This window comes from Podospora pseudoanserina, chromosome 5 (genome assembly GCF_035222485.1).
Source record: "Podospora pseudoanserina strain CBS 124.78 chromosome 5, whole genome shotgun sequence".
In the NCBI taxonomy this organism is placed as follows: domain Eukaryota; kingdom Fungi; phylum Ascomycota; class Sordariomycetes; order Sordariales; family Podosporaceae; genus Podospora; species Podospora pseudoanserina.
In genome coordinates this window covers 468,019-593,516 of record NC_085924.1, presented here as the reverse complement: position 1 = coordinate 593,516, position 125,498 = coordinate 468,019, and the positions used below count along the sequence as shown (strand labels likewise).

General features: G+C 52.6%; 32 protein-coding genes and 2 non-coding genes across 34 annotated transcripts; 15 read left to right on the top strand and 19 right to left on the bottom strand.

Annotated features, from left to right (window-relative positions):
• Positions 1-8,110: 8,110 nt before the first annotated feature.
• On the bottom strand, positions 8,111-9,370 carry QC764_501550 (uncharacterized protein; the record flags this gene model as incomplete). The annotated part of the gene is made up of 1 exon (XM_062947414.1): positions 8,111-9,370. One exon carries the CDS (start codon positions 9,368-9,370, stop codon positions 8,111-8,113), a length of 1,260 nt encoding a protein of 419 aa, XP_062798547.1.
• Positions 9,371-9,947: 577 nt separating this feature from the next.
• Positions 9,948-11,335, bottom strand: QC764_0074210 (uncharacterized protein; the record flags this gene model as incomplete). The annotated part of the gene is made up of 2 exons (XM_062940682.1): positions 9,948-11,030; positions 11,108-11,335. The coding sequence occupies 2 exons, from the start codon at positions 11,333-11,335 to the stop codon at positions 9,948-9,950; spliced, it is 1,311 nt and encodes a 436-aa protein (XP_062798546.1).
• Positions 11,336-13,434: 2,099 nt separating this feature from the next.
• On the top strand, positions 13,435-20,805 carry QC764_0074200 (uncharacterized protein; the record flags this gene model as incomplete). The annotated part of the gene is made up of 9 exons (XM_062940681.1): positions 13,435-14,679; positions 14,753-15,073; positions 15,137-18,037; positions 18,127-18,606; positions 18,673-19,054; positions 19,128-19,329; positions 19,399-19,481; positions 19,544-20,700; positions 20,773-20,805. The coding sequence occupies 9 exons, from the start codon at positions 13,435-13,437 to the stop codon at positions 20,803-20,805; spliced, it is 6,804 nt and encodes a 2,267-aa protein (XP_062798545.1).
• A 322-nt stretch (positions 20,806-21,127) lies between these two features.
• HSX11_1 (Ceramide glucosyltransferase) lies at positions 21,128-22,240 on the top strand (the record flags this gene model as incomplete). Its single annotated transcript, XM_062940680.1, has 3 exons — positions 21,128-21,216; positions 21,288-21,830; positions 21,874-22,240. 3 exons carry the CDS (start codon positions 21,128-21,130, stop codon positions 22,238-22,240), a joined length of 999 nt encoding a protein of 332 aa, XP_062798544.1.
• A 2,058-nt stretch (positions 22,241-24,298) lies between these two features.
• On the bottom strand, positions 24,299-25,285 carry QC764_0074180 (uncharacterized protein; the record flags this gene model as incomplete). Its single annotated transcript, XM_062940679.1, has 1 exon — positions 24,299-25,285. The coding sequence occupies one exon, from the start codon at positions 25,283-25,285 to the stop codon at positions 24,299-24,301; it is 987 nt and encodes a 328-aa protein (XP_062798543.1).
• Positions 25,286-25,988: 703 nt separating this feature from the next.
• On the top strand, positions 25,989-28,082 carry QC764_501600 (uncharacterized protein; the record flags this gene model as incomplete). The annotated part of the gene is made up of 1 exon (XM_062947415.1): positions 25,989-28,082. One exon carries the CDS (start codon positions 25,989-25,991, stop codon positions 28,080-28,082), a length of 2,094 nt encoding a protein of 697 aa, XP_062798542.1.
• Positions 28,083-31,473: 3,391 nt separating this feature from the next.
• QC764_501608 (uncharacterized protein) lies at positions 31,474-32,052 on the bottom strand (the record flags this gene model as incomplete). Its single annotated transcript, XM_062947416.1, has 2 exons — positions 31,474-31,773; positions 31,825-32,052. 2 exons carry the CDS (start codon positions 32,050-32,052, stop codon positions 31,474-31,476), a joined length of 528 nt encoding a protein of 175 aa, XP_062798541.1.
• A 552-nt stretch (positions 32,053-32,604) lies between these two features.
• Positions 32,605-32,976, bottom strand: QC764_501610 (uncharacterized protein; the record flags this gene model as incomplete). Its single annotated transcript, XM_062947417.1, has 1 exon — positions 32,605-32,976. One exon carries the CDS (start codon positions 32,974-32,976, stop codon positions 32,605-32,607), a length of 372 nt encoding a protein of 123 aa, XP_062798540.1.
• A 7,312-nt stretch (positions 32,977-40,288) lies between these two features.
• On the top strand, positions 40,289-40,420 carry QC764_0074140 (uncharacterized protein; the record flags this gene model as incomplete). Its single annotated transcript, XM_062940678.1, has 1 exon — positions 40,289-40,420. One exon carries the CDS (start codon positions 40,289-40,291, stop codon positions 40,418-40,420), a length of 132 nt encoding a protein of 43 aa, XP_062798539.1.
• A 10,615-nt stretch (positions 40,421-51,035) lies between these two features.
• On the bottom strand, positions 51,036-52,418 carry QC764_501620 (uncharacterized protein; the record flags this gene model as incomplete). The annotated part of the gene is made up of 1 exon (XM_062947418.1): positions 51,036-52,418. The coding sequence occupies one exon, from the start codon at positions 52,416-52,418 to the stop codon at positions 51,036-51,038; it is 1,383 nt and encodes a 460-aa protein (XP_062798538.1).
• A 252-nt stretch (positions 52,419-52,670) lies between these two features.
• On the bottom strand, positions 52,671-54,602 carry QC764_0074120 (uncharacterized protein). Its single transcript, XM_062940677.1, has 2 exons — positions 53,884-54,602; positions 52,671-53,830 (listed from the first exon to the last, which is right to left on the bottom strand). The coding sequence occupies exons 1-2, from the start codon at positions 54,178-54,180 to the stop codon at positions 52,871-52,873; spliced, it is 1,257 nt and encodes a 418-aa protein (XP_062798537.1). The 5' UTR covers positions 54,181-54,602; the 3' UTR covers positions 52,671-52,870.
• Positions 54,603-56,680: 2,078 nt separating this feature from the next.
• Positions 56,681-57,470, top strand: QC764_501640 (uncharacterized protein; the record flags this gene model as incomplete). Its single annotated transcript, XM_062947419.1, is given in 2 exon segments — positions 56,681-57,424; positions 57,429-57,470. Coding segments are annotated over 2 exon segments (786 nt in total).
• A 2,333-nt stretch (positions 57,471-59,803) lies between these two features.
• On the top strand, positions 59,804-61,589 carry QC764_0074100 (uncharacterized protein; the record flags this gene model as incomplete). The annotated part of the gene is made up of 2 exons (XM_062940676.1): positions 59,804-61,365; positions 61,417-61,589. Exons 1-2 carry the CDS (start codon positions 61,140-61,142, stop codon positions 61,587-61,589), a joined length of 399 nt encoding a protein of 132 aa, XP_062798535.1. The 5' UTR covers positions 59,804-61,139.
• A 194-nt stretch (positions 61,590-61,783) lies between these two features.
• Positions 61,784-62,926, bottom strand: QC764_501650 (uncharacterized protein; the record flags this gene model as incomplete). Its single annotated transcript, XM_062947420.1, has 1 exon — positions 61,784-62,926. One exon carries the CDS (start codon positions 62,924-62,926, stop codon positions 61,784-61,786), a length of 1,143 nt encoding a protein of 380 aa, XP_062798534.1.
• Positions 62,927-63,170: 244 nt separating this feature from the next.
• QC764_501680 (uncharacterized protein) lies at positions 63,171-68,826 on the bottom strand. Its single transcript, XM_062947423.1, has 2 exons — positions 68,081-68,826; positions 63,171-68,031 (listed from the first exon to the last, which is right to left on the bottom strand). The coding sequence occupies exons 1-2, from the start codon at positions 68,706-68,708 to the stop codon at positions 66,794-66,796; spliced, it is 1,866 nt and encodes a 621-aa protein (XP_062798531.1). The 5' UTR covers positions 68,709-68,826; the 3' UTR covers positions 63,171-66,793.
• On the top strand, positions 63,376-64,878 carry QC764_501660 (uncharacterized protein; the record flags this gene model as incomplete). Its single annotated transcript, XM_062947421.1, has 3 exons — positions 63,376-63,518; positions 63,581-64,759; positions 64,824-64,878. The coding sequence occupies exons 1-3, from the start codon at positions 63,502-63,504 to the stop codon at positions 64,876-64,878; spliced, it is 1,251 nt and encodes a 416-aa protein (XP_062798533.1). The 5' UTR covers positions 63,376-63,501.
• On the top strand, positions 65,374-66,696 carry QC764_501670 (uncharacterized protein; the record flags this gene model as incomplete). The annotated part of the gene is made up of 1 exon (XM_062947422.1): positions 65,374-66,696. The coding sequence occupies one exon, from the start codon at positions 65,374-65,376 to the stop codon at positions 66,694-66,696; it is 1,323 nt and encodes a 440-aa protein (XP_062798532.1).
• Positions 68,827-69,461: 635 nt separating the features above from the next.
• QC764_501690 (Type I Iterative PKS) lies at positions 69,462-78,491 on the bottom strand (the record flags this gene model as incomplete). Its single annotated transcript, XM_062947424.1, has 4 exons — positions 78,241-78,491; positions 75,234-77,955; positions 74,091-75,148; positions 69,462-74,021 (listed from the first exon to the last, which is right to left on the bottom strand). The coding sequence occupies exons 2-4, from the start codon at positions 77,245-77,247 to the stop codon at positions 69,462-69,464; spliced, it is 7,632 nt and encodes a 2,543-aa protein (XP_062798530.1). The 5' UTR covers positions 77,248-77,955; positions 78,241-78,491.
• Positions 78,492-80,775: 2,284 nt separating this feature from the next.
• On the bottom strand, positions 80,776-82,041 carry QC764_501700 (uncharacterized protein; the record flags this gene model as incomplete). The annotated part of the gene is made up of 1 exon (XM_062947425.1): positions 80,776-82,041. One exon carries the CDS (start codon positions 82,039-82,041, stop codon positions 80,776-80,778), a length of 1,266 nt encoding a protein of 421 aa, XP_062798529.1.
• Positions 82,042-83,361: 1,320 nt separating this feature from the next.
• QC764_0074030 lies at positions 83,362-83,434 on the bottom strand. Its single transcript has one exon. It is a non-coding gene; the product is annotated as a tRNA-Arg (tRNA).
• A 2,406-nt stretch (positions 83,435-85,840) lies between these two features.
• QC764_501710 (uncharacterized protein) lies at positions 85,841-88,722 on the bottom strand. The gene is made up of 4 exons (XM_062947426.1): positions 88,095-88,722; positions 87,640-88,036; positions 87,180-87,575; positions 85,841-87,119 (listed from the first exon to the last, which is right to left on the bottom strand). Exons 1-4 carry the CDS (start codon positions 88,346-88,348, stop codon positions 85,998-86,000), a joined length of 2,169 nt encoding a protein of 722 aa, XP_062798528.1. The 5' UTR covers positions 88,349-88,722; the 3' UTR covers positions 85,841-85,997.
• A 622-nt stretch (positions 88,723-89,344) lies between these two features.
• QC764_501720 (uncharacterized protein) lies at positions 89,345-91,358 on the top strand. Its single transcript, XM_062947427.1, has 4 exons — positions 89,345-89,932; positions 89,992-90,311; positions 90,365-90,578; positions 90,638-91,358. Exons 1-4 carry the CDS (start codon positions 89,516-89,518, stop codon positions 91,301-91,303), a joined length of 1,617 nt encoding a protein of 538 aa, XP_062798527.1. The 5' UTR covers positions 89,345-89,515; the 3' UTR covers positions 91,304-91,358.
• A 2,254-nt stretch (positions 91,359-93,612) lies between these two features.
• Positions 93,613-94,976, top strand: QC764_501725 (uncharacterized protein; the record flags this gene model as incomplete). Its single annotated transcript, XM_062947428.1, has 3 exons — positions 93,613-93,806; positions 93,859-94,563; positions 94,676-94,976. 3 exons carry the CDS (start codon positions 93,613-93,615, stop codon positions 94,896-94,898), a joined length of 1,122 nt encoding a protein of 373 aa, XP_062798526.1. The 3' UTR covers positions 94,899-94,976.
• Positions 94,977-95,004: 28 nt separating this feature from the next.
• Positions 95,005-95,076, bottom strand: QC764_0073990. Its single transcript has one exon. It is a non-coding gene; the product is annotated as a tRNA-Arg (tRNA).
• Positions 95,077-95,236: 160 nt separating this feature from the next.
• Positions 95,237-96,530, bottom strand: PSF3 (DNA replication protein). Its single transcript, XM_062947429.1, has 2 exons — positions 96,375-96,530; positions 95,237-96,312 (listed from the first exon to the last, which is right to left on the bottom strand). The coding sequence occupies exons 1-2, from the start codon at positions 96,414-96,416 to the stop codon at positions 95,767-95,769; spliced, it is 588 nt and encodes a 195-aa protein (XP_062798525.1). The 5' UTR covers positions 96,417-96,530; the 3' UTR covers positions 95,237-95,766.
• Positions 96,531-96,643: 113 nt separating this feature from the next.
• On the top strand, positions 96,644-97,902 carry SOD2_2 (Superoxide dismutase [Mn], mitochondrial). The gene is made up of 3 exons (XM_062947430.1): positions 96,644-96,958; positions 97,115-97,380; positions 97,441-97,902. The coding sequence occupies exons 1-3, from the start codon at positions 96,829-96,831 to the stop codon at positions 97,735-97,737; spliced, it is 693 nt and encodes a 230-aa protein (XP_062798524.1). The 5' UTR covers positions 96,644-96,828; the 3' UTR covers positions 97,738-97,902.
• An 811-nt stretch (positions 97,903-98,713) lies between these two features.
• Positions 98,714-100,006, top strand: QC764_0073960 (uncharacterized protein; the record flags this gene model as incomplete). The annotated part of the gene is made up of 3 exons (XM_062940675.1): positions 98,714-98,759; positions 99,297-99,376; positions 99,944-100,006. 3 exons carry the CDS (start codon positions 98,714-98,716, stop codon positions 100,004-100,006), a joined length of 189 nt encoding a protein of 62 aa, XP_062798523.1.
• A 280-nt stretch (positions 100,007-100,286) lies between these two features.
• On the top strand, positions 100,287-103,273 carry QC764_501750 (uncharacterized protein; the record flags this gene model as incomplete). The annotated part of the gene is made up of 5 exons (XM_062947431.1): positions 100,287-100,787; positions 100,871-101,256; positions 101,316-101,596; positions 101,661-101,863; positions 102,045-103,273. The coding sequence occupies 5 exons, from the start codon at positions 100,287-100,289 to the stop codon at positions 103,158-103,160; spliced, it is 2,487 nt and encodes an 828-aa protein (XP_062798522.1). The 3' UTR covers positions 103,161-103,273.
• Positions 103,274-103,316: 43 nt separating this feature from the next.
• On the bottom strand, positions 103,317-104,702 carry TMP1 (Thymidylate synthase; the record flags this gene model as incomplete). The annotated part of the gene is made up of 3 exons (XM_062947432.1): positions 104,648-104,702; positions 104,243-104,548; positions 103,317-104,160 (listed from the first exon to the last, which is right to left on the bottom strand). The coding sequence occupies exons 2-3, from the start codon at positions 104,500-104,502 to the stop codon at positions 103,317-103,319; spliced, it is 1,104 nt and encodes a 367-aa protein (XP_062798521.1). The 5' UTR covers positions 104,503-104,548; positions 104,648-104,702.
• Positions 104,633-105,817, top strand: DIM1_2 (Dimethyladenosine transferase). The gene is made up of 3 exons (XM_062947433.1): positions 104,633-104,790; positions 104,862-105,031; positions 105,112-105,817. Exons 1-3 carry the CDS (start codon positions 104,786-104,788, stop codon positions 105,363-105,365), a joined length of 429 nt encoding a protein of 142 aa, XP_062798520.1. The 5' UTR covers positions 104,633-104,785; the 3' UTR covers positions 105,366-105,817.
• Positions 105,818-106,369: 552 nt separating this feature from the next.
• QC764_501780 (uncharacterized protein) lies at positions 106,370-111,230 on the top strand. Its single transcript, XM_062947434.1, has 3 exons — positions 106,370-107,056; positions 107,128-107,725; positions 107,803-111,230. Exons 1-3 carry the CDS (start codon positions 106,756-106,758, stop codon positions 108,713-108,715), a joined length of 1,812 nt encoding a protein of 603 aa, XP_062798519.1. The 5' UTR covers positions 106,370-106,755; the 3' UTR covers positions 108,716-111,230.
• On the bottom strand, positions 109,803-111,602 carry QC764_501790 (uncharacterized protein; the record flags this gene model as incomplete). Its single annotated transcript, XM_062947435.1, has 4 exons — positions 109,803-110,755; positions 110,821-111,147; positions 111,270-111,369; positions 111,474-111,602. 4 exons carry the CDS (start codon positions 111,600-111,602, stop codon positions 110,151-110,153), a joined length of 1,161 nt encoding a protein of 386 aa, XP_062798518.1. The 3' UTR covers positions 109,803-110,150.
• Positions 111,603-112,698: 1,096 nt separating this feature from the next.
• QC764_501800 (uncharacterized protein) lies at positions 112,699-113,917 on the bottom strand (the record flags this gene model as incomplete). Its single annotated transcript, XM_062947436.1, has 2 exons — positions 112,699-113,444; positions 113,515-113,917. The coding sequence occupies 2 exons, from the start codon at positions 113,915-113,917 to the stop codon at positions 112,699-112,701; spliced, it is 1,149 nt and encodes a 382-aa protein (XP_062798517.1).
• Positions 113,918-114,935: 1,018 nt separating this feature from the next.
• On the bottom strand, positions 114,936-124,794 carry QC764_501810 (uncharacterized protein; the record flags this gene model as incomplete). The annotated part of the gene is made up of 3 exons (XM_062947437.1): positions 124,308-124,794; positions 116,414-124,240; positions 114,936-116,344 (listed from the first exon to the last, which is right to left on the bottom strand). Exons 1-3 carry the CDS (start codon positions 124,612-124,614, stop codon positions 114,936-114,938), a joined length of 9,543 nt encoding a protein of 3,180 aa, XP_062798516.1. The 5' UTR covers positions 124,615-124,794.
• Positions 124,795-125,498: the final 704 nt, after the last annotated feature.

The window sequence follows — 125,498 nt, the reverse complement described above, 5'->3', positions numbered from 1 at the left end:
TGTGCCATCCTGGGCGTCGAGCCACGGCGTCTCTTCTTGACGGGAAGCCTGTCTCTTTCCCTTCAGTGTGTGAAGTTTGGTTCCCAGATTCATCCTCACGCTTTGACTCCCACTCTAGCGGAGACTGAAAATCTGCATCGGTGTCCAGCCCAAGCATTCTACGTTCTGCTTGTACCAACTCATATTCCGAGTCCGATCGGGAGTGTCGACAAAGACGTTTGATCGTGCTAAATTCTTCCTTGTAAGATAGTCCAACAGTTAGCAGTACGGTTCCAGGTCGACACCTGTTTGGTAGGTATGCTAACAAGGTACCTAGGTAGGTAGGAGCGGAGGAAAGTAAAAGGCGTTTTGACTTACCTCTGTCAGCTTCTTCTCTGTGTAGATAAAGAAGTTTTTCCCCCTTTGCTTGGGTATTTTTTCCTCGGTATCAGCAGTCGTGTAGGTAGGTAATGACTGAAAGTATTTAACCCCTAGGCGTTCGTTTTTCTCACCACTTTGTATCTGTTGTTCCGGCATACATGTTTCACCGCCCTGAAAAACCAGCTCGTGTCGTGATATGTGAGTTGCACGTATGAAGTGTGCCAACATGGTGGTGCACCCATCGCCTCGTGTCTAATATAGATTCGACCAGAGACAGCAAGGGCAGATTTCCGTTTGGAAGTGAGAAGGTGCTGGGTGGGCGATTAAGTGAGTTCGAGATACGGGCGTATCTGCCGTTAGTCCGCCTAGTGACCCAAAACTTCGCCTTTGTTTGCCAGCAACCAACGGTGGGGGTCAATTTCCAGAGCGTCAAACGCTCTCTTCACGGCCAGCTGATGTTTATCCAACCAGGTGACTTAACAGTGCCACCCAGGTTTGCTAAAGATGCGCAGGCGCTCTGACTGGACCAGGCCAGATTAACTGAACAATTCGTAGTGACACAAACGGGAGAAATCGGTAACGTATTTGATAAGCGAGCGGATCAGATAAGCGAGTGGATCGATTTCGCACGCAATATAGCTCTCTACCTGCAACATTAATTTCCTCCCACCATACTCAAATGTCTTCGATTCTAATTGAGGTAAAAGTTATTCTTGCACTTAAAGCCCTTAAAAATAACCCTAAGTTAAGCCTCAAAGTTATAGCGAGGCTCTATTCAATACCTTATACTACCCTCTATCGCCGACGCGCTAGTAAGCCTGTACGTTATATTATTTTACCTAATTTTTATAATCTAACGAATCAAGAGGAGTGAACGATAGTTTAGTACGTCCACACCACCTCTCCACCGCGCCCACCATATATCGTTCCGGCCGCGGCCCAACACGCCCGTGATAAGAACACACCTTAAGCTAAGCTACCAGAGTAGACAACCCCTCGTCACCCCTCTGCTCGTTATGAGTTGTTAAAATACAGCTTTGTTTGTGGATTTTACAGTGTATCTGAGCCCTGTATATTACAGGGCCTCAGAGGCAATACGATGGCTTGAATCAGCAGTGTTTAGGGACTGCGGTTGCCGGAGCGGAGGCTCGGCCTCCGGAAGCAATCCGAGGTCCCGGAAGGCCGAGCGCTAAGGCTGGTGCCCTGCAGTGGTCAAACGGTAGCGGCAACGTGGCCTGCAGTGGTCAAACGGTAGCGGCAACGTGGCCTGCAGTGGCCAAACGGTAGCGGCAACGTAGCCTGTAACCTTATATTTGGATAGCGCACTTAGCGGGCGTTCGGGCCCGGGAAACGCGCGTTCAGGCCCGGGAACGGAATCACCCTCGGGGAGCAAGTAAGAGGCCGATGGCCTATAAGACCTCTGCCTCACACCCTATCCACTGTGGTATTTTTTTAGTCTATAAGGTTCAATCAATATACTGGTTCACCACACTCATTAGTGCCTCACAAGCCTATGTTACAGTGATTCTCTTCTATATATTACAGGGCGCCGCCCCTGTAATCCTCCTTCCTTCAGTGCCACGGCAACTGTCGAATGCTGCAGTCAAAGTCTTCTTCGCTCTCAGTGTACTGCGCCGATGGCTATTTGAGCCTATATTTACAGGCCTCAATAGCACCTATTTCAACATGAGTCATTGTGCCCGAAGGCGGCAAATCCATTCTCTTTCGTACCCGTAAACTATTTACAATAATAGGGCCCGAGACGAGACGTTCCAATTTTACTTCCTGTACCTGCTTTTCCCGTTCCTTAATCTCGCTCTTTAAATCCTCCACTTTATATTTATTTATTATATTACTAGGAAGAGGGTGAGATAATTTAAAGTCGATAGTAACGATCTTCTTATTAATATATAAAAAGTTATAAAGTTTTGGATCTCTATAAATAACTTTTTTTTCTGTAAGTAAGCTATATATATCCTGAAGTTCCTTAAGAAGGCAAAGTGTGACGAACCCCTGAAAGAGATACTAGTTAAAAGCACTTCTAAACAATCTTAGTTCGGTATAGCTAAATAGTATATAACAATGGCTTGTCTTAATCACAATAGTCTAAACACTAATAATTGTAACTTACATTACATACTGCGGAACTGTCTATCTACACTAGCCAGTTCCTCCGTATATATAGACCTCTATCTTCCAGGTACCTCCGTACCTAGCTCACCACGCTTACCAGTGAGCTAAGTAAGCCTGCTTACTTCTGCCAAAAGTGAGCGCTCCACTGTCCTGCAGCGCCGTCGTTATATTCTACCTAATTGGCTACTATAACCAGCTGCAGTCTCCATGCTGCTTTACTATATAGTTAGTCTGTAATACAAGGATTCTCTAGCTCTTTAATTAAAAAATTATATAACGATACTCCTTCGACGTTTTCCAGGAGGATAGTAAAAGTAAGTCGCTTACTAATTTAATATCTCTACGCCTAGAGGTCACTAACGGTTACTTTACTAAATAAACGCGGGATATAGGTGCCCTAGAGGGATCGAAAATATAGGTATATATCGATTTCGTTTTCGTAGCTATTAGCCTTTATGGGATTTCGCTCCTTTAAAATAATAGTTGTTGTTGAAGTAGGTGCTATTGAGGCCTGTAAATATAGGCTCAAATAGCTATCGGCGCAGTACACTGAGAGCGAAGAAGACTTTGACTGCAGCATTCGACAGTTGCCGTGGCACTGAAGGAAGGAGGATTACAGGGGCGGCGCCCTGTAATATATAGAAGAGAATCACTGTAATATAGGCTTGTGAGGCACTGATGAGTGTGGTGAACCAGTATATTGATTGAACCTTATAGACTAAAAAATACCACAGTGGATAGGGTGTGAGGCAGAGGTCTTATAGGCCATCGGCCTCTTACTTGCTTCCCGAGGGTGGCTCCGTTCCCGGGCCTGAACGCGCGTTTCCCGGGCCCGAACGCCCACTAAATGCGCTAACCAAATATAAAGTTAGGGGCCACGTTACAGGCCACGTTGCCGCTACCGTTTGACCACTGCAGGGCACCGGCCTTAGCGCTCGGCCTTCCGGGACCTCGGATTGCTTCCGGAGGCCGAGCCTCCGCTCCGGCAACCGCAGTCCCTAAACACTGCTGATTCAAGCCATCGTATTGCCTCTGAGGCCCTATAATATACAGGGCTCAGATACACTGTAAAATCCACAAACAAAAGCTGTATTTTAACAGTTGTCGGTAAGAACCACTCTAGCAGCAATCGCTATAGCTAAGAGCGAACGAGCTACGGCATCCAAGATAAAAGCTAGCAAGCAATTAAATTCAGGAAGACATCTAAGAGAAAAATATTCGGATTTTATTTTAATAATATATAAATAGTACCTTTTATAGTATCTGCTATTAAATAATATATTACAACTTAAAATAAATTACTTTTAAGAGTATATATATTAATAAGAAAGTTAAATTTTACTTTAAAACATATTTTTAAATAGATTAACTGAAGACAGACTACTTATAAAAATTTTTATATATAAATATTATATATAATTCCTACGTAAATAAAAATATAGTCTTTAATTAGGTTTAAAGTTCATACTATCCGATTCATAAGTTATTATATCAAAAGCGGAAAAAGTAAAGTTTATGGGGGATTAATACCTGACTGAAGATTCTAAAAAGAAGGACCGGACTCGAGAATTAAATAAATTAATCGTGGTTAAAGAGGTATAACGAAAAAAATTATTTAGTAAGCTTACCGGGAAAACTATTTTTATAACCGCCCGACTTAGGATATTAATACCGATACGTAAAAAACAAATTAACGTTAAGCCGGCTATCGACCTATATATACTTGAGCGTACCTAGTTTACCTAAATTCTTTATACTTAGTTAAATAACTTAAGCTCTAAAGAGCTGCTTAAGCTCCGTATCTAGGCGGCCGAACTAATGGTCGTCCTGTGCGACAAACGGGAGACCGTAAAGCGGAGTCGTATCCGGCGGAGGGCGCAGGCGAATATTGCGGTGGAAGAGTCTCTCGGGCCGGACCCCTTTCCGCTCCTCCTGGACAGGAAGCAATGCCCACGCTGCATCGGAGATGAAACCTTGTCTCACGGGGAAATGAGGTTCAAGTACAGTCGACCGGCGGTGATGTACGACCATTTCGATAGGAAGCACGGGCAACAGCTAGGCGGCGTGAAGCAGATGTCGTGCAACTACCCTCAGTGGAGGGGGAAAGCACTGGAGTTCAAGTACTTGAACCATTCCAAGAACCATGTAGAGACGGTCCACGGTGTTAAACTACGGGCCTGAGCGCATTTGGTTGACATTATAAAGGCCACCCATCCTAAATATCTGGGAGTGTACCGCGGACTTGATTTCTTCCCATGGCGCCTCAGGTTGCCGAGCAGATGCAGTGGATGCAACATAGTATTCGAGTCGGCAGAGGTGAGATAGGCCCGTGGTGAAAGCGAGAAAAGTTGAGAAAAGAAATAGATAGATAAATAAAGTTCTATGCTTTCGTTTACATCTGCTTGTCTCAGCCGCTGCCAACTCAGCTGTGGCGCTCACAATTCAGCTCCCGCAGCCTTGTCGGCTTGGGCCCGCTCAAGGGCAGAACGAGATTGTCAGACGCTCGACTAATGCGATGTCCTCAATGCTAAGACGCAACATGTACGACCTCGACCTCGGCTTCAAACCGGAGAATATGACGCCTCCTGATCCAGATCCGCTGGCTTGAGAGCTTGGCTCTCATAGGACAACTTTCTAGTGGACTGCTCTCGATAAGAAAGATTCTGCATGCCGCTCAAGTATGTTGATAGTGCCGTATTATTGTCAGGTTACTAAATCCTATCAGTCGCAACCGGGCATTAACCCTCGCCTGATTGAGCTGTTGAAAGACGCAGAGAAGTTTGTATTCAGTCACAGATCGATCATAGAGCGGTCCCCGTTACAGATATATGGCTCCGCGCTCGTGTTCAAGTCCGACTTTAAACGATATCAGAAATCGGTATTGGAAGGAATGGCTGTCCTTTATCGAAATGATCATTGGCATTAGAGACCGCTGGGGTGCGCACCAGCAGACGCTCGAGGGGCATAGCCACTCGGTCTCGGTAGTGGCGTTCTCCAGGAATGGTCAATGTCTCGAGACAGACCGAGGGCTGCTAAGCATAACCGTAAACTACGACGCTTCAAGCAGCTCTGGAGACCAAAAACTCGCCAGCAGTTTTCTCTTCGTCGGCGACGATTGGGTCACAAAAAATGGGAAGAGCGTTCTTTGGCTTCCCGCCGACTATCGGGCAACATGTGTGGCGGTTCATGGTCAAACACTTATCTTAGGACATGCCTCTGGCCAAATGGCGTTCTTTCGGTTTGATTTTACGGGGTGATGGATTTCTGTAATCGTTAGAATGTTATATATTTTAACATCTCAGCTTAAGTGGAGGGCCTGGGAGCCATATCTGCTTTATACCATTTACTTTACGCCACCAACGTGGTTCTGATCGATACCACTTGCCACTTCTCTAAAATTGGCCGTCGTCGGTCATCGGCCACGACAAACAACGGAATATCCATCTTCCAGGTATGACGCAGTTGCAGCAATGCAAGATAGTTATACCCAGCTGGGAGAAACAAGTTCAGATGTGGTATGAGGTACAGATAGATGAATATCTACCCTATTCTAACAAATTGAGGTATGAGATACTCAAATTCCACCCGAAGTTTACATGGAAGGGGCCATGGACAATCCCGCCCTCTGGCGGAACTGCTGCAGCATCTCGGGACATTTCTCGGAATGCGCAGCAGGTTCCCAACTATCATGCTCGTGCCTATACCCTTCCCACTTGACCAGGTACTCCATCCGCCTTCCTCTTCGTCGTGAGTCCAGAATCGCCTCGACCTGAAAATACTCGTCTCCTCGAATCTCTTCGGCTATGGAGACAACTCCTGAAGGCAGAGCGCGCCCTATCGAGGAAGTCCTCTCTGCTAGTGACTTGCGCCGCGGGCCTTCTGGTACGCGGTCATTTCGTCCGTGATTCGTACAAGGATTGCACGAGAACTCCACCTGAAAAGTCGCTACCCCGTCCACCCAAACGTGCTTGAGGACCGCTTGAGAACCGCTTCCAGTGGCCATTTCTCAAAGCTTGCGAAAGCGGCATCGACTGTCTTCTCTTCCGAAGCGGACCCCCTGAAGATCGCGGCTTAGAAATGCTGCGCTGACTTTGGCGGCGCATTAAGCCTTGGGTTGGTGGTGTTTGAGCCTGTAGCGATGGGAAGTCGGTGCGACGCAGACATATCTGCCGCTTGGGCGCTTTTCTGCGGGTTATAGGGGCTAAAGTGTTTACCTTGCGGCGTTTCCCTCATGGCGGCCGGATGATATCCTCATCATTGCCCTGCTTGGCGTCACTCCCCACAATAGGGTAGCAGTCCTCCTCGCCGTCGGTATCGCAACGTCGTCGACGTCGACGATGACCGATGTTTTGCTAAAGGTTGACCCGCTCCTTACTGGCGGACGGCTGCATAGCCAGCTCGGTATGAGCCATCTCACGGTCGTTGTTGCTCTCATCCTCTGACAACCTCAGTATATTTGCCCGATCCTCCTGTGTTTGTAACTGCATAACAGAACCATCCTCATCCTGCTCTCCTTTGTCGTCCGGAACGAGAGGATAACGTTGCACTGGGTCACTCGCCTGATCGCTATCGTCATGGTGATCACGATGCTGAGAGAGGCGGCAGCTGCCAGATTGCGGACTAACCCCACGACCAGAGGCGGCGCCGCATGGACTTTGGGGTTGAAGGCGTGGCTCGGCATCCGCCCGGCTCGAGCTCGCCAGTGCTCTCGTCTGGCAGTGTGGGTGTGCGTGCCCGGCCCTCCACCCCTTGCGGTGGTACGGCAGGACACATCCCATTCTGCTCTCCTCTTGTCATCTAAAATCTGAGGAGAGGTAGGGCGGTGGTCCGCTTTGAGATTGGTATAGCAATGTCCACCAACAACGCGCTGGAAGTCGATCCGGTCTTGGCTGTAGGGCGTCTGCAGGGGCAGCCAGCATCGGCCGGCTCCGCGTCGTCACGCTCGCTACCCTCGTTGTCCACCTTGGCCTCGGGCGACTTGGCATTTGGAAGCCAACAGTAAGATGCAGACAGGTTCAGGTGCCCGGCACATTCATCATACTGACGACATGGCGACCCCGCGCACACGAGCGTACGGCAGGATACCGGTGTGACAAGGGCTGGTGTTCAGGGCTTGAAACAACATAGTTTCAATTCATTTTAATAATCTACAGTGGCCTCAAGATCCTTCATGAGGGATCTTTTCATCCCACTGCTCTGCTCTTCTGCTCATGTATTTATCTCTCTCACTGTGGTCCGTGCTTGTGATGACCTTAAGTATCTGCCAAATCCAGCACATCCCTCTGCTGCTGCCGCCTGTAGCCTGTTGCTTATTTCACTTCCCAACGACTGGCTCAGAGGTTTCAGTTAACTGTGTTGTTGGCTGTGCTCCAGGCTGCGAGTGGTTGACGTGTGACAACAAGCGAAGCAAGGGCCCTAAAACATACTCAGTAGGCCTTTAAAGATAGTCAACAAGCATCAAAGATAGTTAATACGACTTGAAGATAGTGGATAGGCCTTAGGACATCTGAAAAGCGAGCGGAAATATAGTAGAAGGTATTTAAACATCGTGATAGGCTTTAAACAATTAAATACCAGCCCTTTTGGCCGTTCATTTCATTACTACGAGAGATGTAAACTATACGTCTGAGCCGGACATAGAATCCGAGTCTGAATCTGGGCACTCATTAGGATCTGCCATCGATGCCGGCAAGTATCTCACAAAAGCAAAACTCGGGCGTGGTTCATCCAACATACTACGCTCCCGTAGCTTACTCCTCCACTTCATTACCCACTCCTTCCAGACTTGAAGGGCGGCTGCGGCCTCCGGTGTCAAGCTGTGGTGCTTTAGGGGTTCCAGGGAAAGCAAGTCGTCCATGCCAAAGTGAGGTCTTGGCTTCCCGTCGACGTAAAAGGTAATGTCGTCAAGGATGCTTTCGTACACCATAAGACCGAAGCCTCGTGAGAGCCACTTGAAGTCAAGCAGGGCCCAGAGGGTGTTGGCAAGGTACAAGCCATAGCGGTCGGCGTGTCCGAGGGTGAGACGGCCCGCGTGGCCATACATCCCTCTAACGGTCTCCAACTCGGTGGGGCCTGTCCATGTGTATGGAGAATTGTCAGGCGGCCCTGGAAAAACTTCATCTTCTCTCGAGCCTCCGTAAGGCAGGTCGGAATTGTGGTCAAGTAAGAACCGCCTTGGTCCACTTGCTCGCTCCCGTCTTTCGTCATCCATTTCAGTTTCCTCCTTAGATGTTACGCTAATGATGAGATGTTGGAGTGAGTATCTGCTTCTTGAAAGACAGCCGCGATTTTCTCTTTGATAAGCAGGAGAGGTCAGGCCCCGAGGCCCCAAGGCCAGGAAGGACGCTAACAGGCGATAGAAGTTCCATGAGCCGGGAGGAGGATTTGGGTAGTTGTCTGCATCGAAGTCAGACGATACACCGCGGTAACGGCTTAAGAACTCCCCCTGCCTTCCTGCTGGTACCTCGTCGTCGATATCCTCCACGTCCATTATGCGGAATGACGCCTGGAGAGTATCGAGGTTGATCTGGCTAGGGAGTGGACAACACACCCAGGTTGGGAAAAGTCCGCATTTGGCAATGAAGACGACGTCAATCTCATAGGGGTGGGATTGGGCAGTGGATGAATTCAATAGATACTGGACGTCATAGCGCAGGGTCCGGCATGTCAAGAGGAGTGACAGAGCGGGTGGTTGAGGTGGTGTGGTTGGTACCCATATGTCCCAGTCATCGCGGAGCCGGACCCGAGGATCTTGGAAGAATAGGTCGAGGTGATTATAGAGCGTTGCTGTTGATGTCCAAATCACAGAGGCTAGGACTTTGTGGCGGAGTTCGGTTGAGAGGGTGGTTAACGACACTGGGCTGGCCATTTCGGACATGGTAGGTTGTGAGCGTTGCTTGTGGATACAGAAAGGGCTCCCTTTATTTTGGAGAGTCCGTTGAAAAAAGGTAAACTGTGGACTGTAGAGTCCTACCACAAATCGAGAGCGTGGTATCTGGGATTGTGGTTCCAGGGATGGTTGGTTGGTGGTGGAGTTCGTGCTAACAGTGTTGGAGAAAGGGCAAGCCGTCCACCCACTATATACGGATATGCCTTGCCAGTAAAACGACGCGGTGGCCCAAGCGTCTGCGCCGCCAAGCCACCTTCAGTTAGGCAGGTTAATCAAGCGTCGCCGTCCGCCGTGACATCGCTCCCTTTTTGAGAGCGAACCACGGCTGTAAGTGCCACTTCAAACTTGACATCACTTGAACATGTTCATTTTCAGGTTCACAGGGCATTCCATAAGAGATCTATTCACGGTACATGCGAAACACAGAATCACGCGCAACCAAAGCACAGCATCATATGGGATCAAGGTTCTGTTCATCCATCCGATCATCTACATGCCACTGATGCTTTCTTAACAGTGGATATACATAGCTACAATCCTAACATTTATTGACTGCGCCCCTTATTCAGAGGACAGCAACGCAAACATAGGCATTTGCCCACATGCCAGTGCAGTCGTTTTTGACTGCCGGGTTCCATTTGACAAAGTTGGCCTGGGTAATGCCGTAGCGTTGAGTGATGGTCTGGCAGGTCTGACCAGACTGGACGAAGTGGAAAGTCTTGCACGAGGTGGTCATACCGCTCTGGTAAGGGGTGGGTGTCTGGATGCCATTGCCTGGGTTGACGGGCGTGGGCGTGTGTCCGACAATGGAAATGCAAACGTAGTAGTCGAGCCACAGGAGACTGCAGTCGGACTTGACGTAGGGGTTCCAAGTGGTCAGTTGCGCCACGGTGACGCCTTTGGAGGCGGCGATGGTGGCGCACGTGTCTCCAGACTTGACCTTGTAGAACGAGTCACAGTTGTTCACCATATTCGGCTGAATAGGCGTCGGGGTGGCAATACCGTTGCCGACGCTGGTGGTGGTGCTCGGCTTAGTCGGGGTGTGGCCGATGATGGAGACGCAGGCGTAGGCATTGGCCCAGAGTCCAGTGCAGGTTGAGCCCACGCTCGGATTCCAGCTGAGGAACTGAGCCTGGGTGATACCATGTTTTGCCGCAATAATCTCACAGGTGTCACCAACTGCGACGAAGTAGAACTCGTCACAGTTGTTCACGATGGAGGCTTGAGTAGGCGTGGGGGTGGCGATGCCATTCCCGGGTGTGGTGGGCGACGGTTCATGGCCGATGATAGACACGCAAGCATAGGCATTGGCCCAGAGTCCGGTGCATGACGCGCCAACATTGGGATTCCATGCCTTGAACTGATCCTGGGAGATACGGTATAGAGAGGCAATCGTCTCGCATGTTTGACCGGCCGTGACAAAGTGGAAGGCGTCACAGTTGTTGACGATGCTGGCCTGGGTGGGAGTGGGTGTGGTGATGCCGTTTCCGGGTGTCGTAGTGGTCACTGGAGGAACAACGGTAGATAAGGACGGAGTGGTGGTGGTTGCCGCTTTGGTCGAAGTGATACCCGGCGCAGGTTCGCCGTAAGCCTCAACACAGTACGACTTCCCGACCTCTACCGAGCAAGTAGCAGAGAGGGAAGGATTCTAGCAAACAAGTCAGCAAAGGTCTCCGAACAAGTAAGGGACTAACTCAGCCCAAAGTGCTGCTTCAGAAGACTTACCCATTGTTTAAACTGAGCCAGGGAAATAAAGTTCTCGCTGACAATAGCGTCGCAGGTGGTAGCCGACCTGACATCAGCCCACCAGGTGCAGTAACTCGACGTCTTGGGGTCGTAGGGCAGCGATGGCAATGGGCCATCGCGTGCTTCCAACAAAGGTGCATGTCTGCCAGTAGTCCCAGCCGTGACAAGGCCGGCGGCCAGAACCAGAGCGTATGCAGAAGACAGCATGGTGACTGAGTAGAGATGATGACCCGGTTGGCTGGTGGACTCGGATTGAAGAGAGAGCCTGGTGGACAAGTCTTCAGGTCCGAGATACCGAAGGATTTCAGCTCATTATATAAACCAGCAGGACTGGACAAGCTCTCTTCTGGCCGGATGTCAACGCAGAGTCTCATTGTTCCAAGGACTGAGCCTTGAAGCCATTCATAGTCCGCCGAGGCTAGGCCCTCAATGCAGCTACAAGTGGATATACATGACTCCATACCCAATCTTAATAGGACGATTGGAACAAGAGCCATGCATAGCCATACATAACGAACCAACATAGTAACTGTATAGCCGCGACATGGGATTGAAGTTACATTAGGCACAGAACAGTGTATCACTTGAGACAATGCGACCATAGCGGCCGGATCCGAACGAAATCTTTGACAGACCTATCTACTGTTCTGTGAACCGTTTCCTTCCCGGTTGGTTGGTCTCAAGGCGGATTAGATCCCTGTTGACAATGCCCAGTGGACGGGACGAGGACACTGTGGGTACTGAACTTCCTCAGCTTCCCGTCAACAGTGTGATCGCCGGGAAAATGCTGCCAGCTAAGAAGATATTTTCATTATGTGGTAAAATTCCCAGTGGCATGCTGACACAACGCCTGACGAGGCTAGCGTCGTAGTGTAGGCCAAAAAAGAATTGGGTTGTTTCGGCACGGCTACCGAGTCTGCCGACAAACCGACGTGTTGAGGTGGCGCAGCGCATATCTTCTCGTTTACCATATACCTTGTCTATCCGTAAGTCGTATGGAAATATTGAATGGGATGGCTTGGCAGGGGCACAGCAGCAGGCTTCGACCAACAAGATGAAGAAAAAGTGATAGTTGAAAACTGAGCCTCGTCCACTCCACCTAGAGACCAATCAGGATGGTGTCTTCAGAATCAAGACATCAGATGTGAATATGCAGGGTCCAGACTATATGCAAGTCCTTCATGACTTTTTCTTGTTGATCATCTAATCCGATTAGATGTGTGTTACTAGTCCACCATCCGCAACGTTTGCGTCGCCAATGGATCAAGATCCAGACTGCCACCAGACCTGGGACTTGACAGTTGATTTTCAAAGATTTGAGCTGCACTTGATCCAAACGACCCAAACCCGTGAACGAAGGTGCATCTGCCGCGGATGCGACACCTTCATGTGGTGTGGACCGAGCTCCACGCCGATGGGGTTACAGAGAAAGCCACTCAAAGAGATTGGCATACCTACCATCCGATAAAATATGGATTTCAACTTAGATCCACCTCATGGACTTGTGCTCTTTCGGTTCCCTTTAGTACCTGAGAAACCCACGCTAGGTAAGGCATTATCCCCAGCTTTGTGTTTCTAGCCCGTCCGACGTTGCATTATGCCACCACTAACATCCAACAGTCACAGCCTAGCTACTTAACAAATCCCCAACTTGAAGAGCCAACTGTAAATTTGAGGGCGCGATGTACCGGTTGCATTCTATCACCTTGTCTGGTACCTTGCAGCCTACCTAACCACACTTTGACACTAGCGTGCCTACTTAGCTCATGTCGATAGATCAACCATGATGATGGTTTTTCACAACGGCACTCAGGGTCACCCCTTGCATTTTGATCATGCGACGAGCAAGGTGGAAATGTGCGCAAAAGAACTGTAGTATTCCAGCTAAGGTATGTTTGTGCGGAGGCCAATTCCTCGTTCAAATTCTCGCATATGGATACACAGGTACATGTCTAACTAGGAACCGTTGCTGCGATATACCAATCATGTTCAAGAACACAAATTCCGGGGTGTCTATATCGCCTGTGCTAGTGTAAACTGACGGTGGCCAGCTTTCAGTTGGGTACGTACCCTCAAGGCTGAAAAAGATCATGCTCCTTTTCCCTTTTATATTGCTTCACCCATGATCTACAAGCTAGTCTGTCTGTTGTCTATTTGGTATCTCATTCTTTGTTTACTCACCTCTTACTCCCGAGGTCATTCTGTCTTGCATCGTCATCCAACCCTGGATGGTGCAAGGCACATTCTTTCCCATCACATCCCCTCTCTGAGAGAACCTGCTGCACGCAGTTATCTCGTCGTTTATCATGAAGGCATATCTCTACGCCCTCGTAGCCTTGGGGGCAGCGGGGGCAGCGGGGGCAGCGAGAGCAACGGGCGGGTTCGTGGCCACAGACCAGTCCTTTATATCCTCAAGTTCTTTCGTCGACATCACCGAAGCAGACGAGGATCTCGACAAATGGCTCTCTACGGTACAGGCGCAGCCTCTTGAGGCCCTCAAGCCATGCCCCATTTCTTGCAGCAAAGCCGGGGAGGGCCCCTGGTTCCTGTTCCCGGAGGCGGATCAGTTGGCCTCATGCAGGGAGACCATGCTGCTCAATGTGGTTGTCCAGATGGCCGAGGTCAAGGACATGCCCACCGTCATCAGGGCCTGCACAGCAGACTACGACACTTCTCCGTCCATGAGGGTTGCTTTCGTGCCAGACTCGACCAAGGCATCGCTCTGTACCACCGCCAACAAAGTGCTCGAGGATGCCTCCATCTCCATTCACCGGCCCGGCAAAGACGGCGAGTTCTCGCCGACCCATCTGCTATCAGCTGGTCGTCAGGTCAAGAGCTATCTTGCCTCTCAGAAGCCGTCATGCTCCAACAACGCCATGGCCTTTGGCTACTCGCAGACGTCGGTCATCGGTGTTTTTGCCGGCGCTGAAGTGCACCAGCACGGTGTCACATCAGATGTCCTTCAGCAATTCCTCGAGCATGTTCAGAACGAGTCGGTCTCAGGAACCACCGTGGTGCAGTTGTGTGGTGCCAAAGATCGTGGTGCCGATTACAGCATTGGCATCGTCGCCAGCAGCGCCAAGAATCTCGATTTCGTCCAGGAGGTGGTCAAGACATGGGCTGATGGCAAATGTGTCTCACAGGTGGGTGCGGGCCAGGACTGGATGCCGGTCACTCTGCGCGTTCCTGTTCCCTTGGAGGAGTTGTCCAGGAACGACACCATCTCCAACAGCACCGCCAGCTCTCGCCATTCCGCGCCTGGAGATATTTCTGCCAGGTTCGCCCGGCTCAGCCCCCGAGCTGATTGCAGGGTCACTACCGTCCAGGCCGGCGAGGGTTGCTGGGCTGTGGCCCAGAGATGTGGCATCTCGCAGACTCAACTGCAGAACTTCAACCGCGCCAACCTCTGCAACTCACTTGTTCTGGGCGAGCGCATCTGCTGCAGCACCGGCACCCTCCCCAGTACCCTCCCTCCCGGAAACTCTGACGGCACGTGTAAGACGCGCCAGGTTGTGTTGGGCGACGACTGTGGCTCATTGGCCAACAAATGCGTAAGTTAAACTTACTTTCCGCTTGACCTACGCACGTCGTGGACAAAAGAGAGACTGACAATACGATGTACAGGGAATTACTGGCGATGACTTCACCAAGGCGAATCCTCAGTCCGGGCTTTGCTCCAAACTGTCCGAAGGTCAGCATGTGTGCTGCAGCCAGGGCAACCTTCCCGACCTTAGGCCCAAGAAGGGTGCCGATGGCTATTGTGCCGTCTATCGGACCAAGAAGGACGACAACTGCGCCAAGATTGCTGCAAGCAACATGCTCAGTGTGACCCAACTGGAGAACTTTAACAAGAACACATGGGGTTGGAATGGCTGCAAGTTGCTTTATCCCGATTTCAACATGTGCGTCAGCGACGGAGCTGCGCCGATGCCTGCTATTGTCCCTGTGAGTCAACCAAAGTCAAACTGCTTCTTCCACTTCCTATACTGACCTGCTTCGGCTTGGTAGAACGCAATCTGTGGACCAACCATGAACGGCACCGTCCGGCCCCCCTTAGGGACCAACATCAGCACGATGAACCCGTGCCCTCTCAACGTGTGCTGCAACATTTGGGGGCAATGCGGTATGACCGATGATTTCTGTGTCGTTTCCAAGTCCGAGACTGGTGCTCCCGGTACTGCAGCTCCTGGCCAGCACGGATGCATCAGCAACTGCGGCAGAGACATCATCAAGGGCCCCGCGCCGGCAAAGCATATCAAGCTTGGCTATTTTGAGGGCTGGAACTTCGGCCGCAAGTGCTTGCACATGGATGCTACCCAAATCGACACAAGCACTTACACCCACGTTCACTTTGCCTTTCCCAATGTCACGCGAGGCGATTTCCGGATCGAGATCACGGACCCGTTAGTTAAGAAGCAGTTTGAACGTTTCAAGAAGCTTCAGGGCGTCAAGAAGGTTGTATCTCTAGGTGGCTGGGACTTCAGTGCTCTGCCAGGGACCTTCATGATTCTCCGAGAGGCCGCCCAACCAGCCAACCGCGACCTGTTCAAGCGCAACATCATCTCCTTCATCAACGAGCACAACCTTGACGGCATCGACCTTGACTGGGAATATCCAGGTGCCCCTGACATCCCGGACATTCCAGCTGATGATCCGGTAAATGGTCTCAACTACTACAGACTCTTGGCCAGCATCAAGGCCGAGGTCGGCGATTCCAAGACAGTCTCGTTCGCCGCACCAGCGTCGTTCTGGTACCTCCGCGCCTTTCCTGTCAAGCAAATGGCCCAAGCTCTCGACTATATTGTCTTTATGACCTATGATCTTCACGGCCAGTGGGATGCTGGTAATAAGTGGACTTCGCCTGGCTGCCCGACGGGCAATTGCTTGCGGTCACATGTCAATGAGACTGAGACCAGGGACGCGCTCTCCATGATTACCAAGGCGGGTGCCCCTTCCAACAAGGTCCTGGTTGGTGTCTCCAGTTACGGACGGTCCTTCAAGATGGCCCAGGCTGGGTGCGACGGCGAGTCCTGCCTGTTCACGGGCGACAACCGCAACTCCCATGCTGCCAAAGGTCGGTGTACGGACACTGCTGGATACATCTCAAACGCCGAGATCAACCAGATCATTGCTCAAGGCAGGGCCAACAAGCGCTACAACAAAGAAGGTTCCAACATCATGGTGTATGACAACACAGAATGGGTGGCCTGGATGGACGACGAGATGAAGGACAAGAGAACCGAGTTTTACCACTCGTACAATTTCCTAGGCACCACTGATTGGGCAGTCGATCTGCAAGAGTGGTATCCCGATGCCAGTTTAGACGAGGACGATGTCGAAGTCGTTTATCTGGGGACCGAGGTGTACCGCGAAAGGACTGCCTACTGTACGCCGCCTTGCCGTCTTATCTTGCCACCCAGCTCACTCCCGGCACCAACGGTAATCTCGATTCCACCCTATACAACATCCATTGAGGTGGGCCGCAGCCAGGGTGCATCATTTGTCGTCGAAACAACGACCATCACCGTCTATGCGCCCAACATTACGACAAATCAGATGCCCATGTCCAATGTCAATATCACCGTCGCCAATCCAACAAATGGCGGTGGTGCCGGTGGCATTCCCCCTTTCTACGCCAACCCAAGTATTGATATCCCCCCTATTCCCGTCGTCGTCACGCCTCCAGGGGGTGGTGCACCGCCAACTTCGCGATGGATTACTCTTCCGCCCTGGCCGTCAGTGACAGATGGCCCGCTGCCTGACGACCCATCTGGAGTTGACATTCCAGACAACAGCGACCTACCATCTGATGATCAAAATCCAATCATTGATCGACCTCCTCTAGGATCTGGACCTCCAATGGTCTGGGACTGCCCGCCGGGTGGCGTGTTGGAGATTGATGAGTTTCACGCCATCTTGACGCTTGACAATTGCCAGGGTCAAGTAACTTTGGGCGGGTGCGCACCTACGAGAACGAAGGCAATGGATGCACCTCCTGAGAGCACACTTCTCATTGGCTGCACCTTGTTCACGGGGACCCAGGCTCCTGATATCAAGCCATTTCCTACAGGCTCAGGTAATATCATTCAGCCCATCACCACGCCAGTGCCGGATCCGCCAAGAGAAGACGACCCTCAAGATTCCGACGATGACGATGACGAGCCCGCGGGTGTGTACCTGTCGTGCAAGGCTTGGTTCTTCTTCATTTGCATCGACTGGCCAGAACTCAAGGTCTTCGGTTGGGTTTTCCCTCCTCTGCCCCCCGGGCCCTATAGGAGTGGTCCCCCGAATATCGACTGGCCAAAGCTTCCCGGTATCACGGTCAAGGGACGTCTACCAAAATGGCCAGCCATCACAATACCGACCAGAGGCCCGATTCCCACACCCGAGAAGCCGAGCAACTGCAAGACCCAGACCGCCGAGCTTTGCAAGATGACGACTTCGTACGCCGGCGTTGTGGAAGGTGGCACAACCAGAACGACCTCGTCTACGACGAAGGAGACATGCGCTACTATCTACGGATGCGAGGTGGAGGATGACAATTCGTCGACCCAGACTTTTGATGGTTGCACTGTCACCCCGGTGGCAAAGCGCGAGGTTGTCGCAACGCCAACCCCAGTTCAAGGAGCTGCTGGTACCCTCGAGGAGAGATCTCGACCGTTCCTGCAAGCTAGAGCCAAAAAGAAGAGCCCATGCCAAATTGGGGATGCCTTGATCATACCTGACAACCCTGAAAATGTCCAGGCCATCCGCACCTGGCTCGGGGACGTCAACAATAACCCAAAGAAGCAGCCATGGTCATACACAGAGATCAAGTCCGATAGGGCGAAGTTTACTGCCTTTTTCCACGTTGTCCAGCTTGACCGTGCAAGCTTGGACACACTTAGTGGCGCCAAAGGGACCTACGGTGTAAGTCAGCCAGCCAGCTACCTCCGATTATCTTTCTTGCTTTTGTCAAAGTCGAGCGCAAGGACAGGAGCTAATAAATGTGATTTCAGATTGACGACATATACTACCTCTCTGAGATGAATGCAGAGGCTAAGGCCAAAACAGCATTGGCGGACGCTAAAAGGCCACGGCCTGTTACCGATATCTGGCAGGGGAAGTTCCCTGGGTCCGGTGGTGGCGGCCCAGCAGTTGTTCCTCGGCACTTCTCTCGAGATCAGTCACCTGGGAACCTTACCTCTTCAACTGAGATACCAGATATTCATCGCGACCTCAATGAAACTATCTCTGGAGTCCTTCGTAAGAGGAACGATTATGAGGAACACGAAACGCCGGAGTATTGGGAGCTTTCTCAGCTTTCGGCACCTCCCTTCTACACAGGATTTCAGTCATGGAGGAGGTCTGGGACCCCAGCAAGAACGCAGGACCCCAGAAAACCCGACAGATGGTTCAACACATATTGGTACCCCAAAGGCACTGGCCCAACCCAGTACATCTACAATATGGAGTCGGACGTAGATACCAGCCATGCAGTAAGTCTACCCATCTTTCACCTGGCTTGGTGTCATTGAACAGCATAGATCTGACTTTTTGAACAGGAGTTCCAAGGGTTAGGCGGGCGTTTGATCAGGTGGCCTTACTCGTCGCCGTACGGTGGCGACGCGAAAACACCCAAACCTGTCTCCGGTTTCGATTGGAAGCACGGAACCGCTGTCTCATCCAAGATTCTCGGAAACCTCCTCGGGGCGGGCAGAGAGGTCACCATGGTCTTGCCAGTCAACCCAGGAAGTGGATTCACCTACACAAGCAACTCAGGCGCAAAAACCAGACCTTTCGAGGAAGCAGCCGTGCTTGAGACATTTATACGAGTTATGGATGACATTCTTGACTCTGCGAACAACAAGGAAGGCCGAGCCATCATCAACTATTCTGGCGGCATGTTCACGGATGGTGCCAGCGAGGCCAGGATCAGGATGCTATGTGAGTCAACTCCGAGTTTGCCAAGGACGTGGCAGAATAACGACCATATACTGACAGTGCATCGCAACCACAGACAAAATTATCAAGAAGCTCGGCCAGTATAACGTGCTCGTTGTCGCCTCTATCCACAATTCCTACAAGGAGAGAGGTGATAACATTGATGCTTACCCAGCCGGTTGGGGCGATGTCTCTCGCGCCGACTACCTCAGCAACGTCCTTTCGGTGGGCGCAGTGCAGCAAAGTCAGCGTGTAGCAACCTTCGCCCCTTACCAACAGTAAGCTCTCATGATCTTCCTTTCCAATATAATGCAGGCCATGATAACTGACGCAAAGTCTGCCGGTAGATGGGTTACTTATGCTCCAGGTGAAAAGACCTACATCGCTGTTCCTGGAAAGGGTATCGCGACGGACGATGGAAGCTCAATGGGTAAGTTTCCCACGACAATTTGCTGTCTGTGGACGATAGCTGACTTTTCAACCCTCCAACAGCGGCACCCCTGGTTGCAGCAATGGCTGCCAATCTCCGCTCTTTGCCGTCAAAGTGGAAGGAGGACCTCAAGGATCCGAAACGCCTCAAGGCCCTCATCAAGATACTTTCCCGGCCTCTCCCTATGGGAAAACCCGACAAAAACCCTGCAAAACCAAAGATTCCAGTGGGCAAGATCGATACCTTGGTCAGCACAGCGTGGAATGGTCAAGTGTTTAACCTTGGCCACTGCCTCCTTGACACCACCGAGGCCAAGGGCCAAGGTGGCAATGCGCAGCTGGACAAGATTTGCCCTAAGATTGAGGACATCAAAAAACCAGACGCAGATAAGCTGTTTAGCCCCCCCGGCGGTGGTGGTGACAGCGGTGGTGGCAGTGGCGGTGGTGGGCCAAGCGGAGATCCTATCGAACACAAGCCCGGACCTGCCGGACCCCTTTGCAACAAGCCCATTGGACTTGGGAAACGAGACGGCCAGTGCGGGAAGATATGCACCGGTTACTACTGCACGCCGACGCCGGTCGGGCCACCCCCCGACTATCACGACCCGGAGGACCCAGCGCACAAGGTCACCAGGCCTCCGATGCCGACATTGACAGGAGCACCAGACCTCGGTAACTGTCCCAAGACGACGACGCGGCGCTGCGTAGGAAGTGGTGGTCGCGAGACCTGCGAGGACGTCACCATCTGTGCGCCGACAACGGCAGTCCCTACTCCCACGGCACAACCTACCCCAACAGCAGCGCCGCAGCCAGCCACATGTCGCATCCACATCGCCCAGCACCACTGGTTCAGCTGGACCTCTAACGCCAACGCAATGTTTATGGAAGTCACTTCTTATATCAATGAAGTACGACAGAACTACGAATCGGCAAATACGGACTTTGGCATCTCGATGACGTGGTACAAGGCAAGCTCGAGATTCCCGACTGATCTTCAGGTTGATATTCGCAAGGAAAAGGGAGCTGTGAACTTCAAGAGGGACAGGCCGGCACCGGGCGAGAACCTCGAGAGAAAGAGGCTGTTCATGTCGTTTGATCTTTACTTCACAGCCGGCAACCAGCACTGGTCGAGCGGGAACAGGGACGAAAGCAGAATGCCGTTTTGTCGGGTAGGAGCATGGGATGAGAACTCGTGGGATGGTATTAATCATCTTCAGCCGGTAAGTTAATCCCCCTTTGAACACTGTCTAGAAGATATATATGGCAGATGACTGACGAAATTCTACATACAGAGCCGACGGATGGACTGCTACTGGAGGTGTTAGTGCAGAAGATGTCCCCGACGCCTCCATAGATGCACAAAATACCCTCATTTTACCGAGCCATGCCTGTAATGATTGATCACATCGCGAGTTTTAATTGTTCTTTGCTGTGCGAGGGTTGAATAGACAGGGCAATGATGCCCCACATAAGATTTAGCTTCCGAGTTCCGACATGCAACTTGCCAGCCATGCACCTCTGTTTTTATATTCCTGTGTCGCCGAAATCTCCCGTCAGCAGAGCTGCTGATCACGATCACTGCCCTTTTTCCTAAGTTTCTACGCGCCTTGCTGTTCTCTCCCTTCGATGACTACTCACTATGACCCAATGTCGATGATCGTTCACAGTGCGGCCTTGGTGAGCTTCGTCTGGACCTGCATTATCGTTTTCGTCCAAGGAATTGGTATCTACAAAATGTACGACTTGGACGTCCCCACCATCGTACCGCCTCCGGTGTTTGCTCACAATCTCCTCTCTGCGTCTTCAGCCTCCGGAATAACTCTGCTCCTCACGCGAAACCTTTCTCCCCGACCCTCAAGGAAGATGATGTGCCGCACATCACTGCTATTCGACCTATAAAAGGCGTGGAAGCTGGTCTTTACGAATGTGTCGTGTCAACCTTCCACCTCGCCTACCCCAAGTCGAAGCTCACCATCTACCTCTGCGTCGATTCAACAACAGATCCAGCCTATCCTGTTCCACGGAAATTCATCTCCGCTTTCCCCGACTTCGATGCCAAGGTGCTCGTCGAAGAGCCGGATCCTGTGTCGCATGGCGATGGCGGACACGTTGACAAGCTCGGGCCCAATCCCAAAATCCGCAACATCAGCCGCGCATATCGGGAGGTCAAAGGCGATATCATTTGGATAGCAGACTGTAATGTTTGGCTTGGGGCTAACTCGGCAGGAAGGATGGTGGACAAACTATTGTGGTTCTTGCCCGACGGAGCGCAGACTAAGCCCTACAAGTTTGTCCACCAGCTACCTCTCGTGATCTATCTAAAGACGCCTAGGACAGCAGCAGAAGAAGAGTAGGCGCTTTTATCGGGGCCCATTGACACCAATGAGCCAAAGAGCCTCCTTGACTACGGCGGTCGGCTCGAAGAAGTGTTTATGGCAGCCACCCACGCAAAATTTCTACAGCGCCATCAACACGGTTGGTATCGCACCCTGTGTCGTGGGTAAGAGCAACATGTTTCTCAAGTCTCACTTGGAACACCTGACCGACCCCGCTCAGAACCCTCTTCTTTCCCCCGCCAATGCTGCCCGTAGGCGTGGTGTCGACTATTTCTCGTCCTACATCTGCGAGAACCGCCTCATTGGTGGCCTCATTTTCAAGTCAAATATCTCAGGCTACAAAAAGCACGGGCTTGTCCGCGGAGAAGTAGCTATTCAGCCCATTTCGGGCATGACTGTTGCAGCTTACATTTTTTGTATATAGGTTCGTTACATTTTACAATCTAAAGATATAATTGTTTTAAATCTATGTATTTAAATATATAATATACAATGAGGATTTTATTTTGTATCCTATAACTCTTACTCGAGATTATATTAGTTTAGGGTGCAGCCGCAAGCTTAAGTGTCACGGTTCTGGAAGACAGTGGGGCCACGAGGAACCAATCAAGTCTGGACCGCGCCGTCGAGCGGGGCTCACGGTCCAGATGGGCAACGGACCAATAAGATGGGGACCGGGGACCGCGGTGGGGCTCACGGTCCACGGTCCGGCACCGGCCAATCAGGAGCGGACCGAGGACCGTCTGTAAGTCAACGGTCCACGGTCCACGGGTCTATATATACGGAGGAACTGGCCGGTGTAGATAGACAGTTCCGCAGTATGCAATACAAGTCACAATCGTTGGTATTCAGACTATTGTGATAGAGACAAGCCATTGTTGTACACTGTTTAGCTGTACCGAACCAGGATTGTTCAGAAGTGCCTTCAACCAGTATCCCTTTCAGAGGTTCTGGATAGGGGTTCGTCACATTAAGCGTATAAGTAGGGAAGTAGGGCTTTCGAAGGTCTTAGGGGTTTAGGAGTTATATATATAAGCGGTCTGCTTCGGATACTGTATTTTAAATAGAGCATCGACTTTTATTTTCTTCGTAATTCATACCTTATATACCTGCAGGTAATTCTAGCCTCTAATTAGGCTAATCTGCTGCCTATTATGTGGCCTGCGAGCCTATAGTGTCTTTTCTTTGTCCTGCGTGAAGTGCGGCCTATAAGCGAGTTACTATTACATAAGTAAGGTTATTTAGAGACCTATTAAGGATATATTTGTAGTGTTATGGTTCGTTTATTTGTTTTCTCACTATTTTACTAGAGAGCTATAGAAATCTCTAACACTATACCAACGTTTTTAATATTATTTAATACCCCTCTTTTTTATTATAGTATGTGACGAACCCCTGTACAGAACCTCTCAAAGGGATACGGGTTGAAGGTAACTTCTGATAATTGGTTCGGTGCGGCTAAACAGCGCACAACAAAGCTGTCTCAATCTAAACACAAGATACCGTGAATACAAGCTGCGATTGTATACTGCGGAACTGTCTATCTACACCAGCCAGTTCCTCCGTATATATAGACCTTGGGACCCTGAAGTGCTCATCCTGCTATGGCCCCGATCACTCCTAGTACATTGCATCCTACAGAGTGCTCGTCGTGCTATGCCTTCGATCGCTCCGAGCATCTTACATCCTGCAGAGTGCTCGTGGGTCTTGGCGCCATAGCACTTTCGTCCAACCCTGATTGGCTGTTTCCTGACTTCCTTAATGATTGGCTGGGGATGTCCTGTGCCCCACATGTAGCGCGGTCTGCTGTTTGGTTAACTGTAACAGCGCGAGGCGACAGAGCTGTACGGAATCCCACCATCCACGCTCAGTCATCGCCTCCACGGCTCTACCACCAACTTATGCAGCTTAGTACTAAGCAATCTATCTGTCAACCGCTATCCAGATGGCAATGGCCGAAAACCAAATGGCACCAAAAGCTTTTCAAGTGGGAGGTATGCCAAAGAAGGAACGGAACCAAGGCAAGGTCGTGAAAGCAAAGGCCAAGTGGAGGCACCCGATTAGTGATTCCACACCTGGTTCCACAAGCGTGGCCGTTAAGATTCTCCACTTCCGTACTCGAAGCCATCGCACACGGCGAGCAGCCTGGCTCATGTGCGGGACTACACCAGGTAGATCATGAACCGCCAGCCCGACCACTTCTTTTTGATCGAAGGTGCGAGGGATGATGAACTCGAGTACTTGGGCGGGACAGATAGACGTGAGCAGATATGATCATCAGCCTACAAGACGACTGCATTAACATCCACAATATAAACAAACAAGACTTCAAATCTTTCTTACAAAATGCTGTGAAGGCAAGCTGCGGAGTGTAATCTCTGGAGAGCTTCAGGCTTGAAGTGATCTCTTTGGTAAGTGTGTAGAATTCAGTACCTGCCTACGATGTAAATACAGCGCAGTTTCCACACCATCACCGCCCGAATCAGCGCCTCTTGGCCATAATCCCATCCCACCTCTCCTTCTTCAACCTCAGCTCCTCCCTCGCGAAATGCGTCAGCATCCCATCAGGCAACACCCGATCGGCCAACCCAAGCGCGAGATCATGCCCCCAGTACGGCCTCACCTCCCTCCAGCCCCTCTTCACCGCCCCATCGATACCCCCCACAACATAGCCCCCAAACCTCTCAGCAGTCACCGCACCCTCCGCCATTACATTCGCCTGACTCTGCACCTCACCAAGCGTAACAGCAAGGCAGTCGATATGCGCCGTAGTCGGGTCATCCTCCAACTCCCGCGACAGTCCCATGCTGAAGGCGTAGTTGAACGCCTTGGTGGCGCTGTACATGACGATCCAAGGCATCCCAACCCTCCCGGCCGAAGAGATGTTCAATATCAGCGACCGCTCATGTTTCTCTCTTGAAGAACTTGACGAAAGGAGTGGCAGGACGAGGTTGGTAAGTCGCGCCATGAACCGCGCGTTCAAGTCAACGTAGGCGTCAACTTCAGCCGTGCTGAGGGTGCTAAGAGGTCGCAACGGCGGATCAGCCATGGGGAAACCGCCGACATTGTTGACGAGAATCGAGATGTTGAGATCCGAGATTGACTCGACCGCCGTCTCAAGTTCCTCCGGGGTCGCGGTGCGGGCGTTGACGACGAGAGTTCGCACAAGCGGGGAATTGAGACTTTTGGCCGCCGACTCGAGCTCGTCCGGGAGATGGCCGAGGAGAACGACGCCGAAGCCTTGTCTGACAATGTTGCGGGCGATGGAGAGACCGATGCCGGCGCTGGCTCCGGTGATGAGCGCGTAGCTGTCGTCGCTGGCGCGTTTGTATGCCGCGAGGGGTTTGGAAGGTCGCCAGAAGTGGTAGAGGGTGAACTGCGATGCCCAGTACAAGACGCGGAGCACGGCTGCTGCGCCAATGCCTGCGAGGCAGGTGATGAGAATTCCAGGCGCCATTGAGGACTTCATGATGTGGCATTGAAGTGTGTGGGCAGCCCCGCGTAGGTTTTGGTGAGAGCAGCGGATGCCAAGCACTACCTATCAATGGTATGACCAATGAGAAAGACTTCAAGGTTGACGACTGGTATCCACCGACGTCCCGTCGTCAAAGATAACAACAATCGATAGGTACTGATAATACAGTGGAGCAGATAGGTAGCTTTGTTGCTCCTGGAAGACACCAAACTGAGGAATTACAGATTGAGTACAGAACTTGCTATTCTGGCTGCCGAATTTGGCCGAGCAGAGCCAACCTGGGCTGGTTTCTTTTCTCTTGCCGTAGCACTCAGTAGCTACTTTCTCCTTCAATACATCAACAACTCTGTTCCAACACCATGTCACCGGGCCTTGACTCGTTTGGGTATAGAAAAGAACCCATTTCCAGATGCGGCAGCATTGAACTCTCCGAACAGTTGTCAAGACCCCTGTCAACTCTGCCAAGCCAGGCAGGCCAGGCAGAGCAGCGCTAACCACCGCATCATCCCCACTCCAGCAGGCAAACCTCAGGCAAAGCAACAACTCCATCCAATCATGAGGGGAAGCAAGAACTACACCACGTCCCCGTCAGCATGTTAAATATTGGACGACTTCTGACTGTCAAGACATTCATCACTCCGACTTCCAGACAGCCAATTCTGCATCACGCCGTTACCTACACGAACCAGCCATCAACATGGAACAAAAGGAAGCAAAATGCTATCCTGGCTGGAAGCTAGACTTGCGACACATCCCTGACAACAATGCCATCGAATACCCCATGGGCATCCATCCAGACTGCATGAAAAAATCCTCGCCCATCACGGTCCGGGAGGTGGCCATGATGCTAGTCATGGACCGCCTGTCCGACAAGCCTGATTGGCACGTCAAGGTCTTTGACGATGCCATCGCCGACAAGTGGCGCAAGGAGGCTCTGGCCTGGCCTGAGGAGGACCTCTGGAACCGCATCGACCACATCCAACGCGACCCATCGGGAGACCACAGTTGGTACCCAAAAAGAGCCAAAAACGTTCTCGACCAGGCCTCGGTCGAGTACTGCATCGAGGAGCTCCGCCACAAAGCCGAATACTTCAAGAGGACATCCCTCGTTCCCACCCTCGATGCCAGTTACATGGCTGCCAAGTCGGACACTCTTGTGTCTCCTCAGCTTCAGGCTGCTCTGAAAGAGGGGTTTGATCGTCTACAGGCCGATCAAGCGGTGAATCCAGACTGGCATCCTAACACGAACGAAACGGTCCAGGATCTTGTCCACCCATCCATGTATCCCTTGGTCTACGGCCGTTCGCGTTTCTTCGAGGACGAAGTCGTCGGAGTGGAAGATGCCATCGATAAATGGGCTGGCAAGGGTGTTGTTATCCCCAAGTGGATCGAAACCCGTGCCCAGACCAACGTTCGAGGGTCTGTGTTTGGGAAAAACGTTGAATACAGCTATTGGTCCGACGACTACCAGTGGCTACCGGCAAACGTCAAGTTCACCGAAGAGGGGGGGGTGAAATTCACCAGTTATATCAACAACCTGCACCCAGTCAAGTACAAGGGCATCTACCGAAGCCTGGAACAACTGATTGAGAAGGCCCTGCCCATGTGGGACCAATGCCTGACTCAGATCCATGGTGGTTGGAAGGCTATCGCCGCCGGCCGCACGGAACCTCGCATGATCCCTGAGAATCCTGATGACGAAAATGAGGAGCTTTGGATGCCCAAGGAATCTTTGACCAGCAATGAAAGCAAAAAGGGGGTCGGGAGAGTCGGAAACTGGCAGATACACAATCCGGACGAGGAGGGCTTGGAAAAGGAAGATGCGGAGGAGGAGAACGACGAAGACGAAGAGGACGAAGACAAAGAGGACAAAGGCGAGCCTGTCTTCCCTCCGCCACCACCCTTGTCCAAAATCCCCAAAGTCAAGTACGACGTCACCCCAAAGAGAACCCTCCGCCACAAGTTCAAAGACACCGGTCTTCAGATCATCGTCAAGATGGCCTCCATCGAGCTCACTCCCGAGAAACCAGAGTGCCCAGCTGGCGGCTGGCACGTCGAGGGCATGATGAACGAGCACATTGTCGGCACCGCGCTGTACTACCTCGACTCGGAAAACATCACCGAGAGCCAGCTCGAGTTCCGCACCTGCACAGACGATTACCTACAAGACGAGGGCCCGTTTGAAAACATTGGACAAGACGGCTTTCACTGGATGCAGAGCGTCTACGGCGCGTTTTTTGGTTCTGGCTCCGGCTCGGCTTGTCTTCAGCACTACGGCAGCGTGCTCACTCCTCAGGGGAGGATGCTTGCTTTCCCCAATGTGTTCCACCATCGGGTCTCTGGGTTCAAGCTCGCTGATCCGACCAGACCGGGGCACAGGCGATTTATTGCCCTCTGGCTTGTTGATCCCTTCACGAGGATCATCAGCACCGCCAACGTCCCGCCTCAGCAGGCTGAGTGGTGGGCTGATCTAACGTTCCGCGGCCGGGCCGGCTCAGCTGACTCTGGGTCTGAGGGAAAGATCCCGGCGGAGATGGCCCAGATTTTGCTTGAGAGGGGATTGGCAAAGGAGCAACTTGCCGAGGCTATGGCGAGCGGTAAAGTGGCTTCAGCGTGGAAACTGCCCCCTGAGCTGGTGGAGATGGTGCGGCAGGAGTTGGGAGATGCGTTGCCGATGACCAGGAAGGAGGCCGAGGAGCATCGTCTGGAATTGATGAAGGAGAGGTCGGGGTTTGTAAAGAATGCCGAGTCGACGTGGAGAGAGAAGGAGTATAGCTTTTGTGAGCATTAGGGGGCTTTTGGAAACACTTTTAACGTACATTATAAGCGAGTCGCGCACTCTCTACCACCTTACGAACACTATCCTCAATTACACCACATCAACACAAGGAATTAACTATAATTACATCAGAAACAGCTGAATCAGATACTTCTGCAGCCTCCTGGCAAGTGCGCGTATTATCGCCAGGCTTACCGCATACATGTGACGAACCCCTGTACAGAACCTCTGAAAGGGATACGGCTTGAAGGTAACTTCTGACAATTGGTTCGGTGCAGCTAAACAGTGCACAACAAGATGTCTCAATATAAACACAAGATACCGTAAATACAAGTTGTGAATTGCATACTGCGGAACTGTCTATCTACCCTAGCCAGTTCCTCCGTATATATAGACTTCTTCCCCCAGCCGTGATTCTTCTGATCAGTGTCCTGAGCATACTGATTATCCAGGCCTGGCCTGCTCAGTGTGATCAGTGCTCTGATCGCACTGATCATCGTTCCTTATTGTGATTGGCTCTCCTGGGTGTTTCTCCGATTGGTCCCTGCTCCCGTGGTTGCACAACCAATCGTTCTTCTCGTCCATATACCAGGGTTGTCACACTAGCCCGCTATAAACTATTTTTAATATACTATAATAGTCCCTTCCGCTAGGTCTAAATTATTTTTCCGCACCATTAATACTAAATACAATATTTTTACAAAATCCTTTAAAGTTTTAAAATTATAAAGGCTACTACCGAGATAGTTTTTAATATATATTTAAAACGAATAGTAAAAGCAGATAGTTAGTAGGAGTATAAAGACCTTACTAATTCTACAAATTAAATATACGCTAACGTATATTATAAGCGAGTGACCCATATAAGCGAGTGACCCACCTCCCACCACACCCTGACAAACCATCCTCAATTGCACCACATCAACACAAGGAATTAACTATAATTACATCAGAAACAGCTGAATCAGATGCTTCTGCAGCCTCCTGGCAAGTGCGCGCATTATGGCTAGGCTTACCGCATACACCACAGCACCGAACCTTCGTACGAGCCCCCCCTACATTACTACTATCCGGCTACGTTTCTTATATTCCCTCCCCATCCACGGCCTTCTGATCCAGTAGATCCTGTGCCTCTTGTACAGTAAGTGACCCTCCAAGCCTCACACGTATTTTTTTAGCTCTCCGGCGCTTACTTAATACCTTATTAGCCTTACGGAGCGAAGAGACCTCTACACGAAGGAGAGCTACCTGGTACATTATAGCCGTTGTACCCTTAGTAAGCTGGTTTACCGTAGCTAGTATTAAAGTTAGGGAGCTATTTTGATAGTTAGTAATACGAGTCTTAATAAGCGTTGATTGTAAATTAGCTTCTCGAGGGTTATATAGTGTCTGGGAGACCTAAGGTTATATAGTGCCGGGCCGTAAGTTTGGAGGTATTAGCGTATAAAACTTTATATCTAGTTTAGAAAGTACCCTCTCTGGATCGTACGGTATAAGGCTAGCACCCGTAAAGCTACCCTGTATATTCTTCTCTATTATAGAGGCGAAGAAGGCCTCGCGGAAGGTATAGAGGAACTCGAGCTTGCTTATATAGTTGATATATATGCGCATTAAGTCCTCGATCTAGCGACCGTACGCCTATTTTAGTGGCCCAAAGCAGTTAATATCGAGTGGCTGGAGGAGGTAGGAGGAGTGTGGAGGTATATAGAGCGTAATAATGTTATTCTGCTAGCAGTAGCGTTCGAATTCGGTCGAGTGGTAGCTTTCGTGGCTATCGAGGATCAGTAACCGGTATTTACCTTTTATACGGGACGCTATATAATAGTCGAAGTACTTAATCTAATCTAGGCCTACCGGATTAGTAGTCTAGCTATTATCGGTGGTTACGATACGCTAGATAAACGGTAGATTATACTCGGTATATTAGTTGGCGAGGTAATATTATACGGTTAAAATAATAAAGGGAAGGATAGCCCGGCTAAGGGTATTAATTCCCTAAATTACCGTTACCTATTTGCGGTTACTAGGCTAGGCTAGTTTTACTTTACTAAGGCCGTTCGAGGTTATAATTACTATACCTGCGAAAATAATACCTATTATAAACCTAGTCTCGTCGAAGTTATAAATATCGTTATCTATAATACCGTACTTGGCCTTAGTGTTCCGTACGAGCGTAAACCACTCGGTAATAACCTTTAGATCCTCGCACTTGGCCCTCTAGTAATCGTATTTACGCGTAAAACGTATACGGAGCTGTGGCTAGCGTTTAACGAAGTTATGTACCCAGAGCTTACTAATAAGGTGCGCGTCGCGTACGCGTAGTAGTTGGTTAGCTATATCTTCCACACTACGTAATCTTGGTGGAAAAGCTCGCGTATATAGCTCAATAACGTATTAAACAATAGCATCCTCTTCAGATTGAGTGAGCTTTTTCGATTTGGGCATAGTATCGCGTCGTGTAGGCCGGCTAGCGCGCCGACGCCCTAGAGTCTTACGATCGACTCCATAGATCTTAGCTGCGGCTCGTTCGCTTAGATTCTTGTCGTTTTGAAGCGCTTGGAGGGCTAAGATTATGTGGGCTTCATTTGAATTAGAAGGCATCTTGGATGGTTGAGGAAATTGTTGTTGAGTGCGAAGGTGTCATGTCACGAAGGAAGTGGGTCACTCGCTTATATGGGTCACTCGCTTATAATATACGTTAATAACCTTTTATAACTTTATCTATAATCTTTTTACAAACTACAGAGCCGTTAATTTCCTCTGCACAATTTTCTAACTCCTTATCTTTTCCCCGGCGAAAGAACTTTTAAGGGCTCTTCTTTTTCAGCATTATAGAAGGCATAGTAGAGAGCTAGTGTAACAAAAATGTGAGGCCGATAAAGATTAAGTACAGAAAGAAAGGTTTTACGGCAGTAATATAGATACGGGGAGATGGGAGAGAAGAGTCGTATAGTAGGTGGTAGGACGGATGGAATAGCCTCTTTATATAGCCAGAAGTAGAAGAAAAAAGTCGTGCAGTAGGTAGGTAGGGAGTGAGGGATTTTGTTATGTTAAAATGGCTACTACAACCTAGAGTCCCCTAAAACGAAGAGTAAATACGCTGGCGAGCCTATTTCTTAGTTCCCGTTCTGGCGGAAGACTCGTCCCTGTAGGAGAGGGGGCTCCAAATTTGGACTATGAGAGCGTCGCGTAAAGTTATTGATTTTGGAGAATGGCGAGTATAGGGTGAGCGGTGGTGAGCTCAAGGTGAGCCGAGGGTGAAGCGAGCCTGATTTTGGGCTAACCGTTCTTAGACAAGGCAAAAAAGCTTTTAGAGACCAACTACTAGTATTAGCAAGTCCGAATATAGTCAGGAATTCCTCTCAACTGGAAAGAATACGACACCACGAGACAGGGTTGTAACTTACGAACTACTATCTAGGGACTCTTTGTGCTTAGGCTTAGAGCCGACAAGATTAAGCTTAGAAAGCTGCATCTCATATAAAGACCGATTGTCCCTCGAAGTTGTTATGTTATGATGGTGCGAACCGACATAATATGCTACTTGCGATCCTTTGGTCCACAAATGAACCATCAGAACGTAGCGACCGGCCTTTGGACCGCCCCTCCTAAAGCATTTAACATTTCCAGGAAATTCCCCATATCTTAGCCAATGACCAAGGCTACATTTTTCGAAGGAGGCTTCGAAGATGGATCGGATGCGCTAAAGCTTGTTAGGTAGCTACCATACGATGGAATAACTGTGTCTCTTTACCTTATTCAAGGCGAAATCTTCGCAGAAATCCGAGCCGTATGCCGTGAAGTATGGGAAGCCTCTCTTCTCCATCTCCGCGATACCTTCCCCAACCAGTGGGTCATTAAAAGCTAAGAAGCCATGCTTGAAAAGAGATCCCTCTGCTATGTCCAGTGCGAGCGTTGTTGTTGATTCCATGGGAAGTCTGGGTTGTTGTGGCATTATGCCCGAAGATGACGATGCGGGCATCGACGCCCAAGAAGAATTTCTGCAAAGAGGCTCGCGGAGTTCTTGGATAAATAACTAATAATAGTATAAAGAAGAAACTTTATCGAAGTACACCCCCCCAAATCACTCGGGCTGCACCCGCCCAGCTGGGGGCTGGGTTATAGGCAGGCAGGGACAGCGTCCGATATTAATGACGGGTGGAAAGGTTTGGATCAACTTGAGAACCTTGATCCCGGCGGAGTAGTTGGCGGAATGGAGGCCCGCTACGAAGAGACAGCCTGCCATTCTTAGCCGAACACGGGGAAATCAGCCGTGGGAGGCGTGGAGGCACGCTGAATGCGTCTTAACCCCGTCGTCCGGAGGTCATCTGCAGCTCAGGGCATAGGAGAGATGATGTGACAAGGGCTGCTTTTGCCGTGTGACAGATGGCACGCGAGGATGACCCGTCAGGGAATCACTTTGCGGGTAGTGCTCCCTTCCTCCTCTTTGCCACCCCCGACCCTGCGAATGAGGTGTCCGGAGTGAGCGCATGCAGCTCAGCCTTGCTTTTCTGGCTGTCTTGCACAACAGGCATCAGGCTCCCCAAGTCCTGGGAAAGTCAGGTTGCCTCAGAAGCGGTGGGACATCAAAGTCCAAATTCCAGGGTAACTGATCAATGGCGGAGCAGATGTTCTTGAAGTGAGCGGGCATCCATGTATCGTATACATTATTGGTGAATTGGTAAGCTGTCCATTTGTCCCTTCCGTCTAGTGTTGTAAAATCGTAAGTATGGATTGGATGGCGGTAATATATGGTATCATTGCCAGCTATCACCGGGTAGCGGCCGTAGATCCGTACTGACCGGTGGTCGTGCGAGATGGAGAAGGCGAGAATCTGGCGGTTGACCTTATCCTCGCGATCCACAGCATGAAAGAGCTCGACGATGGCCCGCACTGCAAAGGTCATGCTGTGAGCGTTCCGCCAGTCTGCAACATCGAGTTCCCCGGCGCCGCACTTCACCTCACAGGCCAGGAAGGGGAATACCTTGATCTTTTGACACCGGTGATGGGAGCCCCCGTTTGGCCGCTGTCTGGGCTTGAGTGCGGGCCATGGCGATGCGAATGGAGAGGAGGGCGAGAGGTCTTGATTTCGGGATGGCGGGTGATTGGCGTCTTAAGATGGGAGTGGGGTGTGGAAAATGGCTGGCCACGGTTTGTCAAGTGATTGGATCCCCCGGGGGGGCAGCCTATAGCCAATCATTAGGCTCCTCCTTCACTGTATTACCAATATACGAGGCTCAATCGCTTGTTGCTGGCAATATCCAGAGCTAACAGGAGAGAAGAAAGTATCACAGTTGATGGGAAAGTTTGTAACTCCCTGAGTACATGAGAAAAAAGGTAGAAAATATAACACATGGCTCGATATCCCGAGTTCGAAACCATATCCAAATTTCGTCACTCTATTAATCCTATCCGTACACCGTTCTTATTTCTTATTCCCATCTTTCAGGGCCGTCTCCTTCTGCCCCTCCGCTTTATGTTCTGTTATTGCCTGGTCCAACCTCTTCACCGCCTCCGAAGCCGATACCTTTCCCAGCGCTATAGCCGCCATAGCCTCAATATACGATTGGAAGCCAATCTAGTAATCCTACGGTGTCCGTACCTTAACGAGATGGATATTGCCGATAAGTATATCGCGAGTATCGTTGAAGCCAGGAGACACTTATTAGTATCCGTCAAATGTAAGCCTAGGGGAGACGGGTGACTTATAGAACTGGCATCTACTGTTCTATGCGCGTGTTAGAACTTCTTATTTTTCAAGGGAGCAGTAGATATGTAAATAAAATTGTCTGGTCATGGGACCAAGACCCGAAGGGGTCCAGAAGCGTAGCAAGATGGATTAAACTAAATAAAATAGGTTAGGAATACTCGACACCCCTCACAGTAAAGCTCCTTATCATGCTACACCACACAGTTGAGCGAGGAGTGGCAGTTCTTCTTTAAGTCATCCTTCTGGCACCGTAATAATAGCAATTTTCACTCGGGCTCCAAAAACTGTCTCGAACGAATATAGCGGTAATAGGTGAAGCTTCCTTATGCGGTTTAATAAGGTATCGTTGAAGCGCGAATTCGTGAGCCTTATGCGTCGCTCACCGCGCGAAAGGTCCTACCTTTTATATTGCAGGTTTGCACAAAAGCTCAGAACAACCATACACAATCTTCTTCGGGGTAAATTACCGGTGGCCTTCTACGTAGAGAACCGGAATGTACGTACAGAAATCTATGTATGCCCCTCTGAAAGTTGGAATGATTGTGGCTCCGTCCGGGGTAGCCGTGCGCCGTCAGTGCCGCTCCACTTATGGTCTACCGTGACGATGTAATGTCTGCCGTACTGGTCTGATGCCGTGCCGCTTTAGAGTCTACCGTACCAGTCCTAATTTAGGCGGATGGTCAACATCACCCAGTATCTCGGTCATTATTCTCGCCGAATTGATATCTAGTCGGGTACCCTTTTTTGACTGACTAAGAAGACTGTGCTCCCTTGTATCCCCGATGAAGGCATGACCTGATGACATGGATCACAAACTCTGATGCCTATAAGTATATTAACTGTAAGTATATCATCTTACGTGTACTGATTTTGTTTGCCTTTACTAAGAACGTTGGACTACAGACCTGCATACTCGAGGCTTGAGGGCTAAGTATTGTCGTGACTCGTGCGACCTACGGAATCGCCGTGTCAGTTGACCGGCAAAAGTTATTAGCACCCCAATATCCCTGGCCTACCGAGTTCTCACCATCCTCGAGGGCCGCCAATTAGCGATTTCCAAGCAGCTCGAGGGTTCAGCGGGCTTTACTTTCTAGGATGGATGTTCCCCTGACGCAGATATATACCGATATTTCAGAGCTGAACCAGCAGCGTAAGCTAGACGAGTAGCAAGTACGTCTGAAACTTGACAAGGAGAAGATGGGCTTGGATGCCTGGTACCGGAGCGAGTAAGATATCTTGCCTTAGAAGGATATTCCGAGCTTCTCACTGGTATCAAGAGGCTTTGAGGGAGGTGACGGCATTTACCAGTAAGGAGCTGGATCGTTAATATCAGGAGGAGATTGCTGCCCTAAAAAAGCGCTACGAGGATGTCGAGACCAGTAAGTGGAAGAACGTACTCGATATTAATGTATCTTTTCCGTTGACCTCCGCGTCCCCTGCCGTAAGTATTCGCCGAAGACGTTACGTAGTTTATGATGGCTCACTAACTAAAATATCCAGAGACCCACTCCTGAAAGGCCCCTGCCGACTATCTTGCCATCGTTGACCGCCCCGCCCAGCAACGGGCAAGGACCGCTAATAACACCAGCTGTCTCTGGGTATGCAAGAGGCTTGATGGTTCTTCAGAGCCTGTCAGACACGGGCCTCTCACAATTGCGCCACACTATCCCCCTGCAATATCCCCCCCTGCCAGAATTCCACCACTCCATTCTTACTCGAAGGGTGATGGAACTGCCAACCCTTCACCACATGAGCGTCAAGTTCTGCCTCCGATCCTTGGGCCCCAATCCCACTGCCCTAGCCCTGTAGATGAAGTGGTAAGTTTTCGGATCCCAACAGGTGCCCGAATAATACTGACCTCCGCGACATTGGAGTTACCAAGATCTCCGAGAAGACATGACTGCCAGGGGCTAGCCCATCGGCCCGCACCAGACTTCGCTGCCAAAGAAACCGGCGGATTCCTCTACTGCGGCCCTGCCCACCGCGCAACCTGCGTCTCCGCAGTCATTGCAGCAAAATAGATCCTCCAACGTTAAAACAGGTCCATCCTTGCGCTTGACTACCGCAACGACCATTGCCGAGAATGACACCACCCCCTACGCTTCGAGGCTTAAACCACCTGCCGCTCCACAGCAACGACTGGTGCTGAGCTGTAGGGCAATGCCCGCACGGCGCTCCCTTGCTGCCACCACAGCGCGCCCGCGAGCCTCGTCCCCGGCAACCGTGGCAAACAAAGTCCTCCCGTGCCCATTCTGCTCCGAAGTTGGAACACATATGCCCTGTAGACGGAAAGCTGACCTCAAACGGCACATACGAGATTATCACAACACCGATAAACAGTGGATGTGCCATAAGCGTGGCTGCGGCAAGACCTACGACTGCGCTTCGGGGATCAAACAGCACCTACAGGAACCCAGTCACAGCAACCTTCACTTCTCGGGCTGTACGATGACCGCGCTGTGCCATCCTGTTGTTTTTGCTTGTGGCTTCCTCAACTGCAAAGTCGTTTTCAAAGCACCTGATACCACCGGCCCAGCAAAGACAGCTGACGAGTACTTCAATCGTGTCGCCAACCATGTTCAAGCCAACCATAACTGGTCCTACTCAACCTATTTCCGCAATCTCATGCGGCAACCGGGTGTAGATGATGCCTGGAAGAACCGATCCAACAAGGGTGTAAAGCTGAGATGGCAGCGACATACATCAAGCGTGTTCAGGGAGATACTAGAGACACGCCATATACCGGATGTGGGACTCTTCGTCGACTGGGCCGTAAAGCTGGGTTCGAAACCGTTTTGTACACCGACGTCGCCGGTCCCGACAGGCCTCCCAGATGCTCTGTCTTCCTGTGTTGAAGCACTGTGAATACGGCGCCAACTCTGCGCCTGAGCCACCTTACCAGCCCAATGCTTCCCCTGGCTCACCTCAGGTCCCCGACAGCCTGCCCAACAGATCCGCAGATTTTGATTTCTCAGCTTATCCCGCCCCTTCTGCTTCCATCTAGCAAGAGTCGATTGCAAGATCATATCATACTCAACCAATAAAATGATGGAAAATGAGAAGCAGACATTGCACCGTAGCGCGCAGGCTATTGCCGCTCATGTCCTCAGCATCCTACAGATCCGCACACGGATCATTGGTTTCACAGCCATCAACTCTCGAAGAGCGGCTTCCAGTGTCGAGCCTCCCTCACGGCAGGGTTCAGTGCCTCGTGGAAATACCAAGAGAAGGCGGGTCGAGAAGATCCATGCCCGGGGCAAGAATCTACTGACCACACCTCAACCAACTACTTTCGAGCAGTCTCCGGCTACTGTCATACGCAAGCCCAGCCCAGTCACTTTACAGCACATTGTAGGATCGGATAGTGGTTCGTATTATCTGGAGGCCCCCGCTCAGCCGGACAACACACTGGGAACTCCGATTGTATTACCGCAGCCGTTGTCCTCCATCGTTGTCAACACCGGCTGCCGAATGGGCAAAAGTTGTACCGGGCGGAGTCAGCACCTGTCCAGCCAACTGCGCCAACGGCTGAACGAGATGGGGAGCGTGCCCAAAGCGAATCTCTGGCTCCTGCGTCATTGATCACTCCCGCCACGCCGGCCTTTGTGCATCAACTGCCGATTGTCGAATCTGTTCCCCCATAACAGTAGGAATATCCAACCCCTCTTCCACGGCAACCGAGCCCCCACGATAGCTCTATCCAGCGCGACGGAGCCCTCGCCAAGTGTGGGACCGCTGGCGAGACAACTGTCAGCAAAGCTAATCGAGCGAGCGAGTCCCCAATTAAGTCCGAAGCGGGTGAAGAACTGGAAACGTTGATAATTGCCGGGATCCACGAGGTTGACGAAGAAAGATTCAATTCAAAGAAACTCCACGAGGGTCGTGGCGGGCTCTCCCAATCTGACACAACAAAAATAAAGGGCGATGGCTCTTGTAATGGTTAGATTATGTATACTACATCGCTGATGTAGAGAAATAGAGAGCATTTGCGGTTTTGAGATGCAAAATGGTAGACAGGCAAGTGAAGTAAACGTTACGAAGTGTCCGAAGATGCGCTTAGCGCCCGGTGGAAAAACAGGGTCCCATCTTTCCCGAGGCGACGCCTATGCCGGTAGTATGCTTGGTTTGAAATATTGGGTGGAGTTCTTGTTCTCGAACTTGCACAATCGATGCCTAATGACGTGGTTAAATTAAACTTTGGTCTGTGCGGCGTGTCTCCGTTTTCTTTATTATGCAGGTTTTATAGCCGCGCATGATCCAAATTCATAGGGTTACGTATGGCCACAAATTTGACATGACATTGTCCACGACTTTCTTCTCATCACCACCACCATCAACAACCACAACTGTCACCACACCAAACTTAATTGCCATACAAACTCGCATACAAGGATATGTGTACAAGTGCTACAGAAAAAGCTATAATAATTCAGGATCGCTACCATATTTGAACCAGGGTAACCATTTGAACTGTGACCATTACCCAGACGACCACACCACCACCCACACCACTGTCTTGGCCAAAGAGCTCAGCAATCGAGCTTTTTGGCGAAGAGATTCAGATCTGCTTGGAGTCGCTCGATAGTGGGCGCTGGGCCAATCCTTGAGGGGGTTCGTTGAGCTGGTACGTCGTCGCCGCGGGCGCGATATTCTTGCGCGGCGCTCCTCGGAGGGTTTCCATCGCCGCGACTGCTTTTCCATGGTCAGAAGAATGAAATAAAGCTGTGAGAATCGCACTTACGGCCTTGAACGCGCGATTTCGGCTGAATTCCTGGGAGCGGTCGCAATTGAGAGAAGTTGCCAGAGGGAGAAAACGCTATTACTGCAATAAAACTGAACAATTGAAAGTAGGTAGCATTGTGGCCGGTGGGAGCAAGTGTGGTGATGACAAAGTTCAGAATTTGTGGCAATTATAACCCTTTCCCTGGTATGGGGTAATGCGTGGTAAAAATTTGGATAATGCGCGGCTATAAAGTCTCTTATTATGCCTTTCTCAATAGCAAAGCACTTTAACCGTTCAATATCTTTAAGTCTTCCCTTTCCTTAACCCACTCAAGGTTTTTCTCCGGCATCTCTGCTCCATCGTCTCGCGGTGTGTCACGGTTCTCGATTCTCTCACCCTGAATAGCGAGATCCACGTACTCTTGGCTGAAAGTATCTTTGTTTTCAAGGCAAATCGTTGGACTTGTCTAGCAAGCCCTTTGGCAGCGCGTTCGCTGAGACTGCGAGCTGGCATTGTAAGATAATGAGAGGCAGGGGTTAGTTATAAGTGAGTAGTAGTTGATGTAGGTGTGCTGGACTGGTATGAAGAGCGGCAGGGTAAGAAATCGAAGGGAAGAAGTGACTTGGTATATGTAGGGAAAGCTAATTAAGTCCGAGACAGAGAAACCTGCAAGCCCACCTCGATGTTAACAATCCGGAAGCCAGTTGTCAAATTTGATACACAAGACCATTGCTGTGATGTTTGGCAATATTTCAGCGAAGTTAAACATTGCCACCCGTCAGGCGTTGAGAACGGCTGTAGCACATCCGGCCTATAGAGACTATATTGTAGACGTTCCAGTTACATCCATGACCCCTTCTCCAACTGAACACCCCCCCCAAAGTATTTAACTTTCCACAGTTGTTACCGCTGTTGAAGATCGGCAGCCCAAGCTACCGCAGACAGCGTTCTCAAACGGGAGATAATAGGGTCCATAGTAGCCTGCAGCGGGTTCTAGCTAGTATAGATAAATTCTCATTCTATTCCTGGCTATTGCTAAGAGAGAGTTCGTTATAGCCCTCAACAACATAACCACCTATGCACACAATCAGACTCCCATATCCCATAGCCGGTCATTGATAAGTCTGGTGTCAACGTTAACACCGTCTACCATATTTCCCAAGTAGATGTCGTTGGCTGAGCAGTCGAAAACATGTGGCAGAATTCTATCGCCGGCATCTATGGTTGGGTGCAAACCGAGCTTGATAGGTACGAAGCGGTTTGGAAACGGAAGGCTACCACAGAACCCCCCTCGCTATTCGGAAGTTCTTTGACCGTTCAAATAGAAAGACCAATCTACCTAACGGCAAACAGCGTCCTTGCGCCCAACTCCCCTAGAAGCACTAACAACAACAACAACAACAACAACAACAACAACAACAACAACAACAACAACAACAACAACAACAACAACAACAACAACAACAACAACAACAACAACAACAACAACAACAACAACAACAACAACAACAACAACAACAACAACAACAACAACAACAACAACAACAGTAGTAGCAGTAACAACACCCATCAACTCAACAATACAACAATCATGAAAGCGCAATTGGTGTCTGACTGGAGCGACGAAGATATTTTGAAAGAGGTGAGGAAGCATATTGGACAGGGTGGGTTGCCGTTTCCCCTCCGAACACTGCCGCTATGTGCTGACTTCTGAGTACGGAGAGCTGCGGATCGATACGGAGGAACGTGACTATATTGCTGCCGTCGTCGATTTCGACGGGCCGGATGGTGTTGTGGTTGTGGACGGCATTTTTTATATGTGACGGGTCGGAGCAAAACACAGCCTGGGAAATATCTATTTCTTACTCCGAAGGTTTTTGTGATGGGAGAGTTCCCCAGTGTCCGCTGGATTCATAAGACCGGATAGGGGCTCCGTTATGTAATAACTGTCCATGCAAAAAGTTGTGAGCCTAGCTGTGGGCTTGAAAATCCCCCCCACCCACGGAATAACACGAGGCTGGAAAGGTGCTGCAACCTTATCGCGATCTCCCCCAGGGTTGTTGGCAAAATGAAGCCGCAGGCCTGCGTGCCTGAGCCCTCCAGATGCTCGGTCATCAAAGCTAAGACCTTTGAGCGGTTCATCCAGATCCTGGCCGCATCGGGATATCGCTTGGAACGGATCTGAAGCTGGACCCCAACGTGGAGAGCCGAGTTTGACGTCAGCCATCCTCCATCATGTATAAATTCGAGCATTTCGGGTGCCGACAGTTCGAGATTTCTGCGGAATACCGGTATGTATTCTGCGACTCACCATTGAGCAGATCCCGAAGCTTAACTTGCTTTCGTTTGTTGGGCCTCGGAGCCAGCTCTTCGGCAGGCGCCTCTGGCGAATTCCCTCCCCGACCAACACTGGATATCGATGTGGCTCGTTCATCGTTGGCAGGTGTAGCACTGTGTGATTGAGTGGTGGATGGAGACACCGCGGTTCCGGCTTCCGGAGGCCTTGACTGCGCTGCTGTTGGGTGGGCTTTGTATCTATCAGAATACCGCGCATCGCATGTGAGACTCATACGGGTGCATCTTTCGCATGGCAGTTCGTTGTTGCAAGTTATTTTCTTGCAATGGCAAGGCGTGCAGGCAATACGAATACCCCTTTGAGCTGGTGCCGACATCGTGTGTCGCTGAGAAATTGGACTGTGTAGGGAGCAAGGTTCAAGTTGTCAAATCGTATATGGGTTCCAAAAAGGTGTCAATTCTGGTATTGTACGAGGGTGAGTTGCCCGGGTGGCTGGAAAAGGCCGAACCCAGTGGCTCAGGTCCCACTGCCAAGATATTCATTCCTTAACAGTGAGCCCAATTGACTATTTTGACACAAGTATGTGTGGTTGAGCCTCACAGCGGGGTGATTTACTGGCGGCCGGACTGATCTGTCGTTTAGCTCTTCTCCCTTAGTCAAATCGCATGTTAGGCAAGGCCGAGCTCCGGCGTGCCGAATACCACCTGAAGCACACATGAACATCTACTCTATTCCAGCAAATTGAGGTGTAAGATACTAAAATTCAACCCCAAGTCTACATGGAAGGGGCCGTGAACAATCCCGCCCTCTGGTGGAACTGCCGCAGCATCTCGTGACATTGTTCAAATTGCGTAGCAGGTTCGACGGAGCGCTATACCCGACTAGGGAGGACGCCGTTTCTAGATGCAGCGACAACATCTTCTACACTACAGATACGTGTCAAAGGCCAGGCAGGCACAAGCCGAGGCAAGGAAATGGTCTGTATTCTTTTCCATAACCTAATTTTCTGAGACCCCTGGGTTGCTGCACGCTATCTACACCAATACCATCAAGATGACCCAAGCGTGTACCGACGTCCTCATCCCAAACATGCCCTGCATGTTATCAACCAACGAGATTGGTTTGTTGACCACTGATTCACTGAGCCTGGATGGTGAGGTTACCTTGGCTGTCGTGGACAATGGTGACATTGCCAGAAGGGTACTTGGTAAAGTCCACTGCCACCTTGTTGCCGATCTTGGTGTAGTCGATGATGGCGGACTGAACAAATTCACCAGGGATGATGTAATAGGTGTTGCTCGGCTGGATCTGGTAAACAACCTGGGGCGCGGGCACGAAGGTGGCCGCCGTGGCCTTGAAAGACCCGCCGGACGGGTCGGGTCCGCCCAAGCCAATGAGCCAGTTGTCTAGAGCGGAAGATAGGTCAGCATGGTACTTGTTGAGGAGTGGTTTAGGGGTAACTTGCTGTTGATGGCAGTTTGCGCTTGGAAGGCGGGTGTGGTGATGGAGAAGGCGTTGACACTGCCGGAAGGTTGGGGGTTTGTCTGGGCATATGTCGGGGCTTGCTTGTCGCCAATGCTGACGATCTCGAGAGCAAGAGTGGTGCCGGGGACCTTGGTGCCGTCGGCGTTGGTGCTGCCGAGAGTAACAGGGCGCTGTCCGCTGACGGTGACGGTGACGGCATCGCCAGGCTTGCCCTTGGACTGACCGACAACACCATAGTACTGTTTGTACATGGTGAAATTTGTGCTCTGGGTGTCAGGAGCTAGCCCCGTGGCGAAAACGTTGGTCCAGATCTTGGGCTGAACCCCACCGGCGGTGATGGAGGGGGGTGTTTGGAACAGGGCATATTGCTGGTTGGAGCCCGAGTTGTTCTGGACGATGATGGTGTATTCGTTCATGTTGGCGAGTTGTTGAGAGACTGAGATTCTTGAAGGAAGCTGTGCTGATCTGGATGGGGTTGAGTGTGAGTAACCCTCGAGTTGGGGCAGAGCGCTCTCGTCTTATATGATATTCTGTTGGAAAGCGTCATGGCGGAAAGGTGTGTCGCGATGTGCCCAGTTCAGTGGCCGGCATCCCAAGTCAGTTACTCTCAGGCAGCCACAAAATCGCAAAATGATCTATCGACAGAGGTATCAAATGTGCTCAGCAATGTGGCCTGAATCTAGACCAACTCAACTTCTCTAGAGCGCTAGAAGGAGCAAAGCTCCAATAGCCAGAGTCACTTACAGAAATCTCAAACATACCTACCTATGTAGCTAGCTCGATGGTCGCGGTCCAGAACATGGCCCATGCATTACCCAATCGGAAGCAAGAAATGAAGCCAATGGGAGAGTTGCCTGCTTCGAGGCTCTTACAAAAACGGTCTTTTTCAGCCAGCCATAGAATGTTGCACTGACAAAAGGGGTCCGAGCTGCAGCGGAGCCAGTGTTGCATTCCGGGCTGCCCTCTCTACGTATGCACTAGGTAGGTATTGTCACCCAACGGCCATAAACCCCCGCCACAAAGCATGTGCACCCTCTTCTTCTCATCCACCCGACTCATCACAAGACACATCATTGCCTGGGTACCTACTGTATCCAATGGTACTCCCAGACACCATGGCACACTATACCTTCTTCATCGACAACCAGTCCAGGAACGTAGCGTCGTACGCCATCTTTGCCGACCCACCGCAAATCCAGAACACGTTGATGATTAACGTCAAAACGCCCATCATCACGAGCGTGCACTCGGTGCCCAGCCCCAAGGGCCAGACCACTATCATGCTGCCGAAGAGCTATTACGCCACCTGCGGCATTTATGACCTTGCATCTGAGCCGGCCCATGAGGTGGGCGACGTGAACACCACCAGCGGCACTGAAGTTGTCGACAACAGGCCGGTCAAGCTGGGCACCGTGACGGCCGCTGGCGTCAATGACCCCGGCACCCTGTTGGTGGTAGACTGCACAACTGGCACACCCAGCTTCTCCGATAGCCAGGCCCAAGCCGAAAAAGAAGTTACCGCTGAGCCGGGGTGTTTTGCCATCAAGACCAACCCGTTCAACAGTGAGGCCGCGGAGTCCAGTGAGTCCCCTCTGGTCGTCTTTCTGATCGCTTTCCCACACTTTCGTCAACATTACACACCTTGCCTGACTCACCGCCTTGTTCAAGACAACTACTTCGTCGGCTTTACATCGTCACTTCGCCATAGCATCGGCCCATATGCCATGTTCACGCCCCAGCCAAATCAGGTATACCAGATCGCACCCTCGGCCATCTTCTACGTGGCCGTGTCGAAGGCTGAACCGCGGGATCCGGTCAATGCCGCTCTCAAGGAGAAGCCAACATGCAAGGTAGACTTTGCCGCGCTGGCCAAGGATCACGTCCTTATCGTCCACACGTCCGATGGCTCGCTCACTATATCGCAAAGCGGCGCCTGAAGACCAAGGACACGGCGCTCGGCTGCGCGAATGTTTCGCGGAGCCTCACGATACCATCGCTCACACGCGCTGTCTCAACCATGTTGTAGAATCTCTCCATCATCCTCAAGGCTCTAATGAACATTATATTTCTTCGTACCATGTTACAAGGCTTATTAGCAATCTTAAGAGGCCTACTCATACTGTTTTATGGCGCTTGCCTCAAGTTACAGTCCCCGATTGCTTATTTCATGACATGAGTTGATACGGCTGACGCGGCCAAGACCGTTGAAGCTTGCTTACACTTGCGTGACAGCACTTCGGGGAGAGGCTTGACCATCTACCTATTTACTGGGAGCCCTGTGCCCGCCGCCCTGATGGATTATAAAACTGCCTGACCAGCTGGGATTGAGAATATGTATCAGTCCTCACTTGGTACACCACATCGTCCATGCGCAAACCCGTCCCCTGGAAACGCCACATGATGCCGTCCATCTCATTCCACAGGAAGAAGGCGCCCGTGTCATCTGTGAGTAGGTATGTATTGCCCTCACTGAGATCGGGCTTCACAATGATCGGCCTCAAGTCCATGTTGAACTGATTCGACAGACTCGGCGCGTCTTTGTCACAGCCCAGAGTTAGCAACTGGTACACTTGTACTGAGGGGGACACAGCGCTCAACTCACCTGACCCTGCTTCAAAATAGAGGTCGAGCTGCATGTCCTTGGGGTCGTTTGACCAGAAAGATGTGTGGGGAATGCTGCCTCCGAGATCAACATAACGGGTCTCACCCGGAGTAGTGGATGAACCTGGAGTCTAGAGAGCCACAAGAGTCAGCTTGTCACCCTTTGCTTAAGATGACAGCATAGGTGTTGTGGGGAAAGTACTGACAGCCATGATTCACGGATATCGGGCGCGGGGAAGGTCGGTATTCGGTTCAGTTGAGACAGAAAAAGATCGCTGGGGGCAGCCAGCATAAGGTTTGTGGCAGGTGATGGAATACTTGCTTCAGGCAGTTTGTCAAAAAGCAATTGATGGTGGATCAAGGAGGGGAGTCAACCACGAGATGACCTGTGAACAAATTGGTCTGAGCTTCCTTCCGAGACATCTTCTCGATTCATGTGGTTTTGACAGCTGGGATAGTGCCCTTGCACGGCTTCCTCTTTTGGGCGTTTCAGCTACGAATGTCTTTGGGAACGAAACATGGCACAAGTCTAGATTGCAATAGTGGAAAATTGGAACAGGACTGCGCTACTGATTGCTGTCGGGGAAGCGGACCTCATGCACGGGACAAAGACTAGGCCGTGTTTTTTCCTTCAGCTCCTGCAGAGCCGCCACCCAACACTTGCCCCACTTCAAATGTCCAAAACACATCGTGGACAACATCATGGCGACTGCATCGCAGAATCAAGCCCTTGAAAGATAATCAATGCACCTTTCAGCTACCTTCGAGGGCCTGTCGATGCATAATCTGGGCATAGTGAGTGATGGTCTCTCGTCCACGACATGCCAAGTGCAAAGAACTTCTTTTATCAACCGACACGAGGGTAAAAACAACAAGTCGACGAGGTGTAATGACAAGACGACAAGGGCTTTTAAGTTCGCAAGACAGGCTTCATTTCAAGTATTCATGGCTTGATAGTTGTATCATGTACATGTTCCCTTGTACCTTATTCGTTGGCTGCACCCTCCACCCAGACACCGCACTGGCGCTTGTACCATCATCCTGGCTGCTGACCGGGGTTGACAAAAGGATAAACATGACAAGATTCCAACACGAGCTATCCTCCATGGAATTGAGAGCTGTCCTTCAGCAGTGAGGCAGGTTTGAGCAGTGACCCATACACACACACACACCCTCCAAGATGGCCAACTTCAACTGGAATGCGTTCCGCATCTTTGACGGCCCTTGCACCCTCGGTCCAAACATCTTCCAAAACCAAAACAACGTTCGGGCTTCCGCTGGCGTATTCCACACCTGGATCAACAACCTTCACAACCAGCTCGCCCAGCAGGCCCCCTGTGGTATTCCTCCAGCTCGAACACAGGATGTTATCAATCTGTTGAACGCTTTTTTTCCCCAAGTCCAACCAAACCAACCACCTGCTTTCAACGACGTTCGGTATACTCAGCAACAATTGCCAAATGTTGGTTGTACAGCGAATCCCATCACCGTCACGTTCGCAAACGGCCAGCTTGACATTACTGATGGGCCATCTGCTCTCGGCTACATCTTCAGCATCGCGCTCGCGCCAGAGGCCGGCCCAGCGCTGAGCGATGAATGGGATGAGCGCGTGTTACCGCTGCTGGCCTTTTACACGCGCTGCGTCTACCTCGCGTACGTCGCACGGGGAATACCAAATCCCAACGGGAATGGGAACATCATCTGGAACACAGCAAACGGCAATGTGCCCTTCATGACAGGCGCCATGTACTTTACCGATGCCAACAACCAAATCCACGTGCTGCTCGGGAGCACCTACATCCCTGGCCGCACCGAGAACCCAGAGGCTGAGGCTTTGACCTGGGCAAAGCAGAAGATGATGAACCAGTGGAGGGCCACCGGCGTCCTCGACCCGGCTCTGCAGTTCTACCAACCCCCCAGGGCCACACCACCACCCACACACCCCGTGGCGCCCATCCTAATGGAAAGTCTTTGCAGAGGCATTCTTAAAATACTCCAGAACCAGACGCTTCAGCTTCCCAACAGACTCCTATCCCAGCTGCCCAACCATATTCCTGCTCTGCCCGCCAACAATGCCCCCTGGCAAACCATCAACCCAACCCTCGTCACCAACACCTTCAACGCCGCCGTCGTTGCACTGACGGGAGCCCTCAACCCCCCCCAGGCCGTTCTACCTCTCCCACGGGCCGACATCTGGGACAAGCGACCGCCCGGACCTGATCTAGCCGGGCAGATCCGTGCCGCTCTCGCCGGCGTATACCATGTGAGATGGGCCGCCGGCTACAATCGAAACTTGCCAGCCATTGATGTCGCCTTCAAGGCCGTATTTGACATCTACTTTGTGCCTCATTTATTCCCCATCTTGGCCCCTCCCGGCGTAGGACCCAACGCCCAGGCACAAGAAGTCACACCCAACATACCCATCTACCAAGCCCAATGTCTGGCTGTTTTTACGGCACTGTATGTGCGGAACCGTGACACCATTCTCGACATGCTCGACCGGCTGCACTACTGGGCCACCACCGACGACGACGCGCTCGCCTACGGCGGGCCCAACGTCCAGCGCTACGGTCGTTGCTGTGAAACTTATTCCGTCGCTGGCCTCATGTAAGTCTCTCCCGACATTACCTTGTATATCCATCTTGTCACAGTCTCCCACGCCAAGCGCTACTGCCCCACCAGTCTCATTCAGACCAGTGAGCTACAGGCCGGGCAGGATCCGTGCCGTAGCCTTGGTCTTCTTCTTTGGCCAGCTTTTCCCTCTCTTCACCCCATCCCCCTGCACATCGATTCATTCACTAACCCAACGGCGCGCACCTAGGCCAGGATATGTTCCCACCCGGGACCTCCCCGCCGGACCTGACAACCCACAGCCCCCCCAAAATCCGCCGGTGCCCCCATCCCAAGTTCGCGGCTTCGCCTTCCAAACCCGCGAATTCCGTGACCCCCGACCGACCCCCCTTGCCAACAATGACAACTTCACCGGCGCCCAGCTCAACGCTCTCCACACCGCTCAAGGCGCAAACAACATCTACCGCCGCCCCTGCCGCAACTGCAAGGCCCTCCTGCCGTGGTTTGACGTGCCTATCAACAATAACCTGCAGCAGGCGTACTATGATGATTTGAACGTGTTGGATCCACAAGCTGCGGTCAATGTGCCTGATGATCCGCTGTTGTGACGGACCAGGTACTTGATGTGGGTTTTGATAAGGATTAGGTATGAAGGATAGATGCATAGTAGGCCTCCAAAGAGAGTTAATAGGCATTGGAAGATAGTCAACAGGCCATTAAAGATGGTTGACGGGCCTTTCCAAATGGTTCTTGGGCATGGAAAGATAATTAGTAGACCATTGCAAAGAGTTTGTACGCCTCCCAAAACAACCCATGAGCGTTTAACTTTAGTAAAGTGGCCTGAAATATATGCGTGTTGGGTCTTTGAAGATGAGAAAGGTAGATCACAAATGTCACGAGGTGTCTGCTGCATCATGTCTGGCACTGTGGGCGACCGTGAACCGTCAGGTAAGTCAGATCGTTGTTTCTTGATCGAGGTACCAGTAACAATGAGCGTACCCTTGGTAGGAATTCGAGCGTCATGCAGGTTATGAGTTATCAAGCTTTTCCAAGCCGGGGGCCAAAGCCTGCCGACATCATCACGACTCTTGGCGACACCTCCCCTGTCCCTGGTGGGCGAGAGTTGTGGTTTCTTAAACTGAGTAATTAGGTCTATCATCGATGTATTATAGAATCGACAGTAGATGCTGTCAGTAACCCTACAATGGAAACTGCACCTGCAATCAGAAGCGGCATTCCTGAGTAGAAGTTCCCCAGTCTCACGCCCCATTGGAAAGTTGTTGCTAGGAGTGGCGCGCCAGCAACTGTAGAAAGATTGCTACGACGACTTAAGATCGGTGGTGGAGCAGCTGAGGTGCTCCGGCACAGGCCCGCCAACCCCGGGCCTCGATCAAACATCCGTGTTCCCTCCTGATATTTCCTTCCTGTTCTCGACATGATCAACATGAAAGGCTCCCCTCAATCTCTTGCCACATATGCTCCAAATGATCGGCTACGAACATTAACGGCGTCAGGAATTATTTTAAGCTTGCACCCAGAACTCTAGTGCTGACAAGCAACATAACCCTCCACAGGGCTCACGACGGGTGTGTCAGAGTTTGTACCAAGCACGTCAGAGCTTGTACCGAGCACAGACAACTTACAAGTCATCACCGACCCCCTCGCTCTAGCGATAGTCATGGGACGAAAAAGACACGCAAAACACGGCACCGCCTGGTGGAGAGTCATCGAAAGAATTACACAAAGTGACATCACCGCAGCCACAGCTACCAGCTAACCAAAGAAACCTCCAGATTAAAACCCCCTCCCCCCCCCCTCAACCCGATCCAAACCGCCTCCAATCCGTGGCCCTCCCTCAATCAAGCACTCAAAACACCATTCAAAATCTCCGACCTCCACCACGTCCCCTCCGCCGCCTTCCCACCACTCGCCTGCCTCCTCTTCCGTTCAAAGCCCAAACCCCCAAAGTCAACACCACCTCATCCATCTGAGCCTGCGTCGACCCCCTCACCAAGTCAATCCACCCCTCGATAATACTTTTTCGTTCCCCCCGGAACCATAACCTTGCCCGCCGCGTCAGTCCCGAAAAACTGCGCAATCACGTCCTGCTCCCTTCCCACGGGTGTTGGGACAAATGCGCCGGATGAGAGGCCAGAGCCTGGAATGGCTCACGTGAGCCTTTGGCCTGGGAGGAAGGAGAAGGAGACGAAATTGGAGTCGACTAGATAGTTGTCTGGACCGAGGGAGGCGGGGGGTTTTTTGAGGGAGAGGGTGGGGAAGGAGGCCGTTGCGATGGATGGGGAGGGGGAGGAAGGTGGGCTGCGAGTGAGGGAGAAGCAGGAGGCGGTGGGATTGTAGGTTAGGTGTAGCAGGGTTGGGATGGGGAGAAGAGGCAGGAGAGGGTGAGGGAGAAAGGGGAGTTTGGTTGGCTTTGAGAGGGGTTGGCCGGGGAGCGTGCGGAGGGGGTATGTTCCGGGGGGAAAGGGATTGTGAGGGAGAGGTTGGACTTGAGGTTGGTGTTGATACTGTTGCTGAGGTGGAGTTGGATATGAGTGGTGTTGCCGGGAGAGGGCTTGCCATGCTTCAAAAATGTGCTGAGTCCGATGTGTCATTTCTTTGGTGTATTAAAACTAGTTGTCTGCATTTCTAGATTGAATCTTTTCTCTCAACTGCTCTTCGTGAGGAGTCACATTGATCTGATAATGCATCCATGCGGCGAGCATCGGCATCTCAACGCAGCTAACCTTGAGCGGCTGAAGGATGACTGCAGATAGCAAGCTTGTTTTCGTGGAGCTTGACCTCTTGGGGCCCAGATTTCCTGGTCCAAGTTGCCAGGTTCGGATTGATGCTTGAATTTTCTTCTGAGATCATTCAAGCGTTCTTGGTCTCGCAAGAGTCGTGGGTCAGAATCCCACCCAGACCATCATTTTGGTTCGTTATCGTTTCAACATATGAGAGTCGTTTCGCTGCAAATGGGGGCAGGGTATTCAATAGACGTTGTTGTAGTGTTGTCAAGCACCTCGTCGTAGCCATGGAAAAGTCCAGATTGTCGAAGTTGATGACCTGAGTGGAATACACTCCACCGACATTAATGAAGATGAGATAATTGCGGTCGGTAATGCATCGCCGCCGCAGTTGGGGCTGTGGGGGAGAGCGCAGGTTAGGACTGGATGGGCTCAACGATCCATGGAGGAGCACAGCAATGGGGATTGAGCAAGATGGGGGTAAAGGGAGTCCATCCTAGGCTATCTAGAACGATACAGGGCATTTTGCTGGCATTTCCCATCCTCAAGTGGTATATGTAATCAGTGTATGTGAGGTCATGGTGGCTTTCCGTCAGCACAGATAGATCACCAAATATGAGACGCGTTGGACTTGCTGTTGGGTCTCCAAATGCCCTGCTGCAACCCTAACCCACGAGATTCAATGTAGTGACGAGCCACTCGATGGCCAAACGAACTGTCAATCTGCATATAAACCGCTGAAATACATCACCGGGGGGCTCATATATGTTAAACATGACCCCAAAGCATCACCCCTTTCTTGGGCGTGGGATGGGAAGAAACACTTCCAGCCCCACTATCCTGAGCGCAGTGTGGCCCTGGAAGCCTGAATATCTCGCACTCTTCTCTCAACATCAGGTCCTCTCGCCCCTAGAAACCCAAGGTCCATATTCTCAAACAACCCTCCCTTCACAAGTCCCTTCAGATTCGACTCCAGCGTCTTCTTGAACTCTTCGACCTCTGCGTCATCCTCAACATTGAGCACAGGCAACGAATGCCCCATCAGTCGCATCTGCAGCCCCGCCAAGCCCCCCGTCAGAAGAAAATCGTCAAAATACACCCCCCCAGCAATCACCGGCGCAGCTATCTTCTTGCCCTCCAGTATCTCGGCTGGAAGATTCGGATTGTTGCAAACAGCCCTCACCATTCCAACACCATCCACACTCTGCAGCGCGTCCGCCATGCCCTTGGCAGTCCTGAAACCCCCAGTCACATAGACCTTGGTCTTGTTCAGGCGCGGCGCAATCTTTTCTGCGAAATCCAAAAAGAATGCCTCCCTGGCTTTGGTCGACTCTCGCCTGTGCGCCAGCGCCATTTCCTCGTATGTTCCGCCGCTGAGCTCCACAAAGTCGAAGCCTGCCTTCTCCAAGATCTCGCACAGCTCGGACGCCTCCTCGACGGTGAACCCATCGGCTTGGAACTCGACGCTGTTGATCTTGATGGCGAGAATAAAGCCCTTTCGACATTGCTCCCTGATGCCAGCGGCAATCTCGGTGATGATCCTCGCCCGGTTGGCAAGGGACCCGCCATAAGCGTCAGTGCGGAGGTTGGTGGTTAAGGACAAGAATTGTGCGATGAGGTACCCGTGGGCACCGTGAAGCTGGACTCCGTCCCAGCCTGCTTTGTCGAGGTACACCGCCGCATGGACAAAGGCCGCCACGGTCGATCGGATCTCCTCGATGGTGGCAGCACGCGGTTTGCCAAAGGTTGCACCAAACATGTCGACGAGCAGTTGAACGTCAGAGGCTGAGATGGGATTGGGTTGCAGGGCGTAGATGCATTGGCGGCCGGGATGGTTGACTTGGCCGATGAAGAGAGACCCATGTTCTCTTCCGACAGATCCCAGACGGCGGAATCCTTCGAAGCGGGGACCGTCAAGCGGTGCGTCGACGGGGATGATCATGTTACCGGGGCCCTCGAGGTGGTCAGGGTCGATGAGGATGTTGCCGGTTACGATTGTGCCGAAGCCGCCTGACGCCCAGGTACCGTACAGCCGGAACAGTTCATCGTTGGGAATGCCGCTGGAGAGCCTGTCGTTTGGGTCATAGGTGGCTACCTTTTCGGTGGCGGCCGACTTGAGAAAGCGGTTAGGCGCTGTCCGGCCAGAAAACTCGAAGGGGAGAGGGGAACCCAGCGGAGAGGGGTCGGCAATGACGGGAGAAGGCCCCGTAGCGGTCATGTTCACAGCAAGTCAACCAGAGTCTGATGACTTTAGCGTTTCCAGAAGTTGCGGCGGAGATGAAGGGCAGTTGACAAATCCAAGAGGTTTGTTACGCCCACACATTGCTCTGCCGTGTGGTCTGCTAACGTGGCGGCTTGAAGTCCATTTAGGCATGGCCAAGATTACCACCTTGCGCCTTGCAGCTGGCCAAGCACGGCATTACGACTACATCGAGGATGGACCTAGGCCGGGAATACGAGGGTTTGACCACGAGAGAATCGATTCCCATAACTCTATCGACGATAACAAGTACAATTACAGGAAACCGGACACTGAAGGAGCGACGACCAACAACAATTCTTCCCCCTTCTCCATCCTCCCGAAAGAAGCCGCATTGAAGTCATGACTAGGCGATAGAAGAAAATCCAGAAACACGCAAACGAAACAACCTAAGACCCAGCGGCTCATGCTTAGGCACCACCGGCGTTGTAAGCACGGCGGTTCCAGCTGCCCTTGGGGTCCCCGATACTACCGGTGACAGCCGCACCAAGAATTCGGTTGGTCACAGCAGGGGAGCCCGACAGGTTCTCCTTGGCGATGAAGTAAGCAGCGAGACCGGCAACGTGGGGAGCAGCCATGCTGGTGCCGTCCATGTACCAGGTGGCAGTGTTGCTGGTATGGTAGGCGCTGAGGACGGAAACACCAGGGGCGAAGATGTCGACGAGGTTGCCCCAGTTGGAGAACCAGGCGCGATATCCAGTACCGTCAATGGCACCGACGGTGATGGCAGAGGGAGCCGAGGCAGGGGAATAGTTGGCACTGTTGGCGTTGCTGTTACCGGCAGACACAACCACGGTGAGGCCAGCATCAGTGGCCCCCTTGACAGCAGCGTTGACGGAGGCAGTGTAGCCACCACCGAGAGAAATGTTGATGACGGCCTTCTTGGCGATGCCGCGGGCCTTGGCGTTGTTCACAACCCAGTTGAGGCCGGAGATCAGGCCGGACATGGTGCCGGAGCCGTTCTTGTCGAGGACCTTGACGGCGACAACGGTGGCCTTCTTCGCAACACCATAGGTCTTGCTGGCGATGGTGCCAGCAACGTGGGTGCCGTGGCCGTACTCGTCAGTGTTGGGGGATCCGGCGATGAAGTTGGCACCCCAGACGGCGCGTCCTTCGAACTCGACGTGGGTGGTGCGGATGCCGCTGTCAAGAACATAGACACGGATACCTTGGCCAGCGGTGTTGTCGTAATAGTAGCCGGAGTTCCAGGTGGAACGGCGCGAGATGCGAGCCAGGCCCCAAGCGGCGTGGAGTTGAGTGACATAGGCACGCTTCGCAAGCTGATGCTTCTCTTCGACAGGGTCAGCGGCGACCCGAGGGGCGGCGACGGCGTTGATCTGGATCACGGTGTCCTTCTCGATGTATTCGATCTGGGCCGGTTGTCAGCATGACCTTTCCCAAGCTTGGGTCAGAGGCCACTCACCAAGTCGGAATCCCTCAGCTCCTTGAGTTCCGAGTCGGGAATCTCGGCAACGTATCCCGAAAGGCCGTCGATGTTGATGGACTCAACAACGCCCTTCTTGTTCTTCTTCTTGGCCTTGTTGGTGATGTCGGACTCGTGCTTCTTCTTTCTTCCAGCGTCGGCGTTGGCCTTGTACTTGACGATGTACTTTTCGGGCACAACAATGTCGGCCGAGATGCCATCGTTCTTAATCGGGACGGCGGCCAATGCCAGGCTTAGAAGGCCGGTGAGACCAAGGAGGGTCGCGTTGAGCTTCATGGTTGCGGTGGTGCTGGCTGCAAACGAGAGGCAGTGAAGCTGTTGATCGAAGGACGAACTGCCGCGTTATCGAGCGAGCTGCTGCTGAAGAAAAGACACCAGAAGGATTGACGAGGGACACGGCATCTTATATCCTCAAGTTTCTTCTGCTCGCTGCTCCTCGATATTGATCTGGATGCGGTCATACTGCAAAGCCTCATCACCACCGTCGGGCTTGGCCAGTCCCAAGTCAGCCTGCCAGGTCATGATGCTGGGACCCCTGGATGACAACACTGATGATGGCGTTCAATGGCGTCGGTATTTCAGCCTCGAAGCTTTCCAAAGAGGGACCGCCGCTATTCGAATGCCGAAAAGAGACTGGCCAAAAGCGAGGTTTTGCTGGCGATGGGGTCCAGACGGCTTAAACCCTGTACTGACCGCTGCGAGCGTGGCTGTTGTCGGTGTGTTTGTTGACAGCCCTACGGCGCTACCTGAGCTTTGCGCTTCTCACCTGACGTCGGGGTCGCCATTGGTTCTGGCCCGACACCATGGCTTGACGCTTTGCTGTTTTCTGCGAGCTCACCCTCACTTGCAATTTCCTTTTCGGACATGGTGAAGAACTGCACGAATGTCAACGCAGTGGGCGCTGTTAGTTTTCTGACAATTCATCAGCGCTTCAACGCATGGCGCGATCTATCGAATCCGTTGTGAGGAGTCAAAGGCTTGGCAGTCTTGCAGTCTTGCGGTCTGGAACCTGATCGCCCACAAACCGTTTGGACCCGAGCATTCGGCACGGATTGCAGATCATGATCTTGATGGCCAAGGTTGCTCCAGTGCTTGATCCAAACCAAGCTTTTCTGTCCCACTTGGCACCACATGGTCTTCTGCCAACGCAGTCTTTTGGCTGAAGATGCGGGGTGTGTTAGGGGTTCAGTGGCTGAAGCCAACGGGCAGGGTTGGTACCTGAGGGCTGAGCCGCCTTCCCCGATCTGTCATTTTAACGAGATTAGTTTTGTTGCCGCTCAGCTGTCATATTGACTTCGCCCCTGCATGTGGTCCTTACAGCGGGGGAAGAAACACGGAGCGAGGCGAGGTGTTGTCCAGTGGTATGCCGTGGATGTTTACCCGTTTGTCAATGTCGTCTCTCATGGCGGCGGCGGTGGAGCCCAGCCGGATCTCGGACTCTTCTTTGGACGACTGTTGAAGAAGCCTGACCCGAAGACTATGATGTGGTTTTGGGGTGTGTTCGACAGCCTTCGGTGTAGGGGAGTTGGTCTTTTTCGACGGCATGCAGAAGTCAAGAGGGAAATGGGCAATGATACATTCAACCAAGCGTCTTTTGTGACGGTAGCATATAGCTGATGTTCAGTACAGGCAACGAACGAGTACGATACTCCATGATACCAATATCACCAATACTGTTGCGAAAAGCAGACCGACTTGAAGGGAACAGAATCGGGCATCTTCGAGTCCTGGACTGGCACATCTGGAAAGAACACCCCCGAAAAGCACCACAATGCTCAACATCACGGCGGAAGCTTACACCAACTGGCTCAGCCGCCCTCGATTCAAGCCAGCCGTACAATATGTCATCTCCGACCTGACCATTCGTTCAAACGAACATCATTATCAATCAGCGGTCGGCTGCCTCCACCTTCTTCTGTCTATGATGAACGTCGTGATACTTCGGAGTTGAACCTGATCACTCAGCCTCGAGCTGCCCGACGGCGGGAGGTACCAGACATCGACATACCAGTCGCTAGATCTTTGCTGTTGACCCATTGGCGGCCTCTCTATGATGCATGATGAGGATTGATCTAGAGAAATGTGTCGGTCTCCCAATGTTGGGGGGGCCGTCTGGTTCAGCTCTGAGTCGAGAATTCTATAACAAAGTATGATGATGGTTGGGGACGCATCTGACCCTGTATACAATGGGCCAGTACCTGATTCTTTGACACCATTTACACCTCAGGGAACCACGCACCTATGCACCACAAGTTGTCCACCTGGGTCAATTCTGGAGCGCGCATCCCGCACCATCACGCACCATCCCTCTAGTGAGAATCATCAACAGTTTACTCACCTTGGCCTTTTGCTGTATTGCGGGCATGGCTCGACGTGGCCGTTGGGTACAAGACGCGCCGAGTGTCTGGTGAGAATGGCAATCCCTTTCAACATCAAGTGCCCATTCAACCTTGTTTTCTGCTAGGACAACGCACGTATTGCTCATGGTCCGCTTTCGGTAGGCAGAAAAGTTCTTTGTTGCCTCGTCTTGGAAGGTCGGATTAGGCAAGATGAGTGTGAGTAGGGTTATGTGAGACGGGTCTTTGTCTCCATGTACTCGATAAAGAAATCAATGACTTGTTGACGGCGACATCATACTCAGGATCAAAACATCAAGACTGAGTTTATCGTTACAAGTGAACTGCCCCAGGAAAACATCTCCATATTCTCAACCGGTCAGGGACGGATCACGTGAGCAACTGTGACACTACGCTAGGTTTACTAGGCAGCCGCGACAATGGGGCCTAAAAAATCACCCACCAAACCCACGACGGGGAGACCTTCGTGGTATAAACCGGAATTTCTTTCGTCCCCGGTTCACAGCCCAGTCAAGATTGGAGCACGACCCAGTCTGCACGCACAACACGCTGCAACGCCAAACACTCAGAGGCAACAGCCAGGTGGAACGGCAACCCCAACTCCTTCCCATCCACTCCGTAATAACTTCAACACCCGACCGGCTCCTGCCCGACCGACTCCCCCGGTTCAGCAGTCTATCGGCCCACCTTCTCTTGGTTTGAAGCGGCTGCAAGAAGCTGCAGCAAAAGCCAAGGCTGAACTGCTTGCCAAGCAAGCTGTTGCCAGCCAACGCATCACATCTGTGCTAGATCCGAATTTGTTGCACAGCAAGCCACAACCTCGGACTGTTACGACAACACCTCAGATTGTCAAGCCAACGCCTCAGATTGTCAAGCCAACACCCCAAACCGTCAAGCCAGCACCCCAGAGTGTCAAGCCAACACTCCAGACTCTTAAGCCAGCACTCCCAATTACTACTACTCGACCACCACCTGCCGTCAAGCCACCATCCCCTCCTAGGCCACCATCACCGACCACCTCTTGGCCCCACCCGACTGTAGACCCGGTGCCGGTTCCCCCTACCACTGTCAGCACCCCAGGTGGCTCTAGTACGCAGGGCCCGCGGACAAAGCCTCCGATCAAGCCAATCCTCAAGAACCGTCCTACTAATAATCAACCAACTGTAGGCCCGCCCCCCGATCCAGCAGCTGCAGTTATCGGCTTGGTGAATGCTATTGCGAGTAGCCCGGCTGTTCAAGGCACACCAAGCAGAGTTCCTGTGGCCACGACATATCTTGAAAAAGATCCTCTGAAGCCCGGCAGAAAGCACCCACCGGGTGAGAAGCCAGGAGCGAGTCCGTCGGGAGGTGTCGCAACCAGCACATCAACTTCATCATTTCTCGGAAAACCCCCAATAACACACGGGGGCAGGACAATCTCAACGAGTACCCAAAAGCGCAAGTTCCCAAGACTCTGAGGTGGTGCATGTGTCGACTAACATGACTGGCCACAGCAACCAAATTAAATCCCATTCTGCGCCCAACGTCGACGGCTGTCTCAAAGCCAACGAGGCTAGGACAGACTGTACCAGCGCCCCTTCAACTAGAACGGCTTATCCCGCCCTCCGTACCGGCAAGCCCGGCACCGACAGCGATAAAATCGCCACACGTGCCACCCTCGTTCCTAGCCTGGCCAGAACGCAAGATGAGCACCCGTGACCAGCTGCGCACGGCCGCAGACCAGACCAAGCTCGTCCTCCCCAAGTATCTCACGGGACTCCAAGCCGACGGATCCTTGATGACAAAGGCGGCGAAAGCCCGCAAGTTTACTCTCGAGTCGTTTCCCCGTCTTGACCCCAACCTCTGCCCGAACTTTGCGCGAAAGGCCAAGATCAAAGTTGTGAATATGGACACTCTTGATGCTGCCATTCGGGAGATGGCCGTGCTCAAAACGGAGAACGACAGTCCTGCTCACAGTCCCCTCCCGGCGGTGATCAACTTTGCGAACGACAGCCGACCGGGTGGGGGTTGGGAGAACGGTGCCATGGCGCAGGAGGAGGCGATTTGCTACCGGTCTAGTCTGTCGCTGAGCCTGAAGAGGGAGCTCTACCCCATCAGCCCGGACAAGTACACCGCCGCGGCGCTGTACTCGCCTTACGTTCTCGTCATCCGTGAGGCCGATGAAAGGGGTCACGGGCTGATCCCACTCCGGGACGTGGTAGCGGACCCGAAGGTGGTCTCTGTCCTTAGCGTTGCAGCTGTGCACTCCCCCCCGACGATGCAGATCAAGTATGACAAGCACGCCCCTGGCGAACCGGAATTTTTCAGCTACTTTGCCAGGGACTTTGACAGGGACATGACGAAGAAGAAGATGAGGCTTGTGCTGAGGCTGGCGGCGGCGTACAGGCATAGGAGGATCATCTTGGGCGCGTTGGGGTGTGGGGTTTTCAAGAACCCGCCCGAGGATGTGGCGCACTGCTGGTTGGAGGTGTTGAGGGAAAAGGAGTTTGGGGGGGCGGGGAATTGGTGGAGGGGGGTGACGTTTGCGGTGTATGAGCCGAGGGTGGCGTATGAGGGGAATTTGGATATTTTTACGAGGGTGTTGGATGGAGAGGAGGTTTGATTTTGGGAGGGCGTGATGTGTGGATAGTGCCTAGGGATAGAACACAGGGTGTTCAATTTGAGACGTTCGTGTGAAAAGATATTTTTACTGCCGGTGCCTTTTTGGTCTCTCTGACCATTGCTGATCAATTTGATCAACATTAACTAGACACATGGCTCGCTCGAGCCATTGGCGGTTAAACACCTTCACTCCGCGAGGCTAGCCGTCGTCCATATCACCAGGTGCAGATACTGACGGCTTTCCACAAGTTGTCACACAACCTTCAACAGGACAGGGTACGCCGTTCAGCATACACTGTTCGCGCCGTCTGATCACCATCAAGATGAACAACCAACTCTTCCTCTCCAACCTCACGGTCCTGCTCTGGGCATGCCTCACCGCTGCCCAAGACTACATCATCCTTCATTTCCCACACGGACCTCCTCACCACCTGGAGAATCGCAACCGAGTTTGGATGGGAGGCAACCAAAAAGGTGGCAGGCATTACCTCCAAACCCTTCAACGGGGCATATGAGGCTGCCCCCTGAAATCAGGACAATCCAGATAGCCGACTCGGAGGATTTCATGATGGAACCTACTCTCTCCGTACCGAGGACGAATTGGCCCGACACGAAGAGGTTTTCAGAGGTTTGGACGAGGAACTGTTCAGCAAGATGACCCGGCTGGAGCACGTGTTTGTGGTATATAGCTACAGAAAGGAATACCGGCGGCAGGCGCTTTTGCAACCGGGAATGATCAAGACCGTCAGCGAGCGCCGCGACCTCCTCTTCATCAGGGGCGACAGTTTGTGTGCACATGTTGCCCAGCGACGAGTGATTCATCGACTTTCGTGTTTCACGTGCCAAACTGAGGTGGAATGAATGATCAAGGGACCCAGAATATATCACGTGACGTTGCCGTAGCGTGCGTTTTGCCCCACATGTGAACCTTGATTTGTTCCCAGCATTTGCTCAACTTTTTCATTATCTTCTTCATCTTCATCTTCATCATCTTCATCGCAACGAGCTTGCGGCATCTCCCGGCCGAGATACGGCTCATGATATTCTCCAAACTCCTCGTCATACACCGTCCACTGTACATTGGCGACGTTGCGAAAGATTCTGCTCGGCTTCAACCCGTCCACAGGCGCAAGAAATCCCCAAAGGCTTTCGAAAAGTCGAAGCGCCGCTACTTCACAGCCACACAGACCTTCTACTCGAAAACCAAGTTTGCCTTTTATGATATCCTGTGCTGTTTCAGCGACATTACCCACGAAGAAAGGTGTTGGATAAACCTTTACGAGATACGCGTTTTCCAGCAATCGAGCTCTTCTTCACACAGATTGGGCCCAATGCAAGATTTGTACAACACATCGCCATCCACTTCCCACACAAACCTCCCTCTCAAATGATCCAGGAAACTATGATTTTTGGGACGAACTGTTTGGGCCTTTCCACGGGGCTTCCTTGGGGGCAAACGAGTCAGGTGGCGAATTTACCTCAAAGCCCTTCGATTTGCACATCAAAAGGCACCCGGGTTGTAGACAATCAGGTTGGTAGACTCGCAAGGATACGCAAGTGACTCACTCCACTCTGCCATTGGAACAGGAGCTGGACAGGCATTGGAAGCTGTTCAAGGGGCTGGAGGACAGTGTGTTGAGACGCATGACCAACCTGGAAGAGATTCGGGTGGTGTATCTTGATCCAGAGGATACACACGACTATGATGGAATGCATACCGATTTCTCTGACACGCTCTCTGCCAAGTTTATCCCGCGACAAATTACCCAGCCACAAGTGGACGCGGCAGATTTATTACTTACTATCGGTGGAAATGGCAGAGCGACTTTGAGTTCACAGACCTCTAAACACAGAGTTTCAGGTTCAGACCGACATCCGACCCCCTGCATTTTTGCGCGACTCATTGACGCGCTCGAAAGCCCCAAGACGAAACATGGACTCCTGCAAAACAAGAAAAAGAAAGACGCCACCAAACTGTCAAGATGTTTGGGGGAGCGCCACGTCGCCAAGCGATTGGTCTTGACGATCGGAGGACAAACCCGGGGAGGCGATGATCCGCTTGACTGGAGATGCCTGGGATTGGAGGCAAAGGGTTTCGGTGGTGGTATAAGTGGTGGTCATGTCTGGTTTTGCCTTCTCGTTTTCGTTTTCGCTTCTTCACCACACTCACTTCGTTCTCTTCTACGACGGCATTGACTGCTGGCCATCATCTCTTGTTCATATCGTTTGTCAATATCAGGTGCAGGACACCTCAGATCAAAACCCACACAACAAAAAATGCAACTTGCAAGATCCCTCTCCACCGCGCTCGCGGCCCTTCTTTTGTCCAGCATCGCAACTGGACACCGCATCCCAGCCCAATCAGAAGAGCTCCAGCTCCGAGACGCTGCTCCCGTCGAGGTCAACGAGACCGGAACGCCGCCTGTCATCCTCCCTGCTGACGACACGTTGTCGGCTGATGTGATTGTGGATGAAACCGAGCATGGGTCCCTTGTGGGTAGAGGTATGTTTTGTCTTGTTCCATGAGAAGCACAGGTTAGCTAACGTCGTCAAGCCGTTCACCCTCGTCAGCTTGGCAAGGGCAAAGGTGGAGGGAAAGGAAAGGGTGGTGGGAAAGGAAAGGGTGGTGGGAAAGGAAAGGGGGGAGCCAAAGGGAAGGGTGGTGGCAAAGGAAAGGGGGGCAAGGGCAAGGGAGGGAAGGGAAAGGGGGGAAAGGGCAAGGGTTGACAGCAAAGGTAGTGTTGGACCGGGGAGGGGGGAAGCATATCCTGTTGATGAGGTGGTTGCTGGTGTGGACCTTATCGAGAACCGGACCTATGATTGATACGAGAGTGTTGGGAACAAAAGATAGTACACTTGACCACTGCAAACAAAAACTGCTGGACAAACAACATACATACTACGTGACTCCCCTCGGGCCGCTAGGCATTTACCATGGCCATGTAATCAACATTCGGCCTACCCGCTTCGGCTGCGCACGCCTCACTGCCCGCACCTCCCACACTCGCACAAATCACCGCCGCCCCAGGCCAGGCACTCTCCACCCACGTCTCCATCAGCATGATCGCATCGTCCTTTGCAATCTTCATCTCGGGAACCAGACCCGGCCTCAAGATTTGAGTCATCACCTGCGCCCACTCCCACGGCGCGTCTGCCCCCCCCGGCAAAGCATTAAAGTACTCCCACCCCATAATCCCCCCGATAACTCCCAGCTTCCCCCTCAGCTGCACAACAGTCCTGTTCAGCGAAACATGCTGATGCACACCCCGATCAGTCAACTGCCCGATGACAATCTTCTCCGGATCCCACCCCTCATCCACCGTCCTCTCAAAGTGAGACGTCGAATGCACCGACCCGAACCCATTATAAAACTGAGCATTATAAAAATCGATAAGGGATCCATAATCCCGTTCCAAAACCCGATAATCGAACCCGCTGAGCCCGCCCCACTCGTTGGTGAGCCCGCTCGCGACGGGGGCGAGGGTGATGATGAAATCGGGGCCAAAGTCCCACCGCAGACGGAGGATGAGCCGGGCGATCCCCCCCTGGGACATGGGCTGCTCGACGTCGATGTCCAAGCCTTGGAGGCTGTACCGCCTGATGAAGGAGGCGAGCTGGCGGTAGTAGTGGTCAAAGGTGAGGTCGGAGGGGCTGTCGAGGGTGGAGCGGGAAAAGGAGCCGGGGGCTGCGCCGCCGATCATGCCCATTACCTTGACGCCTGAGGATCTCATGATGGAGGCTTCGGTCCAGAGGGTTTTGTACCGGGGGTGGGAGGGGAGGTGGTCGTTGAGGTGGAGGTGGCCGTTTTGGTGCATGTGGATGGAGCAGATGATTAGATGGGTGAGGGCGATGTGTTTGACTGTTACGAGGGGGAGCATGGAGATGGGGCGGCCTAGAGAGTCGTGGGTTGTTTGGAAGTAGAGGACCAGTCTGGGGATTTCCGATTGGTCTGGTGGGAGGAGGGCGGGTGCGAGGTTGTGGGACGCGGCCGCGGGACGGGGTGCTGCGGTGGTGATGGGGGCGAGTGATGCAAGCATCGCGGTGAAGAAAGATAGCCACCTCATCGTACATGCACTCGACGGTGTGATGCTGGGTAGGATGAATGAGTGAAGAATGAAAGAGTGTGAGGGCTTCCGTTTTTTATAAAATAAAATAGAAAGAAATAAAAAAAAAAATTAAAAAAACTAAAAAGAAAGTTGCATTTATGTGGTCACAAAGTTTTCACCAGTTGCTTTTGTGGCTTTTCCCCAAGGTTTCCACATGCTGTGAAGCCAATTCTTTCCGTAATCAGCTGTCTTTCTGCGGATGCTCACTGTACCTCTTGAACTCTTAGACTCCGTTTGTCTTGTGAAGGCAGGTCGACGTGATGGTCGTGAGTGGAAATCCCACATGACGTCAGTGAGCTTAAAGTCCCACACCCTTTCTGTAGTAGTCGTAAAGGTTCTGGTGTTTGTCCTGCTTTGACATCGACAAAGCTGTCTAGCATATACGCCTGCAACTCCGTCATTGATAGGCTTCTATCCGCTGAGGTGTACCACGATGTGGTGGGTTGTAAGCAAAGGATGGCTGCGGATCTCCCTGCTTTATATCTTTGTCCACATCTGTCATGGGCCACACCCACCTCTGTTAGACTTGCAAAATGATGAAGATTCTCAAGTATAAGGCTCCCCCCTCTCCGTCCACTAAACGAGACGCTAATCTGTCACTTCCATCATCAGCACCCTTCACTTCATCTGCACACAGCAAGGACACCACACCCTTCTCACCATGGACCAACCACTTGGGAGCTTCGTCCCTCCCTACCTCATCTCCTTTCCCACCAATACAGTCAGCTTCATCCATGTCGGCCCCCAATCCGAATGGCACCGCCAGCAACACCCCGACACTACCCTCTGTCGCCGTGCAAGCAAGGGTCATTTGTCTGTCTACTGCAACCTCGAGAAGGACCAGTCTCACGTCCTTCTCGCCATCTCCTTTCAGGAGGATGATCTCCCCTCCCTCAACCGCCAAGTGTACTACCACTACGTCGACAAAGACGACTCCATCATCGGCAACGGAACCCTCATCGAGATCACCTTCCAAAACTACCCCGAAGACATCGACACGGCCGACCGCTTGAAGAACAGCATCGCCTGGCGCATCCGCTTCAACAAGAAGCACATGGATGCCATCAAGTACATCCTCACCCAGGCCCGTTCCCAAACCGCCAACCTGCCCCGCGTCGCCGCGCTCCCCAAAGAAGACCGTGATCTTCTTTACCACTACATCCGCGCGACTCTGATTCCCCAGCCCGTCCCCCACGGACTCGCCGTCCTCGGCAAATGGCCCATCCATCTCCCCACCACCTTGTCCACAAGCCCCTCCCTCGGCGCAAAGTCCGAGCCGGTCGCGGCCTCTGTCTACCACGACGCAGCGCAGGACCAAGTCGTCGAGGATACAGAGGAGGAAACTCCCAAGGCGATCAGATTGCGCGAAATGGAGCGGGAGCGCTACGCCAACAAGCCGCCTCCTTCCCCTCCTCCTCCCCGTCCTGCGTCTCCGTCTCCATGGCCTGCGCGGAGCAAGAACAACCACGTCCCTGGTCTGTCTCGTGAGGATGAGGAGTTTTATCAGAGTGTTATTGATGCCGCTACCACTCCCAAGAAGCCGGAGTTGTTTGTTGCTGCTCAGGATGCTGCTCCTACCCCTACGCCTGTGAGGAGGGGGAGGAGGGCGGAGGAGGATGATGCTTTTTGGGGCTCGCCTTTAGGGAAGCCGGGGCAGATGGCGTCGCGGAAGAAGGGGGGTTTGGCTCCGGGGTGTGGGGGGGCGACGGAGAGGAAGGTTTCGATGCAGGCTTTGGTGGGGAATGCCGAGGTTGAGGTGAGGTTTAAGGAGAAGGATGCGGATAAGGTTTTGTGAGTGTTCTTGAACATCTACGATCGGTGGCGGTGATGGAGAATGCTGACTTGGTGATTACAGAAAGGCCATGGTCCCGAAGAAGGTGGAGAACTCCGGGGATGAGTTTACCGCTTGAATCGCGGTGGAGGCCCCGCCACGGTGGCTTCCCGGGGTTGATGATCAGGTTAGGGTGGTTTTTCTCTTGGAGATGGGAGATTCGGTTGGTGTGATCTTGTGGGGAAATTTGACAGAACATTCTTCGGACACGATTTGGCAGACAGATGGTGTGGTTTTGGACACGACATGACGACAGCATTTGGAATTCGGATTGGATAGACAAGACTGCCTTACTGAGGCACCGTAGCTTTTACCAACACTCTTTTCGGTCTCATCATTTCCTCCGTTCCTCCCGGAGCAACGCTAGGTGAATGAATGACTCTGCCCCCCCTCCCCCCCTCTGGGGCCCGTTGCGGAAAAGGGGCAACGGCAGTCGCTTCTTGTCTCTGACACGTGACGCTTGCCCTTCCACTCTCTTCCCCCTTTTCCAATCCCTCATCATCACCTTGAAAACTCGCCAGCTTTATTCTCCTTTCCCTCATCACAACAACAAACCACCACCACCATCCTCAAAATGGGCTCCACCCATCACCCCCTCTCCATAGCCATAATGGGAGGCGGCATAGCCGGCCTCTCCCTCGCCGCCGCCCTCGTCAAAAAACCCCATCTCGACATCCACGTCTACGAAGCCGTCCCTGCCCATTCCGACGTCGGCGCCGGCCTGGCCCTCCACCGCAACGCCCTCGCGGCCATGGCGCTTCTCGGACCGGAGGTCCACCAGGCTTACCTCGACAAGGCGATCAACATCGGTGAGGACGCGGAAGCGGAAATGGCGACTGACATCTTTTTTGCTTGTGGGCCTCACGCCAACACGGGAGCTGACCAAGAACCGGTCGCCGAGTTGGGGAGGGCAAAAGGACGAAAGAGCGTCAGTCGGGCGGACCTGTTGGCTGGGTTGCTTGGGTTGGTGCCGGGGGAGAAGGTGAGCTTTGGGAAGAGACTGACAAAGATTTGGGAGGAGGAGAAGAAGGTCAAGTTTGAGTTTAGGGATGGGACAAAGGGGGAGGCGGATTGTGTTTTGGGGGCGGATGGGATACGTTCGGTTGTTAGGGGTTATGTCGTTGGGGAGGACCATCCGGCGAGACACCCGGTTAATCACGACAGGTGGCAGGTTTATCGGACGGTGGTTGCCACCGAAGAGGCGATCGAGGCCGGGGTGGAGGAGAGGTTTACGAGGACGGTCCCGATTTTGCTTGGGCCGAGGGGGCATGTGAATTGCATACCGATGAACAAGGGGACGAGGTTGAGCGCTGGGGTTGCCGTCAGGGGGGCGGCGTTGGGCGAGAAAGAGGTTGACGGGCCTGGGAAGGGGGATGATGGGGGGCGAAGAAAAGAGTTGGATGTCGGATTGTATAAAGACTACACTCCGGAGGCGAGGGCCATTGTGGATTTGGTGGCGAGGGACACGTCGGCTAGCTGGGCGGTGGGGGATCATGATAACGCGCCGGTGTACTTCAAGGGGAGGGTGGCCATGCTGGGGGATGCCGCTCATGCTAGTCTGCCGTTTGCTGGGAATGGGGCCGCGCAGGCGTTGGAGGATGCTGCGGTGCTGGATCATTTGTTTGAGAGGGTGAAGCAGCCGAGCCAGATTGAGGCGGCACTGGGTGCGTATGATGCTGTTAGGCGGCCGAGGTCTCAGGATGTTGTTGGCGTGGCCAGAATGCTTGGACGCGCTTATGCCTTTGCCGAGAGGGATATCCATGAGGACCCGAAGAAGGCTAGGGTCTTTTTTACACAGGCTGGTCGGTTCACCAACGAGGCGGATTTGACGCGGCAGAATGAGGAAGCCATGGCCAAGATGGAGGATAGTGTGAGGGGGGTTTCGAAGAACAACTAGGGTATTTTCTTGAGTTGGAAGAGAAATCAAACATTGCTGGGTGTTGACCTCCCTGAAGCCTGCCTTGTAAACCCACAGCCGAGATATCCCCTGAATCTTAGGCCCCCAATCCCTCCAGCCTCGCCTTGATCTGCAGCGCAGCCACCCTACTGAAATACCTAGTCAAGGCCAAATTACCACCATGGAACCAAAAGCCCGGATGCCCGCTCCCCTTCCAGATCCCCCTCATCTCCCCCTCCTCATCCCATCCCCAAACATCGTCCACCCTATCCGCAACCTCATCTCCCAGAATATGCCTCGCCTGGGTTCTCATATTCATGAAGCCAGTAGCAAACACAATCTCATCCGCCTCCAGCACCTCCCCATCCTTGAACCTCAGCCCATTCTCTACCAACTCCTCAATCTCCTCCCCCTGCTTGACTTTCACCTTGCGATCAATAATCAGCTGCGACATGCCCACATCAATGTAATAGCCCCCACCCCGTTGTAAATACTTCATAAACAACCCCCCTTCATCCACCCCCTTGTCAGTTCTGAACCCGGCCTTTTCCAACCCTTCCAACAAATCCTTGTCCATCTCCCGCTGAATCCTGGCCAGATCGATCTGTATGCTCTTCATAACCTCACTCGGCCAGCCATGAAGCCAGATGTCGCTGTCTTCGACCGGCGGTCCACCCTCCTCGTACAGCACCGCCAGCAAAACCTTGAGAGCCGCCTTGTTGGACACGACACAAGTCGACGACCTCTGCACCATGGTGACATCATACCCCTTCTCGTAGTAATCCTGGCAGATATCGTGAGCAGAATTACACGCCCCGACCACCACCGCCTTTCTCTTTCTCTCAGTCCCCTCTTGCTGCTGCTTCGCACCGGCGAAATCAGCAGAGTGGACCGCCAACCCCTTAAACACCCCCTCGCTCAGCCCCTTTATATCAGGCATGAACTTCTTGCCCGAGTGTCCTGTACACAAAACGATATGTTTCGGCCTGAGAACCCTCTCCTCTCTGCCCCCCTTGTTCACCTTCACCTCCCAAGTTTGGGTGCCCTCATCCCATTTGCTAGATGTAAGGGAGGTAGAAGTCCAGATGTTGAGTTCGAGCGCCTTGGCATAAAACTCAAACCACTCGGCCAGTTTATCCTTTGGCGTGAAAACCGGCCAGTGCTCAGGGAAGGGGAGATACGGCATGTGGTCGTACCACACTGGATCATGCAGCACCAGCTGATGATATCTCTTCCGCCAGTTGTCGCCCACCTTCTCATTCGTATCAATGACCACTGTCTTGACCCCCAACATTTTCAACCTCGCAGCAATCGTCAGACCGGACTGCCCAGCTCCTACCGACCGTTAGTCACCATCCCTCTCCTCATTCTGTGATGGACATACCAATAACCAACACCTCCCCCTCCCCTTTCTCCTGCTCCCCCTCCCTCCTCTCCCTCCAGTTCTTCCTCCCTTCTTGTTTCCCATGCTCAACGCCCAGCTCCCTCCTCGCCCCCACCTTCTCCTCCCACCCCTTCAACTCCACCAAACAAGTAAACATGGTCCAAATCTTCCACTCTCCATCCTCCTGAACAAGCCTCGCCACCCCTCTTCCCGTCCCAAGACTAGTCCCCCAGTTGATGTAAAACGCAATCCCCTTCACATCCGGACTGGCCCCCGGAGCGAAACTCGCAATCTGTGGCTTCCGAAACTCAGACGTCAGATCCACCTGTACCGAACTGAGCTTGGTCGGAGAAGAGGAAAGATAATCAGCTATGGCAGCAGAGGTCTTGATCGTGCGGGGTGTCCAGGAGAGGGCTAGGTGATCGCGCCAGAAGCCGTTGTCGATGAAGAGCTCGGAGATTGAGGCGAAATCACCCGAGGAGAGGGAGCCATTCAGCTTGGAAGTGACAGACTCGGCGATGGAAACAGGGTCGACGCTTGTGTCTTTTGCGGTGGCGGGCCAGGGGTAAGGGGGGAGGTTGACGCTGCCGGGGACGATGCGTTGGTGGGAGGGGATTGGAGTTGCCATCTTTGATGTGCTCTGTCTCTGGTGGTTTTGTACTGTTGTTGATGGTGTTCAGCGCGATCGTGTGGTGGGAAGGGGGACCAGCAAAAGGCGAACGTTATAAACGGAGCCCCCTCATCGACCACCGGACCCCTCCCCGTCCCCTCACCGTCCCCTCCCTTCTCCCCCGCGTTCCAGCTCGTCCACTGTCACATCTCGTCCCGTCACCTCGCATACCTGGGTACCGTCACTGCAGCTCCGATAGGCGCACAGCTGCTGCACAGCGGCCCGACAGGTGCCCCGGAACACAGCTGCATAGCCTGAAGTTCCAGGACCCCGCTCCGGGCACCGGTGATCGACACCCGGCCAGGCCACTCGCGGATATTGGGTTCCTGATCCGACAGCCCATACACTACATGCAACTGTTCGGGTTTACGGCCTTTCTCGGATCAAACATCGTATAGTCTCGCTCACGTGAGATGACCGTCATGTTCTACAACATACATACAAGTCCGAGCCTCGCACAACGTTACTGAAAAGTCAAGCCAGGATACCATGTTTTTTTGTATTCGCTACCCAAACATCACTTGCATCCAATCCCTTCAGTATAACGAATAACGACACCTTTCCAGCCAACGTCCCAACCTCCTTTTGGTCATATATATGCAGAATCAATCCCCCCCCAACACACACACCGGAAAACTACACACTCGTCTGTTGTTACACGACTCCAATACTTGAACTCAATATGGCGACCAAAGAACCCAAACTCAACATCTACTCCTCCGCTGCCGTCGTCGCCACCGAATGCGTCTCCAACTCGGCACCAGAAACCACAGAGGTAGTGTGAGGCGTCGCCGAGGCATCACTAGGCACTCCCGTCGCCTCCAAACTCTGCTGCGTCGTCACGCGAACCGCCATGGTGGCCGCTGCAATCTCCCCGCACAACTGGCTAATCGTCATGCCGCTGAGAATCTTCATCACCCCCACATCATGGCCCAGCGTCCTCCAGACCCATGATCGAATCTCCACAGCCGCCAGTGAATCAACACCCAACTCGACAATGCTCTGCTCGGCTGTCACAGTTCCCTCCGCCAGCTTGAGCTGATTCTGTAATCTCTTGATAAACGCCGGAACGAGAATCTCAGCAACATCCTCCTCCGTCTCGCCGCGGCTAGTCTGCTCCTTCAGGCTCAGCTGCTGAGACCCAGCGTCGCTTTCCTCGTCCCGATCATCACTGCCGCGAGTAAAGTGACAAAACCTCGGATCGCTGTGCCAATGCAGGGTAGGCCGCCCGACCGGGAACCGCCGCAACCCGGTAGTGATGTCGTAGATCTGATCCTCTGTCGGCTTTCCCGCAACAATAGCCTCGAGGAACATGTGATGAAGATCCCGTTCCGAAATAGGCGGGTATCCCTCCCGCTCCAAACCCTCGTAGAGATTCTCCTTCTCGCGGTGCAAGAAGCCCAGCCCGTAAATGACACCAATGTTGAGAATGGAACCGACAAACCCGCGGTGGCGTCTCGAGGCGGCGAGGCCGTTCATGTACATGTTGGCCGCAGCATAGTTAGACTGGCCGGCATGTCCGCCGACGGCCGCAAAGGACGAGGTCATGATGAAAAAGTCCATGTCTGGTGAGCAGAACGCGTCGTCGAGATTGCTGGAACCGATCGTCTTGGGCGCCATGACTCGTTGGAAGGACTCGATGGACATTTCAGAGAAGACGCGGTCGTCGAGAACCATGGCGCCGTTGATAACACCCCCGACGGGAGGGAATCTGAGGGTCTGTGCGATCTTGGTCTTCAAGGCGGTCACTTGCTCCATCTTGGTCACATCCAGCGTCTGAAACCTGAGTTGGACGCCCTTTCTCGTCAGCTCTTCTGCCCATCTTGGGGACCGCCGGGGCGGGTTCCGGCTCGCCAGGACAAGGTGGCGCGCCCCCTGTTGAGCCAAGAGCGTGCAGAGGCTCTGGCCAAAGTCCCTTGTCAGACCAACAAGAAGGTAGGTCTTTGATGGACTCAACAGCTGACGGCCATAAGGCGGGGTGATGATCTGTTGAATGTCCCTCTCGGCCTTCCAGTGAATGACCGAAAACGGCGCAACCGGCTCTGTACAGTCGACCAAGGCCGGTACAGAGAGGAGAGGGGAGACAGCACCATCGGCCAGTGTTTCCATCTTGGCAAGCGACAAGGTGACAGCTCCCTCCCAAATTCTATCAAGGTGTACGCATGCACCAGCATCGGGATTGACCCCATCGACTTCCAAGTCTGCCGCTGGTCGCAAGAACGAGGAGAGATGGTGATACGCTGAGGGCTCATCCACCGTGGCTTTGAACATCTCGGAGAGACGGCTCCCCTTGGGGAGCATATCCACAACCAAGGCACGCTGCGGAAGGTTCAAATCCCTGATCTCGCGTCGAGAAAGCGCCGGGTGAAGAAAAGTCATCTCTGGTACCCGCCTGCAGCGCTGCTCGTCGGTCGAGAATATCTGGAACGAAATCCCCTGCTTGACACAGACGTCCTTGATGCACTCCTGGAACCGCTCGTCAGGCTCGATAACCAAGAGTGACTGTCCCCTGGCTTTCCACGAAATGCTGAGCGCCAGGAAATAGCGGACCAAAAGCCCAAAGAAGACCGGCTCGTTCAGACTGGGGATCGTAATCTCCGTACCCCATCTCGTTGGCATCATGATGTAGGAGGCATTGACTTTGGACAAAGCAACCGTTGTGGCGAGGGTCCTCGTATCACTGCCAAGGCAGACGTAGGCCGACGGGAAAGAACTGAGCCCTGTGTTGAGCGCACCGACGGTGCTGTAGTTGACCTGCATACCAAAGAGCTCTCCTGGAGGGTCCGACGCAGACGCCAATCCCCACTCCTCTGCCCTGTATGGCCCGTTTCCTGAATGCCCTGGCAGAATTTCCACCACATTTTCCAAGGTGTTGCAAGGAGCTGTGACAATCCGCCGACCGGCGTTCGCGCGGTTGTTGCCTTTCTTCCACGGACGAACACGGGGAACCATGCGACGGCCATCCTTGATGTGTATCTCTGGCTCCAGAACCCACAGAGGGTTTTCGACACTTGTGTGTTGAATCCTAGCGTACATGGCAAGGCGGAAAAAGGTCTCAGAGACGGCCTTGACGGCGGGATCGGTATTAACAGTCTCGAGGTCAAGGACTTGGAGGGTCAATCCTGGGATCTCAGCAGCGAGGGTGCGCGTGAAGCCCAAAGAAGCCGAATTGCCAGGGGTAGTAGTCCAGGCACTTTCCGTGACCCAAAGGATCACCATTTCTGGACGGAGTAGCTCCTTCAAGGCCTCCATCCGCTTCTCGTTCATGTTCAGCAGAAGGGGCTCATCCAGGTCGCAGAGGAGGATGACGGCTGTAAAGTTGGCAGCATGCCCGGGTGCCAAGTCGTCAAGGGACGCAACGGTAGTGATCAACCCGCAATGCGAAGCCAGTGCTGCAGTGACTTGCGATGAGATGAATGATGTCCACAGCTGCTTGCCGCCAACAATCAAGAGTCTATTCATCAGACGCTCCGGGTCCGAGTCCTCGGAGGGAGGATACATCAGCAGCGCTTTCTCCAGAGACTGCGCTTGACGAACAATCAGAGAAAAGCCAGTGGCATAGTTCTGGGCCGAGTCCTCGCTGGAATTTTGAAATCCGCACTGATCAAGAAGGTCAGGCCAGTCAGGCGGTGTTGGGGACATCGACTGCAGAGAGGGTACACAGCTGATGGTACGACGGAGACGTTCCTCGAGAGGAGTCCTTGTAACCTGAATGAGCATCAGGAAGCCTCCAGGCCGCATCATGTTCCGAACGTGGCCGAGGACAGTGGCCGTGTTGTGAGGCTCGAATAGAGAAGTAGACAGAAGAACTAGGTCGTAGAGCTGGCCATTTGCTGGAACACCCGTGGTGAAATCGACTTTTTCGGTGATAACCTTCTCGCTCAGAGACTCGGAAAGCTGGATTCGATCGTTGAGATTCTCCTCAGGCCGAGAGCCGATGCGGTAGGATGCAAAGGAGGTGCCCAAGCCATCCAACACGTGCTCCGTCAACCCAAGCTCAGCATCTGTCAGTCCCAAGACGTGCATCGAGGCATACTTGTGGGATATTTGCTTCACCACTCTCGAAATATGACGCTGGAAGCTATGCGTCTGGCGAGCTTCTTCAAACACTATAGGAAGCATGCCAGCCATCACATCCGGAACGTTTCGGCCCAGTCTGCGGACCAAGCTCAAAGCCGAATAGTACGGCGAGGATAAAATGAACCGATCAAGAGACTCCTCTGTCTCATCCGACCAGGTGCTTGTGGCGCGGCGCAGCTCTGCTCGGCTGGCGATGGACGCAGAAACGAGGTGCGAGCCCGGACTTGGACACACTGCAGTGGCTGGCAGTCCCTTGATGAAAAAAGAAGCGACGCGCTCGCAGGACTCGGCAAGCATGGGGCTCACGGGGCGGACGTCTTCGTCTGTGGCGGACACGATAGCGTCTTCGGGATCAAGGTCCAGCTGTGTGGTAAGGTACAGCTCGTAGTCATCCTCGGGATTGGTAGGGCCAAACGACCCAACTTTGAGTCCCTCAATCTGTATCTCCTGCTTGCCTTCATCATTAAATATCTCGATGTCGGCAGTGAAGGAGGCCGGGGCGCTCTTCGTGCATGGTGTAGCCTGCGTCTTATGCGCATCAACCACCAGCGTGTCGCTCCGTTCCTGGGCATTGCACAGTGATAGGTTCATGCGGATGCTCTCGATCTCCACTGGCAAGAATGGTGTCCAGATGGCACCGTCGCCAGGCGAAGACATTGTGACAAAGGCCGTTTGAAGACAACTGTCCAAGGTGGCGGGGCTGAGGTCAAGCCTTGTAGTGTCGTCGGGGTGAACTCTCCTCAGGGAACTCGACGCAAAATCAAACCGACGGTCGAGTGCTTGTAGCCCTCGGAATGGGCCAGTGTACCTCAAGCCCGTCCCGGCCATCATGGCATAGAAAGCCTCGGGGTTGGCACTCAGTGTTTCCGCTCTCGTCGCTGGCCGCGTAGGCAACAGATTGGGATGTGGTGCGCCAGACGTGATGGCGACCCGGCAACTAAAGTTCTTTTTCACATCGGTGCGGCCGTCGGCAACGGTTGAAGTCAGCAGAAATGAAGCCTCCCATGTGTCTGGCGTCTCTTTCTCAATGACCAAAGAGGAGAGAACTTCGACCCCGGGCGAATTAGGATCAAACGTGATGCCTTTGTAGAACTTGAGATCGCGAAGCTCGATCACAGAAATTGCTACCTCTGGCGCAGCGGCTTTGGCAGCATCAACCGCCATGATGACGTAGGCTGACGCGGGGAGTAGCTGTCAACAATTCTTGTTAGCACACGGTCAAGTTTTACACAGACAGTAGAAGTTAGATCTGTGACGTACCGATTGACCCTGGAACGCATGGTGCCTGGCCCAAGTGAGCTTCTCAAACTTCAGAATGTTCCGCCATCGAAGTAGGTACCGAGAATCGTCTCGAGTGCGTACCCCCAGGAGTTCGTGAGGCATGGCCAACCTGAAGTGATACTGTCGAGATAGTCTCGACTCTCTCCAATGAATCTGTGAATGGTCCCATGGGTAACTGGGAGCACCTTGAATCCGCGTGTTGATCAGCTCGGGCTGTACGGAACCCAGGACGAATTGCCGAATGTGAGAGTTGTAAACCCCAAACTGGGCCCATATCCAGCCGAGAAACTCGCCAAACGCCTCCCGGTCGTCCATCCCCCTGTTGAGGAGTCCAGTATAGGGCAAAGTTGCTTCTGTTCCCATGCTCTCTCGGATCGCTTCAAACACTGGCCCCCTAAGAGTGCAATGGGGCCCGACCTCTATCACTCCGTCGAACGGTCCATTTTTGTCCAAGGCGGTACTCATAGCCTCGTAAAACAGCACCGGCTTCATCATGTTGTCGCGCCAGTAGATGTCCTTCAAATCCGCTGCCTTGGGCTCCCCAGTGCCAGACACAGTCGAAATCCAGGCGGTTCCATTGTTTTGAGCCCGCGGTGAGATGTTGCACGATTTGATCGCTTCCAGATACTTTATTGACGGAACCTCCATGTGGGGTGAATGGTAAGCCGTGTCGACGTTGAGTATCCGCGCTAGCAACCTCTTGCCCTTAAGATACTTGCAGGCCTCATGAATCAAGTCAAGATCACCTGAAAGCGTGACAACCATGGGCGAGTTGCTGGCGGCAATGCAGAGTCCTGGGCTGTACTCTCTTCTAGCACAGAAATCGGCGGCCTCCTCCATTGACATGCCTGCAACTAGCATCCCCCCTTTGACGCCCCCGGCTCCGCAGGCGAGGTTCACGTCCATTCCACGGTAGTAAGCAATCAGAATAGCATCTCGGGCACCGATCCGGCCGGCGGCATATGCAGCACCGATTTCCCCAGACGAGTGGCCAACCACTGTGTGGAAGCTAATCTCGATCGAGTGTAACAAGTCGACTGTTCGGGAGCAGTGTTAGCAAAGCAGATCCGGCGGCCCCTCCAGAACTGAACAGAGAATCCATGCACAGGCAAGGTGTCTTACCTAAAGCAATCTGAATGGCGGTACACAGAGGCTGCGAGATTGTCGACCTATGAACCCTCGAAAGACCCTCGTCCGCCGATATCTCGTGTTCCAAGCTCCAGGGAGGTGGATGCGGGCACTGCCGCAGAATCCCGTCCAACTGTCGAATAGAATCACGGTAAACCTTGCTTGTCACAAGCAGACCCCGAGACATGGTGGCCCATTGCGCTCCCTGGCCCGTGAAGATCCCCAGCAACTTGGGCTTCTGATGTTCTGGTTTCACGCGACACATAGTGGCAACCGGTGGCGGCGTCTCTCGTTTGTCGGTTGTTTTCAGCTTCTTTCTAGGAGGCTCAGGCGGGGCGTCTGGTATCTTCAGGAATCGCGCCAGCTTCCCAAGAAGCCTTTCCGTTGTTGTACCCGCAAAGAACACTCTGTGAGCAAAGGCTGTGCGGCGGGCGTAGGTGTGCCATGACAGCTCTTCGGTTGAGGCTCCGGGGTTCTTGAGGAGGTGATCGTAATAGGCTTGCACAACAGCTACCAGGGACTTTTCGGATTTGGCAGAGAGTACCAAAGGGAGGCAAATACGATTGACTCTAGGCCCGACTGACCCGTTGGGGATGGGGCGAGGGACGTGAGCATTTGACACGAAGTTCTCGTCGTGGATGGCTGGAACGTACTGCTCAACAATCGCATGGGCATTGGTGCCGCCGAAACCGAACGAGTTGACGCTGGCTCTTTTCGGTTGTCCTGGCTGGACCGCTGGCCATGGGACGGGGCTTGTTGGGACGACCAAGTGGCTGGCATATTCGGCAACTTGCGGGTTCAACCGATCCAGATGTAGGTTTGGAGGAATGGTATCATGTCGCATGCTCTCGACAACCTTGAATAACCCTGCGAGACCTGCCGACCCCTCAGTGTGGCCAATGACCGTCTTCACTGAGCCAACCAGAAGCCGAGGCCTTTCCGCGGGCGGGATCAAGTCTGTTGACGGCCCAGCTCGAAGCTCACCCGAGAAGAAGGCATGTTCGATGGCGCGGGCTTCCTTGGGGTCACCTGCAGCCGTTCCAGCCCCATGACACTCAAAATACTGACAGCGGTCCTCGAGGGTGTTGATATCTAGGCCGGCTCGTCGATATGTGTCCTGAATAAGCTGTGCTTGCGCTTCCCAGTTGGGCATCGTGATCCCTGTCGTCCTGCCATCCGAATTGACACCGGTTTCCCGAATAACGGCGAGAATGTGGTCGCCACTGGCCAGGGCTTTGCTCAGGGGACGGACAAACATAGCCGCAATTCCTTCGCCGCGGGCATAGCCATCGGCATTGGCGTCAAACATGCTGCAGTGACCGGAGGGACTGAGCATGTGTAGGCTGGACTCGACGATGAACTGCTCAGGGGTCAGGATGAGGTTGGCACCAGCCACGCAAGCCATTTCGCAATCGCCCGACCGAAGACTCAAGACAGCTTGGTGGAGGGCTACCAGGCTGGATGAACAGGCCGTGTCGATCGTCATGGAGGGCCCTTTGAAGTTGAAAAAGTACGAGAGCCGGTTGGAGACCATGGACCGCGCATTGCCCGTGGCATAGTACTGGCTTGTGGTGAGCTCGTCCCTCTGTGAGAGGGTGTCGTAGTCGGCCGTCATCACACCGGCAAACACACCAACACGGGCACCCGCATGCTGCTGGAGAGAGTACCCGGCCGACTCGAGGGCCTCGTACACCACTTCTAGAAGCAACCGCTGCTGGGGGTCGATTGCTTCAGCTTCCTTGGGCGTGACGCTGAAGAAGCTGGCGTCAAACAGCCGGGGGTCGTGGTCCAGGAAGTACCCACGGGCAGAATTCGTCGTGCCGGGGAACTCGCCATCTGGGTGGTAGAAGGCGTCGACATGGAATCTTCCCACGGGCACGCGCTCCGAGAGGTCCCTCGGGTTCGCGAGCAGTTGCCACAGGCGCGAGGGGGAGCTCGCGCCTCCCGGGAACCGGCACGCGGAGCCGATGATGGCGATGGGCTCAGCACCACAGGGCGAGGACGGCATTTTTGAAGGGGTGCCCCGTAGTGGTTTACAGTCTTGAAACTGTATTATCGTTGGAAAGACAAGAACTGAAAGGAGGCAAAGGACCGGGTTGCTGGGGGTATCGACAATCTGATTAAACAAAAAAACCGCAATCAAAGACAGCAATGAAAGAAAAATGGTGCTGTATGCTAGGTGGATCAGCGGGTCGCCAAACAAATTGAGCTGGTCCAGCAAAGAACGATGAGAAAAGGAGGCCGAGCAAGTGAATTGTTTGCCTGTAAAGCAGAAAGACGTCGTCGTAGGTGCCGAACAAGGATAGTGAATAGCTGCTTGGGAACAGGATCAAGGGCCGTCAAAGGCCTGGGAGGTAGGTGGTGGATTGCTTTAACAGTCAGTTGATCAGGATCAGAGTGAGACGGCAATGGTGAAAAGAACGATAGCCTGGTGGGGGAAAAAAAGGAAAAATTTGAACGGGCCTTCAGGAGCAACAAGCAACCGAAAGCACGCTCTTGGTCGAAGCTAGGTCTACTGGAGCGGTTGAGAACCCATGTGGACACCAGGAAGGGGGGCATGCGCACTGCCCTTGGCTCCGTACCATGTTAGAATGCTGGGTGACAGTTGCGATCTCTCTCGTGGTGGCAATGGATCAGGTGAATGGAGACAAGTTCAGATTACACTGATGCCCCAAAGAGCGCAACTCGCCGGACAGCCAGACCCTGCCAGAAATACCTGGTAGGCAGGATTAGCACACAAGGAAAAGCTCGAGTGTCTACCCAACGTATGTATGGGGAACACTGGGCCAAACATGGGCGCTAGCAGGCCACCCATGGGCTCCTTCTAGCAACCTAGAACTGGAAGGTTGGACACTGCCATGGGTTCAACTAGGAGCAGCCTTGCCAGAGCCCCGCAGCTTCCCAGCTACAGATTCTTCTCACACCGCCCATACCCATCGCCGATCAACGGCATCGCCCTCGGTTTTGGTAGGATACAATCGGAGACTTGGAAAGGACTTACCATGATGACAGTGCGGTTTTCTAGGACCGCTGACAAGACAGAATGATCTCCTTACCACCACTATGACGATGGCGACCGCAAGCTACCTCCACAAGGACAACTACAGTGTGGGGGATTGGTGGACGGGGCAGGTGAAATACTTGGCAGCGGGCAGTTGGCCTAAGCCGAACAGCAGGACGAAAAGGCGTGACGGCGACCGGTGCTTCCCAGGAACGATGGAGCCAGTCTGTGTCTTTCCTCAAAGAGCATCCCACCTCAATGCTCGCGACGGAAGGACAGAAGGTTACTTGTGAGAATCATGGTTTGGGGATGGCCTTTTGGGTTTCCCCGTGCTACCTAGGACAAGTCTCCATCATGGTGCTGCCAACTGAGAGAGACATCTGAAATTAAATGCAACAAGGCATCCATCTCTCACAGTGCCTTGTCGAACCCAGGTTCCCTTTCCGTGTGCGAGACCTTTCGTCTGGGAAGGCTGAAGGCGAGCCCTCCAGAACCTCCATCCAAGCCAGTCCAGGAACCAAACATCGACCCAGAGTGCCACATCGTGTACACGTGCCAAGGAAGATACAGAATTCAACAGCCCAAAACGGACTCGGGGCAGACATTGTGGTCCTGTCTGAGAGTGGTGTAAGGATGAAGCCGATGACTGATGGCCCAGCGGGGTTTAGCTCGAAGATGGGCCACGAGCTGGTGCAGCAAGGCAACATCGGAGACGCATGACACATGCCAGGGAGTGGTACCAGATACGGCATGCAATGCTGCTTGTGGACAGTATCAGGCACGGCTTAATCTCTAACAATCCATGTCCAGGATGCGAAGGGGCTGCTCCCGTCGTCATGTTTGTGCGAGTGGCAAGGGGGCGTCTTGTGTCATCGGCCGCCGTTGTACCTGCTTGAGACTCCGAGGTGATTTGGACGGCCCAACGTTCTACCGCAACGCCCTCCAGCGCACGGCAACCCCAAGGTAGGCTGCTGGGAAAGACCAGCTCCCCTTGTCGATCACGGATTGCAATCGTACCTGACAGCAGCCGCGGGATTACCTGATCGGGAAAACACCAACCAACTCTTGGTGAGGTCAATGTGTACCGCTATATCCGTTAGATCTCCCCAATTAGCAGTCATGATCGCCGGGTCACCAGTCACCAGTCAAAGACGGGGAAGCCGGCCGCCGAAATACAACCGAACTTGGCATTTTAGCATTCAAGCCATCATATCAAGATGCCGGCTGTGATAAGGTGACATGATGGACGAGCGGGACAGGATAACAGCTGGTTAGTTGTGAAGGATCAGCAGTACTGGAAGACGCTTACGTGAATGAAGCTCCGGCCGGGGCTGCAACTGAAGCACGCTCAATCGTTTCGGCCGGAAGAAATCCCACGCGTCCTCCGTAATATGTTCGAGAAAAACACAACGGAGATTCGGGACTCATCCCCACAAACGTTCGTTATTAGTTCGGACAATATACAGATATATCAAGACTTATTGCCATTGACCACACCACAGTCCACCGGGCACTCGGTTGGAGGTATTAGTAGCCCACATAAGCCTATGAACTGGCAGAAGCAAAGAACACAAAGGGATGTCGTGGCTTGCAGAGGCGATCGAACCCGCCAGCTCGGTTCGGCCCGCACAAAGGAGCTTGGCAATGTTACACGCAAATCTCAACGCTGTGTGACCTGGGGGCAAAGGGATTCTGGTTCCAGATTCTCCCTTAAAGCATTCAGCTTGACGTCTGCCAGGATCAGTCAAGATCAGAAAGTGCCATCTTCGACATGCTTCTACCGAGGTCTCAGCCAGCAACTCCTCGCGCAACCTTCCAAGAGCTTCAACACTGGCTGTTTGCAGGGAACAGTCCTCCTGACAAGACTCGGCCCGGTTTTTCACAGCTGAGAGTCAGGAGGCACAAGACATCCCGTGAGAGATGCTAATCCCCTCACTACTCGGGTTAAATAGCGGTTCCGAGGCAACGATGAATGGCGTCGTGTATAGCAACAGCGGGGGTGCTGGGCGAGGAGGCTTCTGGCATGCTGGAACTTGAGTTGGGTTTCTGTGTGATGGAAACAGGAGCCGAGCATAGCACGACCAAAAAAGGGGCGGAAATAACGCGCAGCTGAACTGTGTCGTATGGCTTCAAACTCTTGATTTGAAATCAAGAAGTCTTATGCCGTGGAATTGGAGGTGGGAGCTGACGTGGTCTGCAATGTATCAGAAACAACAAGATGTTGAAGACATCGTTGAGGGCCTCCAAGCCCAAATTGCCACTGCTGCCAAGGCTCTCAGCCACCCGAACGCCATTTATAGTGGGGATTCAGCACCTACAACGCAGGGGCACCATGCCGTGGCTTGCTTCAGCACGTCCACGGCCCAGGTTGTCACCTACACCTATGTCGTCTTCGAAAGTTGTGTGAGTCTAGCATCAACCATCAACCTGTCAACGGCTACGCGCATCCAATCTAGGTGTCAGAAGATGTTCTTATTCTCAAGGTGAGTACTCCATATGCTACAATACGCTCTACCTAATTCCCATCCCAATCGTTCACCATTTTGCTTCCTCGTCGCTGACATCACCCGTCGCAAACAGCTCCAGGAATATCCTCGACCTGTCGACACCCTGCTCGACCAATGTGCGGCGAACATCGATCATGAATGCCTCGGGACCACAAATGTAGTACTCGGCTCGAGAGTCACCCAGGAACAAACCGCGCTCCTTGTCCAACTTTGCCAGATCCAGCCGCATGTCTCCAAACTCGTAGTGTACCCCAGCGCGGTCCTCAGGGCCAAGCGTGCGCAGGAACACATTGGCCGACACGTTCTCGTTCTCGCGACAGATACGCCGGATATCGTCAGCAAACGGCTGTGCCGCGCTCGATCGTGATGAATGGATCCATGATGCTGGTCTCTTGGACCCCGCAGACACGAGGCTGTCAAGGATGGCCTTGAGCGGTGTCGCACCAACGCCGGCGGATACCAAAACGACCGGGACACCCTCCTTGCTTGCGTCCTGGGGGTCCACAAAGAACTCGCCCTGTGGATGCGACAGCTCGACCTCGTCGCCCACGGCGTACTGGTCGTGCAACATGTTGGAAACAAGGGCAGGGGCGCTCGGCTCGAGGGCCTCCTCTCGCTTGACGCTGATGCGGTAGTACTCTCCCTTTCTCGGGGCTTCGCTCAGGCTGTACTGTCTGCTCTGCAGGTACCCAAGCTCGGGCACCGGCACCTGCAAGCTGACGTACTGACCCGGCATGTACTTGGGTAGTGGCGTGGCCCCATCGCTGGGGGCGAGATAGAAGCTCGTGATGGTGCTGCTCTCTGGTACCTTCTGGGTGATGCGGAACTTGCGCCAGCCGACCCAGCCGTCGGCGGCGTTCGACTTGTACATCTCGCCTTCGCGGTTGATGAAGACCTGGGCAAGGACACCATAGGCGGCAATCCAGGCGTCGACGATGTCGGCGGTGGCTGCGTCACCGAGGACTTGACCGATGGCTTGGATCAGGTACTTTCCGACGATGTCGTATTGCTCAGGGGTTACTTGGAGGGAAACATGCTTGTGGGCGATGCGTTCCACGGCATGTGTCAGCTTGGGGAGGTCGTCGATATACGTCGCATAAGCCAGAACAGCGCCGGCAAGTGCTCGTGGCTGTCGACCTGTTGTTTGGCTGGTGGTGCTGAAAAAGTTGTGAAGTGCTGGAACATCTCCGATGAGGTTGTTGTAGAAGGTGGTGGTGATGGTTACGCCGTGTTCTTTGAGAACTGGCGCTGTCGCCTTGACAATGGCGATCTGCTCGGGGGTGATGGCTGCCATGGTGAAGGATATCCAGTGGTCTATCTGACTTGGCAAAGCTTGATGAGTGGCTATTGGACGGGGAGACTGAAGTTAAAAGTCTTGACAAGTGTAGCGTCTCAGATTCCCGACGGTCGGCTCAAGTGGGGAACTGGGGAAATCTGGGGATATGCGTTGTGACTCTGGTCCACTCTAGACTTGATGGTTTGGGATATTGAGATTGTTTTCCTTGGACCATGGAAGGGTATTTATCCTTCTCTACATCCTGTTGTTCTCTCTGCCTTTCTGTCATCCCATTGCCTTCCTTCACTTTCCCAGCCATTGCGCAGAGCTTTCTTGGTCTCGCCTAGGGGGTGTGGTACGATACCGAGTGCCGTACGATCGACATTGACAAGCGCATCTCCGAGGGCCGATACTCCAACAAGACCGTTTTTTTCTTGCGAGTTGCAAAACAATTCTCCCGGCTGGGCAATTCCTGCAATATCCCTCGTGTGGACATTTGAGGCTCGATCAGCTGGATCAGCTCACTATTGCTAACAGGAAGGCCGAGTCAGCAGTTGCCAGTAACAATTGCATCTCCGCGGCGGGAACACCCGTTCCTCTCGGAACCCACTGTAGCATCGCAGTGGGGCTCTGCTGAACTCCTGTCAACATGTCGACGAGTCCCGACTTTGACATTTGTCATTTTACCACATGGCAAAGCAGGGCGCAGTTTGCCGCTGTCTTTTATTTTTGTCTTGTTGTTATTCTAGACCCGGCGGTTCCGAGCATTGTCTTCCCCAAGGCGTGGATAACATTCCCCCAGAAATCCCACGAACCACTCCTCCGTGCTGGTGGCCATGGTGCTACGGGCACACTGATGTCCCCATCATCAACTACCCTGAAAGGACCTGATAACAGAACACAGATCGCCTGCACGACGTCCTCCCATGCAACCCCCAATACAACAGTAACCCTTCTTGATTGGCATTGACACCTGCAACCTTATCTTGACGTTGCTGTCACACATCGCGTTTGGGCGATCTTTGCCGGAACTGAATCGTGGAGGGTGCAACGTGGAGGGTGCGGCTTGGAATTGGGGGTTAGGGTTGATGGCAGCCCCTTATCTCCAAATATCTTCCTACCCAGGCCAAATCCGTGCCGAGAAGGCATTCTTCCTGACTGCTTGAGCTCTGAAGTCTACTGTCATCTGGACTGTTTTTCCCTACTTGGAAACCCCAGCCCATGATTCGGTGGTGGCCCCACTCGCTCCAGGGTTGATATCGGCAAGGAACACCCACGCACAAATTCTGCATGTCAAACTTGAAGCCTCTATCCTGGAGCCAAACACCATCACAGCAAGGTCTGCTGGCGTAATTGGAAGCGCGTCTGACTACGAATCAGGAGGTTCCAGGTTCGAGCCCTGGGTGGATCGTCGTGTTCGCTTGAGCTTGGGTTCAAGAGCAAGGGAGATATTTTTGATGCTTTTTTGCTCTTGGTGACATAGCTGCTATCACCTCAACTCTAAAAGTTACAAAGTAGCAATGTTCCTGGTTTCTTTTTGACCTCCTGCCGGTCGGGAAAGTGACGTGGCAAGGGTTGTAGCATGTGTCCTCAGTTGAGATGCTACACCTAACATATGAACAACAGTCGTATATGGCTGATATGTGTGGAGAGTGTAGTTTGCTGTCATCTCTGGTGGCGAGGCGTGCGAGTAGGAGGTCATGCAAATGAAATTCCAGGCCCTGTGAACAGTCACCAGCTCCGTCATGTACGGCTCATCATGCCTTCCTCCTCACCACGAGGAGTCCTTCCACCCCCGTATAATGAACTCCCATCTTCAGGGTACCCAATCTTATGCTTTCACTAACGGTCTTCTTAAAACTGTGAGTTGTGTAGGTGTGACAAGACCACGGTCAGCAACAAACATATATATACCCCAGTCTCTGTATGAAGGGGTCAGCCTTTCTTTTGTAAGACTGGTCATCATGTCTTTTCATAACTCTGGAAAAGAATGATGAGATTCAGTAGCCTTCTAACAAGACAGGTCAAATAGCTCAGTAGATTTGTATGTTTATCCAGTTAAAAGTGTTTTGTGATGGGAAACAAGACAGACTCATTAAGAAAAGCTCGAACGCACCTTCCCCCTTTTCCATCAACCTTGATGACTTTGCTAACCAGCTGTGTGCACAGACTGTCCCATCATGAAGCAGAGGTCTTGAATCTGACAAGTCGTGATTTCCCCCCTTCATTTCCCTAAACACACATATAAAAAAAAAAAAAAAAATACAAAAAATAAGAAAACCGACCATAACCCATGGTATGTTTACATATTTTTTTTGTCCCAGCATCTTCGATGTTTACCGTTTTATGATCATTTCGGAATTCAGAAAAGCTTGTAGATGCCATGTATGCGCTTTTCAACTGGTTTTTACAATGTTTGGATGTTTTCTTACTCGCTCACAGTCCCAAAATCCACAAGTATGTTGCGCCTTTGAATGAGTTTTTGACATGCTTGGATGGTTGCTAATGCCGCTTACAGTTCGGAAATATTCAGGCATGCCGTTTCCAAGGGGGATTTTGATAAGCTTGGATGACCGCATACACGCTTGCGAACGACGCGATGATCGTTTTGAAATGCTTCTGACACCGCTCGCTGCAGAAATGGACGGAAAACCCAAAAAAAAGAAAAACCCCTGGGTGCGAACGAGGAAATCGTCGTGAGCAAACGGCTTGGAGAAGAAAAGCTGGGATAAAGCTAGGATGGAGATACTGACTTGAGTTCTTTGAAGAATTTGGTCCTTGTCCTTGAAATCGAGGTGTGTCGAGCATTGGACATATTTCCGGCGATATAGGTTGGCTAAAAATCCATATAGAACGAACGCCGCAAAATGGAGGTATGTTTATTCCATGGAACACGCGAGGATTGACATGAGCTGACTTTGTTTTAACAGTTTACTGACGAGCCGGGCCAATGTAAGCTTTGATTTTATGGGGGTTTGGTAGGACTGGACGAGTGGCTGATGGCCATTCTCACGTATGAACGGGTCTGCCCAGTCCAGCTCAATCAATGCAAATTCTGTATATGGGATCTTTTCCGATGTCTCCAACATTGTAGAGATCAATTGACCGGTTTTTAGCACTATTCCGAGCTCGTTCCCGTGGGTTTTGCCCTGTTTGAATAGACCATTTTCTATCGAGGCTGATATCGGCAATAGGAAAAAAAAGGAGGAAATTACCGCATGTGTTATCATGATGGAAACCCGCTGCCATGCATATAAGCTGCTGATTAGACTTCGTTGTGTATGTAGCCTTGTGTGGAACGCCACCGAGGTATGGAAGCTTTACATCATACGAGCTTTGACCGGCGTGCTAAGTATATTACAGGCCCATGAGAAGAAAATGAGCTAGGCCAAGGTGATTCCAATCCCCTTTTTAAAGAGAGATGTGTCACGACCTTTCTAATCTCTTGCGCAAGAGGCTAGACTTGAGGACTTACTCGTAAGTTCTTGTCTTTACTGTAGATCTCTAACCGGCGTTAGCTCACATGTGTCTCTAGAAGGAGCTTCCGGCTGAGGGCTCGGAGGTGAAAAAGAAGTCTCGCTTATGTCAGAAGCATTGGACTATCGCTGACATGGTATAGGACCCCCCTACACACCGCGAGCGCAGATCACGTGAGGCGGAGTCGGTAGCGTTCGGTTGGGTTGTAGGTGTTCGGTATAGGCCTATATTAAATGAGAGTGTAACTAACACGGGGGTGACGGGAACGATTGTTAGATCAACTGGGGTGTTAGCTCCATATTTAACAGGCACTTAACAGAGGTATCAATGGTGTTGGTGACGATCGTGATTTTCTGTAATGATTCTGGCATTGAAAATGAAACATAACTGAATAGTACTGGAATGAATATATAGATGAAGAAAGCGAAACAGGTCAATATATAGAGAGACTTGCAAAAACTCCTTGTTTCCAAATACACGTAGTGCCATCTGGCTACCTAGAACAGTGTTGCTGTGGATGGCGGACGAGAACTTGACAGCGGCCTAGACGTTAAGCGCGGCGGCACTGTCGACTGTGTTGCTGAACTGTCCCATGATTTTGTAATGAATGAACGAGTGGTTGCTTGAAGCCGGGTGCTTAAATTTCGAGTTGTTGGCGTTGATGATGTTGCCCTCGATGTCGTCGTTGCCCTAGATGTGGTAGTGGTTCGCGTTCCTCTGCTCGAGGTCGATCGGGTATTGGTTGCAGATGAGCGTGTACTTGTGCTCCGAACAGGCTGGCTGGCGGTCCTCCAGTATTGATCCAAGCCATCCATGATCTCGTCGGCATGCCTATAGGCGTCCGACGCAGCAAAGTCTTTCACCTTTTGGTCAATCGCCGCCCCTGAGAATGGCCCTGTCCGCGCGCTAAAGTCTGCCATGGCAAATGGCTTTGCCCTCCACCTCGGCTCCATGGGATCCAAGAACTTGGCAGAGAAGTTGTTGTACCCAAAGTCAGGCAACGCAGTAACATTGAATGCGGCCATCATATCGTCGTCCTCGTGGATGAGGTTGTGGCAATGGAACATGTACACGCCGTCCCAGGGAGCGTAATGAGCCTCCACCAGCACCGTTTCCTCTCTCCCAAGCCATACGACATCCTTGAGCCCCTCACTTTCGTATTTCTCCACGCGCCTACCCTCCCGTCGACGCCAGATAACCCGAAAGTCCACCAGATGCACGTGAATTGGGTGAGACCAGCCATCGGTAGTGTTCTCCAACTCCCAGATCTCAACCGTGCCGCGGGGGACATTGGCAAGGATACGGTTGTTGGCCTCCGCAAAGCCAACGCCATTGATGAGCCATTGACCGTTGGCGCGGTGGAACTTGAAGTGCTGGTCAATCTTTCTCCTTGTCTTGGGACGGGGAAACGGAACGGTGCGTAGTTGGGCAGGGACAACGGAGGTGTCGGCGCTGGCAGTGGTGTTGGAAACCACAAAGCGCATGACCTTGTCTGTGTCTTGGTAGTCGTCCTCGACCCCGGCGCCGCCGGCTTTGGCAAAGTTGCGGAGCTCGATGGTCTGTCCGGCGTGGGAAGAGAAGTCGAAAACGATTTCATAGCGCTCGGCCATGGAGATGTACTGGCGATCAACTGGTTAGCTACCATTTCAGGGAAGAAAAGAGACTGGGAGGAGACAAACCATGTACGAAGTCTGAACTGGCTTCTCCAACAGCCCCGAATCGCTAGCAATGACCTTGAAGGGAAGTTTGGCGTTGAGCCCGCCGGCATTGCTTGTCTTGACAAAGTATAGCGAGAACGATCTTGACACGGCCGCGTTGAGGAACCGGAACCGGTACTTGCGTGGCTCGACGTTCAGAAAGGGCCACGGCTGCCCGTTGACGTGGATGACATCACCCCAGAGGCTGATTCTCTCCCCGACAGTGGAGAACAGTGTCCCGTCGAGGTTGTACTGTTTGGCTGCGAGGACGAGGGGGATGTCGTATTCGCCATAGCCGGAAGGGAGGTTGAGGCCATCTTCTGCTGGGTCGCGGACGAGATACACGCCTGCTTGGCCCATGTAGGCGTTCTCTGCTGTCTGCGGTTTTCATATGGGTTAGCCGTGCCATGACTTGGAACTTGCAGGATGGAGAGGAACAGACAATGTGCACTGCGTGGTCGTGATACCACATCATCCTGCCCGACTGCCGGTTCGGGAAGTAATAGTCCTTGTACTCCCCAGGGGCGGTGGTGTCCTCGGCCCAACCATCAAAGGGAGCGCGAGAATAGGATCCGTGGAGGTGAACGGAGCTGTTGGCGTGGGCTTTGTTGACGAAGCGAACGACGGACTCGGTCCCTCGTGGCACCATGATGGTGGGACCGGGAGAGATGCCATCGTAGCCGACAAGATTGGCGGGACTGAGGTCCGGGTAGATGGAGTGCTGGAAGGGCTTGATCTCAATCTCGTAGTAATGCACAAACCTGGGAATCGTGGTGTTGGCATTGGTAAGGTTCGAGAAGGGGGAGGTTATGTTGGACAGAGTGGGAACTTTGACAATTCTGGGAGGTGTCAGTCCGATGGTAGGGACCGAGGCCAGATAGCAGCGCGGGGACTTACCGGGTGGGTTGCTTCAGAGGAGGGATAGGAAGTGGGACTTGGAACATGAGCGGGTAGTCTGGGCTCAGGTTTGGGTGCTTCCTCTTGACCAGATGGTGGTCCTCTGTTTCTGAACGAAATCCGAGGTGATCATGGCTGCCCGTGATCTTTTCTGAAGAAGCATCTTCAGGACGATGCAAGAGGTGGGCTTTTGAAAGATGGGAGGCCAGTGCCACTGCAAGGGTTGGGAGCTTGAGATAACTGAACAGCACCATGGTGGACGATGGCAATGTCGAAAACAGATCACCGGCGATAGCATCCAAGGCCTGGATATCCCGCTGATAGATTTGCTCACCCAGATATATGAGGGCATCTCGATTTGCCTCGCTCGGCTCGAGTTGCCATCTCTTCTTCCAAGCCAATGCCCAGCCAGCAACCTCGGTCTGTCAGATCCAGATGAACTCATCTCGCACTTCGTTTCTTCTTGCGATATTCTCAGTGGCGAAACAATAATCCCGATGTAGCCATGGTGTGGTGACGAACTGGTGGTTAACGACACACGCTCTTGTTTCCATCTTTAGATTTCTAAGGGGTGTGTGGGGGGCAGACTAATACGAGACGTCCGTGGGCGCCGGGGGGGTGAACTTCGCTTCGGCAACTACCGCCGCTATCGCTCAGCCCTGAGCAAATTAAAATACCCGATAGTCCCATGCAGGTCGATCCTCGATGCCGATATGGGGCACCCTCCAGCAGCCAAACTCGGCAGAGCGGCGTCTCACAACACCCCAGCACGTCATCGGGAAGAAGCCGAGTGGGCGTGACCCCTATTCCTTCCCACGCGACGGCCCGCTCTTGGACTGTTAATGAGCCCCCTCGTTTTGCCCCTTACCTACTCTGGATATCATCGGCTATACGTTGAACCTTTCTTTTTCTGTCGGGTTACACCCAAGACAATGTAGACTGTGGCACGAGTCTTTGCCATCTCCAAGCAGGAATCTCAGCCGGGACGAGACGGAGGAAATTTCCTACAAGTTCTACCTGAAATGGTGGAGGTGTGAGATCTGTCCTAATAACTAAAGGATTAACGTCGGGAAGAAAGATTTAGCGAATCTCTGATGGTGGGGAATAAAGCTGCAAAGGAAGCGGCACATGATGTTAGACTGGCCTTGGCTCTGTGATAGTCGGCATCTGCTCGCTTAACAGGAACCTATATGTTTGTTATGTTGTATTCTCATGGATCCTATTGACACAAGGCCAGACTCTAGATTCTCCTGATGGATGGGTTCATCTCAGAATATTGTCTATAGCTCGCTTCTACCTTGATGACCAAGCCGATGGGCAGGTCGAGCCGAGCTGGAATATTTGCCCCCGAGTCACGAAGAAGTGAGCCAGAGAGCCATGCCTTGACAGATTGGAGCTGCCGCTGAGAAGACACATGGACTATGACTGTGATGACTGAGCCGTCGCAGAGAAGAGCCTATATAAGACATGAGCCTCAACAGAGACTTGTGCTGGCTCTGTGTCAGGTACCCGTATCCGTCCTTGACTCGCTCAGCAACACTGTCAACATGAGGTGTTACATCTTCACCTCGATCCTCTCTTTTCTCTTTTTCTCTTTGTTCCTCCCTTGTGTCCTCGCCCAGGTCCTCCGAGATGACTCTCCTATCTGGGTACAGGGAGCGTTCGAGGACGCAACCGTCACCGCCAATGACACATCCTACAACGCCGGCGGTACAATCACCGTCAACGGCTTCGTTTTGAACATCCCCAGAAACCTCTTGGTCCAGTTTCCTGCCGCGTGGGTGCCGTGGAGAGACTTTGTCGCGAGCAAGTCAGACTTCATTGGGTTTGAGACCTTGGTAAACAGCCCCCGCTTGCTGTCAACTCCAAGTTAGTGGCTGGCTAATACCTGTTACAGGTCATGGGCAACACTATCGAGGGAGACCCCCGTGTCGGTCAGGTGGTCATCACCGAGTTCTTCGAGGGCCTCAGCTTCGGCTTCATCGAGTCCCTCAATTACACTGATGGTAGCATGAAGATCGAGAACGGACCTACCGTCCGCATCAGCGATCCCAACGGTGTCTTCTCTGTTGGGTATGACGGTGCGTCGTTCATGACGGCGGATGATCAAAGTCCCAGCATCACTGCGTTTTCAGGATTTCCTATGTGTATCCCCCGCAACGGTTCTGATCCCTTGTGTCCGTTGAGCAATCGGCCTACTGGCCGTCCCGGAATCTTGTGAGCGATCCTCAACATCGTGGTCAACTCAGCGTTCTGACTGTCACCCTTAGCCGCGCCCCCGACCCATTGGTCATGGCCCCCTTCCTCCCGGGCGATCTCATCACCTTCAGTGGCTTCCGGCGCGGCGACGAAGTCATCGCCTTCAGCATCGTCGCCCAAAACGTTCAGATCACCACTGGCGATGACATTGTCTACATCCGCATGGAGCTCGCTCTCCTCGGTATCTTCAGTCCCAGCCCGGCAGCTGAAATCGCTGACTCCAGAGTAAGCCCCCTGACCTCCCCTCCCCCCACACAACCATACCGGCGCTAAACCCCACCAAGTTCATCGGCTTCTCCTCCAACCCCCGCACCTCGGTAACCCTCTACGCCCTCGACGTAAACCCCTGCACAGGCGAGACAACAGAACGTATGATCGCTGGCGTCGGTCTTCGCGGTGGACGTAACTTCCAGAACAAGTTCGAGTACCGCAATGAGATCCTGTTTGGCTACACAAGGGAGTATCGTGCCGTAGCTGAGATTGACGGTGTCCCCATCACCCGGAGGACCAGGAACGGAATTCTGGCAGGGAGCTACATCCAACCTGTGAACGTGTGGGTTCAGACCGAGATGGACATCCCGGGGTTGTTCGCCAACGGCGTGCCGTTTGAGTTTCGGGAGATGGAGTTCTTGACCAAGGGTGTTGGGAGGGACGAGAATGGGAATGTCTGGGGTCCGTTGGATCCGTTTCCGCAGTCGTTGGTGCCGATTTCTGCGCCGAACTGTGGAGGAGTGAACTCGAGGATCCAAAGACGGAGGACGTTTGGGTCGCGATTTGGCCGAATGAAGGCTGAGGCAGTTGCTGGCGCGGACAACAAAGGCACCGAGGAGCCAGAGGTTGTTGTTGCTCCTGCGGAAATCGCAGCTATTGAGGAGAAGGCGGAGCTTGATGCTGTGTTGGAGCAAGATCAGATTGAATCTTTGTTTGGTGACGGACCGCAACTACAATGATGGCTGGGATGGGTTCGACTTCTCAGGTGTGCTACTGACAGGAGCCAATTTGGCTCAAGTACCTAAAGTATCGGGTACCGACCTATATAGCTATGTCACGGTTCAAGAATACCTACAGATTCCTTTGCCAACTTAAACTCTTTTGGTCAAAATGACTCTGCCTGGGTGCCGAAGGAACTAGAGACAATGCCGATCCCAAGGCTGGGCTCACTCTCGCTGGTGGCCACTTTCAGCGCTTTTCGGAGGCAGCCAACTCCAACCCAAGCCACGAATGCCAACACACCGACACGAAACCTCATCATCTTCGCATTGTCACAGTGCATCTGGCCGACCATCCGTTGTCTTGGGTTGACAAGAGCTGATCTTGGATTGGGGCTCCGGGAGAACCTACGGATGACTGCCACAGCTGTGCTACTTCTACGAAGGCGCGGCAGCCTCCCGGCATACTGGAAATTGGTGAACCCAACTCCAACTAATTCTTGGTGGAAGCGCCGGAGTTCCAACCGCTGGTCCGAAAACCCGGATGCCAAGGGACATGACGACGACGACGACGAAGCAAGATCACCCCTGCTAGGAGATGTCCCCTACTCTGACGAAGCGTCACCCGCCAGCAGCCTTGATATCATCGACCGTGCCCCGACACGAGATATTCATGGACATCGAAATTTAAATCCATCAGATGACCAACTCGGCCGTAGGAGTCCACGTCCTGGTGGCATCAGGTCTATTGGCAGCGCCAGGGAGAGTCGGAGGGGGAACGAATCCTATGTCGAGTTGATCGTCAAGATTCTCGGCACCATTGCTGTCTTCTCGTCATCATCAAACTAGTCTTTGTCACGTCACGATACCACTCGGATTTCAAACTGCCGCTTGGTGTTTGTCTATAGGATGGGTAGCAGTACAAGTCCTCGTTTTAATCGCCTATCGGAACCACGAAGTCTACCTAAGCCTGTCCGAAAACCCCATACGTCGCACAGTACAGATAGAGGACTTGCTGCATGAGAAAGCTCTCCAACGCGCCATCTCGACACTGATGATCCCTGTTCTCGACGCTCTTTAGATCTAGCCCCCTGGCATGGCCGAGAAAACTTGGCTATATCTGCATCTGGTTCATTTATCACATTGTAGTTGATCCGAAAATTGGAGAATGGTTAGGTGACAAGGTTGGACCTTGGATGATCATCACCGATTGGGGATCAACCACCAACCCTGCATCCTTCCAGAGGACAGCCAGTGTAAGACGGCAAACAAGTTTCATTTTCCGTGTCCGACAAGCTGCACTGATCTGGCTTGCAGGGACAGGTCTTGGGAAGGTAATCCGCTGGTGTATTATCCACGACTCTTACGAAGGCTACCGCGGGTATGTGTTCTTGCCAACTCTTCTTGGCACATAGACTTTTTACCTGTGGTTTTATCTACCCTGAACAATCTCTACTGAATGTCTCGGTGGCTGGGTGTGGTGCCAGGGGATATCGCTGTTCTCCAATCTTTTTTTCACATGCCTCGTTTTCGCCAGGTCGTTGGAGACGTACGATAGCTCCGGAACTCATAAGCCTGAGTGGCTAGACTTGGCTGGGTAAAGTGAAACGGCTGTGATAAAGGGTTACAGTGCGCATCAAATAGGTTGGGGATAGCTCGCACTTGTGCGCAGTGATTGACAGACGTTGACTGGACTTCGTGGTGTGGGAGCTGCATCGTGAGGCAGAATATCTTTTCTCAACACCATCAATCATTTATGAGTGAGCTCCACGACAATTCTCTCCTGGCATGAGAACGCGATGGTTTTGCCCCTGGACCCCTGAGCTGGTTCCGGATGGCGGTCTGTGATACGTAATTTGCACTGCCCTCTCGGGATGCCTCCCACCAAAAGTTAGCGTTTGGAGCCGAGTGGCGAAAGGGCCAAAGCACCCGTCTGGACTCCATTCACCATCCGACTGCATACAATTCACACGTATGGCACGTTTGTATGTCTCGTGTCTCAAAATTCATCACGATGATGCCCGCAAAATGAAACCAACAGACCGCCCGCAGTTGTTCGTGTCACCAACGAAGCTTTGGGTAACAAAGAAGATCCCCACGTGATGTCGGGCGTCCGCAGAGATGTGTAAAAGTTCATGATATTCAGAGATACTCAAATAAACAGCTCCAGAGAGCAAACAGCTACAACTATCAAGACTGATTTGTGGGCCACAGGGCCGAAGCCCTGGGAGCAATACCTCCCACACTTAACGAACCCCATACTCACATATAACCTCTCCCTACGGCCTCAGTCGCTGCTCCTCACCCACCTCACCGACGCAAGCATCGAAATGGCGCAACCACGTGCAAAACCAATCGAGCCTGGAGAACTCGACACTCACCCGGGCTATGCTCGGAGGAACGAGGTTGTCAGAAGGGCTGACTACCTTATTCAAAATTATCTCGAAGTACCTCCTCATATTCAAGCCGGATACAACATCATCACTAGTAGACGCCAAGATTGGGCCATGGTTGACAACGCGACGTAGGTCCAGAGCTGCTCCGTGAGGTCGAACAGGTTACTGAAATCGGTCTAGAATATGTCACATTATCGACTCACTCCCACCCGGGCTCACAGAGCGCAAAATTTACAGAAGAGACGACCTCAAGGAGCCCAACCCCTTGAACGAACCGGGCTACTACCAAATAATGCGCCGTATCCTCACCGCCGAACATATCTTCTACACAGGACCCCTAGCAGGACACATCCTTGAGCAAATGGGCGAGCCCGGCGGTCCTTTCAAGTACTACCTCAAACAATCCAACATCTCCATCACCAACCTCCTCCACTTCACCCGAGCCGTCTCCCACAAAGCCCAAAAGCCCAAGTTATCCCCCACCGAGAAGAAAACCCCGTCCCAAAGCTCCTCCAGCAAGCCCCCCTCCATCGACCCTCCACCCAACAACAGTATAATCCACCCACAGTTCCAGTACAACAACATCAACCGCCAATCCTACTTCTTCGAAGACATGTCCCGCGTCCTCCGCAAAAAACCAGACAACCACACTCAGCTCGAGCACCGCACCTTTCTCCTCCCCGACTCTCGATCCCCCCACGAGTACATCGACAAAGGAATCCTCAAAATCAACTCCCACACCCTCCTGTTCGACACAACCCTCAACAACACCCTTCTGAAACTCATCCAAGAGCTCGACGTCAGACCAGGTATCATCGTAAAAGAGTTCTCCTTCTGGCCAGACGGAGCGGACTCAAACCTGCCAGAGACACCCAGTAGATGGACGTAAGTTCCCCCCCTACATATCTTGTCCCTGTGAAAAAAAGACACTCGGTGCACCTATCATTAGTCGCCAATCCACACCAAGATACTAACAACACATGCCGTGGGGAAAAAGCGATTTCTACTCGGTCCAGCACTGGCTCTCAGACAACTACACCATCTACCCTTTCGCCCTCCCATCTCCCAATCCTCCCTCCGGAAGCGGCTTCGTAGCCTGCATGCCCAAAATCTACGTCCTCAAGAAAAAGACGTCGTCGCTAGGTGTATCGAAGCTTATCGGAAGAGCGAGGAGTCTTAGTAGGGGTGCCTCGCCATCTCCAGGGCAGCCATCATCATAGGAAGAGATAGTAGAATGGGAAAAGTGATTAGAAATCTACAATATCCCCAAAAAAACGGGGTTGAAAAGAAATGCAAGCTGACCAGGTCAGGGGTCAACTCATTTTGCACCCGACGTGGGACTCGAACCCACAGCCTTAAGATTAGAAGTCTTACGCGCTACCATTGCGCTAGCCGGGCTGGTGCTTTGTTGATGTGTTGCTGTGGAGCTTGCGTCCATGATTGCCACCGCCAACCCCAGCTCAAAAAGGATGGCAAAACCCTGACAGCTGAGGAAGTGCTCGCAAACTAAGACGAAACATCAAGATAGTCCCAAACTACACAGATTTGATGGTTTAATGTTCTCCTGTATTGTGCATAATATATGTGTGCTGTCTTGCCACAGAATGAGCCCTACACCGGCAATGCTGTGCCGTGCGATATGGTCTACCATACCTATTCCACATTTTGACGCCTGCGCACCGTAATTCCCAGTTGTTCCGTATCTGGAATCGAAGAAGGCAATATCAGTTGATCTTGCGCCGATTACCGATTGAACTAGGTGTCCATCGGTCCGGTTTAAGGTTATCATACAGTTCTCTGCGCCATCCTTGGTTTGTTACGTCGAATTTGGATTTCAACAAATGGTTCCCCGAGGTCCAATATGGGCCGGCGTGTCCACGACCAGCCAGCCCAAAAATTAGAGCATGAACCCATGCCATCAAGTAAGGGTTTGGTACAGCTGTTCGTACGGGTTGATCCCACAACAGGCGCTGGCCATATTGTAATTTCTTCGTTTCGTCAGCGGTGGCGATCTTGGGAATTGAAAGGATGGCAAGGGCGTGGGTTGGCTTCCTCCACCTCTTGCTTCAAGAGATTCTCCCCAGTCCCTCAGTTCTTCTTGATACTGTCCATCCACTCCTTCCCAGACTTGGCGCCGTCGTGCGCCTTTCGGAAGAGCTTCCTCTCCCACTCGTCCAGCCCTCTGAGGAACTCCTCACCAGCACCACCAATCCCAAGATTACTCCCCTCCTCTTTCCCTTTCCCTTTAGTGCTGACGCCCCCAACCTTGCGAGCATGTAATGAGATCTCGGTAGCGCGAGTGACGAACGTCTTGCGCAGGACACTCCCCAGCTCTTGTTCCTCAGATAAATCCATCATGTGTGTTGCAAGCCCGTAAAAATGGGCGCTCTGATCGCGTAATGGGACGGCTCGAGGGTCGGCTTTGAGGGCTTGAACGACGTCGTTTCCGAGAGCTCGGGGGAGGTCGAATGTGACAAAGGTCTTGTTATCGGGACCGCCGGTGTTGGCGATGACAAGCATTTCGGCGAGCCATAGTGGGAGGTTAACTTTTGTTCCGGCTTTGAGGGGTTGGTTCGGGGTGTTGTCAAGGTAGCCTAGGTCGGGAATGTCGAGCTGGAAGGTACATGGGATTTTCTGTGGCCATCAAGGTGCCGGTTAGTGACAGAGGGAAGGTTCGGAGGAGACCAGTCTGGTACCTCTGCGTCGGTGAGAATAGAGTCAATGTCGTAGTAAGACATAATGACGACGCGGTAGGGAGGCGATCCAATGCAAAGAATGAAAGAAACTCCAACCGCAAGTCAAACCTCGACTGGTCCCTGAATTTTGGGCTTCGAGAGGACGCGAAACATCCTGGAGGGGCAGTGCGCCTCTGTTAGGTCAGCGACGCTCGTGCCAGCAGGTGGCCCAGACAACAGTTCATACAGCCGAAACTGGGGTAGCTTGAAGTGGGGCAATGACGGAATTGTGACTGATAGTAACCGAAGCTTTCATCGAGGTTCCCTCCTGAGATCAGACCCGAACAAGTTTGACGTCCCAAGTCTGCATCATTTGAACTCAAAGGGTATGTTTACGGCACGCCTCCAAACTCTAAACCGCCAGACACTCAATTGACCCCCTATCTCAACAGCAAACACAACCATCACCATCACAATGTCTTCCACTCTTCTTCGCACCGTCCCCGCGCTCCGTGGAGCTCTCCGGGCTTCGGCTGTCAAGCCTGCTGCTGCTCTCGCCAGCACCAGCTTCGTTCGCGGCAAGGCCACTCTCCCAGATCTTCCGTGTAAGTGTTGAACAGTCAAGAGGTTAAATTGGTTGCCCTCTATGGGGCTACTCCCACACGCCAGCCACGCCGCTGCCACAATCTGTCGCAATTGCCGCCACTAGCTAGCTACAACTTACCATGATAAGGCATTGTACTTACCTGTGCTGGTTACAGATGACTACAATGCGCTCGAGCCTTACATCTCCTCCAAGATCATGGAGCTCCACCACAAGAAGCACCACCAAACATATGTGACCGGCCTTAACACGGCGCTGGAAAATATCGCAAAGGCCGAGGAGAAGGGTGACTTCACCAAGGCTGCCTCGATTGCGCCTCTTCTCAACTTCCACGGTGGTGGTCACGTCAACCACTCTCTTTTCTGGGAGAACCTTGCCCCTGCCAGCAGGGAGGGCGGTGGTGAGCCTAAGGGAGACCTCAAGGTACGTTGGGCCCGAGCAAGAGTTTTAGAGATTGTGCTAACGTGTGTTCGTGTGATGCAGCAAGCCATTGAGGACGACTTTGGCAGCTTTGAGGACTTCCGAAAGCAGATGAACACCACTCTGGCTGGCATCCAGGGCAGCGGCTGGGCGTGGCTCGTCAAGGACAAGGAGAGCGACACTCTGAGCATCGTCACCCGCGCCAACCAGGATCCCGTTACCGGTGCCTTTGTGCCTCTTCTGGGCATTGACGCCTGGGAGCACGCGTACTACCTCCAGTACGAGAACCGCAAGGCCGAGTACTTTGATGCCATCTGGAACATCATCAACTGGAAGACGGTTGCCAAGAGATATGACTAAAGGAGCGGGAGAAGGAGGCAGACGAAATGTGTATTATGTAAATGAGAGCGTATTGCGTATGTAGGATGGGGGTTCTTTTATTGAATACCATTGACGTCTTACCTGTTAGTCCAGCCTCTACACTGATCATCGATCAATGTCAAATGTTCTGTAGGATTCGACTCGGCTCGGTCGACCGGCACCGACCCAAAATCCGACCATGTCTTTGGAGGATGTGAACGAGAAAAGCTTTCAGGGTCCCGTGATGTGTGGAGGCTGAAAATGTCTCGTCGGGACGTGACACCGCCGTCTCAACAAATACCGCCCTGGGGTGACACAGTAAAACAAAGATGGTGTTGTGGTGTCACGGGGGGTGTGGTGAAGGAGCAGCGTCGAATGTTGACAGGCCATCCTTGGGCGGCTTGGCCCGTGCAGCGTGCAGTTTATGGTCACCAAGCACTTGGCTTCAGAAGCCGAGTGGGGCACTCGTCGCTTCCCCGTTTTGCCCCGCACCCTTCCATGGGACTCGGATCATCGGTGCCCCTCTTCCCCGCCATGCTAAGGCTATTGTGGACGACAGTTGGGACATCCTCAGAGGACACAGCACGGAGTACGGATTATCCTTATTGTTGTTCATATTTGGTAATGATTGAGTTGTTCAAGCTGCTCTCGTACTCAGTGGGTTGGCATACTTTTGCCTCTTCCGCTCTCTCCGATCGTATAAGTAAGTCATCGTATAGGTTACCATCTTGAGTGCAGGGACTTGCACGAAATCCTGGGATATGAGTCCTTCTTTCTCCCTTCCAAGCTTGTTGGCAGCAAGCAAGCACCAAATTGGTCGATACGGTCCACATGTGAATACCTGGTGATGACCTGACTGCCCGGCACTGCCGCCAAACCACATGTTACTCTGAGAAATAGTTCCTGCAGAGGCCCACCTTCAGGGCCAATACGGGCACCAGAGCCGCTGACCAAGCCCAAGATCTCGATCAACGACATGTTCCAAGACGTTCCCAGTTGCATGATAGCCGAGCAGTCGTGGGGTATTTTCTGCCCTCAGCATAGCCAGCCATCGTATGATCTCGTTGAAGTGGCCCATCAAGCAGTTGAAGCTGATGTATAAGTCATCAACCCACGACTGAGTGTGATGTTTGCCAACACAATCAATAGTCATTACTCATAGCTCAATTATCTACCTAAACAGCTCATTCGATCTGTTGGTCTCACATCCCCTATCCCTCACCACCATCCAATTCATTCCACCTGCAGACTCACAACCTCACAACCCCGCATCCAATCACCCCCTTGTCAACACCCCTAGCTCAGGCCCCTGTGAACTGCCCCGCTAGCCGCACGACATCTCCAACGCTAGAAGCCCGCTAACAGCGGTTACAACGGACACTGTAACCAGGACGTCACCACTTCCTAGACGTTGTGATAGAAGAGAAAGGTTCGTCTCAAAACTTTGGGAATGCTGACGGATAGTTTCCTGAGATCACTCCATCTCAAATTGATCCTTCAGATGATCTGACAGTAAGTAGAAGAGAAATTCTCAGCAACCCGTACACCGTCCAGATCAGATTCTTCGGAAGCCGGTCTCAGACAAGCTGTTGCTATTCAGCGAGACCGTTACGCAAAGAAAAAGAAAAGAATTTCTGCTGTAAGTTCCTGCACTATTCCATTTTCTCGCTCCTACACCTTGCTGTACGTGCCCGTTTCAGACTCGCGCATGGAGTCGATAGTCTCGTTCTGAGCTGTCACCGTGTCCGAGCCGACAGGCCGCGGGCCGTGGCCGGACCAGGACAATTCTTTTTGTTTTCGAGAGAAGCCCCGAACCACAGTTATCACAGCCATGGCTTGGTGATGAACATTCTCACCGACTTTACCACCTGCACTTTCATGTATTGTGCAGGTGTGGTAGCTTTCATCCAATGACCTCTGTGGGCTCCAAGCCAACCCCGCCGTGACCCCAAGCACGAGATGCATTCCTGCCCTGCCAGGGCCATCTACAGACTGCGTATCTTGTGAGCCCTCCGGCAGCGAGATGGGTGGTATGCTGTGGCGCGGGGATCAAGCACCGTGTGTCCCACGTCGAGGGTGGCACAAGGCAGGGGGCAAAAAGTGAGAAGAGGTTCATGGAACGACGAGATATCGCCATTGTCGTTCTCGCCCATTCGAGGCACACAGATCAACCAGGTTTTGGATCGTGAAATTGACAATCTCGCAGGTGACACCACCAATTCCCGGCAGTCTGGACCCAAGAGAAGTCCCTCGGGAAGCACCGACCTGACATCGAACCTGACTCGACAACGAACATACTCCTCGGCGGACGTCCCCCATCGTCTTACGCTTGCGCGAGCTGAGCTCATTGTTCCTACCCCGCCTCACATTACCAAGTACCTCAGGTACCACGGTACCAGAGCAGAGAGCAGCAGACCACTGCATCGCAGCATCCCACTGGACCCGCCTGGCTGCAGCTGCAAGACGAATACCTGCGTCACCGCCTCGCGAGGACCTCCCCCCGCGTCCATAGCAAGCTCGACAGCTGTTTTTCCCGATTTTCTTGAACAATGGATCAGGATCAGCGCCCCTCCTCACCGTCGACCACCCTTGCTTCCCGCCACCATAACGAAAACACCGACAGCCTCCCAGCGCCAACCGTCGTCCCATCCTCGCCATCCCAAGCCCAGAACGGGTCTAGGTCCCCCCGCTTTGCCCGTCAACTGGCCTCGTCCCCAGCTGCGATCCAGGAACAGGAAAGAGCTATAAGCCCTTTGTCCTCCCCCGTTGCTCCCTCCACTCTCGCTCAACCTCAACAATCTTCTTCCTCTGATCGTGCCAGTTCTTTGTTTGCAGATCCACACGAGCAGAGCTCAGATCATACACATACAGATAATCGATCCCATCCCGATCATTACAACCACAAGAGTCTTCGTCCTGTCGTACACGCTGTCAACGCAGCCATGGCGTTCGAAAAGGGACGCAAGTTCTCCACGGGCACTTCGGTGCACCGCAAGCGCCAGATGAGCACATTGGTGGAGAAGGAAGGTCACTTTGGTCCTGCCCTCACCGTAAGCTAGCCACTCTGCCTGCCTATCTCTGTTTGTTCTCTTCACAGTACATAAAAACTGATGATGGCTTTTGTCTCTACAAGACCCTCTACCTCGGTGTCTCGGCCGTCTTCTCAGACGACCACACGGCCGTCGTAGCCCTGGCAATTCACGACACAGTCTATCTCGTGGACTTTTCCGTCAAGCATATTATGCTGGACGACGCCATGAAGATGGGGGCCGATCTGATTGCTGACTACGTGATTTCTGAAGTGGAAAAATACGAGCACGAGAACTTTGCCAAGTTTATCGGTGCTGGTCTGCCCACGACGCTCAAGTACATGAGCCCGAGCTTGTGCTCGAGGCTGTGGCTGGAGCTGGATATTGTGCCGATTGTGATGCGGCCGGACGATGAGCACAAGGAGAAGTCGTTTTGGGATGTGAAGAGGGTGGACGAGCAGGCTGATTCTATGGCGCGGAAGTGTATCATGTGAGTGTTGTTGGCGTACAACTCGAACTCAACCGGCAGACGCTAATGGGACCTGATAGGAACTTTGGCCCCTCTCTTGTTCCTCTTCTTCACGTTGGCTGGCGAGGAATTGTCCAGACTGATGCTGGCTTCCGAGCCCACCTTACGACAGTCCAGAACCACAAGGACACTTGCAGCCATGCTACGTGGGAGACCATGTTGACGTATGCAAAGAAGCTCCGCGGGAACAAGACCAAGATTGCCTTCTTCAGTTCCACACCTCAAGGTGGTGGTGTGGCTCTGATGCGTCACGCATTGGTCCGTTTTGCCCGTCTTATGGGGGTGGACTTGACTTGGTATGGTAAGTAGAGGATACAACTTGAGCTCTGTTCGGAGGAGTCTGTGAGGCTGACGTTTTTGGACAGTCCCCAAGCCTCGTCCTGGTGTCTTCCGTATCACCAAGAACATCCACAACATTCTCCAGGGTGTGAGCCACCCCGACCAACGAGTCTCGGCCGAGGAGAAGCAGTCCATCATTGACTGGATCACCGACAATGCGAACCGTTACTGGTTCTCTGAGGGTGGACCACTGTGCTCGCCCGCGGACGGTGGTGCTGATGTTGTCATTGTAGGTACCTTGTACTTTCCTCTCTATGAGTCTTTTTTTCCCCTCTCACTCGAACCAACGTCTACCCTCCATCATGCACGTTCCCTGGTTAAGGTTGTCCACCTGACCACAGCCACCACAACGGGAGCGTGGGGGAGTTCTTTCTCTTCCTACAGTACCACGGTTACTGACGTTGTCTTAGATTGACGACCCGCAAATGCCCGGCCTCATCCCCCTGATCAAGAAAGCCACTCCTGACCGGCCCGTCCTCTACCGCTCCCACATCCAGATCCGCAGCGACCTGGTCGCCAAGGCCGGCTCGCCCCAAGCCGACATCTGGGACTTCTTATGGTCCAACATCCAAGGCGCAGACATGTTCATCTCCCACCCCATCCCCATCTTTGTCCCCCACACTGTCCCCCGAGAGAAGGTCGTCTACCTCCCCGCAACAACCGACTGGCTCGACGGCCTGAACAAGCACCTCAACAAGTGGGACAGCGGTTACTACGGCCACATCTACAACGTGGCCTGCCACTCGCAGCGCATGACGGAGCTGAACTGGCCAGCGAGGAAGTATATCATTCAAGTTGCTAGATTTGACCCTGCGAAGGGCATCCCTACCGTGATTGACTCCTATGCCGAATTCCGTCGCAGGTGTGACAAGCAAGGGCTCACCGATGTGCCTCAGTTGGTGGTTTGCGGAAACGGATCCGTCGACGACCCGGACGCGAGCCTGATCTATGATCAGACCATGAGCCAGCTCGAGACGTACTACCCTGACCTGATCAAGGATGTGAGCGTCATGAGGCTGGATCCGAATGATCAGCTGATCAATACCCTGCTTGCCAACGCGCACGTCGTGCTGCAGTTGTCAACTCGGGAGGGTTTCGAGGTCAAAGTTTCGGAAGCACTTCATGCGGGTAGACCGGTGATTGTGACTGCCACGGGGGGCATTCCGCTGCAGGTCAAGGACAAGGTGAATGGGTTTTTGGTCCAGCCGGGGGATTGGAAGGCGGTGGCGGGGCACTTGATGGAGCTCTTTACGGATGAGGAGCTGTGGAAGAAGATGAGCCATGCTGCTGCCACGGGGGTGTCGGATGAGATCGGGACCGTGGGCAACGCACTCGGGTGGTTTTATTTGGCGGCCAAGTGGAACGAGGTGGGCGTGGAAAAGCATGGGAAGGGGGGGCTGAAGGGGAATGAGAAGTGGGTGAATGATATGGCGAGGGAGGAGGCGGGTTTCCCGTATGCGGAGGGGGAGAATAGGTTGCCGAGGCACTTTACGCAGAGCAAGGAGGTGCCGGTGCATACAAAGTAAGAAAGGTTTGATACCGCTATGGAAAAGGGTTTTAGGAACAAGTAGCATGGACTTTTGTGTCAGATGAATATACCACCTCTGCTTTACATGTCTAATTATTTGCGTTGAATATCCAGTCGCCTGCAACTTTATCTATGATGCCAAATCAGCTTGGAACTATACAGACATCTCCATCGAGATAACCTTGTGCGGGTTATACCCCTTGATCTCGAAATCTTCCAACTTCCACCCATCAATACTTCCCCCTTTCTCCCTCTTGATCTCCAACTCTGGGAACTCCCTCGGTTCTCTTTCCAGCTGCGTCTTGAGAGCATCAACATGATTCAAATACACATGCGCATCCCCCATCACGTGCGTCAAGCTCCCCGGCACCAAATCACACACATGGGCCAGCATGTGCGTCAGCAGCGCATAACTCGCGATATTAAACGGCACCCCCAACCCCATATCACAACTCCGCTGGTACAGCTGACAGTGTAGATGCCCCTTGACCTCCCTCCCCTCCTCCGTCTCTTTCCTCGACCTAGGATAAGAGACATAAAACTGGGCAAACATGTGACACGGCGGGAGGACCATCTGGCTCATGTCCTTTGGGTTCCACGCCGAGAGTATCAACCTCCTATCGTACGGGTTCGTCTTGAGGGTCTGGACGATGCGCGCGAGCTGGTCGACGCCCTGGCCGGTGTAGTCTGTTTTGGAGTCAACATACTCTGCGCCAAAGTGGCGCCACTGGAAGCCGTACACGGGGCCGAGGTCGCCCTCTTCGCGGTGGGTGAGGCCTAGGCTGTCGAGGAAGGCGCGGGAGCCGTTGCCGTCCCAAATTTTGACGTTTTGGGAGGACAAGGGGAGGGAGGAGGTGGAGCCGGAGATGAACCAGAGGAGTTCGAGAATTATGGCGCGGGTAAAGACGCGTTTTGTGGTTAGGAGGGGAGGAGGGGGGTTCCTGTTGGGGTGGAGAGGGAGAACTTGAGGGGGGAGGGGGCGAAGAGGGAGTAGGTGCCTGTCCCGGTTCTGGAGAGAAGATGGTTAGATGAAGAGTGGGAAAGGGGGAGTGAGAAAGGGGGAGTGAGAAGGGAGCATACCGGTCCCGGCGGAGTTCACCGTTTTCGAGGATGTCGCGGACGAGGTCGAGGTATTGGTACTCTTCGTGTCTTTTAAGGGGGGTGGTGGCTGCTGGGGCCGCGGCCGGCGCGGCGGGGGTTGTGGAAGGGGCTTCAACTGTCATTTTCAAGACTTGAGAATATTTGGGAAATTGAAAGATTCGCGACAACGCTGGAAAGTGCTGGCTTGTTGAATGGTGGTGTTGCTCACGAGGCAATAGAGGGGTCTCCCCAAAAACCATTAACGCGTCGACGCGACAGAGCGAGTGGACCGTGCGCTTCGTAAGGCTGGTAGGCCAGGCCCTGTTACGTCAGCAAATCTGATGCAACGCGGTGGGGGCTTTTCGACAGCCTTCGAGAAGGCGACGGTCCAGAAAGTTCACTCACTTCAACTTGCTCGTTCTTTTCTAATCCTGCCGCAGCAACTACATCAGCTCCTGCGCGCCAAATTTTACGTCATCAACGAAATCATCTACATTTCGAATACTACACGAGCCGTTTTGCGACAAGCCCGTATATATCACCATGTCGTATGTTGAGCCCCTCCCCTTAGCCGCCTGTGTCTTTGTCGGTTAGTTACTAACCAACCAACGGCTTCTAGTTTCGTACTGCCACACTTGGAGACGGGCTGGCACGTCGACCAAGCTATCCTTAGCGAAGAAGAGCGCCTGGTAGTCATCAGGTTTGGCAGAGATGGCAGCAGTGCGTGTATGCGACAAGATGAGGTGCTCTACCGCATCGCCGACAAGGTCAAGAACTTTGCAGTCATCTGTAAGCTTTCCCTCCGTTTCTGTCTGTTTTTTTTTTGGCTTTGGCGCAAAGCAAACGCTAACCATGACTTTCTACTCCAGACGTTTGCGACATCGAGAAGGTCCCCGACTTCAACACAATGTACGAGCTCTACGACGAGTGCACCCTCATGTTCTTCTTCCGCAACAAGCACATGATGATCGATCTGGGCACCGGTGACAACAACAAGATCAAGTGGGTGCTGGAAGACAAGCAGGAGCTCATCGACATTATCGAGACGGTATATCGGGGTGCGAAGAAGGGCCGTGGTCTGGTGGTCAGCCCCAAGGACTATTCCACGAGACATCGGTACTAAGGTGGCTGGACATGAGGTAAAGGGCTTGGCTTTGGGGAGAGATTGCGACTTACGTTTAGGAACCAACGGTCTCTGGTTACTTTGGGCGAGGAGGCGATATTGAGGCAGTTGGAGATATACCCGGGATCATGAAAGGCAAGCAGGAATGATTCAGTCAAGATAGCGGAAGAATGCTAATGCTTTCAGAAAAATGGATGAAGTCTCCCCCCTGGTGCAGATTGCTCGCTACCCTTTCGAGTAGGTAAGCCGTAGGTCTATGCTGAGATGCTGACTTGGCGCATGTTTGGAGTTGCAGCACAGTCTTGGCCTGGAAGAAGTGTGAGTCCTCACAACTTTGCATCCCCAAGGTATTGTATGACGATAAATTATTAGAATGTAGTGAAGCGCATTTACATGTGCCCCCAAATAATATCCATACAAGTTCTTATCACGACCTTCTCGCGGGGGATCGCGTCACCTTATCCGCTGTGATCGTGGGGGTACAGCCCCCTGAATTGGATATTAAACCTGATCTGGCTTAGGTCGCCTCCATCCGAAGTGTCCACTTCCAACATTTGAATCCAGGGCTAACCTGGAAGCACCCATGTTGATTCTGACAGACGCCAACCTGGAAGTGCAGCAAGCTTGCAATCTGACGCCGGACCCTGATTTTCACACGTGTATTTCATCTGATTTTTGACAAAGACCGCCATTGCCCATGCCAGTCAAGCCGTTCTCGAGCCGTCCAAGAAGTGTACGCATAAAATGCGACATGATAACAGGAAAGACGCAGCGCAGCTGGAGGAGGCAATGTCTCGGCGCTGCGCTTGGCTTTGCAACGGGGAGGTGGAAAAGCGGTTGTGTCGTGCCGATAGGGAACCCCAGCAGCGGATAGCGCCCCATCTTTTCCCAAACGGGGGCTTTCCAAGCAAATATGTGGGGATAGTCCACTGGTCAGCGCGTCGTTCAGGGGTTTTTCTTCAGGGGAGAAGGAAAGGGCTCCAGGCACTTGGCAATCCCAATTTTTTGATCCTGCCAACTGCAAACTCGCAAACCACAGGCCGTCGCACCTGTCCATTCATTCATTCATTCATTCATTCTCCATTCCATTTATTATCGTGCCGAGTTCTTGTGTTCGCTGCGGTTGTTTGTTCTGGCTTGCTTTGCTTGCTTGCTTGCTTTCACAGCCTGACTCTGCCTCTGCCTATTGCAGTCGCTCCTGTCGCTCGTTTATTGTCGCTGCGTCGTTGTCTTTACCCGGACGCCGCTCCCCTCTTTCTCACGATCGATGCAGTCCAGAAGCCACCAACCGTAATTTTCCCACTTCATCCCCCCACCACCCGCCAACCTGGAGGCCTTCACCTACAGCAGACCGGGCGACAAATCGCCCGCGTCCAAAGCTGCCGCTGCCATGAACCGTCTGGCTTTGGCCCATCCCAAGATACGGCGCCTGGCCTTCAGTCGTCAGGCGCTGTTCGTCGGCCTCGCCATATGCTTCGTCTGGTTCGTCACCGTGTCGATGCGCAACGATGTTTCAGAGCACTGGTCACGGCTCGGCCTTCAGCTTCCCGATCTGCGGAAACAACCACAACGGATGCCAACTCACAATGTCCTACCACCACTCGCTCCGCGCATTCCCTGTTACGGTCCCCGTGGACACCTTCTGGGACATAGCCCCGACGACGACCTTGTTGAGAAGGAGATTGATGGCCGTAAGCGCGCTCCCTTCGGCGTCGTTATCTCACGCGGTTTTCTTTGTTCTAACAAACAATGCCATTGACAGCCTACCCAATCCCATTTGCCGGCTCCTTTGAGGCCCTCGGCTTTGACTTGACCTACATGACGGCCGAAAACCGCTACGGACCCTATGGCTACGGCGAAGACAAGGAGGACTACAAGCGCCAAAAGGTCGACTGGGCCAACCTTGACTGGGGCAAGCTGCAGAATGAGTGCTTCTACCGAAACCGAGAGCGCTTCCCCGAAGCCGCCGAGCCATTGAACGACACGCGCATCGAGACCCGATTCACCTACCGAAAGAACGCCCCTTTCTCGGAAATCAGGCACTGGCACGAATTTGAGCCAAGCAGGAGGACCGCCATTGTGGTGCGCGTGTGGAAGGGATACGAGTACTCGTCTGAGGATATGTACTACATCCGCTCGCTCATTGCTGAAACGTCGCTCAAGTCCGGTGGCGAGTACCAGGTCATTCTTCTGGTCGACATGAAGGATTACGAGGGATACAAGCCCGAGATTTTTGCTTCGAGAGAGCTGTACGAGCAAGGTCTGAAGGATGCCGGCGTTCCTCCCGAGTTTGCCTCGATTGCGATTCTGTGGGACAACCGGCTCCTGGACAGCTGGTACCCGGACGTTGAGGAGCATCGGTAAGCTAACCGGGTCGAGATGGCGACAACCCCCATATCTCGTTTTGGCTGACAGGCGAACTAACAAGCTACGCTAGCACCATGTGGCAGGTGTTCCAGCCCATGCAGCTCCTCGCGCTCTTTTACCCCGAGTTTGATCACTGGTGGCAGGTCGAAATGGACATGCGCTTCATGGGTGATGCCGGCAAGATGCTTGACAGGCTGGCACTCTTTGCGCGCGAGGAGCCCCGCAAGCAGGCCCTCGAGCGTGCCACTTTCTGGCATATGATTAACGAAATCGGAGATTACGAAGAATTCTCAAAGCAGGTCGACAAGGCGAACAACGGCGGCTCTTTGGCTTGGGGTCCCATGCGAGTGAGGGAGATCTTGCCCATTGGGCCCGAGCCTCCGGTATCCGACCCGCGCAACGAAACCTTCCACTGGGGCGTCGGTGAAGAGGCAGACGTGATCACGACCTCGTACTGCAACGACGCCAACAAACCGAATAGCTGGGTGTTCAAGGAGTGGATTTACGGCTTTAAGAAAGGCGTTCAGACACCCCGCTACTACTGCCCACCTGCCATCATGCGTGGCAGCAGAACGCTGCTCCTGGCCATTCACCAAGCCCAAGTCGAGCAAGGGATCCGTGTGCCAAGCGAGGCCACTCTCCCAAGCTTTGCGCTCTGGCACGGACTCAAGCTCAGCTTCCCTCAGCACCCCGTCTTCCACCGCGACAACGGCGATGACAAGATGCAGGATGAGTGGTGGCGCGGTGGGCCCCAGGCCAGCAAATCCGGCAACGGCCCCGACAATCTCGACCACCCTCGGGGCATGGGCCTGACTTTCTGGTGGGAATCGGACTTCCCTCGTCAAATCTTCAGCGCGTGGACAGGCCGCAAGCTGGAGGAGGGCGTCGACTTCCCCTGGTTATTACATCAGCAAGACGGGCAAATATTTGCACCCAATATCATAATGCATCCGATGAAGCACATCAAGGACGACCAGGAATGAACGACGACGCGAGGAACAAAAGTCTTTTTATGTATGAAAGAATTATTTACTACAGGGAAGATTACATGAAAGGCAGGGCGGGATTATTAACGGTACTTTATATCATTCAACACTTCTTTTTCTTTTTCAAAAGCCACATAACGCATTACCACGCAAATGGCCGATGGGAATGTCCTTTTACCACACTTTACACCACACTACCTTTTTGGGCGGGGAGTCATGGAGCAAAAACGGGCAAGGGGTGGCTGGCCAGCAGCATTTTATTTTATTTTTGACAGCATAGCAAAACGTTTTTTGCTTAGTGGGGGCTTTAAGGGGGGGGGGGGTGGTGGGTTATCAAGGGATTTGCTGGGTCTTTTTGCCCTTGTTTTCTTGTGCTGCCACTTTATTTTCTGATACAGACTTTTTTTTTTCTTTCTGCTCTTCATTTCGTTTTGTGTTTTTACTTAATGTGTATGTTTGGGAGGGGGGAGCAGGATGCATATTGCATTTGTTTAGCAGCAGCATTACTTTTAAGGGGGGAAGAGTTGGATGTTATGTAGCACCAAGCAGGCGAGAAAAAATGCGGATACCCACCATCTCGAAGATCTATCTTACTCTACGTATCAGACGGACAAAGTTTATGGTGTTTGGTGAAAGGTGAAGCTTGTGAGAGGTTACATGTGTCAGAGGGGAGGGACAGGACACACTTTCCTTCCACAGGGTAAAGAGAAGGCAAACTGTGGCAAAAAAAAAAAAAAAAAATAAAGGATAAAAGGTTTAGCGGCGCGCGATGGGATCTTCTCTTTTCGAAACGGTAGACTAGGGAGAGCTCCATTTGTGACGTCAGGTGTGGGTGGAGGGATCAGCTGAGATCTTCAGGGTCGGGAAGGGAAAGGGAGGAGTGGGATGGGTAGATCTGGTGTTTCATCTGTCATTGACCTGGTACGCGGACCGTTGGGATCTTCCAAATGTTGGTTTGTGTGGGACGGAGTGGCGGGACGCGGTTTGCGGGTGAGACGGGAAGGGGTGGTGGTACAGTGATGATTGATAGTTTGAGGGGATTGGTGTGGTTTGGGACTTGGGAGGTGAAGCTCCGGTTAGGGGGGCGAGCAGAAGCTAGGTGTTTCAAAGAAGCGTTGATTGAGAGTTGCATACATGGCTGTTTCACGGTTATTGCCATGTGGACGGACTGTTTATCTTGAAAAGCTGAAAGCCCCATGTTTTTCATTACCGGTACATCAAGAAAGGTTAACTTCACTCAAGGCTTCGGTAGGGCGTATCTGTGCTCAGCACCTCATAATGGAAAGCTTTCTTTCTCAACGTCAACAAACCAACTTTCTTCAAAGCAGACTACAAGTATGTACCGAATGATTTTGAACTCATACCACCATTCCACCAATATACTTATCTCTCCTTGATCCCCTCCAACAACCCCTCACATTTCCCTCGACTCTTAAACCAGTCCGAAAGTCCAAGAAGTCTCCTGAACATACCGCTCCCCCGGCCCAAAGATCTGCTTCTCGAGACGTCCCCACTCCGGCTTGTTAATCCCATCAGGGTAATCCTGCGCCTCAATCGCGACACAGCTGCTCTTGACAACCTTGTTGTTCTTCTCCCCCAGCCCCTGGGTGCTCTTCTTCACGTCCGCGCTCCCGTCCATCCACGAGCAAGAATAAATCACCACACCGGGCTGATCAGTCCTCAGCTCGGCCTTGACACCACTAAACTCGCTCGCCAGCGTCAGGACGACCGCGTCCTCGGGGGCGTCCTCGATGAGCCAGTACCCGTTGTACCCCTCGCACGCGCCGTTGGCGCCGCAGTTGCCCTGGAACTTGGGGTCATCACGGGAGTGGCCGAACTTGAGGTTGGCGGAGGAGGCAAAGTCGTTGATGGAGCCCGGGGCGGCGGTGAGGATCTTGCCGGTGGGGAGGGCGCCTTGGTCGGCTTCGAGGTAGCGGGAGGAGTAGGGGAGGTGGAGGGTGTGGTCCCAGATCAGGGAGGTGGCCGGGTTGCGGTAGGCGTCGAGGTTGAAGTAGGTGTGCTGAGTCAGGAGGATCGCTTTTCGATCGGAGTGTTAGAATGCGGCAAACCGAGACGAAAAAGGGAAAAGGGGGAAAACAAACGAGTCTTTTGATCAAGCGAATCAGCCGTGATCTTTATTTTCCACGTGCTGTCGGTAACGCTGTATGTCACGCTCGACTTGACATCGCCGAAAAACCCCTGGGAAGAGTTGGACTTGTCCAAAATCGAAAAAGTGATCGAGTCCTCCGACAGGGCAGTCACCTCCCAGAAGCGGAACGACCAGTTGTTCGTCCCGCTGTGGAGGGTGTTGTCGCCGTCGTTTTTCTGCGTGGTGTACTCGACGCCGCCGATGGAGTATTTCCCGTTGCCGATGCGGTTGGCGTAGCGTCCCGGGATGGCGTTGTAGACGGGATGGCCTGGGTCGACGGCTGGAAGCGAGCGAGCTGTCAGTCAAGGTCCAGTGATCAAGTTGCTGCTGCATCTTCGCCTAAAGTTTTGTGGGGAGGGAAAGAGATCAGGCTGTTTTTTGTTTGAATCATGGTGTACTGACGGTAGTAGTCAATGTCGTCGTATCCCAAGACAACATCAATATCATCGCCGTTCTTATCTCTAACAAAGAGGTTGGTGAGCGTGGCGCCGTAGGGGATGAACTATTTTCAAGTTTGTCAGTGTGAATGCTTCCGTCTTCCCCTCTTTTGAATTGAATTCGCCGCCAAGGGACACGATCACGCCATGTTCATGAAAAAGGACATACCTGAGCCTTGATCCCAGGAGCGGAAATGGTATATTTCCCATCAGCACCCGGGGCAAACCCTTCAGTCTGGCGAACGACCGCCGCTGCCTGAGCGACCGCGGCCATGATGAACGTTGTCGAGAACCTCATGTTTTTTCTCTCAAGTCCAAAAACCGACACTACAATACCCAGACCAGGCTGGCACCAACCAACCCCACCCGCCCTTGTCCGGATGCCTCGGTTATATATACCTACCACATCCTTCTGGGACTGCTTATGGTTTCATTCTCCCCGCACGCTGACTACGTCTCACTCGTCTACTTAGTCTGGATGAGAGGTCCTTGATTTCAATCTTTCGTCAAACAACCCATTGTGCCGGCGTCCCGGTAAATATTCCAGACACACTTTCATAGATTGAAATGGCCCCAGGTGACCCATGGAAACCGGTGCTCCGGACTTTTTGGCTTGGGAGGAATACGACTTGCCAACATGGTTTAGAGTGTACATGAATGCGGGGGAGTATGGTACCTAGTATGATGATCTTTACCAGTACCTAGCGCAAGTGTGGGTGTTTATTACGACTTGCATATCAGGCTGAAGTACCCAGGTTTCTTGGAACGAGATAGCGGCCAAGTCTTATAGGCTACCAACGGGGACTATATGGGTCATTCGTTCATGCAGGAACCTTTTCGTTTGAAGGCGGGAATTGCGATTGCCCAATCACTGACGGCGGGAAAGGTGATGATGAATGAATCAATGGGGCGGTATCATCCGGCTCGGGGCTTACTCCCTTTTCTGGGGGTTGATTCGGGGTTGTGGTGGTGGTGTAGAGTGGTTTTGGAGTAAGGGGTATGCGGTCAGCCACTCCTTCTGGCTTACGCCATCTTGGTTTCTTGGAAGAAGTCGCACATCCTATTGGGGTATCCGGTAGCCGAAGTCCGCGGGTGATGCTGACTGTTGATGAGGAATACAATGGCGTACCATCGTTTGACTTTGCCGGCAACGGTTGGCAAAATGCTTCTCGAGGTCCGGCCCCGAGATCTTGCGGGAAACAAGCCCGTGGATGCCTTGCGGGGTCTGGATGCTTGCGATAAAGTTGGTCTGTCATGATATGAGAATGTCCAAATAACATCAAGTATGGGTGTGTTTCAACCAGACGGCATGCAACCCCCAACCCCCAACCATGAACGTCCTCGCTACCTAGAAAGCATATCAGAATTAAGGTCCCCCAATAATGACAAACCCATCAGCCAGCCATCTCATGCGCCCGCCCCCCAAGGCCATTCGCAGGCCACACATTTGTTCCCCCCATCTCCATCGGAGAGTTTGCTGTTCCCAACTCCCCACCAAACTGATGCTGTGGATATTGCTGATAGGAATGATGAGTCGCAGGACCTAGAGCTGTCGCATAATTTGGCGGAGCTCCAACTTTGGCATAGACATCACCGTTCCCATAGGGCCCTGTTGGTGGTTGTTGGTAGTCTTCCACTGGAAGTTTCCCGCCTCTCCTTTTGCGCCTCCAGAGCCAGAACGCGCCAGCTCCCACGGCAATGACTGCCACCGTCACGCCGACGGCCATACCCGCCGATGCCCCTGCGCTGAGACCTGAACTCGGAGCATCATTCGAACTCGGTTGGACACTTCCGCTTGTCGGTGTCCGTGAACTGTCATCAGTTTGGTTGGCGGCAGCATCAGTCTGGGTTGTCGATGACTGGGTCGTTGAACTCGCACTTGTGGAAGTCGACGTGGAGGTTGTCGTTTGTGTTTGCGTTTGAGTTTGACTTGGCGACGCGGACTCTTTCGACGGCGGATTTCCCAACCCAAACGTCTTGCTCCCTCCCTTACGCTCTTGGCCGATAACGTTGAACGTTTGGCTATTGGCACCATACTTCTCATCTGGGCTTCTAAGATTGAACCAGCACGGCGTAGCCGAGGTGAGATTGAGAAGGACGGGCACAGTAGCGTTGAAGCCGGGTGCCTCTTGGATAAATTCTGTTAAGCGGTGTCAGCAATGTCTATGAGAATATGCTGGCTGCTTGGGTCAGGTATGTGGTGAACGTACGCGTCTCTCCTATACCGGGCTTGCAGAACGTCCACAGGGTGCCCCTGGTGAAGCTACTAATGTACTGGACATTCACCGTGTCCATAAAGTGGTAGGTTTCCGAATCATCATCTTGCACTGGGTATAAGAAACTCGAGAACTGAGACGGACCATCGCTCTGCGCCGACACAAACAGCCCTGACGCTGCTGATAGCAGCAGGATAGTTGCTGCCGTGGCAGTCCTCATTTTCTGGCGGATCACAGCGCGTGCTGCTCTCGACCCCTGTAAAGATAGGAAGTACCGCAACGTAATAGGAAACCGTGTGTGCAAAACGGGAACGAGGAAAAGAAAGAGAGGGAAACGAGGAGAGGCCGGGGGAAAAAGGAAACGCGATTCTCTCTCCCGCCCGTCACAAGCGCCCATCAACGGCAAGCGTGAGGCTCAGAAAATGGAAAAGAACGGAACCCACGATGGCCGCATCCGAGCCAACAGGCGCACTCGCCCCTTGAATCTACCACGCTGCCCCCACGAAGCAGTTTGCCGCGAGGAAGCGAGGGTCGGTCGAGATGGTCGAGAGGTGAACCTCGAGCGATTCCCGACCCCACAACAGTCCAAGTTTCATTCCAGGATCTCCACCTGCGGGTGTCCTCTAGATGCGCTCAAGGTTGGTGTCGCGTTGCATTCTGGCCCTGTGCTGTGCCACATGGTGAATTAAGGGGATAAAACCTCTCCATAATCCCGGCTATAATGCTGTTCCTCCACCAGATAGACTCTACTGAGAGATCTCAGTGACTGCAGCCCACCCGACGATGCCTGTGGTGTAACCAACGGCAGGGGGCTTGCGGCGCAGGTAGCGGGCTTGATGTTACTCTGTAGCAAGTCTGGAAATTCGTTAGATCGTTGGCCATTGATCTCATCAAAAAGAACGGTGACAAACACCATACCTGAGTGTCCCACTGAAAGCCTGAGACTTGAGATATAATGAGCTCGTTTGAAGTCGAGAAAGGTGACCCAGACAGTCAAAGGTTGTGAGTGGGAGAGTAGAGGAACCTGAGAATGCGGGGGGGGCTTTGTGATGCGGCTGTGGCTGCTCAGTAGCGGCCATTATCTTACTGCGCCCAGCGCCAGGGATTGCACAGTGCGCTCCCAGTGCGCGCCCCTATTAGCACAGGCAGTCAGGTTACAGGGGACAACCGCTATAATTACAGCGTCCGCAATTTACAGACCCAACATCCCATTATTTGCTAGTACTTGTTAAAATTCACAACATAGAGGTATCAACAATGACCCTCGCAACCCATCTTTGTATCCAGACAAATAAGTCCAACAATAAACCATACCCAAAGAGCAGAAACCCCCAAGCTCGATATCCATCTCCCCAAATCACCATCTCCAAACAATCTCCAACCCAACCAACCTCTCTTCAAACGACACCAAACCATCAATCCAATCTCATCTGTCCTACCCCCTTCTCCAAACCTCCAGTCCCCTCTTCATCATCACCAATCCTCTCAAAATCCTTCTCCGTCAGAATCCCTCCCGCCAAAACAGTCCCCATGTGCGTCCTATCAATGTTTGCACAATCCCTCCTCAACCTCTTGTAAAGCACGCTCAAGAACCCAACAGGACTCTCCTCAAAAGGACAATCCTCATAGCCCTTCCCACCAGCGCGACCAACAAACCCATCCGCTCCAACCACAACCCCGCCAGAACCATCACTCTTGTTCTCGGTAAACGACAGCCCGAGATACCGACACATCCGGACATATTCTTCATAACTGCGAAGATAGAGCTGCCCGGCAAAGAGGTTGAGCTGCATGATCAGCTCTGGGGGCGGTGTCCACTTTTCGAGCTGCGTTGGTGTCATGAACGGGTATGTAAATGTCTTGAGGTCTTCCATACTCCGGAAAGAGAGACTCGAACGTGGGAGGTAGCTGTGCAGAGTGCCCGCGACGTTGGAGTCCCGGAGAATCTGAGACTTGATAATCTCCGCTTCGTGGGGGCTGATCACGACCATCAGCATTCTTGAGCCCGTGTCCGTCTGTTTAGTATCTCCGGAGATCTTCGAAGTCAGGATCCATTGGACGGGCCGCTGATATGAATCGGAGCAGTAGCCAGCTTGGCTGGGCCGGACAGTATTGGCAAAATCTTTAGTGACCAGTAGACTAGCCGGGAACTTGTTCGCGGGGAAGACTTTCGACGCACTGCTTCGCAGCATGGCGTGAAATGCGGGCAAGACTGCCCTACTTTCTGGATCCAGCCTGCCAGTAACCACAAACAGTCTGATATCTGGATGAAGCGAGTGCCTGAGCGGCTTCATAGGTTCCGGACGCTCAATGTGTCGTTCTTGCTCGATCTCTGGAGCTAGCTCCCGCTCCTGTTCTTCTTCCAGTGTGGCAACCAAGTCCAAGTTTTTGAAGCCAAACTTGATACATTTCGCCCGAATGGCAGCAACGTCGGCCCGTCTCGACACCAAACTCGAAGCATCTTCAAGCTGGCAAGCCAAACTCTGAGCCTGAGTTCCTGGTCCTGGTCGGTACCGCTTCTCCACAGTCTGTGCCTCAGCCTCAAGATACTCTTCAACATCTTCAACCTGGAGCTTGTCATAACCTCCAATACGACTCAAGATTTCCTCCTGGCGTTGATGACGCAAGCCCTGGGTAGCCCAGAGCAGAACGCTTCGGTGGGCGTCATTCCACGTTTCGAATATGGCAAACGCAAGAACATGCATGACGGTGATGGGCTGTGAGGCATCCATGCGTTCATAATCGCGAACTCTCCTTTGCATTTCGGGGGAGAGACAAAATGTGACTGATTGGCCGCTGCCAAGCTTCCGCATTCTCATACAGGCTGTTGAAAGCACAAATCAGTATCATGACGAATAATTAGACTGTGGGAAAAACGAACGCGCCAACTCACCTTGTACAAGAGTATCCTTTGTTACCCCTGGACCCAGAGTCACGGCAGCCCTGTAGTCATCTGGCAATCTGAGATCGGTACCGCGGGTATGTGCCTGGTCGAGGAAAACGAGACACCGCTCCGTCTGAGTCTTGAAAGGTGAAGTGTAGAATGACTCCACCGTCCCATCTCGAGTGACCACCGACAGCTCATCGTTGTCGTTGAAAAAGATGACAGCGTCTGCATCCGAGACAACAGAAAGCCAGTGCTTGACAAATTGAAGATTGCTGAGCTCAACGATCTGCGCACCAACGTCAAGAATGACGCGCATCGCCTGGATCGACTTGATAACCGCTGACAGGAGCATGTTCACTGTCAAGGCGCAGAGGTCCTCCTGCTCAGTTCCCAGCTCCACAACCGTGTTCTCGCTCTGCAACAGACATGCTAGCACATGAGAGTTGGTATAAATCTGCTCTGGAAGATCCTGCGCGCTTATGGATGGGGGGAGGACATATTTCGAGTCCGTTGTCCCGCTAAAGCCCGTGACTGCATGTGCCTTTTGCTTGGCGAGATCCCATCCAGAGCTCGAAAGCTTGAGTGGAAACTCTCTTATCCCCTTCGGAAAGACAACGGTGGACAGGTAGTAATCGATGACCGGTTTCGAGAAGCGCAAACCTGGGAAGAGCTTTTCTGTGTATAGTGTTTTGTCCTTCAGGTTGACAGCAGAGAAATGTCTCAGTGCACGGTCTAGGAGCGGAGAAGCTCGAGACCAGTCGGAGTACTCTTGCTCAGCCCGATCAGAGGTTGAAAGCACCTCAAGGGACAGAAAAAGTTCGGCCTCCGTCAAACCACGGTAGTAGTAGCTCAGGCACGTCAGAACGATGACAACATCTGTATGGCTGAACTCGGAACGTGGGGCCGGCGAATCCTTCGCCCTGTACGGTACTGCAAGCATCGTTGCTGGTTGCCGGTCCGGTGCAAGTCCATAGTTGACGCGAAAACGCTTTTGACCCAGGGCAAACTGAAGCACACCAGATGCCAGAAGTCCTCTCAGCAGGAAAAGTCCTCTTCTCATGGTGTCGTTCTGAACGAGACCGGACCGATCATTCTCCACCATCTCAATGTGCTGTTGATCAACATCAGGATCCATAATGTACTGTAGAACTGCATCACGCATCTGTCTGGTCTGATGCTGGATGGGCAGACCTCTCATGCCCACACGGCACAGCTCGCGAGCAGTGGCTTCCATCAGCTGCGTACCAGCAGACTTATCGAGGGTCCGAATCGTTGGAAACCGACCACAGTTGGGCTCCTCTTCAAAAAGGAGTCCATCAGTTGGCCCTGATTGTTTTGTATCCCCACGCTTGAGCTTCTTGGCGACATCCCTGACGACACCTAACAAGTCTTGGATCAACATCCATCTCTCAGGGCTCATATCGACTGGCTGCTGACTTCCCATGGTGTAGACGAGCTCAAACTTGACACTGAAGTTTTCATCACTCTCATCCACAATATCGCGAGAGATACTTTCAAGCTCACTATATGTGCTAAGGATCGTTTGAGCCACAGGATGCTTGTTCCAAACTCCCTCCAATCCCATGAGCTTGAATGACAAGATGTGCTCAGGCTGTACAAGTAACACACCGCATTCCTCCTTGCATTGCCGTATCAAGCGTGCAATGGTTCTGATGGCCTTGCCGTCAACGCGGACGGCCCTGGAGATGGGAAGAAAATAGACGCGACGGCCAACCAAGCGGCCAATGGCGCTGACAAGTGTGTGTTCCATCTGCTTTGCCTGTGCCTTGGCAACAACCACACGTGCTAGGCAGGATCCGTCTGAGATCGAAATAGAGACAATGGGAACAATGACTGAAGATTTGCCCTCCCCCATATTGAGCTGCATGACGCAGCTTTTCCCCGCCGGAGGCTGGCGCATGTTTGCAGCAATCTGATGCTGTACCGGCCGTATCAAAATCCCTTGTTCAACCTCCAGCAGCACATACTCTGGCCAGTCCAAGGGGTCGAAGTCTTTCTCGTCATGGTGCCCAAAATTTCGAAGTTCCTTAAGAAAGTCGACTCGCCGGTTGGCGGATTGGCAGGAGTTTACTAGGCGCTCGGCCCGCTGCAGGTATGCGAGCGAAAGGGCATAGTTCATCAAAGCCAATCGCCATTTGGGAGGTAACTTGATCCATCTATCCCTTCTGAGATGCTGCAGAAGAAAAATGGGAGATATCCGTGGAAAGAGGTCGGCGCTGACAGAAAGCTCCTTGGAAACTCCACCGCACTTCAATGCCCTCACGATGTCATTTTCGATCCGCACGCTGTCGCCTTGACACTTGATGAGATATTGGGAGAGTCGGGAGAAAAGAGCCTGTCCATGTATCTTGAGTCTGACATGTACGGTGCCGACACTTTTAGAACTCTGGCGAAGCTCGTGTACGTAGATGCGCTGGTGTTCCTCTTCCTGTCCAAGAGCTGCTATATGCTCGATAAGGTTTGTGATTGGCCTCTTTCCCACGTCAACGGGTGGTATCTCTTCCAACAGATCCAAGAATCTCTCTGGCACGGGGCGATGGATTTCAGGTGGCGGATTGGAGAAAAGCGAAGTGTCCTTGATGAAACCAATTGGTGTACTGGATGGCCGTTGCGTGTTCTCATCATCGACAAATGGCAATGATGCCACTAAAGAACCACGAGATGTTGCTAGACAGGTCATGCCTTCAATGGCTAGTGCCAAGCTGTCTAGATAGTCTGTGAACAGAATTGTCCTTCTGGTGAGATCCAGCGTCTTGTTCACCAATGGTATCACAACACTAAGAGGTACCCAGTGCTCACAAGGTTGTCGCGAAGAAGGCCTCGTGACTGTCCAAGACTTCGACCACTGACTTTCAAAGTCTGAAACCAGTGCTCTAACCATTGAACCAGACAGAGTTTCCCATTCTTGATAGTACCTTGCTTGGAAGTCACTTTCGCTCTCGTGTCGTTGTCTGTAGACGGGCATGTCGGGGCATAGCTTCATGGATAAACGCTTCTCTTTCACGATTCTCTCAACTCTTTGCCGCAATGACAGTCGGTCATGGGTCAGATCAAATAACTGCTCGTCGGGAGGGGTGACCAGACCTCCAGACATGCGTCGCTGAGTAGCTATGGCCAACAAGGCTTGAACCACGTCGAGATTTGCCTTGGTTGCAAAAGAGAGGGAAGAGAGGAAGAAGATGATCCGGTAACAATTCTCTTCTGTGGCGAGTGCTCGGTGCAGCCCGCACCAGAGCTCCTTCAGAGCGACCTCGGGCTTCTCATAGTGCTCGGCGTTGAATCCCAAGCCGACTCGAGGATCCCCAGAAAAGCTGTTGCTAGTTATGGATAAGATCGATTGCTTGAGGCTCGGTGTTGTGGGAAACAATAGTTGCGGAGCTCCAGAGCTAACCATCAATGCAATGTTCCGGGCTATGCTTGAACGTTCGACTTCCTGATCTTTGCTGTGCCGTCCTCCATAATTGACATCATACCGAGCCGAATGGTCCTCGGCCCCAAACTGAGTGACTCGGAAGCTCGAATTTCTGATGATTGCTCGCTCGGTGAGAAGATGGGTCTTCACACTCCTGGCCAACTCACGGATTGCCTCGCCAGCACCACCCTTGCTTTGCTCGTATAGCACCTCGCAATCTTCAGCATGTGCCATAATTTCCTCGACCATTGCCAGAAATCCATCATACTGAGAGAGCACGGGAAGGTTAGGATTCCAACTGCACTGTTCCATGTTTTGTAGATGTTCTGGATAAAACCTTCTTTTCGGCGACAGGCCAGAGATTTTCGCGAGGATTTCGATGCAATCGCTTTCCAGGCGTTGGAACGACCGGACCGCTGAGAGCTGTAGTACTCTGGTTGCCTCTTCAGTGCCAGTGCGACTGGTCAAAGGATCAGGGAGACAGTGGGATGTCAAAGCGTGCAGCAAGCATAGATATAGCTTGCTGACCAATGATCCATTGTCGACGAGTTGACCAAGTCTTGTGTCAATTCTGAATGCTTCGTGCTTGACGTGTGGTATGTTTTCTGTTAGGATCTTGACGCGGACATGGTCATCATGCATTGTGACAGTGGGCTGGCCACGAGGTATGAGAAGGAGTCGTGAAGGCTGTAAGTTGTCCACATGTTTCTCGTCTCGTAGAACCAGCTTGCTCTTGAGCCCAATTAGAGCACCGATTTCCTGACGTTCGTCGATAATCATTCCGGCGTAATGCTTCGAACGAAGATTTGAACTGCCTGGTGCAAGGGAAAAGGAAAGAGCGAATCTGGGCAAAGTGACATTCAGCTGGCCCTTGTCTGCACCGTGATGGAATATCATGTCAATGTTCTCCCTGCAGTCTAAAGGCTCCAGTCTAGTCGAAATTGCGAGAGCCGTCTCGCTGTGAAGGTCTATGACAAGGTCTTGGTCTAGCCTTAGAACTGTTCGGACGCCTTCTTTTGCGAGGAGCCAGTGATTGGGCGAGTGCTCCCATGGTGTTGCTGCTGGACGAAACTCAATCTCGCCGGTGCTATTATTTCTCCAGTGTGAAAAGTCCATGACGAACGACTTGGAAAGGCCTCCCAAGAAGCAAGAACGTGGGATAAATTCCCAGAGCTCCTCGTCGTTTGATCCCCTCTTGACAGCTTGTATCACGACTATGCCGTCCAACATGGCAAAATGCACAATCCATCCGTCCTGGTCCTGGCGAGCGGAGAAGTGCATACCTTGAATCGTGGATGGCACAACCTCGAGAATCCGTGTTCCAAACAATTGGCTGTAATTCTGATCGGCCTCATATTTCCGAGGGAGCCGTGAAAGCGGATATCCATTGACAAGGAGCTCTCCTGTCAACATGTTCCAGCTTGCCTTGGTGTTCTTCCCGTTCCTGGACATCGAAGACTCCACAATATGGCCTTGTGATCCTTGCCGAGTTACCCACGTTGACTGAGATGGATCGAAGGCGGCCCAAATATGCTGAACTGCGGACCCAAAACCGGAATTCCGATTTCCAATAATCTCTGCTCGCATCATTCCCATTGACTGATACATCAAATTTCGCCATCTGTAAGCCATAAAGCGATAGACAGGATTGGATAACTTGGAAGGAAGGTGATCGCATGCGGTGATTGCGGCCTCGACAAAGTGTGAGAGCTGTTTTGGTGACGATAGCAGTGGGTCGAGCAGATCCGAATCCATGTCAAATGTCGACATGCAAATGAATGCTGTCATAAGTGCTCTGTGGGCGAACGCCTCGCGTTCATTTTCAGACGAACTCTTAGATCGTTTGCGCAAAAGCTGTCGGGTCCATGCCATGGAGGTTTGCCTGATGCGGGCCAAGAGCTGGAGGACCCCTGAAGCGATAGAAGAAGAGCTGGTCAGGGACAGGATACGAGTGGCCAAACAGGCCAACAGCCCGACAGCAATGTCATTCTGCCAGTTTTCGTGGAATCGGGCAAATGCGTCTTCCAACGCCCCAAGAAACTTGCCAGCAAAGAGCTCATCTGCTGCGTCATTGTGAGTCTTACGATAGACTGAATTGAGTTTATCCTGGGCGCCAGCCTCGGTGCATGATTGCATCACTAAAAGAAAGGTAGACTGTCGATTCAGGTCTAGTGAGGGCATAGTCAACTGACTCAGGGTGTTGCCCCATTGGAGGCTATCCCCTGAACGATGATGTCCGAAAGCCCTGAGCGCTTCGAGCGTCATATCCTGGGGACAACAATCTTGGGAGGATATGACGTAGTTTGAGTCGTGAGAGCTTTGCCGAATAAATTTACTCAAGTGATCGTTTGGTTCGTGCGCTGCATGCGAACACGCGCTGTGGATGGACGGCCTCTCGAAGATCTCATCGTGCCTCAAGTTCTTCCCAGTGTGGTAATAGTCGTATCGGCATCCATGCTCAACACAGATATTCGCTTCAGTGAACATGCTGATGTGTTGCGTACTGCTGTAATGAGACCTCTCGACAGATTTGACCACCGATGCCAGCTTGATGCTACTGGTGCTTCCGGTAAAGCGTTGCAAGCCAGAATGCTCTTCGGGGTAGTAAAGCTCCAGGTGCACCCTCTCCTTACAAATATCGCTGTTCATCAGAATAGACAGGAAGATATGCACGGTGGTGTTCCGCCAAACAAGCACGACGCTGGGGAGAGCAATCTCGAAAACAACTGCTATGGCCTCGCAGCGATTTGTAGGTAGTGGCCACTCGAACCTTCGAATTGTTATCACCTTTAGCCTTGCATCCAGGTCACATGCTTTACAATCCCAGGAACATTGGAACCTGCAAGATTGCGGGTTCCATGTCCTGTTATGGTCCGTTTGTGATCGTTCCGAGGACAACTTGGCATACTCCTGGCGCTTTCCATCAAACTCCTCGAGCTTCTGATGTTTATTCCTCTCCGCGTACGAAACAATCTGGGAATGCAGATCGGAATGTCCACCAGGAAGAGACGCATCAAAGTACCGAACGGCAAAGGAGTTGGCCCCACCAAAACCGCAAAACATAGGTGGGTAGGTGCCTGTTCGACGGTTGGCGAGATAGTTCTCAATTGTCTGCAGCCGCTCCATTCGCCTCTTCGTCGGCAGAATCAAAGGATTGAATATGTCGGAAGTAAAGCCAGGGTCATACTCCAACAAGAGGGGAATGGCGTCGCCAGCGATCCGGTCCAATGCAACCCACAGCTCCATGGTAACCAAATACATCATGGACAATGCCTCCGGGTCGTTGACATACGAGTCTTTGGCAAAGCAAAGATACGTCTGGATCATGCATTCCAGTTCACCGATACCATGTGCAGCCCTGTCGTGCTGCTTGTTGTTCTTGTCAAGTTGAGAGACCACCCATGACGATAGATGTTGATCGACCCAGGCCTCAAAGTTCAAGAGAACAAACGGCCGCATATCCGGGTTTGAGTGTAGGGAAGGAGGCGACGTCGACGAGAACTCAGGCATTGTTGAATCATCGCCAGGTCCAGGATCAACCGTGTCGGCTGATGGACGAGATTCAATCCCGGCCAGGTGTTTCTTGAGCCCGGTGAGCTGAAGGTTGGTATCGTCGGCAAAGCGAAGGCCCGCAAGTGGCCTGTCAGTATTTGACAGACATTTTTCTTGTTGGGCAGCAAGCCATCTACCCTTGAGCTCATCATGATCACGAGCCACAACCTTTTGGACGAGCGTCGTCCAGGGGAGTTCCACCAAGTGATCGAGCTTGACAATTCTGCGGTTAATTTTCGCGGCCATGGTGAATCGAAGGTCGCTATCGAGACCACAGGTGGTGGCCATGTCGAGCAGGGAGGCATGATAAAAAGTGGTGACAGATTTGTACAGGAAGTCTCGGTCAATCGGCCCTGAGCTTTGGCGAAGCAAGATTCCAACGGCGGCACGAAGAAGAACCCAAAGCGGGGACCGGTGGAATGGTTTATTAGTGTTGTCCCAATTGACCTGCTCCCTCATTCGCTTGGTAATGGTTGTGGGACTGATGACTTGGCCCAGTCCTTGAAGGATCGCCATAAGCATGCCCGTGACCAATACAGGGGAGACGGTGTCACGATATTCGTCATGATTGGCGTTCGCCTTGCGAGTCTTGGGACGGACCGCCGCGATTGGGGTTTTGCTCAACTCGCAAAGGTGATCGGCAAATTCTTTCAAGAACTTGGGATCCATCAACAAGGCCCGAGGGAACTCAGCTGCCGCATTTGGGAATTGGCGGATCAGACGTCCTCTGTTTGACATGACCGATGCATTGTCCGACAAGAGTTCGAAGCCCTGGGCCAAGATGGTATTGACCTTTCCGGTAAGAAGCAGGCCGGCATTTTGCTCCCGAACATAAAACACGGCGGATTCTACTGTTGTTAGCGTATTCCAAGAGTGATAGATGGTGTCGGGGAGCGAGACACTGGGAAGACTTACCACCATCACTCAATTCGTGCAAAACCTCAGTCGTAACTTGCTGCTTTGACTCGTTGATGTGAAGTCGCAAGAGTCGCTCGATCATCCGCACCAAGGGCTGCAGTCGTGTCGCCTCTTCCGGCTGCAGAGCTGCAAACTCGCGTAGCGATTTGAGAAACGAACGGATGAGAAAGGCCTCTCCAGTCCCAGTGGTGTCGTCGGACTGGGGCACTTTTGGCGGTAAGAACACATGATGGATCGCGAATTCGACATCCGGCAGTGTCCCTCCATGGCCATCGTTGCCCAGAGTTGGACCTGCCATGCTCATGATGGCACGCAGCTTGCGGGGAACAGGAATGCGGCACAAAAATGAAGATCAATAGGAAAGCGCGTTTGTGAGTTGAGAAAACGTTGAAGACGGAGGAGGGCAGGTGTAAGGTTTAATGGGAAAAGTGGGATAAAGGGCGATGGGAGAGAGGAAGCGAAAATGAAACAGCGGTGTATTTTGGAAGAGACCTGGTTCCAGTTTCTTCGTTTTCGAAGTGGGCTCACTTCGCTCAGGGCAAACAAACACTCCAGTGCCTTCTCTCCGGAGGACTGTTGGGCATGTTCCACCTTACTCCCGTTTGGTCGGCACCAGGCAATTTCGACATCCCGACGGGAGGCGACTCCAATCAAATCAGCTCCAAATTCAAGCCCAGCGATATTTTTATATGAACTGGCAAACATTGGGCTGAGGACTGCAAACCAATCATGAGAAGAATGTGGCGTGGGTCAACCACTGATCATCTACTTACTGCAACTAATACTTTTGATATAGCAAACTGGCGACACGTGTGTGAAGGAAAGCAAATATGTTTCATCGGAACCTGGCTCGTCGCCAGTTGACCGCTTCCTTTAACGTCATCGTTTCGAAGAACATCACAGGTCTTAGGGGGTGAGGAGTGGTTGCTAAGAATATGTGGGTTTGATCTGACCACAAGACACTGTAACCTGGCGGCAAGTTTTCATCTTTGTTAATAGAATGGAATATATTCCAAGAAGTAGACGTCAAGGTGTATGTTCGAGATGGGGCGAAACCTTTGACGTGGGGAGCAGTCTCTTTCACATCGACAAGAGCCTGAAGTTGATGTTTATGTTTGTATTGCATGATTTACGTGGGTGCCTAAAGTAGTATATGTAATATCTTGTATTGTTTCCTGGTTCTGTTCA

Bases quoted from the DNA above. Each gene is read 5' to 3' on its own strand.
- QC764_0074120 (XM_062940677.1), bottom strand. From the start codon at position 54,180: ATGAAGCTCAACGCGACCCTCCTTGGTCTCACCGGCCTTCTAAGCCTG. The intron at 53,831-53,883 runs GTGAGTGGCCTC...CAACCGGCCCAG, and splicing joins AGCTGAGGGATTCCGACTTG to ATCGAATACATCGAGAAGGA.
- QC764_501680 (XM_062947423.1), bottom strand. From the start codon at position 68,708: ATGGCAACTCCAATCCCCTCCCACCAACGCATCGTCCCCGGCAGCGTC. The intron at 68,032-68,080 runs GTATGTCCATCA...AACGGTCGGTAG, and splicing joins GGGGGAGGTGTTGGTTATTG to GAGCTGGGCAGTCCGGTCTG.
- QC764_501710 (XM_062947426.1), bottom strand. From the start codon at position 88,348: ATGGTGCTGTTCAGTTATCTCAAGCTCCCAACCCTTGCAGTGGCACTG. The intron at 87,576-87,639 runs GTCTGTTCCTCT...TGAAAACCGCAG, and splicing joins ACGACCACGCAGTGCACATT to ACAGCAGAGAACGCCTACAT. The intron at 87,120-87,179 runs GTTTGTCTCCTC...GTTGATCGCCAG, and splicing joins CAGTTCAGACTTCGTACATG to TACATCTCCATGGCCGAGCG.
- QC764_501720 (XM_062947427.1), top strand. From the start codon at position 89,516: ATGACTGTGATGACTGAGCCGTCGCAGAGAAGAGCCTATATAAGACAT. The intron at 90,312-90,364 runs GTGAGCGATCCT...TGTCACCCTTAG, and splicing joins ACTGGCCGTCCCGGAATCTT to CCGCGCCCCCGACCCATTGG. The intron at 90,579-90,637 runs GTAAGCCCCCTG...AACCCCACCAAG, and splicing joins CTGAAATCGCTGACTCCAGA to TTCATCGGCTTCTCCTCCAA.
- PSF3 (XM_062947429.1), bottom strand. From the start codon at position 96,416: ATGTCTTACTACGACATTGACTCTATTCTCACCGACGCAGAG. The intron at 96,313-96,374 runs GTACCAGACTGG...TGATGGCCACAG, and splicing joins CTATTCTCACCGACGCAGAG to AAAATCCCATGTACCTTCCA.
- SOD2_2 (XM_062947430.1), top strand. From the start codon at position 96,829: ATGTCTTCCACTCTTCTTCGCACCGTCCCCGCGCTCCGTGGAGCTCTC. The intron at 96,959-97,114 runs GTAAGTGTTGAA...TGCTGGTTACAG, and splicing joins CACTCTCCCAGATCTTCCGT to ATGACTACAATGCGCTCGAG. The intron at 97,381-97,440 runs GTACGTTGGGCC...CGTGTGATGCAG, and splicing joins AGCCTAAGGGAGACCTCAAG to CAAGCCATTGAGGACGACTT.
- DIM1_2 (XM_062947433.1), top strand. The intron at 105,032-105,111 runs GTAAGCTTTCCC...TTTCTACTCCAG, and splicing joins CAAGAACTTTGCAGTCATCT to ACGTTTGCGACATCGAGAAG.
- QC764_501780 (XM_062947434.1), top strand. From the start codon at position 106,756: ATGAACCGTCTGGCTTTGGCCCATCCCAAGATACGGCGCCTGGCCTTC. The intron at 107,057-107,127 runs GTAAGCGCGCTC...TGCCATTGACAG, and splicing joins TGAGAAGGAGATTGATGGCC to CCTACCCAATCCCATTTGCC. The intron at 107,726-107,802 runs GTAAGCTAACCG...AAGCTACGCTAG, and splicing joins CCGGACGTTGAGGAGCATCG to CACCATGTGGCAGGTGTTCC.